The sequence below is a fragment of the Esox lucius genome, chromosome 21 (genome assembly GCF_011004845.1).
Source record: "Esox lucius isolate fEsoLuc1 chromosome 21, fEsoLuc1.pri, whole genome shotgun sequence".
In the NCBI taxonomy this organism is placed as follows: domain Eukaryota; kingdom Metazoa; phylum Chordata; class Actinopteri; order Esociformes; family Esocidae; genus Esox; species Esox lucius.
In genome coordinates, this window is record NC_047589.1 from 5,042,868 (window position 1) to 5,187,046 (window position 144,179).

At 41.5% G+C, this 144,179-nt stretch overlaps 4 protein-coding genes, 3 long non-coding RNA genes and 2 gene segments (V, D, J or C); 3 read left to right on the forward strand and 6 right to left on the reverse strand.

Annotated features, from left to right (window-relative positions):
• Positions 1-8,646: 8,646 nt before the first annotated feature.
• On the reverse strand, positions 8,647-11,856 carry LOC117593649. The gene is made up of 2 exons (XM_034289475.1): positions 10,469-11,856; positions 8,647-8,707 (listed from the first exon to the last, which is right to left on the reverse strand). The coding sequence occupies exons 1-2, from the start codon at positions 11,827-11,829 to the stop codon at positions 8,647-8,649; spliced, it is 1,422 nt and encodes a 473-aa protein (XP_034145366.1). The 5' UTR covers positions 11,830-11,856.
• Positions 11,857-11,922: 66 nt separating this feature from the next.
• On the reverse strand, positions 11,923-13,911 carry LOC117593650 (the record flags this gene model as incomplete). The annotated part of the gene is made up of 2 exons (XM_034289476.1): positions 13,718-13,911; positions 11,923-12,496 (listed from the first exon to the last, which is right to left on the reverse strand). Coding segments are annotated over exons 1-2 (768 nt in total), but the record flags the coding sequence as incomplete, so codon positions are not given.
• Positions 13,912-18,315: 4,404 nt separating this feature from the next.
• Positions 18,316-72,462, forward strand: LOC117593630. Its single transcript, XR_004575080.1, has 3 exons — positions 18,316-18,665; positions 18,791-18,804; positions 72,308-72,462. It is a non-coding gene; the product is annotated as an uncharacterized LOC117593630 (long non-coding RNA).
• Positions 20,154-38,461, forward strand: LOC117593632. The gene is made up of 4 exons (XR_004575083.1): positions 20,154-20,685; positions 20,777-21,024; positions 34,117-34,120; positions 38,451-38,461. It is a non-coding gene; the product is annotated as an uncharacterized LOC117593632 (long non-coding RNA).
• Positions 26,859-30,668, reverse strand: LOC117593613. Of its 2 annotated transcripts, XM_034289335.1 has the most exons (5): positions 30,624-30,668; positions 29,593-29,662; positions 28,174-28,380; positions 27,082-28,067; positions 26,859-27,007 (listed from the first exon to the last, which is right to left on the reverse strand). In XM_034289335.1, exons 3-5 carry the CDS (start codon positions 28,376-28,378, stop codon positions 26,873-26,875), a joined length of 1,326 nt encoding a protein of 441 aa, XP_034145226.1. In that variant the 5' UTR covers positions 28,379-28,380; positions 29,593-29,662; positions 30,624-30,668; the 3' UTR covers positions 26,859-26,872. The 2 variants fall into 2 exon arrangements, with proteins under 2 accessions (XP_034145226.1, XP_034145225.1); XM_034289334.1 differs by lacking the exon at positions 30,624-30,668 and having other exon boundaries at positions 29,593-29,788.
• A 1,882-nt stretch (positions 72,463-74,344) lies between the features above and the next one.
• LOC117593622 lies at positions 74,345-75,518 on the reverse strand. The segment is given in 2 exon segments: positions 74,345-74,913; positions 75,379-75,518. A coding segment is annotated over 1 exon segment (243 nt).
• Positions 75,519-76,085: 567 nt separating this feature from the next.
• Positions 76,086-104,246, reverse strand: LOC117593619. 2 transcript variants are annotated; one of them, XM_034289348.1, is made up of 5 exons: positions 103,954-104,246; positions 79,409-79,466; positions 79,242-79,318; positions 78,209-78,319; positions 76,086-78,119 (listed from the first exon to the last, which is right to left on the reverse strand). In XM_034289348.1, the coding sequence occupies exons 1-5, from the start codon at positions 104,101-104,103 to the stop codon at positions 78,027-78,029; spliced, it is 489 nt and encodes a 162-aa protein (XP_034145239.1). In that variant the 5' UTR covers positions 104,104-104,246; the 3' UTR covers positions 76,086-78,026. The 2 variants fall into 2 exon arrangements, with proteins under 2 accessions (XP_034145239.1, XP_034145238.1); XM_034289347.1 differs by lacking the exon at positions 103,954-104,246 and adding an exon at positions 84,297-84,382 and having other exon boundaries at positions 76,086-78,109.
• Positions 104,247-134,161: 29,915 nt separating this feature from the next.
• On the forward strand, positions 134,162-138,677 carry LOC117593628. 5 transcript variants are annotated; one of them, XR_004575072.1, is made up of 4 exons: positions 134,162-134,286; positions 134,548-134,718; positions 136,725-136,858; positions 136,981-138,677. It is a non-coding gene; the product is annotated as an uncharacterized LOC117593628 (long non-coding RNA). The 5 variants fall into 5 exon arrangements; XR_004575074.1 differs by having other exon boundaries at positions 134,162-134,282; XR_004575073.1 differs by having other exon boundaries at positions 134,168-134,286; positions 134,631-134,718.
• A 3,983-nt stretch (positions 138,678-142,660) lies between these two features.
• LOC117593651 overlaps positions 142,661-144,179 on the reverse strand; it is a 2,024-nt gene continuing 505 nt past the window's right edge. The window contains 1 exon segment of the C gene segment in view: positions 142,661-143,229. Coding sequence covers positions 142,913-143,229 — 317 coding nt within the window.

Sequence of the window (144,179 nt, forward strand, 5' to 3'; positions counted from 1 at the left end):
ACGATTCTAGGGATTACAGTTCAGGATAGAAATGTGTGTGACATTTTATTATTCGGTTTGATTATAGTATGTGTTTATTAGAGACCAACCAGACCAGTTTAGCACAAAGCCAGTGTGTCTCCATTTGAATACTTAAATAGTTGGGCGAGGTTAAGGCCTAAGAGCGTGTGAGCTACGCTGAATGGGCGTGAACAAAGATAAGCTGTCTGGCAAATGTGAATCTTTCAAGACTCTTTTCTCAGAACTAAGTAGAGCATAACAACAACTTTTGAAGCAGTATATCTTTCCCATAACTTCAAACAGACATGTATTATATACCATTAAAAAGCTCTGAATCAGGACCTTTAGTAAATAAAAATCCAAACTCAATTTTACAATAGGACCCGTTTCAGGAATTCTGTCACAAGTGTCTGCCTGGCCTCCTAAGCAAACAAATAGATAGGGACAGAGACCCAGGTATTCTGCACCGATAGAGGCCTGACATGGTGTTCCCCAAGGGGTTTACAGCCTTTGTTATCTCAGTCAATTGTTTCTGGAGCTGAACAAGAACAATTTGACTCTTTAGATTACCCTTACCCCATGTCTTCCTTTGGGGACATCTATTCACCCAATGGCCAATTTGTTTGCAAATATGGCATAGGAAATTGGAGTACCAGAAGTAATAAGTTCAGAAGTGCCAGTAATAGCAACCACATGTTTAACATTCTTGAGATTCAAGCCAGCTCAATGCTGCGCATCCTGCATAAATTGTCTGCGCTATTGCCCAATTCAGAAAATCAGACCAGGTATCATTTTGTGGCAATGTGTTCGTGTAGTTGTCCCTCATTTCGTCTTTCATATTTCACTGCACATTATGTAAAATTACATCATTATCCAAGTCCTCGGGAACCCCCATTAACTCTGTATAATCACGGTGGGAACACACAAATCTATGATTTCCATACGTGTAAAATGATTCAGTTGGACTTTGGCACAGTGTTGACAGAGTAGAGAAGTTCATATTGCCAGAACCAATGATAGCGTGTACATCTGATTTTTAATCTGTATAACACTGCAATAAATGTCAATAACCCTCAGGACGTAGTTGAGTATCAGCAATGTCTTGTACTAGGGCAACATAACCAGGAGGGCCTAGTCCCTCAACCATAGCTACACAATCTGCCATGGCCAAGTTGTGTGCGAAGGGCAGACCATATATGGTCCCAGGTATCACCGTTGGGATTGTTGGCTTTGAGGGGAGGGATACATTGGAGGATAGCAGCCATCTCTTCAATTTATCAGACATAACTTCCTCCATAAGCCATTTACATTGACGAGCCACGCCCCAAACAGATTTTATTCCATGGACTACCCAAGGGAACAGGGTTCTGGTGCACCCGGGACACAATACAGGGTCTTGGTACCTAAATGCCCCACTGCAATAAACACAGTGGAGATTTCCCATGGACCAAACTCCCGGCTAACATCTAGAAGATCTACTAGACTTTCCAGAACAGACACCTACCTTGTTAAAGTTCATAAAGTTTTGTTTCGTAATATCTTGGTAGGACCTCCAATTGAAGGAACGGAATTTCAACCCGTTTTAGAGTAATTCCAAATAGTCAATGAATAAATATAACAAACAAATGTATTCATTTACAGAGTATTACAATAACAGTACAAATATCAAAGATAAAAGGTCCATGGAGATTCAAGAGGTTTGCAAGAGCAAAGAAGCATGCAGAGTTGGAAAAATGCAAGAGAGCCTTTCCCAAAATCTAACTCTGGTTTAGATCCTAAAACAAAAGTTGTGGGTGGTGGTTAACTGACCAAAGGAAAACAAAACTAGTCCTGTAGAATAGACCCCTTATCAATCAGTAACACATTCCGATCAGTTTCCTGGGGCCATGTATATTACACAGTGGTGTCATCTCAAGGACCAAGCTAGCTAGGATATTAAAAGCAACCCTGCTGTCCCTGCATTCTCATCTCACAGAAACATCTGTTGACCATAAACATTCCAATGATTGCCTACTAAGACAGAATACAAGTACATTTCTATACTAAATTTGAAAGAATCATTTAACTGGTAACTAAACTGTGGATTTATATTTTATGGTTCCTTCAGCCTACATTTGATGGTTCCTTCGGCCTATGAACAAATACCAGAAATGAATAAAAATGTGTGAACTATAAGTGAAACAGAAAAGATCAGTTTTCCAACATTCAGTCCATGTAGCAAACTACAATAACACTACTTTACCTGCAGCTGGCAGTATTTCACCAATGGTTACTGAGAGATGGAAACTGACTGGTTGTAACGGTGGCAGAGGTGAGGAACCAAGCACAGGCCAAATGCAGGTGAAGTTGGTTTTTAAGGAGAAAACAAAAACACAGACTACAAACAACAAACGTAAGTAAGTAAAGGGGCTGACAGCAAAACGGAGGCACTCACTGGTTACTTGAGGGACGTAAAAATGACAGTAACAATATAACAGTGATCAACTTATGTGGGGAGCAGAGGGGAAACATTTAAACACATACTAATGAAACGATTGGGACCTGGTTTGAATAACTGAAGACATGTGACATGAAATAAGTCCGGGATGTGTTTGTGAGTGACGGGAACAGGGGATGCACGGCACGGTGGCGCTGAAACTCACCATACCGTGACACTGGTATTGCTCTTTATATTTATCAATATACTGTATTAACATGAATATTGAGAAATAATATACTGTATTAACATGAATATTGAGAAATAATATATTGTATTAACATGAATATTGAGAAATAATATATTGTATTTTTGTTACACAATTATATTTTATCTGTTACACATTATAGTATTGTCTTAGCTAACAACATTGATACAAATCATATGTTATAGCTTTTAAACCATAAACAATGTATTTATTCCCTTTTTCAGCAGTTAATTTTACATTGTTGATTGTTGGGTGAACATTTGGAGAGAAAGATCACCAGATTGTAATGGACTCTCAGTATTCATGATTTACATTTACTGAATAATGTTTGATAGGGAGAAGACCAGAATCTTATTTGCATAGTGATGATGCTCTGTATAGACAGCACATGATTCAGTGATCTGGGAGTGTTTATAACCCTGTGAGTTTAACACTTCATGACTGAGAGCTGTCCTTCATGACAACTGAATCCACAACAACCATGACTTTTATATCCATCTTCATTTGGACACTTTTCCTCTGCTTCAAGGGTAAGGGAAATTTGCTTTCATTTTTCTATAATGAAGTACATTAAGTGAACTAAATTACACAGTATATGTTAATATAACCTGATGATGTACACATTTTTTTCCTCTCTGTTTCAGAATCCAGAGGTCAGGTTACTGTGACTCAGACTCCTGCCAGTGAAGCTGTTCTCCCAGGAAAGACAGTGTCTCTGAAATGTAGAACCAGCAGTGATGTGTATCCAAACTGTGGTTCATCGTTGCCTTGTATGGCCTGGTACCAACAGAAACCTGGATCCATTCCCAAACTCCTTGTTTATCAAGGAAGTACTCTTAACTCTGGGATTCCATCTAGATTCAGTGGTAGTGGATCTGGGAGTGACTTCACTCTGACCATCAGTGGAGTCCAGACTGAAGATGCAGGAGATTACTACTGTCAGAGTGGACACATTCTCAACAGTGTCTGGGTGTTCACACAGTGATACAGAGCCGTACAAAAACCTCCCTCAGTCAGACTGCACAGTGACTGAACTGTTACAGCTGGGACCTACTGCAGGTGTTGAGGGGGAAGACAGTGACATGGACCACTGGACAGTAGAGGGGGTTAATTTTAATGGTTAAGATTCAAAAGCATCATTCATCACCATAATCATTATGCTGCATTTTCATGGCCTTTAAGTGTATGTACATAAAGTTCCTGAAAGTTTTGAAACATACACATTTCCAGAAATCATGTAACTAATGATGTAATATCAAAATCAGGCACTAAAACAAATATCCATGCCCATTATCTATACAAAGCATAATACCCATTCCATTTGTCATTAATTACTTAGTGTCATTGCTGGTATGTCTCCCTCCTGAATACACCATCTGGATCAGTCCAGGGGATTTCAGGCTGTACAACTATTCAATTGGTGGACTTGGAGCTGTGGGAGAGAAACTGAACTTTGCATAGATAGGGTTGGGTGGTTCTGCTAGTCCCAGAATACAGCAGCACTGTCACCAGATGTTCACCCTGTTCCCAGGAGGTTGCACATTGACAATACCATGATCTTTAAGATGTGATGCAAGTAAGAAAATTAAATTAGCTAATTATAGTTGTGCATGCATATAGATGGCCTAAAAGATGAAATAACATGTCCACACCATCGGGTAATTATCAACAATAGAGTTAGGCCTAAAAAACGATTTGAAACTAAAACTAATTGTATGGGTAACCTTAAAATATTTTCTAATATCGCAAGCGCCAATAGTCGTTGTGCCAACGTTAGTTCCTGTATCCAGGCCAGGGTTTACATTAGTAAGGACGAGCGGATGCTCACACAAAACAGGTCACACTATATTAGGTTATTTAATATGTTTTGAATGTATGTATTTATTTGGCTTATTTCCCACTGGACATTGTGGCTGTTGTTATTTTTATCTGTGGATAACTACACATGACACCGGCATTTGCCCTAACCTGAGTGTACAAACGTGCTCACACACATCCACACAATTTCTTTTTCAGTAAATTATCTGAATATAACTTTCCATAGGGCATGTCTAACATGCTTCTGCATGCATGGGCTATCATATGGAAACTGACATAATTTGTGTTGTATTTGTTGAGACATTTATAACATTGACCTAAAATCCCTTACTTAGATTGAAAACATATTATTAAATATCGTACAAGAAGATTGTTGTCTATAAATATAATTGCGATTTGGCTCAAATAATTTTAATCAGGAAGTCATGTAATTATCGTGACAGCCCTAGTTAACCTATTATGCTCACCCCACAAAGATTGTGAGAGTTCATTCTGCTGACTAATTTAAATAAAAAACAAAGCATAGAATAAACTCTTGATTACAATCAAGCCCTCTATCAAAATCTCAGATCTAATGGAAAAATGGCATGCTTCAAGTTTCCTAAAATCATTGCACTTTCATTTCAATCCAACCATCTACCCACATACAATGCAAAATGTAATGGCCGTTTGAGTGCATTTACCACAAACAAGTCTGTTGGTTAGAACTGGTTGGACTGTATATTAGGTGTTGGTGAGATCCTGTGTATTGCTGTGTGCTGGTCAGAGCACAGATGACAGACAAGGAAGTGGTGGTTGACGTCTTTAATAGAGCAATCACAGTATACAGATGTAACCTGGGCTCCAGGATCCAACTCAATGTCACACAGCTTGTAGTCCTATAGACCGAGTGTGCATGCAGGAGTTTCTATGTGCTTTTGATTGTGTGTATGTGTTTGGGTGTGTGGTCTGAAACAATCAGTAATAAAAGACATTAGTAAAATGGGCAGATATAAACATAATGCTGCACTGTATGCTAATCATTACATTCAACCCTATCTTAACAACGGTATCACCGGAGAGACTCTTTAAGAACCTGCAGCTCCACCAGACAGCATAGACATGCCTATTTCACTACATTAATACATTCGGTTTTCCACATTCTTATTAATGGCAACATAATACATATAGACACATAGAAATGAATGTAAAACGACTAAATTAGCATATGAAAGAATACGACATTCATATAGCTAACGTCATGTCACTAACATAGAATTATGTAGAAAACATATAATATGTACTCACATGTCCAGAAGAACGCACACAAACTTAACATAAAACATAGAACTAACAACTTTCTATCTGGGAGCACACGTCTGGCCTGCCTCTGCTCATCTCCTTCCCACTCAGATTCAGAGGGACCCATAATGCATTGCTTCAACTCTATGAGCAAAACTACACAACTCTCATACAAAGTTATTAATAGATCCCATAGCGGCCGTCGATGGCCTTCATTTCAATTCCAGTAGCGGTCGCAGACTGCTATGTTTCTTTAACAATAATATTTGGGTAAATATCACAAAATAAACCTGATAAAAACATGTTGCTGTATTCCCGTGGATGTTGTCATTAAAGTAACAAACAAATTTAATTAAGAGAGTATTACAATTACTGTACAAGTATCAAAGATAAAAGGTCTCCAGAGATTCAAGAGGTTTGAAAGAGCAAAGAAGCATGCAGAGCAGGGACGTTGTCATCAACCCTTTCATCGCATCTAAACTTTTGTATAGAATTGTGTTCATTTGGTAGCATGTTTGGTTGTGTTTGATGCTTTGAACCTAACTCGCACATCTGAAGCCAGCTTTCTTCTGTAAATAGTAGCTAACGTCTCCCTACTATCGCCTACCCCCATTATCGGAAGTGATCGGAGAAGTAAATACTCTCCAGTTCAAAATGTAATAGCACTGGAAAGCAGTGGTACATTTTGCTAATCAGTAAAGTCTTTCAGCTAGACCACCACCATTTTTTATAGACATCTTAAAAATGTCATGTGTGGGTTTAGATGTTGACGTTGTTTGTGAAATTCAACTTGCACGACAGACCAAACGTCATTATCAGTTATCAGTCTTTTTTTTCCGATACCGAAAGGCAAGGAAGCTAGCTACTACTTTCTAGTTGACACTTCATTGAAGACTAAGATCTGTCATTTTTAATATAAATAAAAATGATTATATAATTCAACAGTAGTGGCCAAAAATTGCGGACGGTGGCCGATAATATGGTCGTATTTTTTTGCTACGTGTGATGGCAATTTCTAAAGTCCAAACTATTTACGAAAATGGTAGGTAAGAGAGAGGAAACCTCAATTTGCACAATAATCAGTTTATTCTTGCAAGCAGAGAATACACAGGTTACAAAGTAACAATTAATAATTTCTAAAGTAAAACAGGACAAGCATCATCATTTAAAGGAGAGTAAAAAGGGGTGTGGTAATATGTATGTCAATAAAACACATTCACATGGTAATCCTTTTCAACCTTTTAGGAGGAGTCTGGACACCCAAGGATAGACCCTAAAAGTGTTATACAGATTAACTCATTTACGAGTAACTAATCCACTAGTGCCGGTCAAGGATGCTGTCCAAGGATGTCTCCCCGAGACAAACACCAGACCCCACTCTACCTACATTCCTTTACTTATCCAAACATGGGGACTCAGTCCTTTAATCAGTAAGAACACATCAGTGTAAGAAATTTCCCTGACAATCCGCCCTATATCATAAAATGTCATGTAATACTAACATGCAACGTTTAACCAATCAGACCATTTACATCTATTCATTAAGCTTCAGACTACTACAAACAATGCTCCTGAACAACATGATCTTTTATGATATCATCATCCCAGTAATTTGGGAACTGGAACATCTCTGAAACATCAGAATCCTCATTTACATGCTGCTGGACCATTACCTGTGTTGCAAACTTAGAAACACACACTTTTATTAAACAAGACAAAAATATACCACAAACAAACAACAAGGCAATGGCGGCTAAAGCAGTAGTCAATAACTTGTATATTGTCATCCCCCAGGGACCAACCATAGAGGAAAGTCCTGAGAATGGGTCCCACCCATGAACTATATGAAGCTCTTCTATTCCTTTATTAGTTTCTTGGACTAAATTAATTATCCTTTGTGATGCATCTGAAATGTATGTACAACATTCAGATCCCACCACCTTACAGACACCGCCCTGAGAAGCCAAAATCACATCTAGGGCCATTCTGTTCTGCAGGGCAACTGAACGGGTTTCACTCAGCTCCGTGCCTATTGCCGCAATTGTGTCAGTTGTCAAATTCATGTGTTTCTCCAACACTTTGGACAGAGCCATTATCTCTTCCTGTGAGGTGTATGTGCCATATCCTGGGATCAGTACACTGAATATACGTTGAGTTCTAGTAAGTGTTCGCTTATGGCGAAATTGGGACTGATATAAGGCTGCCATTTCCCTGTGATCTGCTCGCCTAATCAAAGGGACCAAGTACGCCATATAGCATACTCCACCTGCGTCTCTAGGAATGCAACTGTATGCTTTCCCTCCACAGACTATATAGATCTGCTCCGGCAAAGCCCCTAGAGTCGTGAAGTTGGTTTGAGTCGTGGCGGGACAGTCACTTTGTCCTAAACTCTGTGTGGCTCCTGAAGCATCTGTAATACAGAGTGAGACATTATGCAATTCATAAACAGGTATTGGTGACCAAATCTGGGCACAATCACGCAACCTGAGTTTCTCAGGTATAGCTGGAGTAGAACAATTATGTAAATTGATGGTCATTGAATCTAAATTCATATATCTCCCATGGGATAGAGTTAACCACCGCATCAATACGAATTGAGAAACCTGAGGGTAAGGGATTACAGGTCCTACCCGTTCTGATTCTATCCTCCTTAGTGCGACAGTCTGTCTGCACCAGGGTCATTTGTATCCTTACAATTAAGCCACCTTTCCCTATTCGCTCAGTGTAGGTTAACTTAAATAATTTGGAAATGTTTACCCCCATAGGACGACGGTGATTGTTAAATTCTGCTATCACCATATAAACAAAATCTAAGTTAGCCCCACCCGGCTGGTCAGGAATGGCTGACGGGGTATAACAGTCCTTATCTGGTGGTGTCATTTGTGCTGCCACCTCGGTCCAACCATGTGCCTGCCAGTCTGCTACTGAAAATGGGATAGGGGTTAACATAGGTGAACGTGAAGATGTAGGTATGTGTTGACAGATCCAACAATCAGTCATGTTCTTGTGCTTTGCATAGTCAACCATTATCCTAAGGGCTATGTTGTCTGGCTCTAACAGTGCTCTCCTTACTCTATTTGGTTCAGGACGTCGTGGTGCAGGAGTAGGAACTACAGTAGTACGTGCAACTGTTAAGGGACATATCATAGCGGGTCTACATTTAGGGAAGTCAGGTGATCTGCAAGAGGTGTCATCCTCATCGGTACTGAAACACCAGTAATCCTGGATTACTCCTAGAGGTTTGGAAATGTTAACAGTACAATAATCATTATCATAACATCTCCACCTATTCACATGGTTGGGAAAATAGTATGAGGGGAACATAGTGTTCCCTCCTGTATTCAGGTGAGTCCAATACCACTTATTGTCCTTCAACATTGGGCTTGTCAGTACATAGCAATCCCCATCCGGGGGGCAGTTCATCATGTCACAAGAGATTAACCTAGTCCGTTCAAAATCAGGCCCTATCTGTCGTTCTGACCTTTTCTTATGGAGTACAAATGTCTCTTTCCTTGCTTCATTAGGTGTCAAATTTACAATCTTTCCAGAATCATCACAGTGCGGTTTGGAAATCCACACTATTGGTATGACGATGATAATACTCAAAATCAGCAGGCACCCGATGGTGCATCTCATTCCTCCGGACCTCCTGAAGGGGTTCCATGGTCCTTGTCTCTCTGGCTCCATGGTTGCAGGATGTATTGGAGTTGATGGTTACTAGCACCACAACCCACGCCGCCCTTAGGTAACTTCAATTTACCTATTCTTTCGCCATATCTTCTAACGCTGGAGCCTTCTTACAGTGCGTGGCATGGACCCAGGTTCCTCGTTCAGCAACCTTGACAGCAGACTGAGTGACCAGTTGAACTTGGTATGGACCCAACCAGCGTGGCTTGCTCCAGTGCTTTCTCTTGCAGTCCTTGATGACTACCCAATCCCCAGGCTTGATGTTGTGCAGCGGGCCGTCAATGGGAGTTGGTAGAGCAGCTTTTACACTCCTGTGGATGTTGTTCAGAACCTTTGACAGATTAGTGCAGTAAGTTAACATTGTATCATTCACATGTTCTGTGGTGAGGTCTGTGTGAGTAGGGGCGCCTAAGCCTGTGTTCATTGGTCTTCCAGTGATGACCTCATGAGGGGAGAGGCCTGTTTTCACCCTGGGCCTTCCTCTCATGTATGTAAGCACAAGGGGGAGTGCTTTAACCCAGGTCAACCCTGTCTCTTCACCCAACTTTGAGAGTTTCATTTTAATTGTCCCAGTTTCTCTTTCCACTGCCCCTCCACTCTGCGGGTGGTAGGCACAGTGAGTCTTCAGATCAACTCCTAGGTACTCAGACATCTTCTGAATAGCTCCGTTCACAAAATGTGATCCATTGTCACTTGACAGTTTCTTAGGAATACCCCATCTGGGTATGATTTCAGTCAATAGTGCCTTAGCAACCGCCGTTGCATCAGCCTTCCCAGCCGGGAAAGCCTCAACCCATTTGGAAAACATATCAACAAACACAACACAGTATTTCTTTCCCTCGCAGGGGTTCAACTCAATAAAATCCATCATTACATGGTCAAAAGGACCATCAGGAGTAGGATGGCTGGACTGGGGGACTGCTTGTCCCCGCCCTATATTAAACCTCAAACACATCAGGCATTTTGAACAAAAATGTTGAGCATAATTCGTAAAGCCCTGTGTGTACCAATACTTATTTACAATATTCACCATCCCCCCTTTTGAAGCGTGATCTTTTCCATGAGAGAGCACCGCATAGAAATGAAACAGACATTTCGGCAAGCAGGGGTTACCATTAGGGCCGATCCAAACAGTATGCACATAGGATGCCCCTGCTTTCTTCCAAGCGGTTCTCTCTTTAGGCGAAGCCTGAGATTGCGCTTCAACAAGATCAGTGAGGGAAACTGTGGGGGTCAGATGGGTCATCTGCAAAGCAGAATGAGGGGGGGTCTGAGCTGCGGCTTTAGCAGCAGCATCGGCCCTGCGATTCCCAAGAGAAACAACATCTCTGCCTGTAGTATGGGCCTCACATTTACAAATGGCCACTTCCTTAGGTAACAAAACAGCTTCCAAAAGGTTACGAATAAGGTGGCCATGTTGAATCCGTGTACCAGAAGAAGTAATAAACCCCCCCATTTTCCACAATGTACCAAAGTCATGTACAACACCAAAAGCATATCTACTATCAGTGTAAATGGTAACACTTTGACCCTCAGCAAGGATGCAAGCTCGAGTGAGAGCAAACAGTTCTGCAGCTTGAGCAGAGAGATGGTGTGGCAGTCTGTGACCCTCAACCACATCATGATCAGTGACAATGGCATAACCCACATTATTGACAGCAGAAATAGGAGATTTACTAGCAGACCCATCAACATAAAAAACAAGATCACAATTCAGTAGAGGTACATCAGACAAATCATCACGAGGAGTACACTGTTGGTTAATAACAGAGAGGCAGTCATGCGGCTCACCATCCACCTCAGTGGGGAGGAAAGTGGCCGGGTTCAAAACAGGACTCCTTACAATAGTGACGTGGGGTAAAGACAGTAGAACGTTATGATAATGCAGAAACCTAGCACCTGACAAATGACTAGTCTTGTGTTCCAACAAAATAGAGGCAACAGAGTGAGGAACTTGTAGCTCAAGTGGGTGATTACACACCAGAGGCCGAGACCACAAAACAGCATCTGCTGCCGCTGCCACAGCCTTCAGACAGTAGGGAAGGCCTTGTGCTACAGCATCCAGTCTAGAAGAAAAGTATGCAATTGGCCTCAACTTATCACCATGTTTCTGCATTAAGACTGAGGACATATAACCATCCTTTTCACAAACTGCTTGAACAAACTTCTTCTTAGGATCAGGGAGCCCTAAAGTGGGAGAGGTAGCCAAGGCCTGCTTTAAGGACCTAAAAGAAGCATCTGCCTCAGGGGTCCACACTACCCTATCATGTGACGCGAGCTTCTGGCCATGGGCCATGTCCTGTAAGGGCCGTACCAAACGAGCATATTCAGGAACCCATTGTCTACAGAAACCTGTCATGCCCAGAAAAGACAGAAGTTGAGTTTTAGTGAGAGGTTTTGGGATGCCAACAATGGCTTCTATTCTGTCAGCACTGAGACTTTTACCCTCTGGTGTTAGTTTATGGCCCAGAAAAATAACTTCCTGCTGGACTAGCTGCAGTTTATTCAAACTGGCTTTATGACCTTGGGAGGCCAAGTATTGTAACAACAGTACAGTGTCCTTTTCACATGCATCTTTATCTGGGGAACAGACAAGAAGATCATCAACGTATTGAATAAGGGTGCTTCCATGTTTAAATTGGAACCCTTCCAAGTTATCTTTTAGCGCAGACGCAAACACAGCAGGAGATTCACAATAGCCTTGAGGCAATCTTGTCCATGTGTACAATTGGCCGGAAAATTCAAATGCAAACCAAAATTGCGAGTCCTTGTGCACAGGAATGCTAAAAAACGCGTTGGCTAAATCGACCACTGAGAAAAATTGACTATTACTTGGAACTTGAGTCATGATTGTATATGGATCAGGTACAATCGGTGCGCGCGCATATACAGCCTCATTAACTTTTTTAAGATCTTGTACAAATCGCCAAGCCACAGGTTGTCCAATCACTTTGGCTTTCTTTACTGGGAAAATAGGAGTGCGACAAGGGCTGTTTGGACATGGAACAATTATACCTTTTTCTATGCTTTAAACACGGGAGCTATCCCTTCAATAGCCTCCCCTTTCAGTGGGTATTGAGCCTGGCATGGTCTATGGGGTCCCCTAGGTGTAACTACAAGAGGCTGTGCATTGTTAATCAACCCAACATCATATTTATGCTGTGACCACAAGGAGGGTGGAACTTCCGCTAACCTAGGATCTGTAGCAGCCACCTGGACTGCACAGACCTGACGGACCCAGTCGTCATGCGGCACAAGATGTACTTCCCGTTTACCCAAAACGGTGCACCCAAACCTCTCTCTATAGGCCTGGGCTGCCACGGAAAATTCCACTCCCACCATGTGACAAGGGACCCAGTCCAACACTTCCTTGCACCCCTTCACCCAAGGACCCAAGCTTGCCCATGTGCCAAACACAGGTTTAGCAAGCGGGACACATCAAAAAAGCGAGACACCTCTCTCACATTCCGCACAGACCATGCACAAAACCCTTCCGAAGACCAGTATACATATTCACCTGTCAAAAAACCACATTTACCATCACCAAACCACACATCCTCAAAACCAACATCCTGACTTTCTGAAACTTTCGCTGAGCAACGCAAGCCCATATCCATAAACAGAGCTGAACCCATCTCTACTCTATTCATCGCCTTATTTACCAACTCATGTGAAACAGCTCTAGGACCGGTACTTTCTAAATCCCACGAATAACAATAATCAACAGACTGCGCACCATTTTGAACTGTTTGCAAAACAGTACGTTTAATTCGCATGCCTTTGTCTGAACATTCTAATGTGATCCCTAACAGTGTCATCAAGTCCCTAGCTAACAAATTGACTGGACAACAATTGGAAAACAAAAATGAATGTCTCGGATAACACTGGCCCTCGTCGTCTACAACCGACAGAGGGGTTGTAAATCGCTCCGTAGTCTGTCCTCCACTAGCCCCTACCGTAATTGTAGTTCTATCACTCAATTTCGAAAGCGGACAGAATATCCAGCTCCAGAATCAACCAAAAATTCAATCAGTTTACCATTAATTGTAAGAAACATTGTGGGTTTAACTTGGTACTCTGTGTTCTCTAAATGCTTGTACATTAAGTGTCTGCATAACATCAATATATGCGGGGTCATGTAATGGATTGATCTCACCGGTAGATGGGTCCTGTCCTGCCCTCTCCGAGCGTCAAAACCCCTCCTCCTGGTAGCCTTCGTTTCTCCGAGTTCCCCTTGGATTGTTCACTGTAAATCCACTGGAATTAAAATTGTCTCTATTGTTTTGTCCATCTTCCCTTGTGTCTTTTTCAGGACAATCGCGTAGCCAATGTTCAATCGAGCCACACCGATGGCAACCTTTGTCATAGTTGTTTCGGTTAGCAGACCCTCGTCCTCTGCCTCTAGTCTGTGTTCGTCCTCTCGCTCTGCCCCGTCTGTCATGTGTTAGAATGGTGTTCTGTATCTTTAAGATATGCATGTGGAAACCGGATGTGGGGGGAGTTCATGTTAGGAGACAAAAAGAGTAAAGAAGCTTTTTGAAAGTCATCAAGCGTGTGACTGATTTAATTCAGCAGTGTATGAGATACATCTGATTACACAAGAAAGCAGAGATATAACACCGTCCTCGGCCTCTTTGGTCGTAGCCGCTATAAAAACCTAGTTGGGCCATCTGTAATTGGGGATGTCGCACCAAGGTCGGCCACGAGCGAAGGATAAAACTTCCGGGCAGGAGGGGGACTGTTTTGAGACAGCTTCGGTGGCTTTTCCGCCGTTGATTCAGGTACAGCTGCAGACTTTGCACAGTGCTATAAGGAGGAGGTCGTCGGGGAGGGCAGTCCAGGTCCACATCCACTCTAGTAGGAGAAGCCAGAACACATTGATCAGTAGTCCCTACACTACTCTGCCTAAATCTTTTATCAGTCTCTTCTTTCCATATACCATAAGCTTTCCAATCAACTTTTCGTTTCCCTTTCTGTATTTTTTTAATTTTCCCCTGCTCGTATTCCTCCAACTTCTCTTTCAATCCATGCAACTGTCTTTGGCTAAAGCTGCCATTTTTCGGAAAACCCAACATTTCCCAGAGATTCAATTGTTCACAAGTCCAAACCCCATACTTATCTTTCATTATCTCTGCTGGCCCAATGTAACTACGAGGGACGTTTAATGGTTTACTGCCGGACTTACCCATGTTCAGAAAACCTGGCAAATTAACGTGGCGAAATGCAAGATCTATTTTAGTCTAAATAGTGTGCTCTAACACATATACTTGCGTCCTAATGCAAAAATGAGTCCTAACTCTTAGTATACTCGCGCCCTAACGCTGAAGTGCCCTAACACTCTTATCTCAATTAACGTGTTGCTAACACCTGTTAATAGACCCGTCGGCCCGTAAGTGAGATAATGTAACTGCAGATTTAAAATGTGCCCTAACACATATCCAATGGCCTTTTCCAGACTGTATTGTGCTCTTACCTCCAAATTCAATTTCCACGGGCAACCTGTACTGATCATGCACGAGTCTCAGCTCCAGCCAGGCACTCCTTCTCAACCCCAAAAAGGATAGCCTTTTTAGGGGGATAATGGAATTTCCAGAAAATCTCTCTCTGGCCGTGCACGGTTAACCTGTTTGGAAAAAGGACTCAAACCGAGCAGGATTAGGATCCCGCACTAGCACCCCAAATTGTGATGGCAATTTCTAAAGTCCAAACTATTTACGAAAATGGTAGGTAAGACAGAGGAAACCTCAATTTGCACAATAATCAGTTTATTCTTGCAAGCAGAGAATACACAGGTTACAAAGTAACAATGAATAATCTCTAAAGTAAAACAGGACAAGCATCATCATTTAAAGGAGAGTAAAAAGGGGTGTGGTAATATGTATGTCAATAAAACACATTCACATGGTAATCCTTTTCAACCTTTTAGGAGGAGTCTGGACACCCAAGGATAGACCCTAAAAGTGTTATACAGATTAACTCATTTACAAGTAACTAATTCACTAGTGCCGGTCAAGGATGCTGTTCAAGGATGTCTCCCCGAGACAAACACCAGACCCCACTCTACCTACATTCCTTTACTTATCTAAACATGGGGACTCAGTCCTTTAATCAATAAGAACACATCAGTGTAAGAAATTTCCCTGACATACGTCACTAACCAACTACTGAAAATATTAATTTCCCATTAATGACATGCTAGCTAACATTTGTATGTCACTAATAATCATCATAAGCATTGATGACTTGATCAAATGATTACTCGGTACAATAAGATTGTATCATTCCCGGCTAATCAGCTGCTATACTGTATGTGAAGGTCATAAAAGACTTTCAAACTGGTGTTATAAAGGGATTTAATTAACTTTCCTTTGAGATACAACTTAGGCCTTATAAACGACCGTAAGAGCTTGTGCCTTTATCAGCCGGTGCTAAACATTAGTTACACAAAACCTTAGGCTGTCTTCTAACATGAAAGCTTGCTCTAGCTAGTTTGATATGTTCTTTTTCCCTCTCATTTCTCTTGTAAATATTTTCCACCTTTTACGTCCTTTAGCTTCAAGGTGAGTTCTGTAGTAGGCTTCAAAATAAAAGACTGCGAATGCAGCCTTAAAAATAGTGGTATCTGTTTCAAACTTATTGGAAAATTACAAGCATATACTTGGATACCATATTTCCTTGTAAAACATTTAAATAGATATATTAATAAGCTATAACTGTGTATATAAATATACAATTGTTTTGACATTACACTAATTATATAACCTAATGGTTATTTACAAAGATGTTTTTTTAACATTGCTGTTGGATATGCCGATAATAGGGGGTTCGACATTAGTTATGTTCAATTCTTCGGTTTCAACAGAACAAAGTTGCAAACTGTGTGTTTCACAGATTCATGTTTGTTTGGATTTGAAGTTAACATATTGCAACATATTCTGTTCAGAGGAAGGGAGATCCAGTTATTAAATGTTTAAAAAGAAAATTATGATCAGTTTTTTAATGACTTTGTTCCGAGATGAACGACTAAGTCGGTTTTGAAATGATTCAGAGAAATCTCGTTTAGAAACATAATATTTACTGTATCATGCTCATTTACTATGAATTATAGTTGACTAAAGACGTTTATGGGCCTTTTGTTGGTGTTGGATGGATGAGGACAGGGTGGACTTCCATTTTTTATTTTGGATATAATTCATGACATTAGATCAGTGTCTAACACAAACTATGAGACAAGTATACTTTTAGACTACCTTGACCAAATATTACCTTATTTTGATCGATTTTACACCCGTTTTTACTCTAAAAATACGTGCTGAAAAGAGGTTTTGGGTAGTATGCCCAGATCCCCCCAAACGAGGCTTATCCCCCCATCCAAGAATTTCTAGTGATGTCCCTGATGCAGAGGTTAGGAAAAATGGAAGAGCCTTTCCCAAAATGTCACTGGTTTATATCCTAAAACAAAAGTTGTGGGGGTTGGTGAACTGACCTAAGGAAAACCAAACTAGAATAGAATAGACCTCTTATCAATCAGTGACACATTCTGATCTGTTTCCGGGGACACAGTGATGTCATCTCAAGGATCAAGCAAGCTAGGAAATTAAAAGCAACCCTTCTGTCCCTGCATTCACACCTTACAGAAATAGCTGTTGACCATAAACATTCCAATGATGGCCTACTAGGACAGAATACAAGTACATAGGAACACATTTCTATACAAATAAGAAAGAATAATTTAACTGGTAACTAAACTGCAGATTTATATTGTATGGTTCCTTCAGCCTACATGTTTGGACAACTATGAACAAATACCAAAAATGAATGAAAATGTGTGGAATATAAGTGAAACAGAAAAGATCAGAAAAACATGTTTCAGTAGAGTTTTCCAGCATTCAGTCCACACAGCAAACTGCAGTAACACTACTTTACCTGCAGGAGGCAGTATTTTACTAATGATTACTGGGACGTGGAAACGGACGGGTTTTGCTCTTATCAATATGCTACCACATCGTATTAACATTACTATAAATAAATAAAATACTGTATTTATGTTATACAATTATTTAATTTTTTTTACACATTATAGTATTCACTTAGCTAACAACATTGATACAAATAATATGTTATACAGTGGGGCAAAAAAGTATTTAGTCAGCCACCAATTGTGCAAGTTCTCCCACTTAAAAAGATGAGAGAGGCCTGTAACTTTCATCATAGGTACACTTCAACTATGAGAGACAAAAGGAGAAGAAAAAAACAGAAAATCACCTTGTAGGATTTTCTATGAATTTATTGGTAAATTATGGTGGAAAATAAGTATTTGGTCAATAACAAAAGTTAATCTCGATACTTTGTTATATACCCTTTGTTGGCAATGACAGAGGTCAAACGTTTTCTGTAAGTCTTCACAAGGTTTTTACACACTGTTGCTGGTATTTTGGCCCATTCCTCCATGCAGATCTCCTCTAGAGCAGTGATGTTTTGGGGCTGTCGCTGGGCAACACAGACTTTCAACTCCCTCCAAAGATTTTCTATGGGTTTGAGATCTGGCGACTGACTAGGCCACTCCAGGACCTTGAAATGCTTCTTACGAAGCCACTCCTTCGTTGCCCGGGCGGTGTGTTTGGGATCATTGTCATGCTGAAAGACCCAGTCACGTTTCATCTTCAATGCCCTTGCTGATGGAAGGTTTTCATCTGACCATATGACATTCTCCCAATCCTCTTCTGGACCATCCACATGCTCTCTAGCAAACCTCAGATGGGCCTGGACATGTACTGGCTTAAGCAGGGGGACACGTCTGGCACTGCAGGATATGAGTCCCTGGCGGCGGAGTGTGTTACTGATGGTAGCCTTTGTTACTTTGGTCCCAGCTCTCTGCAGGTCATTCACTAGGTCCCCCTGTGTGGGTGATTGTTGGGTGAACATTTGGGGAGAAAAATCACCAGTTTGTAATGGACTCTCAGTATTCATAATCTGCATAAACTGAATAATGGTTGATGGAAAGAAGACCAGCATTTTATTTGCATAGTGATGATGCTCTGTATAGACAGCACATGATTCAGTGATCTGGAAGTGTTTATAACCCTGTGAGTTTAACACTTCATGACTGAGATCTGTCCTTCATTACAACTGAACACACAACAACCATGACTATTTTAGCCATCTTCATCTGGACACTTGCTTTCTGCTTCATGGGTAAGATTAGTAATTGTAATAGTAATTAATATTGTCAAAAAAATTATTCAATCTACACAAACAAAAATATTCAGGATAATTTGTTACTGTTTTATTTCCTTAAGTGTATTTATTTTATTTTTCAGAATCCAGAGGTCAGGTCACTGTGACTCAGACTCCTGCAGTTGAAGCTGTTCTCCCAGGACAGACAGTCTCTCTGAAATGTAGAACCAGCAGTAATGTGTATGGTGCAGGAGGCTCTTATCCTCGTATGGCCTGGTACCAACAGAAACCTGGAGGAGCTCCTAAACTCTTAATTTATGATGCTAAGAAACGTGTGTCTGGGATTCCATCTAGATTCAGTGGCAGTGGAGATTATAGTGATTTCACTCTGACCATCAGTGGAGTCCAGACTGAAGATGCAGGAGATTACTACTGTCAGAGTGAACATTGCCCTAGTAGCTGTGTGTTCACACAGTGATACAGAGCCGTACAAAAACCTCCCTCAGTCAGACTGTACAGTGACTGAACTGTTACAGCTGGGACCTACTGCAGGTGTTGAGGGGGAAGAGACAGTGACATGGAACACTGGTCAGTGGAGGTCAACTTTGAATAATGTTAGAAAACATTCCTAGATTGCTTTCTCCATCATCATCAGTCATCATCCATTAATCAAATACATTATTATGCTACACAATTACCAACCCCCACTACAGCAATGTACCATTTTATCATGTTTAGCCAATCACCATGGTGTGTTCTGTTAATTACTTATTTACCTAGGTAACAGCATACTAAATGAAACCACCATAGAAATGAATATAAACTCATAACTGCCAATGTAATATAAAATGATAATAACATCAAAACAACATATAATGCTACTCAATTTCACATTTCTATCACAGAACAGTTCTGCCTTGTTTAATCTTATCATCAAATGTTGAAAATAGATTACTTTAAAGATATCCATGTCCTATGACATCATTTCCATGTAAGACTAATGTGATGGATCTACTTGGTGTATATTTACTGAATAATGGTGAATAGAGAGAAGACCAGAATCTTATTTGCATAGTGATGATGCTCTGTATAGACAGCACATGATTCAGTGATTTGGGAGTGTTTATAACCCTGGGAGTATAACACTACATGACTGATAGCTGTCCTTCATGACAACTGAACCCACAACAACCATGACCTTTATAACCATCTTCATCTGGACACTTGTCCTCTTTTTCGAAGGTAAGATTTATTGAATCTAATGTTGAGAAATTATGTAATCTATAGAAAGGAAAAATTTATGGCAATGCTATTATGTATATTTATGTGTTACTGTGTTTTATTCCATTAATATGGGTGTCCTTATTTTATTTTACAGAATCCAGAGGACAGCACATACTGACTCAGTCACCTGCAGCTCAATCTGTTATAACAGGATATTTAGTTACTATGAACTGTAAAGTCAGCAGTAATGTGTATAACAATGATTCTATAGCCTGGTACCAACAGAAACCTGGAGGAGCTCCTAAACTCCTAATTTACTGGGCTAACGCACTTCAGTCTGGGATTCCATCTAGATTCAGTGGCAGTGGATCTGGGAGTGACTTCACTCTGGACTCCATCAGTGGAGTCCAGACTGAAGATGCAGGAGATTACTACTGTCAGAGTATACACTATCCAAACAGTGTCTGAGTGTTCACACAGTGATACAGAGCCGTACAAAAACCTCCCTCAGTCAGACTGCACAGTGACTGAACTGTTACAGCTGGGACCTACTGCAAATTAGAAAAAATTAATAGATCACGTTCTCCATCATCATCAGTCATCATCCATTAATCTTCTACATTATTATGCTACACAATTCCCAACCCCCACTCCAGCAATTTACTTTATCATGTTTAGCCAATCACCATGGTGTGTGGGTGTTTGTTGGGTGCAGGCTTATAAAAACAACAAGCCAAATATTCAGGAGCAATGCTCATAATGAAGTTTCTTTGGAGTAACAAAAATGCCCCTTCTTGGGATAATATTGGTGCAGGTAAGTAACATAACAGTTCCTCACAGAATGACAAAAGTTTCCTTGCAAAGTGTCTGAACAAACTGGTCACCTTCCATCTCCCTCCTTTAAGGAGGACCCAGGATTCTTATCTGGAGCCTGGCAGATTAAACAACGACCTGCAGGTGCCAGGAGGTTGATCAAACCCAGGTGTGTTGTGGGTAGAAAGGTGTTCAAAAGGTCAGTGCTTTGTCTCTATCTGCTGGCCACATTCCATCCCTGTATTGTCCCATGGCTCCATATGTCACACGTTATACTTTAAACACTACACACAATACAAAATGCATTGCAGTTTAATGTTGCTAGGAATGACCACGTGGGGTCTATGACTTGATTATCTTTAACATTATAAAAACACCATAGCAGATGCATCATGAACATTAGAGTTTTAAATCTCTCAGTCTCAGTAGGTCTCCATCATTATAATGTATTTCAAACTGCAGAAGATTTATTACAACAGGAGGATTACTAATATCACTAATATATAGCAAGTTATGACACACTATTTTATTTTTTTCTGATAATGAAATATAATTAGCTGTCTGTTCAGTTATGCTTTGTGTTGTAAGTTCCTTATATTATTTAGTTAACACTTCTCTAAACTTAAGCTGATAGGATTCCTCTGGTGGTTTTCTGTGTCTATTACCACTGTTACATTTAAAATCAACATCTTTAATAAAGGATTATACAACATGGATGACAATCACTGTGACTGTTGTCTTTATGGAAAATATGAAAGAATTCAAACACTGGCTCTACACTAATACTCAGTGGGGTTTCTAGAACATTTTACATGGGGTGGCAGAAGGGTGGCAAGTTGAAATTCAAGGGTGGCATTAGGACTGTCACAATAATTACATAATTGCCTGATCCTTACTATTTGAGCCAGAACGCAATCATTTTTATGACAACGATCTTTTTGAACAATATATTTATTCCAAAATCATATGTTTCCAATCTGAATAAGGGATTTTTACGCCAAATGTTAGAAACATCTCAACAAATTCCATGCAGAATCTGTCCAGATATGGCAAATGTATGGAATTCCAAAGGAGACCCCCTATTCAAGACCCCATAAAGAAAGGATGTCTAGCGTGTGGATGCAGAAGAGAGTTTGACAGCTCTGTGGGAAGTTATAAGCTCAGGTCCTTAACAGAAACTGTTATAAGCTCACGTCCTTAACCATGTTCTCCACCGCCATTGTCGAAGCGGCCGCTCAGAGCTGTGGCCGTAAGGTCTCCGGTGCCTGTCGAGGCGGCAATCCCCGAACCCGGTGGTGGACACCAGAAGTAAGGGATGCCGTCAAGCTGAAGAAGGAGTCCTATCAGGCCTGGTTGGCTTGTGGGACTCCTGAGGCAGCTGACGGGTACCGACAGGCCAAGCGGACTGCAGCCCGGGTGGTTGTGGAGGCAAAAACTCGGGCCTGGGAGGAGTTCGGTGAGGCCATGGAGAAGGACTATCGGCTGGCCTCGAAGAGATTCTGGCAAACCGTCCGGCGCCTCAGGAGAGGGAAACAGTGCCCTACCAACACTGTTTACAGTAGAGGTGGGCAGCTGTTGACCTCAACTGGGGATGTCGTCGGGCGGTGGAAGGAGTACTTCGAGGATCTCCTCAATCCCGCCGTCACGTCTTCCATTGAGGAAGCAGAGGATGAGGGCTCAGAGGTGGACTCGTCCATCACCCGGGCTGAAGTCACTGAGGTGGTCAAGAAACTCCTCGGTGGCAAGGCACCGGGGGTGGATGAGATCCGCCCTGAGTACCTCAAGTCTCTGGATGTTGTGGGGCTGTCTTGGTTGACACACCTGTGCAACATCGCGTGGCGGTCGGGGACCGGTCAATCTACGTTCCTTCTCTCACCTATGGTCATGAGCTTTGGGTCATGACCGAAAGGACAAGATCCCGGATACAGGCGGTCGAAATGAGCTTTCTCCGCAGGGTGGCTGGGCGATCCCTTAGAGATATGGTGAGAAGCTCGGTCACCCGGGAGTAGCTCAGAGTAGAGCCGTTCCTCCTCCACATCGAGAGGGGTCAGCTGAGGTGGCTTGGGCATCTGTTTTGGATGCCTTCGGAGCCCCTTCCTGGGAAGGTGTTCCGGTCCCGTCCCACCGGGAGGAGACCCCGACCTAGGACACGCTGGAGGGACTATGTCTCCCGGCTGGCCTGGGAACACCTCGGTCCCCCCCCAGAAGAGCTGGAGGAAGTGTCTGGGGAGAGGGAAGTCTGGGCATCTCTGCTTAGACTGCTGCCCCCGCGACCTGGCCCCGGATGAAGCGGAAGAAGATGTAATAGGTTTTTACATTACATTTGGATACCCCCAGGGGTTCAGAATAAGTACAAGTTGAATGGTCTTATCCACATCAATTTTTTTCTCAAACATTCTGAAAATCATTGTAAATGCCCATAAGGGGTCACTGAACTTATTCTGTCATATTGTACTTCCAAAAGCCACCACTAGATGGCAGTCCCTTCTTTTTTTAACTCAGGATTTTTTTAAATTTTCTTTTATTGGTGTGTCCTGAATAGCAGGTCTCCTTTGGAATTCCCTACATTTGCCATATCTGGAAGTGGTGGAGATTAGAACAGGAATGTGTCCAGTCTTCATTTGGATAGTTATATCCACAAATGACACTCAACACAGCATAGGCGCACATTTGACCACTGGCTACCATACCGTTATATCAAGTTATCATATAGGCCTTGTGATTCCACTAAAACAATGGAAAGTAATAATAAACATTATCATAGAAATGCATTTAGGCTACACTTACCCTATTTTACAAATGGGTTGATTCCATCCTGATGCTTTCCATGGTGTGAATGTTCAGACCCATTTTCACTATCATCGCTCTCCATAATCATTTATTCCACTTATTTCGCCGTGAATATCCGTTTGGCCATTTAATTGTTTTTCAAAACGATTGCTTATAGCAACTGAATGCGTCTTCAATGCAATCCAAGTGCATAATGAATTTATTGGGAGCATGGTAAGTGCAACATGGGCCTCTCCCCCTGGCGCGCTCGTTCGCTCTTTCTCTTTTAGGGAGGGGGGTGACATGGATAGACTTCGCATTGGATTAGTGTATGTATTGTAGACTTATACAACAGAAAAACTTAAGTATAATTAGTTAGGGCTGCTGCTGAAATCCTGAAGGACTATGTGATCGATATCACGATTGCAGGGCTTGTGGTTAACGAAAGTACACAAACGAGACGTTGTTATTTGCAGCGGAATGTCCTCGTGAAGCCTCAGAACTGCCTTAATTCTACGTGGCATTGATTCAACAAGGTGCTGAAAGCATTCTTTCGAAATGTTGGCGCATATTGATAGGATAGCATCTTGCAGTTGATGGAGATTTGTGGGATGCACATCCAGGGCACAAAGCTCCCGTTCCATCACATCCCAAATATGCTTTATTGGGTTGAGATCTGGTGACTGTGGGGGCCATTTCAGTACTGTGAACTCATTGTCATGTTCAAGAAACCAATTTGAAATGATTCAAGCTTTGTGACATGGTGCATTATCCTGCTGGAAGTAGGCCGTGGCATTCAAACGATGCCCAATTGGCACTAAGGGGCCTAAAGTGTGCCAAGAAAACCTCCCCCACACCATTACACCACCAACACCAGCCTGCACAGTGGTAACAAGGCATGATGGATCCATGTTCTCATTCTGTTTACGCCAAATTCTGACTCTACCATCTACCAACCAACAGAAATCGAGACTCATCAGACCAGGCAACATTCTTCCAGTCTTCAACTGTCCAATTTTGGTGAGCTCGAGCAAATTGTAGCATCTTTTTCCTATTTGTAGTGTAGATGAGTGGTACCCGGTGGGGGCTTCTGCTGTTGTAGCCCACCCACCTCAAGGTTGTGCGTGTTGTGGCTTCACACATGCTTTGCTGCATACCTCGGTTGTAACGAGTGGTTATTTCAGTCAAAGTTGCTCTTCTATCAGCTTGAATCAGTCGGCCCATTCTCCTCTGACCTCTAGCATCAACAAGGCATTTTCGCCCACAGGACTGCCGCATACTGGATGTTTTTCCCTTTTCACACCATTCTTTGTAAACCCTAGAAATGGTTGTGCGTGAAAATCCCAGTAACTGAGCAGATTGTGAAATACTCAGACCGGCCCGTCTGGCACCAACAACCATGCCACGCTCAAAATTGCTTAAATCACCTTTCTTTCCCATTCTGACATTCAGTTTGGAGTGCAGGAGATTGTCTTGACCAGGACCACACCCCTAAATGCATTGAAGCAACTGCCATGTGATTGGTTGATTAGATAATTGCATTCATGAGACATTGAACAGGTGTTCCTAATTATCCTTTAGGTGAGTGTATATGATGTGATGTCACGGCTGACCCGCGATAACTAACGAGAACAGTGTTTCTACCAGACAGGAAGTATCAATATATTTGCTTGTCAAACGTCATCAAATATCTGAATGAGATAGTTAAGCGTTATACACAATCTTTATCATTGTGTCCGGTATAGTTCTAACTTGAAGCACGATGACATGTAACCAATGGCAAAGTTACAGTTTTTTTGGATTGCTTACACACTAAAATTAAAAGTAGTACACTATTAGCAAAACCTTACACTCAAGAAGCAAAACATCAGCCCATATTTGCACAACTATAAGCACATTGTCAACTTCACACTTGTTGCAAAACTCTACACACAGTGATTTGCAAAACACTAAACACACTTAACATACATTACACACAAACATCTATCATGAAGTCATTTCCTTGCAATACCAAAGCACTGACTGTCAAATGACCGCACCGTCCAACCAATTGGTTCAACACAGTCATCAGGTGTGCAAACACTTGTTTGCTTAATTGAAGACACACCAATCAGGTGTATAAGCACTATAAAAAGCAGCAGGTGAGTTAATCGGTCTTCAAGCACAATGGAAAGAGTCAGAGAAAGAGTAAGACGAGGAGGAGAACGAGGAGAACGAGAACGAGGAGGAGGAAGGAGAGGAAGAGGAATCAACAGAGGAGGAATCAACAAAGGAAGAGGAAGAGATGGAGGCCATGCTGGAGGTAGAGGTAGAGGAAGACAAGAAGGTACTCAAAGAGGACCGAATCTGACAAATGAGATCCGCGCAACACTGGTTGACCACGTTGTCAACCACGGCCCGACGCTGAGGGAGGCTGGACTGCGAGTACAGACAAATCCAAGCCCATACACAGTGGCAAGTGTGATAAGAACATTTTGACTGGAAAATAGGTATTGTAAAAATATCATAATATCAAAAACATCTGCACGGTTTCAGTAACTGCTTACAGTACTGTATTCTATGCACTATCAGCACTTCTGTTACATTTTCCTGTGAAATTACTGTACTATTGTATACTGTTTTTTTTTCTACATAGGATTGAAGGTCAGGAACGACAAGGGGGAAGGCCTCCTATGTTCACAGAACAGCAAGAGAGGGAGATAGTAAACATGGTTTTGGCCAACAATGCTATAACACTCAATCAGCTCCAAACTAACATTGTCAATAACCACGCCAGTTTCAACGATATCCATCAGGTCTCAACATCAACACTGGCACGCATCCTAAATAAAAAACATATTCAAATGAAGCAAATTTATCGGGAGCGCAATTCCGGAAAGGTTGAAATGACTGCAACATGATTATGCAGAGGTATGTATTCACTTTAGCATTGTGATCTTGCATACTGTCTCATAATATTTTACTGTACACTGTAAAAAAATTACTGTAAAATTTACAATAACTTTCTGGCAACTTTGGTTGCCAGTAATACTGTAAACTGTCCAAGACTACTGTAAATCATTAACTACACAGCACACTGCCTTATATACATGTATATGCTGTAAATTTATTTACCCACTGGAATTACTTTTTACTGGATTACTTTTATGATGGATGATACACTTTTTAGAGCTTTAAAATCTTACCCATTCACTGCCATTTTAAAGCTTGGAAGAGCCAGGACATTCTTTAAAACAACTGATTGTATTTGTCTAAAAGAAAAAAGTCATATACACCTGGGATGGCTTGTGGGTGAGTTAATCATGCATTTTTTTTGAATATAGGAATGAGAATATAATTCCGAAACAGAATACATGAACAGAGGTGGCAAAAATGTATTTTAAATGGCCATTAAAGTGAGAATTAAAAAACAGTACAGGTCAAAGAGGTACAAGAGCTAGAAAGCAAATAATAGTGTATATGATGGAGACAAAGTAAAGCAACAAACCTTGGATGATCAGTGCAGGTGAATCCGGTAATCCCTCTCTTTCCATGTCGGCTGCGGTTGCTGCTGCCTAAGAAAAACTAAAATTAATTTTGCATTACAATTAAATATTTAAGACATTAAAAATCTAAATGTTATACTTACATCAGCTTCAATTAGAAGTGATTCTGTCCTCTCTTTGAAATGGGCCATTAAGAGTTTCAAGATGCACAGGACCAGAGAATTTCCCTCTTGATACTTTGACAGAACAGCACACACCTCTTTGTTTGATGGCTTTTCTTGAAAAAATCTTAGAATCCTCTTTCCTTTCTCTTGAATGCTCTCCATGATTTTTTGTAGCAGTGAGATGTCAGTAAGCAATTGGAAATGTAAAAAGATTCCCTTCAGACAAAACAGGTAAGGCCATGAGTTCTTTAGTTCAGACAGTGGTGGAGTGGCATTTTTATCACGGCGCTGACTGTAATATGTGACCTCCATCAACTTGTGAAGTTCTCCTCTATTGGCTCCAGACATTCCTTCAGTAGAATGAAACAGCACCATTTGCTTGTGCTTCTCTTCTAGAGTGTCATCATTTTCTCCCGCAGGAAACTCCTCAGGCTGCCAACTGACACAACCATATTGATCAGCCAGCCTTCTTGAGCTCTGGCTTATGGTTCTACACGATGATCGTAATCGTTCTTTTCTCCGACGAGCTAAAGTGTTGTTTCTGTTTACATGTTCAACACAGGTTTTAACTTGCAAGAGCAAAGAGGCATACCCACTACCTATTTTTGTTCCATCAGACAGAACATCAGCAAAGCTGTCCGGGTACTGCTTAACAATATTCTGCACTACAATCTGACACTGTGCCTTTGATGGGTTTACTTCATGTTTTTGCATGTTATCCACTAACATTCTTACTAGCTTCCTTCGATCAGCTGGTGATGGTCTTTTTTTATTTGCAATGGCCAGTTTAATTTCGGAAGACATGACTTCCCAAGGCACCTTAAATATTTCAGCCCAGGCGCAAGATGCTGAAAAGCAAGCAGTAGAACTAGATGCTGTAGAACTTGAACTCTCTGATCCTGGGCTTGATATATCCAAAAGAACATGACGCAATGAGCGTTGGGGAGTTGTGCAGCTGGATTGTTCTGACACAAATAAAAAAAAGAAAAAAAAAGAAATTTGAAAATGAAACATTTTACAATATTTGACAAATGGAGATTAGACATTTTACATCAATCAAATAAAACATACCTTCATTTTTCCATTCATTCAGTAGTTTGCGACATTGTATAGGCCTGAGGAACTCCATGAGGTCTTCTTCTTTGACATACTGGAGGTCATCTTTTGTCTCAACACCAATAGCAGAAAGTCCATGGATAAATTTTTTAAGCGTTTCATCAGAGAGACCAGGTAACGAAGAGGAGAAGGCAAGTTTTATTTCCTCTAAGTTGGACATACCTTAAAAAGATGGAAAAGAGTGGTGTAACACAATCACAGACAAGCCAGATGTGTTATACTCCTGGAGAGGGTAATAATCTAATAGCTTCTCTTGAAGTACACAGACATGTCTTGGGTCCTCATCTGTTATGCAGTATACACCCAAATCCACCAACCGCAGAGCACACCGTTTCTCAGATACAAAGTAAACCAATTAATTCTGGTGAAGAAGAAACCTCCAAACCCGTATCATTACTGGCCAAAAGAACAACCATGCCTTTCCTGTACTTTGTTCCTTTCAAAGTGATTTCAGTAGGTACTAATGTATTGCCTGGCTGAAAATCAAAATGATCAACTGATTCCCTGATCGCTTCGTTAAAATCACAAGAATAAAATTCAGAACCTTTTTCAACTTGCACAGAAAGCTGAAAGAGGTTTCCAGCACTTAAATAGGCTTGGAGAAGCTGGTGCCTTTCTGCAAGTGTTGCACATACATTTTTGAAGTTGTGCAATTTTCTTCCACATTGTTTAAAATAGGTATGTTTGCTCTCAAACCGCATAGTCCATAAGCGAATGAGTGGCCCAAATTGTTTTATAAGCTCCGGGTAATGGCACAAGTAGTGATGTTTAGGCTTGAGAGGCTTAGAAGGGAAAGTCACATACCTAAAATGAATGTACTCCTCAATGAGCACTTTCAGATAAGCAACCTGATCTGCCAGTATTGCTGGGGCACAAATTAGATCTACAATTTGTCTCAGTAGAAGAACAAGCTGCCACACTTCTGATTCTGGATCCTTAATTCGGTGTCCAACAATAACTGGTAAAAGTCTAAGAAGACACCAGTTCTGAACAGCGTGACCACAAAGCTTCTCACTCCCCGAGTTATCCTCAGCTGGTTTATTGGCAGCATCATTTCCTGTGTACTTAAACTGTTTAATATAGCAATTAAGCTCTGTGAAAGTAAAGAATTTCTCTTGATTTACCAAGTAATCAATGTACAACTTAAGATCAGATGCCACAACATGGTCATGTCCAAGGCAGGGTGGGAAGCCAGGCTGACAAACATGAAAGGAATTCTGCTGATTAAAAGGAGAGTTAAATTTAACTCCATCAACTACATTATCCCCTAAGGTAGCAAGTTTCTGAATGTTTCTTTCGTAAGACTCCACATTTTGCTTCATAGCAGGTTCTAAAGGTGTGGCATGGAATGAGTCTCTCTCAATGGTGCAATACCTGCAGAAATGTAGGCTTCGGCTAAAATTCTCGACAAAACCACCAATCATGTGGGATCCCAGGTTGTCACCTACGATGGAACACAAAGAAGCTTTCAAAGTTTTGCCATCATTCACCACAACACCATTCTCCTCAAGATCTTTGAGATCTTCAATTAGTGATCTAAAAACATGAGCTGGTCCAAAGTGCTTAAAATCTTGCTCATTACACAAAAGAACAAGTTGCATGTGGTCTATGTTTGACCTGTTGTTAGGTAAAATATCAGACAAGGTAAGATAAATTGCCAGTAATGTGTTTTTTTCTAGCTGAGCCTAAAGGATTTACCACTTCAAACGAATCCTGGTAAATGATCAAACCCAGAGATGATGGATCAGTTTGAAAGAAAGAATTTTCAGAAAAATTCTTACCATCCTTTACATCCTGAAACAGATCATTTTCAGCTGTTTGTGAGTGCATATGTTCATATTGGTCATATTGGATGCACTGATGGTCTGTTTAACTGGGACATATTGAGCAAAGCACTCTTTCCCATTTCTTTCACTGACTCCTAATAAAATAGGGACTGGCTCAACATAGTGAAAATCTTGCTTGAAAGTAGTCCTTCTCCTCTGTGCTGTACTTAGAACTCCACTATTACAAGCTGTCAGCAAATCCTCCCTAGACAACTCATCAATCACATCATTAATCCTTTCCTCTGGTAATTCAAGCAAAGAAAGCTTTTCTCTCAGTTTGCTAAGAAAATATGACTGCCCAATGTCATGGATGTTTTGAAATTCTTCAACAATGCCTTGAATGGTAGACTCAGGCAATAGCAATTTAGCTTGCAGTTTCAGATAGAAGAGGGTTACATTTCTTAAAAAAAGAGATTCATCCACAACTTCAGACAAATTTTGCTCTGCAACTTCTGATCTCTCGCTCTCAGACACGACATCTGAAACTGGGATTTCCATGGTCATAGCAGGCTCTATCAGATGGTTTACAGAGGACATTTTATGTGTCCGTGATACATGTGATGCAAATGTAGATCTCACCTTAAATGTCCCGTTGCAAGCAAATGGGCACCGGATCTCCAGCCCGGACTGAATATGGCTCTTTAAATGAGACAAAAGCTGTGTTAGGGTCCCACATTGAACATCACAAAAGTCTACATGGCATTTAAATGTTTTATCATTATCACACATCTGTGCCTGATGCTCTTTAGCAGCAGACTGGTGATGTTCCCTGTGATTTCTGTATATGTGGGACTTCAATGAAGAAAACTGGGTGAAAATATGTGGGCAATCAGGTACAGCACATTTAAAACCTGATTTAGGCACATTTCTATGCAATTTCACATGCTGCACAAAACTCAGGATTGTACTGCTCTCATTATTACAAAAGTGACAGATAAACATGTTAAACTTAAAAAAAAAATCTTCACAAGCTAATAAATGCACAGCAAAAAAGCATGTGCACTGAAAATTTCAATGTACTTTCTATTTAACTAAATTACAAATATGAAAACTAAGCACCCTTACAAGTAATATTACCATAAAACTAAGACAAAAAAACTTCATTAACGTTACATCATCTTAAATTGAACAAAAACGTGCTATTAACGTTGGCTTGGCAGTCAAGGTTAAACACTATTTTACTGCATAAAACAATTTTAAAACCTACACAATCAAGTTAAAAGCTTAAAACAGTTTAAAAGCTTAAATCTACTACCAAAAACAATGTAAATCAATTTCATACCAAGCAGTTATAAGCAAAAAATATTTAATTAACGTTACACCATCTTAAATCGAACAAAAACGTGCCATTAGTTAACGTTAATGGCTTGGTAGTCAAGTGAAACACTATTTAACTGCATAAAACCTACACAATCAAGTTAAAAGCTTAAAACTTTTAAAAACGTACATGTCTACTACCAAACAACAATGTAAAATAATTTTATACCGAGCCGTTATCAAAAAATAAATAGTAAAATGTCAGCCCGGCCACACTTTAATGATGAAGAAAATTAATCGTTAATCTGTGACGATTTATCATAAAATTGGACAAATAACCTAGATTATCTATTTTGCAACGTGGATGTAAAAGGATTCCATATTGTAGATGTAACACACCTCGACTCGCTCTTATTAGATATCCTCTTCCGGAAACCGTAGAGCACGAGGTGAGCACGAAAATTGAGTGCTGGTGATGATGACCCAAGCTTGTGGAAAGACCGCGAAAGTCCCAAATTCTTATTTTTGGTGTTCATTGGCGGTTGGCAACCTAGCTTACTGGTGCATTACCGCCACCAACTGGAATGGAATATGGATCAAGTTGTTTGCCTTTATAATTTATACAAATATAAATAAACATAAAAATCAAGCAATGGAAAGTCCCAACTCCCAAGATGTCCACTGAAGATGACGAAAACTTTTGCAACTGTTTTTTATTCTTCTTAAAAAAATATATTAAAAAAATTATTAAAATGGTATCCAGTATTAGGCTAGTTACTGCATAATCATGATTCCAGATGTTATAGGAACATGCAATAACAGTGTAGATCAGTGTAGATCTTTTTAAAAAAGACAGTATCTTATTGGACCTCTAAAATTCACAGCAATTATGCATGCTCCCACATGGCAAAATAAAGTAATGCTGTAAATTTAAAAATACAGTAGTTTATTGTACATTTTTACTGTAAAAACTACAGCATTTTTAACAGTGTACTGTAATATGTATACTACATCTACACTGAACTACACAATTTTGCCTGACACTGTTCTTCAGAGAGTTTTACGAATGTATGGAGAGGAGATCCAGCATGAATTAATTTACGTAGATGAGGCTGGGTTCAACCTGACGAGCACACGAAGGAGGGGAAGAAACATCATCGGCCACAGTGCAATAGTCAATGTCCCAGGGCAACGTGGGGGTAATATAACACTCTGTGCAGCCATTACACAGAATGGGGTCCTCCACCGCCATGCCAATATGGGCCCTTACAACACAGCACTCATACTTACATTCTTGGACCAAATGCACAACATAACAGCAGCAAATCAAATCGATCATATGCAATACATTGTTGTCTGAGACAATGTGTCTTTCCACCGTTCTGCTCTGGTTCAGAACTGGTTTCAGCAACATCCACATTTCACCGTCCTATATCTTCCACCATACTCTCCATTCCTCAACCCTATCGAATAGTTTTTCTCGGCATGGCGGTGGAAGGTATATGATCTTCGAAGGTATATGACCCCTCATCCAAGCCATGGAGGAGGCCTGTGACCAGATGGAGGTAGCAGCAATGCAAGGATGGATTCGTCATTCAAGACGTTTCTTTCCAAGGTGTCTTGCTAATGACAACATTGCCTGCGATGTTGATGAAGATCTCTGGCCAGATCCAGCTAGGCGAAGAGACAATGTCTATATTTTTTATTTTTTTTTACAGTAAACTTACAGTACAATACGTAAAGTGACATTTTGTTACAGTATTATGAATCTCCATGTCAACATTTTGGGCGTGTTGAGAAAAGAATGAGTTTCTTCAGTCTGCAACATTGGTCTTGTGTAGTGTTTGGTGTATTTACATTATATTTGTACTTTGTTGATGGTAGCCTACTCTAATCATAGGGAAGTGGAAGTGCTAAAAGTGTTTTAGGTTTATCACAGCAGAGTGTAACTCATGCAAACAGAGTATAGTAATGTGAAACGTGTGTTTCAAATGGTAACAAAGTGTGGTTTTTAAACAGAAGTGTATAGTTTTTACAAGAGTGTTTAATTATGCAAAGGATCTGTAGTGTTTTGCTAATTGGGTGTGTGGTTGTGCTTATTGTGTGTAGTGTTTTGAAAACACGGGCCCTGTTTTGAAAATCGTGCTTAAGCAATCCAAAAAAACTGTAAGAGGGGTGACCTGACTGTGACGTAATACAATATTAAACCCTGTGGCATCCACAGAAATTAGCTGCATACTCAGGTATGCCGTTTATGTTAAAAGTACAAGTTATTGTATTTGAAGTAATTGATTTGAATTGTGTTGCAATTACGAATGCTAACAAACGACACATTTGTACTTTTTAAGAATGGGTAGATCAATTTTACGATGGAGCAATCCATGTGCTTTTATATGTTTTCATATTGTCTGTTTAAAGGTTTAGGTTGAGCGGAATTAAACCCAGTCATGTTTGGTGAACAAATTTTTGGGCCTTCAAATCTTGGTAAGTAGACTTTTGACATTATTGTTAATCAGCTTTAATTACCAATATACGCTTTTTAACCCGCTTTGTATTTATTTCAGACCAAGTGACCAACATCAGTGTTCTGTCCTCGCTGAACGTACTCACAGTGAGGCTGTGTTCAACTATACAGTCAGCTAAACTCTTAATTAAACTACTTCTCCAAGGAACAGGCAGGTGTTGTCTTTGGCAGATTTAATGTAGATCAATCAAGTGTGAAACTGCAATACAAAATATACATTGCATACATTTAATCAAAACAAGCTTAATGCACTGCAGATATGAAAATATAAATCAACTGACTAAATCAGAGGTAAGTATGACTCAAGGTAAGTATTCTGTAACAAAAACATTTACTAAATCAAAGGTAAGTATGACCAGGTAAGTATTATGTACCAAAACAGTAACATGTTTTGAATTACAAAATATTAGCAGCCCACTAATTGATTACTCACTTTAACAAATGAGGATAAATCTAGCAGTTGCTAGCAATCTTTAACTTGGTTGAGATAACTGTAAATAATTCAAATTAACAAACTACATGCACAAAAATGTTCATGCAATGGTAATAAATGTTACTACTCACAGATGATGCCGTTTAAGAGCTTTAAAACTTAGGATGGTAGAGGATTGTAAGCAGCTTTTCACATCTCCTCAAGGTGAGCTACTAATGAACAAAGACTACCTTGATTTGCTACTTCCTGTGCAACTCATAAAAAAAACCTGGAAACAAATTATATTAAACTAGTTCCAGTTCCAACACAATCAGTGTCAGTTGGACTGGGCGGTTGTGATCTTATACAACCTGAGCTTTTTGGATAAGTCTAATTATTTACAGACATTTTTATCCAGCTGAACCTTTGTACTCTCTGTAACAACCAACAGTTTGAGGAACCCCCGGTGATGATACAAAGTACAGGTTAGGTGAGGACACTGGGTCGGGGTCTGATGGGAGTGACACAGTGAGAAAGAAAAAAATAAGCAGGAAAAGGGAAATTCACATAGAGGACAGGTGATACTCACGGGGAAAGCAGTAGGGAGATGGACTGACTCAGACGAAGACACCGAATCAGACAGTAGTAGAGACTGGGGGAAGGGAGACGTAGATGTAGACCCTCTGCCGCATTCGCCCCCACCAGAACAAAAACTACAACATGACGCAATAGAATCGGCTCAAAAGACTAAAAATTAAATGTATACGCGGTCACAAGCAGGGGAAGCTAGTTGTGCTGGGTTTCAGCTGCCTCTCTTTAGAGTGGGAGGCGGCGAACCGCGATATAAACCATTGGGGCTGGGAGACGTACAGGCACTGGTAGAAAAATTACCCCCGATGGGAGAGGGAGGTGGACTATGGTTGTCACAATTTGATAAACTCACAGCTGGTCAAATGTTGGCACTGGGGGACTGGAGGGCAGTAGCCGCCCGAGCCATGTCCGCCCAGGCTATGAATGAGGCGGAACCCTTACGACACCCCTTTCAGTCACGTGGTAGGGCACATAGCCACGGCCCTGAGGGAATGATTTCCCTTGCCCGCTGGGGCCCCGATGCCCAAGTTACCTTGGGAAAAAGAGCAAAACCCTAGACAGTATCTAGAAGCATGTAAGGACAGATGGGCCAAACACACAGGGCACCACCCGGGGAAGGGGGGTCTGCAGCAGGAGTGGTTTAGAAGGGCGGTCTTAGAGGGACTTCCAGAGAAAATAAAAGAGGCAATGATGGCAAATCCTGACTTGCCGGGCAGTGAATCACACGTATGGGAAAGACATGTAGTGCATCATTTACAGTGGGCTAAAGATGAGGAAACAGAGAAAGAGAAACTGCTGCGCTTACAGCTGGGGGAGGCCAAGGTAATGGCAAACGAGTTTAAAAAGAAACAGACAAATGGTAGCCCTAGGCTCGGGGGAACCTGACACACCCGATTTATACCCTGTTCCCACATGGGCACCCCAACCTCACGTGGCCGGGGGGCATTCACCACGCCCTATCGACCAGGGACTCCGAGGGGAGGTTATGGTAGGGGGAGGGGGCGGGGTAGAGGCAGAGGGGCTCCAGGAGCCCAAATCCCATACGGAGCCTGTTTTCCTTGTGGGGACCCGAACCACTGGTCCAAAAAGTGCCCACAGAACACTGGGAGGGGCAGAGGATACCCAAACCAAGGGGCAGCTCCAGTTCCCAACCCACACGCCGTCCCACCACCTAGTGCACCTGGACAATACCCACTCTCTTATGAGGGAGGGTGGGACCAGGCATGACGGTCTACAGGGAGGGGAGGGGACAGCGGGGGAAAGGCAGACCCTATGCTGTCCCTGAATGTCGACGGGAGGGACTTCCCCTTTCTGGTCGACACAGGTGCCACTTTTTCCACCTTCACCGCCTCTCCCGCCACAGGACTGTTATCCTCCAAGACTGTGGAGGTTGTGGGGTTTGACGGGGTGGGACAGACTTTGCCAGTGACATTTCCTCTTAAAACGATACTGGGTAAACACGCCCTCAGCCATCCGTATGTGGTGTTCGGCAAAAACACCAGTGAACTTAATGGGGAGAGACTTGTTGATAAAACTGGGGGCTAATATCTTATGTTCTCCAGATGGACTAACTGTCACGTTACCAGACGGGACGCCGGCGGTGTGCGGACCTGAAACCACACGCAAAGGGCAGTACCTGGTACAGCCGGTGAAGGAAAAGATGGATCACCCTGTAGCCACGGCCAGACATAATGAGTTACCGGACTCATTTTGGTCCAAGGGCCCCACGGACGTGGGGCTCACCGATTGCCCACCAGTCACCTTTAAAATCAGCCCGGGAGAGCCCATATGCCTGCCCCAATACCCACACAAACCAGAGGCAGAGGAAGGGTTGGATGTGACATTGAATGGTTTGTGGCCCACAGGGGTGTTGGAGGAGTCAGGTTCCGTGTGGAACACGCCTATCCTCCCGGTCGAAAAGAAAGGGACAGGGAAATACCGTATGGCCCATGATCTCAGAGCCATTAACGACATTTTACTCACACCCACCATACCGGTACCTAACCCGTATGTAGCACTCACTAATTTGACCCCGGATCAAAAATGGTTCACCTGCATTGACCTGGCTAATGCTTTTTTCTGTCTCCCACTAGCAGAGGAACTTCATGACATATTTTCTTTCACACATAGGGGTCGACAATGATGATACACGAGACTACCACAGGGGTTCGCGCTTTCCCCTGGTATATTCAACCAGGTACTGAGAGAAGCGCTGCAGGGATGCTGCCTGCCGACAGGGGTAACTTTGGTCCAGTACGTAGACGACCTGCTGCTGGTGGCCCCGACGCCTGCATTCAAGCTACAATGACGGTCCTCACCAGACTGGCTGAGAAAGGGTTCAAGGTGTCGAAAGAAAAGCTACAGCTGGTAAGAACACAGGTCTAATTTCTGGGCAGAGTAATCTCGCAGAAGGGAGCGGGGCTTTCACCGGCACACCGCACAACCATTCTCCACCATCCCAAACCCACTACAGTGCAGGAAATGCTATCATTCTTGGGGCTCACGGGGTAAAGCCGCAATTACATCCCAAACTACTCAGGGCTCACAGGGCCACTTAAAGCGCTAGTTAAAGGGCAGGGAATGCGTAAACTTAAAGCCACACTCGATTGGACTTGCCCGGCCGACCAGGCCTTCATTATGCTGAAACAACAACTAGCCACCGCAGCTGATTTGGCAATTCCCGACTACACTAAACCCTTTTTTCTAGTCATGAACGGGGTCCTGTTTCAGAAAAAAGGGGGAGATAGGAACATCCTTATGTACATAAGCGTAGGATTTGACCAAACCGAAAAAAGGCACCCCACCTGCACACAGCATGCAGCGGGAGTAGCGAGACTCATTCAAAAATGTGCACACATAGTGATGGGGCATCAACTTCAGATACTTACAACACACAGTGTAGTGGCGTATGAAAATTCACAGATGTTCACTATGACTTCCCTCAGGCAACAATCAGGGCTCCAAATTTGACTTTCACACACAAGGGGATAAATATGGCAGACCGGATGGGGACGGGGCTACCACATGAGTGTGTGCAAGAGGTAGTGAGGGAGAGTAAGACCCAAACCCATCTGGAGCCAGAACCCCTCCAAGGGGCAGAGGACCTCTTCACTGATGGGTGTTGTTTCAGACACGAACAAGATGGGCTGAGGGCGGCCTTTGCGGTAGTGAAACTAACACCAGAGGGTTTAGTTACAGTGAAAGCAGAGAGGCTCCAGGGGCTGCAGTCAGCTCAGAGAGCAGAAGTGAGAGCAGTGATAGAGGCACTCAGGCAGGCCAAGGGGAAGAGAGTAAACATTTACACAGATTCGGCATACGCGGTAGGCACAGCGCACTTGGAGCTAGGACAGTGGTTAAAAGCTGGGTTTAGAACAGCAGGGGACAAACCGATTAAACACGAGGCTGAGATGAGAGAACTAGCCGAGGCCCTGGACCTGCTCGAAAAGGTAGCAATCATAAAATGCAAAGGACACGATAGCTCAAATAGTGCAGTAGCTCAGGGAAATCAAGCGGCAGACACAGCAGCAAAACAGGCAGCAGGGTACACTCCGCGAGTGATGGTGGTAAGAGCAGAAGAGGAAGTGGGGTGGGGAGAAGGCCCTGAGAGAGACGAGCTAGTGAGACATCAAAAGGGGGCATCCCCACAAGAGAAAACAATTTGGCGACAGAGAGGAGCAACAGAGACGAGAGGGCTCTGGAGAGGGCCAGACGGTAGAGTAATACTTCCACCAGCCATGCGAGGAGATACATTTGCAGAAGCCCACGGGTTGGGCCATGTAGGGCCAGCTCAAATTTTAAGAAACTTGTGGCACTGGTGCCACCCGTTTATGGTAGACATGGTACACAACTACACTATGACATGCACCATCTGCACTCACCACAATCCAAAACCAACGATTAAACCTGAGATGGGGGCGTTCCCCATGACGATGAGACCTGGACAAGAGATAGTGATAGACTACACGGACATGGGGGAAACAGTACGGGGGTGCCGCTACATGTTAGTGTGTGTGGACATGTTCACAGGGTGGCCAGAAGCCTGGCCGGCAAGAAGGGAGGACAGTCAGACAGTGATCAAGTGTTTAGTGAAGCAGTACATTCCCAGACACGGCTTCCCAGAGAAAATCAGGTCAGACAATGGGACTCACTTTAACCTTTTCACGCGTGAGTTTCAAATATGCCTTAACGGCCCCCCAGAGTGAGTTTTTTTGCGCGTGAGTTCAGCACTCACTCAGAGTTCCAGAATTTGATTGTGACGTCACAAAACATTTAATCTGCAGCTTCCCAAAAACACCACGCTGCTTACTAGTTATGCATCTAATTTTTTATTTAAATTATATTAACAAACTTCTACAGGTAGTAACTGTTAAAAATGTATATTGAATAATTATGAACCAATCTTAAAAATGCTGTCTTATTTCTAAAGATCGCGGCGAGAAAGATACTGAAACGCTTCACTTGTTGTATCAATAAAACATACGCAATCTATCAGGCAATAGGTGGTATGTAAATAGTTTTACGTAATTATTCAGAAGCTCTCAAAAAAGTATAGATTCCGATTCTTGCATTTAGTAATGGACAAATGCGATCAGTGAAAAGGTAGATTTTTGAAGATTACGAGCTTTTTTCTCAACAAAATAGTGCTACTGTTTTAGTTTGTGCCATCGGTTTGCTACTAGATCTGCCAATTGAACTATTGTGCGTGAACCCTACCAAAACAAACTGACTGGATTAACCCCACGTTAGCTACATGCATTGAGTGGCGTTCAGTCGGTTGACATGAAGTCACTTTGCCAGGTAAGAAACACTAAATACATTGCATTGCAAGCTTCTCTTTTTGACTCAAATTCAAAGAGCTGCAAAGAGCTGGTTTATGTGTAACTGTAGCTAGCTAGCAAACGTCAGCTAACCGCTAGCAAACGTCAGCTAACCGCTAGCTAACAAAGTTTGACCTGTAATGCAGTGCAGCTAAAATGAAGATCATAGTTTCCCCAGGATGGCAAATCTGTCCGAAAGACTGGCAAATGTAAATGACCATCAGGTCTTAGAGTAACTCACCTTTCTTTATCTTTGATTGATAAAAAGCATAGCAGCACCCTCAACAGGTAACGAAACTTGAAAGTTTTTACACAATGATTTTGACAGGTTGTCAGCTCTTTCAGGAAATGGTTAGATGCTCTATAGTAGTCGCTAATATAATTCGTTTTTTTGCGTATTATATTTATTGTAGAAAATCTAACTTCTAGTGTTGGCTACCTGTTGGTACGTAAGTAACACTTTTTTATGCTTGCTACCTGGTTAATAACATAGTGTGGTCTTGAAACAATTACAATCAGGAAATGAAGTTATAAACGCTGTTTGAGCTAAATGTGAGTAAATAACAGCGCGGTCTGACCAGCCATTGTTACGTCACTCGTACCTAGGCGTTCTAATGATGCGTTCTAAACGATACGTTCTAATCACACCGGTGTGATCGTACGCTTCAGGGACCACTCTAGACTGATCACACCGGTGTGATCGTACGCGTCAAAGGGTTAAGAACAGTGATTTACAGAAGTTAGAGAGCTTATTGGGCCTAAAACATGCTTTTGGCACTGTTTACCACCCACAGTCCCAGGGAAAGTTATAAAGGATGAACGAAAACTTAAAAAACAAGTTGGCTAAGATATGCGCACAGACCAAATTGAACTGGGTGGATGCACTGCCACTGGCACTCATGACGATTCGATGCTTGTTAAATCAGACCACTGGGTTCACCCCATACGAGCTGCTGACGGGGAGACAGTTTCCAGGACCAGCCGTGGGGCCTGCGGTCCCGGAAGGGGAAAAGTGGCCCATAGATCACATAGTGTATTTTGATGAATTGCGAGCTCTCGTTTCAGAATTCACCAACAGAGTCGGGGAACGGAGGAACCTGCACCCGCTGGACCAGAACCTGCCCCAGGCAGAGTGGGTGCTGCTGAAGGTCATCAGAAGAAAGTGGTCGGAGCCAAGGTGGACGGGTCCTCATCAGGTGGTGGAGAGAACGAGCCATGCGGTCCGCCTGAGGGACAAAGGAGAGACGTGGTACCATTGGAGCCAGTGTACACCAGCGCAGGATGCCAGTGAGATCACTGACGGACCTCATCCAAACTGGGAAGGAGCAGCTCGCCCCAGTGTGGACGGAAGGAGGACCAGCACCAGCTGGACCGGTGCCAGGTGCGGACCATAGGATACTGCGGGACTATGAGCAAGAGAAGGAGACAAAGGACGGCGCCAGGGGAATAGACTTTTAGGGGAAGGAACCGAAAGAATACTGTAACAAAATAGGGTTTAGGACACTGAGTGGCTCCTACCACTCGTACCAAGATGACAGGGTTACAGAGAAAGGTCTGGGGAGATGATGATAGAATTAAGTGGTACATGGACATTGGTGGAATAATGATGTGTGTTGTATGTTACTACAGGTTTCCCAGGTTGGCATCGGGTCTTCATTCCGCCGGCGAAGAGGTTCGCGACCCCACCTGAGGACACCTGCTTGAGGAAATTTGGGGGCATTGAATTGGACTATGTCAAAGGGATTAGATACAGCATTCTGGGGTAGATAATCCGCTGGAGGAATGGATGACCTCGATGTTTGGCCAGTGGAGAGGTTTGATAATGTCTGTTCTTTTATCGCTTGCTACATTTGGTGCTATAATGGTTACTTGTGGGTGTTGTTGTATCCCATGCATAAGAGGGCTTGCCATGAGAGTGATCTCTACAGCCATTGAGAAGGCTCCAGGACCGTCACCAGGGGTGCTGATGCCTCTACTGGAACAGCACGACCCGGGAGAACTGGAGCTGGGCGAATAGGGGTGATCTCTCTGGGGAGAGATCAAAAGGGGGAATTGTGGATATATTGAATGTATAAGCTGTTAAACTGTTGTGTAAGCATTGAAGCAGACTGTTGGATGTCTGCTGAAAGTTGCAAGTAGAAAAACAGGAAATCTTATTTAGGCGGTTGCTAGGAAGAGGAAGTAGATTTAGCTTGTGTGTCTCAGACACACAGGGAACAGGACACAGATTGACAACGCACACATACTCAGGAACTTCAAGCAGAAGACATAAAGCCCAAATATGACGCTTGTGCTGCATGTACACATATAAGGTATAGAACATGAATTGGACCAATGGCACACTGCTTGGCTACCTTAACACCCCCACTTTTTAGGTGTGTTTGAAGTATAAGTAATGCTGTTATGACAGTTCATGTTCAGACATTGTGCGGCGACACTTGTCTCCAAAAGCTTTTGTAATAAAACGGAATATGCGGTACGGTAATTGACCTGACTCCTGGTGTTTTATTCTCCTTTCCAAGAAACCAACTAGGGGAAGTGTTAGACTTCAACACCACTGTGGTGAAGTTAGAGCTGTAGGCAATGCATTTCGTATTGCATATAGAGAACTCATACACCCAACTCATTTCTCAAGCAAACATCACACAGAGATGGGATATAGCTTATTGTTAAGGGGATGGTCCCCTGAGTAACACAGGGGTTGAATGGCATCTGTGACATTGTTCTACCCAGCATGCCATGCAAAAATAAGTTGCCACTTTCTATTGGGAGCTCATAATGCACTAATATGGCAGTTTTCCCTCCCTAAAGACCCTCATTGAATGCATGTCCTATTATCAAATGAAGCTGTACTCAACTACATTTCTTTTTATGGGACACACAGACATTCAAAAATAACAGGTAATTACTTTGAAAATTGACTAATTTACACCGGGCTAAAAACAACATTTTGGACTGGTTGCAGGGACCCACCAGGAAAAAACCTTGTGGACAGGATGAGTAAAGATGTTTTATCATGAATTAACACAGGTAATCTAAACAGATGCCTGATGGCATGTGATGGATAACATACTGTGTGCACAATTATTGGCAAGTTGTATTTAACAACTACAGTGCTCTCTGTCAATCCAAAATGTTAATAAACCTCAAACCTGAATTTCAAAGAAAGTAAAAGTGAGGTTTTGGCTTTCTTAAAAGAATTCCTATGTGTGCACTATTATTGTATAGAATTATTGTGCAACTAAAAACTTTCCCATTTCACTTGTTTATTTTCATCTGTTTAAGTGAGAATAATAAACAAACAACAAAAATTGTACTAATAAATATGTGACATAAAAATAAATCAGTGACCAATATAACCACCCTTCTTTTCAATAACAGTCATAAGCCTTCTATTCATGGAGTCTGTCCGTTTCTGGATCTGTTTACGATCAACTTTTTGTGCAGCAGCAACCACATCCTCCCAGACACTGTTCAGAGAGGTGTACTGTTTTCCTTCACCGTAAAAGAAGGGCACACAAGTTCTCAATAGAGTTCAGGTCAGGTGAGGAATCTTTAAGGCCTTGACTAGATAGCCACGCAGTGGATTACTTAGATGCAATGCAATGGAGCATAGTCTTGCATTAAAATCCTGGTCTTCTTGAAAGATGCAGACTTTATCACTGTACCACTGCTTGAAGAATGTGTCTTCTAAAAACTGGCAGTAGGTTTGGGAGTTGAGTTGGAGTCCATCTCCAACCTGAAAAGGTCAAACTACCTCATCTTTGATAATACCAGCCCATACCAGTACCCCACCTCCACCTTGCTGGCATCTGAGTCGAAGTGGAGCTCTGTGCCCGTTACTGATCCAGCCACGGGCCCATCCATCTGGACTGTCAAGAGTCACTCTCATCTCATCAGTCCATAAAACCATAAAAATATGTCTTCAAATATGTCTTGGCCCAGTCTTGACGTTTCAACCTATGTGTCTTGTTCAGTGGTGGTCGGGTTTCAGCCTTCCTTACCTTGGCCATGTCTCTGAGCACTGAACACCTTGTACTTCTGGCCACTCCAGGTAGGTTGCAGTTCTGGAATATTATCACTGGAGGATAATGGGTTCCTGGTAGCTTCACATTGGATTCTTCTCAAATCTTTGCCAGTTAATTTGCATATTTTTTCACGTTTATTGCGACCCAGTTGACTATTTGCAACAAAATGGGACACATGAAGCCGAGGCTCTGAGGCTTGCTTCGAAATTTCAACCCAGTGTGTTCGAAGCTAAAGGGTCGAGGCTTGCTTTGGAGAAAACAAAATACCATGTGATTGCGGACGTCACAGAATTTCGGAACTTGGTTGTTTTGAAAAACAAGGCGCTTTCCAACTAGTAGGATATAAGGCGTTCCAAGCCTTTTCGTCAAGAATGGTCGTTGTAGGTAAAAAGAACCAAACAAACCCACTTCCCGAAAAGGGAGAAAGAACATTTGCCTCGCGTCATGCAATATTGGGGAGATTGTGGGAATTGCATGCAATAGTATAATTAACCTTAAAATCACAAGGATTGTAATGTATCAAAAACAAGGTAATTCATTTACAATATTGAAAGTTGAGTAAGCTATATAATGTATTGAAAGAAACAAAATTACAAAAATCACACAGCCTTAAAAATGTAATATAAACTTTGCAAACACTGTACAAAGCATCTAGCAACTATATAGCCAAATAAAATTATTCTGCAGCATCTCACACATACAATAATATTGCATCTAAATATTGCATTAGAAAATGGGAGAACCAATGCAATAACCAATCAAAAATGTTCAAAACTGTTTCTTTGGTCTTTAATTTCTCACATGTCAAGATCAAGACAAAGTTGTTAGCGAACGCATACTATAGAATAGTGTCTGCGTCTTTTCATTGAGACATCTCTTTTGGCTGTGTTCACTTAAAAGACAGCTAATATAATTAAACTTTAATAGTCAGCCAGGTGATTAATGACGTCCAAAGCTTTGTTTGATCTCTACAGACAGGCGCCGGGGCTTTCCTCCATGTCCAGTTATTTACAAGTGCTATCCATATATTGGATAGCTAAGTAGCCTATATGAAATTGGTGATTGGATAATAATCTGACATCACTGTCAAAGTGTTGAATCCAGTTTTAGTTTAGGTTTTATGTGCCAGCACACTTAATGAAATTATTATATTTATTTTCATATGAGATGTTAATATTTTCTCTTCCGCAGCCTCAATAATACCAAGGATGCAAAGTTTTTTTAATAATTGTTGATCAGGAGATTGAACCAACATCTCAGATCGAGGCATGCTTTGAAATTGCAACCCATTCAAAATCCAGTCAAAATGGCATTTTCCAAAACCTCTTTGTTAAATGCAGGCTTCTGTGGTTGTTCGGGCAATTCGGTGCCTGAAACAGCAACCTCTACTGGTCACCTTATTTAGTCATTTATTTGAAAAATGCGTTAACTTTACCAGTCCAGCACAATTGGTAGTGTCACTTGTTCATGCTTTTTAAGTTGTTATGGTGCAAGAACGAATCCAGATGATGTTTGACTTTTTGAGTGTACATGATGCTGTTTATTGTTCTTTGAATAATTTGTTTGATTTGGTGTATCTTATGACACTCTTGCCTTAATAATACAAAACAGAACGGAACGGATTCATAGCTGGAAAATGCTAGCTGGAAAGGCCAGAATAACATTGGATTCAAACCAAGAATTAAAATGTATCTTCAGAAAGCACACACCTAACCACTGGGCCACAAGGTCACTTAGGATACTTCGGAAAATACATCTAAATCAACATTAAACATGTGATGTGCTTTTTCCAAAGCCTGTTTGGAAAATGCATGTTTCTGTGGTGGTTCGGTGCATTCAAAGAAAACAACCTCTACTGGTCACCTTTTTTATTAATTTATTTTAAAAAGTTGTTAATGTTACAAATTCAGCAGTGGTGCAGTTGGTAGGGTCGCGGGTTCCTGCTATTTGTCCTTGTTACGGTGCGAGATCGAATCCAGATAGGGTGTACATTTTTGAGTGCAAACGATGCTGTATATTGTTCTTTGAATAAATAATTTCATTTTGTCGATCTCATGACAATCTGGCCTTATTAATACAAAACATTAGAATGGATTCATAGCTGAAATAGCTAACTGGAAAGGCAAGAAGAACATCGGATATTAACAGAGCATTTTAATTTCCCTTCAGAAAGCACACACCTAACCACTGTGTCACAAAGTCATGTAGCATATTACGGAAAAGACATCTATGTCAACATTAAACGTGATATTTATTCCTGATCAGCAGACACCACTGTGCAGTGAGTTTAAAAGCCTAGAGAGAATTAACCGTTTTTTGACAAATGGCTTGGATATTTCAGAAAGCCTTGATTTCCCATGACTACCTATTAATACCAAGGATGCAAATGTTTTTAAATTATTTTTGATCAGGAGATTCTCAGATCAAGGCTTGCTTTAAAATATCAACCCATTCTAATCCATATGAAAGGGTCGAGACTTGTATCGATGTAACACCACGGGATTGACGTCTGATCACATGCTTTATTCCAAAGCCTCTTTGTAAAATGCAGGCTTCTATGGTTGTTTGGTACGGTTCAATGCCTGAGACTTTTGAACAGCAACCTCTACTGGTCACCTTATTCATTTTTTTCAAAAATGTTGTTAGCTTTTCAAGTCCACCACTGGCGAAGCTGTTAGGGTAGTTGACTTCCAATTTCTTAGCTGGTATGGTGTTGTGGAAATTTTGATACATGTATGAATGAGTTACTAGTTAAAGATGCCGAGAGGGGTCTGGTGTTTGAATAGGAGACATCCTTGACCGGCACAGGTGGATTAGAGGGGTACTCGTAAATCTGTATATCCCTTTAGTGTCTCTGTTGATTAACCAGACATTGTGTCTCCTCAGGAGTTGAGAAGGATAAGGTAGGGGGACAATCAATCAATCAAATGTATTTATAGAGCCCTTTTTACAACAGAAGTTGTCACAAAGTGCTTTACACAGACACCCGGCCTTAAACCCCAAGGAGCAAACAACAGTAGTGTTGAATTTCAGTGGCTAGGAAAAACTCCCTAAGAAGGTCGAATTTTAGGAAGAAACCTAGAGAGGACCTAGGCTCAGAGGGGTGACCAGTCCTCTTCTGGCTGTGCCGGGTGAGATATTAAGAGTCCAATTGGAATAATAAATACATTTCTCCTGGCTAAATCCAGAGTCCATTTGATTTTAGACTAGGTCAGAAGTATGACCAGGTGGACAAAGACAGGGACAGCAACGGGCCCCCCAAACCAGGTAATCCGCAGGTGTGGACCAGGACCTCATCTCCTCCTAAAATTTAAAACTGGAGGAGACTGAGAAAAGTTAGTAGTGCATTCCTCATATCCCCCAGCACAATAATATAGCAGTGTAAAACCTTGGAACTGAGACGGGGGGGGGGTCCGGTGACACTAAGGCCCTACCCGGGGGAGGCCTCGGACAGGGCCCAACAGGCAGGAAATCAATCCAACCACATTGCCAGGCATCAACCAAAGGGACACCCACCAACCGCAACCCCCCTGAATGAGGGCCGAGTATTGCTAGCAGCGTACAGCCCAATTGCACAAGGGCGCAACAGAGAGACAACAACAAGCCAGTGACTCTTCCCCCGAAAGGCATTGGAGGGAGGGCATCCCAGTAGCGACGAGAGCCCACCTGGCAAGACTGCAAGGGAGGACAGTATCAAGCCTACTGGTCACCTTCACGCCCCCGGGCCAGGCTACACCTAATTATAAACCGTGCTGTTGAGATGAGTATTTAGTAGACAGTTGAAAGTTTGCACTGAGTTTGCATTTCTAACCTTAATTGGCAGATCATTCCACAGTAGTGGAGCTCTATGAGAAAAGGCCCTGCCGCCAGCTGTTTGTTTAGAAATTCTAGGTACAATTAAAAGGCCTGCATCTTGCGATCTAAGGTTACGTGTAGGTATGTATGGCTGGATCATTACAGCAAGGTAAGTAGGAGCAAGTCCATGTATTGATTTATAGGTTAAGAGTAAAACCTTAAAATCAGCCCTAACCCTAACAGGCAGCCAGTGTAAGGACGCCAGGACAGGAGTAATGTGTTCAAATTTTTTTTTTCTAGTTAGGATTCTACCAGCCGTGTGCAGCACTAATTGAAGTTTATTTATTAATTTGTCTGGATAACCACAGAGAAGAGCATTGCAGTAATCTAGTCTAGAAGTAACGAAAGCATGGATTAATTTTTCTGCATCCGTTTTTGATAGAAAGTTTCTAATTTTTGCAATGTTTCGAAGATGAAAATAAGCAACTCTTGAGACATATTGTATATGTTCTTCAAAGGAGAGGTCAGGGTCAAGGGTAGCGCCAAGGTTTTTTACAGTTTTTTGGGATACGACCATGCAGCCGTCGAGGTTCACAGTGAGATCTGCTAACGCTCTTGATCTGCTAACGCTCTTTGTTTTTTGGGTCGTAAAAACGAGCATTTCTGTTTTATTTGAGTTTAAGAGCAAGAAATTCTCTGTCATCCACTTCCTAATATCTGAAATGCATGCTTCCAAAATAGCTAATCTCCATGCTTCATTGAAATATATAACTGTGTGTCATCTACATAACAGTGAAAGTTAATATTGTGATTTCGGATTACATCGCCCAGAGGGAGCATATATAGTGAGAACAATAATGGGCCCAGAACTGAGACTTGAGGAACACCAGAGCATACCTTTGACCATCCACACTAACGAACTGATATCTTTCAGATAAATAAGATTTAAACCAGGCTAGAACATGTCCACGTAGCCCAATATGGGTTTCCAGTCTCTCTAAGAGAAGGGAGTGATCAATAGTGTCAAAAGCAGCACTAAGATCAAGAAGCAACAGGACGGATGCGGAACCTTTGTCTGAGTCAGCCTGCCCTTTGGGTAAATGTTACACAAGACAGATGGGCAACAACTTACCACACCCCTTTTTGTATGTGATATATACTGTTGAATGAGCTATATTTTCGTTCGGTGATGGATGCGCAGCCTGCCGGGCTGATTGGAGGTACATGGACGTGGTAACGCATGGAAGTTGCAGGAGGTGTGATGTGGAGTTGTTTGGAAGGCGTAGGCTACGGTTTGTAGACAGTGTTGACTGATGGAAGCTTTGGGAAAGTTGTGTGGGGTGTATTGATCTGTGTTGTAGCCCTTTTCGTTCAGGTTGTCCCTTCTGACCGCCCCCACCCCCCCTGCTAGGACTTCTTGGAAGTTTGTGTGGTCCCAACATTTCCCTGCAATCGACGTAGCCAACCCCCACCGGAGGCCGAACTGGCCACCGTTTGGTTTCGCTCTATGGACCTTTTCGTTGTCCGTGGTGGTGTTCGCTCCGCTTTGGAAGTGTTGAGCTTGTCTACATGGGTCAAGAACATTTCCAGAAGTGGGGAGTCTCCGGTGTTTGCGACAACTGAGACCAAAGAATTTTACCCGGGGTTGAGAGACGGGTACACGGGAACATCCAGTAATGTTGAACAGCCTGAGGGAGGGGTGCGGACGGTCAGACAGGAGAAGGACCAGAGGGAGCATCGACCGGTGAGATCATTCCTGAATACAGTTTTCATATGCTATAGTAAACTGTCTGGTTGGTTTTTGTATGTCAGATTTGAAGTATGGTAACTATAGGTTATTTTTGAGGGTGGTTTGGTTATAGCGCCTGTAGTTAGAAACATGTCGTGTCCTGACACCCATTCCCGTGCAGCTAACCTATTGCGTTGCGATTAGTGCTGGATATTAAGCAGTTGGACTGCTGGAAAATCTGCAATTTAGGTTGGACCTTTAAATATGCAGTTAAAGTTAGCAGTTGGACTGTGGCAGTTGGACTGCTGGAAAATCTGCGATTTACGCAGTTGAGGTTGGATCTCCTACTTTCAGTGCCTGTAGAAGGGAGTAGGGATTGCTCCTGTAAATTGCCGCAGTTTATGCTTTGAATCAGTAGTTATGCTACAGAAGTTGTATATGTGCGTGTCACTTGTGTTCTGTATGTGGTTATGGCCCGAGTCACAGGCATTTGTCATTATCTGTTTGTGGTCATCATCCAGTAAATGCATTTGTCCATTTTGGTAATCCCTGTGCACGGGAGTTCAGATTGGCTGCATTATGTGTTCCTTGGTGGGATATGTGTATTTGTTCAAGGTTGTTGTTACCTTGGATGTTTTGAAATTGCAAGGTTTTGCGCTGTTTGGTGTCCACTGGGGTGTATAAGAAAATAATGTCCTAAATGTAATTAGAGGGATAGATTGGAAATTGTTATAATGATGCTTCTCTGATTTGGTTAAATATGGTCTTGTGGTTTCGTAATGAGGGGTTGAAATGGTGTTTTCTCTCTCCTTGTGTGGAGTAGAATACAGACCGTGGCGATCGACTTTAATATTAAGTTAACACGCTGTTTTCCATAAAGACTGGATTCACAGCCAATATAGTCATAGCCTGCAAAAGAGGGTAAAATGACTACGGCCCGTTTATTCCCCGAATAAATAACCCATAGGATTAGATGTCCTATTTTAAATGTTCAATTGGATTTGGTTAATTACTATAGTTTCACTTCGTTTGTATTTACAATGATACCTGGGATAATTCTTGTGTTCTCGGACCTACGCCTGATGCTCATTACTGGCGTTTTAAATTCTAGCCTGGTAAACTGACTTAGGGGGTTGATTGATGTGTCTGCTTTTAGAGTTCTAGCCTGGGGTATCATGGGGTTCACTCACTGATTGTTCCTTAAATTTTAGTGACTTCATGCATCTGTTTTCTGTTGATTTGCCTTTATTTTGAGAGTTTTTCCCCCTACTGTTGCTGTTGATAAGATAGGCGATTTAAAAAAAAATTCGCGAACAGCAACGATATTAGCTGGGTAGAGCTATGACTCTGAACTTTTAGTTAACGTGGGAGATCGGCTAGGTTGTAGGCATAACGTCTTATACTCCAGGCAGTCTGGAGACCATGTCACGCTTTTGTAGTGTTCAGCCTGTCCTCACCCGTGGTAATTTCCCCTACATTAGTATGAATAATTTTGGGACGAAACATAAAGTGAAAGCTGAATACATTTTCCTCTCAATGGTTTTAATGTTTAACTTTATGATTTTGAAACCTACTTGTAGTAAGGGTGGAGACTTTAAGTCATCCAACATTGTTAAATGCTAGAACAAATTTTATATCTCTGCATGACATATCCATGAAAGTAGGGATTTTGGCTGTCCACCACTATTTTGAATAACATTGACATACATCTAAAGTTGAGTAAATTCCCTAGACTTTAGGAGGTAAATTGAGTCATGATGTTTGTTTGGTCTCAACTTAGTTTGGCCATTGCCTGTGGAAATGCAAATTTTTATATGCTGATTTGGGAGTTCCTTCACACGAGTGACCGTGTAGTACAGTGTTTTTTTTATTTCCTTTGTGGATGTTTTTATCATTTTCATTTGTTTTGGTTGCATATTCAGTTTGCAACGTTTTCTTGAATGCATGTTAGAATCTTTTTTGTATTGGTTCTGCTTTCAAGCTTGGAGTCATTTTCCGTTGACTCTGCCGTGAAAGCGGGGGGGGGATTGTATGAAATTATTATCTATGATGAAAAAGAGTTGAACTTAGAGTTCAAAGCAAATTAAAAATTAGGTACTTAAAGAAGTTGCGTGAATAATCTAGTTTTCTGTTTCCATAGTGTTTGAGATGGGTTGTTTCTCAAGATAACAACAATGTGTCTCTTATTGATAAGGTGACCATTCCTCAAGAACAGGGTCTGTTATCCTTAGGTTATTAGACCATCCCCCACTCCAGGTTGAGCTCTTGGGATAGGGCGTAAAAAGGGGGGGGGGTCATGATTTATGACAGGATTACAGAAGTGTCTTTTATGTGCTAGGATTATAGGAGACTTGGGTTTCATCTTGTAGAGAAATTAGGCTAAATAACAGTTATGTTAGCTGACCTTCAAGATGGTGTGACATGTTTCGATTTGAAATAAGGTATTTGATCATTTATGTGAAACAAGGGTGAATTTGTAGTTCCGATACAATACAATCAGATGTAAATTATATAGCAACTGTGATCTGGTTAGAAGAAAAACTGAGACTTGTTCATGAACTACACTTAGAGAATGGTACTTCAATGTAAGCAAACTATCTTAACTGATGAGTTATTGAAACAGTAATGGGAATTGAGAAATTGTGTTCTTCTGTTCTTTGTGTTGTTGTTAATCCAACTATAGAAAAGAGTGGAATTGTTATTTTGCCACACTAACAGAACAGAAGCACCAGAAATGTTAATGTTTTAATGATACTGTTACTGATTACAACTGTTCTAATCTATTTGGACAAAGGAAGTAGAAAGATATTGGAAATATAGGGTTTGAGTGTTTGATAGTGTGTGATTCTAATGTATCAGCGAGATGCAACAAGCTAATGTAATGGACATATTTGTGATGATATACTGTGCGTTTGCAACTAATCTTCTCAAGATTCACGGACAGGTACAGGACACTTGAAAGCGATTCGGCAATAGAGTACTTGTTGGAGCCCAGAAGGAGAGACTGAGCTTGGCTTCAAAGGACAACTGTGAGGTGGCTGAGATGAGATGGATCTCACAGACACACAGACAGACTGTCCTACAGCTACGAGTGGAGTCTACTCTGGGGCGCCACACATCTAGGCGCCACACGTCTACAGGATGCTGGTTTTCTGTGAGCTGGACTGATTCGAGTCGATTCTGCAATGTGATGGAGAAGGCAACCTCCAACCGAGAGGATGGAGGCGAAGGAAAGATCTACTGCACAACATCATGCTACGCTGATTGTGTCCATACCAGGTAACATCTCAACTGCTGTCCAGGTAGCTGAGAGAGGAACCTGGGGTCGACGACACACACTACAGGAGGGCTTCGGTGTTTAAAGGTTAGGCACAGTGAATTGAAGTCACTGAGGGAAAAGTGAATTTTCGGGTGCTAGTAACCAGTCACTTTTTACCTGGCCTTTAGCTATAGAGCCTTTAGCTAAAACGGGTCATCTTGGTGTTCGCAAGGGAGAACACACAGATTCTCCTGGCCTGGCTGATAAAGCAGCTAGAAAGAAGGACAACACCTTGGAATATGCACCTAACTTTTAAGTTCTGTTGCATCGACCTGTAAAGAAATGGTTTATAACTGACTGTCTGACGTTTGAAAGAGCAGAACATTTGTGATGACTTTGGAAGTATATCTAATTGGCATGAGAGGACTTTGTACCAGTGATGCATTGAAGGATGTATTCAATGGTAGGTGTTTACACACCCATGTGTCGTTGCCACATACCCCATACTGTCAATATATGTGTCACCTGAATTCATTTCCTTTGACCAATGATTTTAACATAAAAGGTTTTGTTGTACTATGTTATAATTATGTATAATGAAAATGTGTGATCTTGGAGTTACAACGAAGGTAATGATCTAGAAGAATGTAAAGGAGGATCCAGACATTTCAGATTTGTTCCGTTCTCTAATCAGTAAGGGTAATGGTATTGACTGGGTCATGTTGTTTAAGAGTACTGGTTTGTTGCATTCTACATCTTAATGAGTGAACTGTTTAAGGATTGATACAAAGGTTTGACATGGTATCAAGAGGATGGATTGCTGTGGAAATTTTGAACTGATGTATTCTTGGTCCTATACATGTATGAATGAGTTACTAGTTAAAGATGCAGAGAGGGGTCTGGTGTTTGAATAGGAGACATCCTTGACCGGCACAGGTGGATTAGAGGGGTACTTGTAAATCTGTATAACCCTTTAGTGTCTCTGTTAATTAACCAGACATTGTGTCTCCTTTGGAGTTGAGAAGGATAAGGTGGGGGGACAGCCCGCCCTTTGGGTAAATGTTACACAAGACAGATGGCTAACAACTTACCACACCCCTTTTTGTATGTGATATATACTGTTGAATGAGCTATATTGAGTTAGAGACTCCTCAGACGATTATGTTGGTAAGCGGTTGACGCGTCTCTCATATTTGCATAATAGTTAATAAAACTGTTAGATTGTGCCAAGAGAACTTTGTCTCTGTTTCTTACTCCTTTAAGAGTGTCGATACATGGAATTACCATCACAATGGTGCGAGATCTAATCCAGATCATGCTTAAATGTTTGAGTGCAAATTATACTGTTTGTTGTATTGTATAATAATTTGTTTTAGTTTGTGTATCTTATGACACTCTTGCCTTATTAATACAAAACATTACATCGGATGCAGAGTTAAAAAATTCTTGTTGGGAAGGCAAGAAAAACACGGGATACGAACCGGGCATTACAATTCCCCTTTGGAAAGTGCATGCCTAACCACAGCACTACGAAGACGTTGGAAAAAGTGGAAAAGACGTCTAAATGATTATTCAGCATTGGATATTTATTCTTAACCAACAGGTGACACAGCTATATAGTGAGTTTCAAAGCCTTGAGAAATCAAACTAATTTTCGAACCATTTTAATGAAATCCTCAAACATTTCAGAAAGCCTCATTAGTCCATCTCTAGCTGTATCCCTCTGAAAGACTTTTTAAAAAATTTGACTTTTCAGTTAATTACATTGTTTGGCCCATTTTGCCTGAGGAAAAGAAGCTGTCTAATAATTATGCACACCTTGATATAGGGTGTTGATCTCCTTAGACCACACCCTCGCTCATTGCACAAATACACATCACTTGATATGCTTTAATCCAATAAGCATTCAACTTTATAAAGCTTGGAGTTGGAAAATATGCATAAAATTGATATGGTCAAAATACTCACTTGCCTAATAATTGTGCACACAGTGTATTGCTGTTCCAATTATAAACTGCATTGCCATTGTGGTGAAATCAGAGCTTTAGGCAATGCATTTCCTATGGCAGATAGAGACAATTAATTCTAGTCATTTTTTAAAGCAAAATCACACAGACATGAAACTGATGGTCCCCTGAGTAACAGAGGTGATATTGCATGTCATTTTTGCACCTTGCATATCATAACAAAAAAGTGTTCCGTTTAATGTACCACAAAAAGACTTACCTTTAAATTGATAATATAATCAAATGTGAGATTATCGTGATAACTGAAAAGAACTAAATTACAGAGAAGCCCACTCTCTTCATGTCATTGACATTTTATTGCACCATACTATTACACTAACACATAATTTTAGGAAAGGCAGGGTAATTTGTCTTGAAAGGTGAATCCTAACACTAAGCCTCCCAGGCAACCCAATGTGGATTGGTTTAGGGTTAGAGTTAATATGTTAAATGTGGAATGGAGGTTAGGGTAAGGTTAAGGGTTAATCATAACCCAAACCTGAACACTTCATAAAAAAACAGTATGGTATTTTCCTTTATCTTGATATAACCATTAAATATGGTGAGCCTATCATTATAACAGAAAGAAACAGTATTCCTTACAGGCCACTCTCTTCATGTTGAAAACCTCAGAGATTAGGTAGATGTTTTTAATTGTCATCTGAACAGGTTTCAAAGTTTATCCGACTCAGCAATGATAACAATAACACTAAAATGGATGACATTTCTAAATATACAAAATCTTCATCGAGCTGCAGTTGAAATAGACCTTGTAGCAATTGTAGCAATTTACAACAGCCAGTGAAGATCCAACACTTCATCAGAAAAGGATGTCTGGTTCACCCCGTAGTCAAAAAGCAGCTCCTATTCAACATTTAGATCCTTTGTTGCCTAAACTTTTGGAAAAAAGCAGCGACACAACCATCTTCAGCTGAACACCATATCAAAAGCTTGTTATCAAAGCTTATTGCGCACACAATATGTACAGTGTTTGGCAATTGTCTCAATCATAAAATATGTAGCACTCACCTGGGTCCTCGGGCTTGGAGGGTTTTATAAAACACTGATGATTAATTTCAACAGTCAGATCCATGTTACAATTGGAACACATGTTAGCTGTGCACCTGTGTGCTTTATAGTTGGTAATACCAACATTGTAATGACGGCCGCAATCGACACAGTATTTCTTCTGGTCACACCTGCTAACCCAACGATCCACACTTTTCTGGTGCTTCAAGCGTTTATGCTGGCTATAACAAAAATCAGAATAATATAACCATTTACAGTCAGGGCACTGCTTTGTGTTACGGGGTTGGGTATGACAATCTTCATGAAGACAGACACTACAGCTATGCTTACAACCATGATCACCACGTGTGTTGAAACCGGTATAGCACCAGTCACAGACATAAGACACACCCAGAAAACCCTTCAGATTCATGATGCCATAGAAATGGTTATCATGTAAGTACATAAAGACGGTTCTAGGGTGGGTGTCCACACTGTTTTGAAACTTGGTAAAGTGACCATTCCGTGTTCGGTGAAAGACAACAATTTTACACCCTGTCATTTCTTCAAACCGAACAATATCTGTGAATGCCACACAATCATCTAAAGCTAAAACCAGCGTATGTAGCTCACGACTACTAACCAGGGCCTCAGGATATGTGTACTGTGGGTTCAACATACCCATCAAACAAACAGAAAACATGTAGAATCATTAATCACAGCCTGATATAAATGCCTTCTTTTTTAATTGATAATCACTGCCTGTTAAACATTTCTACCAATTTGAAGAAAACCCCTTTATAAATATTTTGATTACATGAAATAAAATATCTTTACCTGTCAGCGATTCACCATTGTTCATGCAAATGTATACACTACCTTCCGGGTGACTTTGTAACATTTTGCCATATAATGCAACTTAAAAGTGAATGCTGACTTAAAACAACAATTTTATTACAAAATTCCCCATTGCTCATACATACACACGTACCAAAATCTATGTTTTTATTTTTAACAATAATTTTTACCCCAACCGCTACACAATCAACCTAGACATATTGTGTGTTTGGCCCATGCCCTGACTGTGCCTTCAAAATAATGGCATTGCTCACACGATGTTTGTTTACAATAGTGCTGTGTTGGACTACAAACCGTGAGACACAGGATGACTTTTAACCTGGATATACTACAGTTTGTAATAGTGGTTATTAAGGGACCATTGCTACGGGGCAGATCTGATCTTAAGGCCCATCTCTTGTTAAAATGAAAAATGGGCTGAAACTCTCCAAATCGTAAGTCCTGACCCCTTCTTTATATCTTACACAAAAGATTGTTTCCCACACATAATTCTGTGCCTGTGTAAAAACACCATGCTACAGCCTCAATCTAAAACCCGCCAGTTGTATGACATCTGTTGCAACATTGGTCAAAACATAAACTGCCAGGGGGTTGTGATGGAAATTCCAATGTATCGACACTCGGAGTAAGGGACACAGAGACAAAATTATCTTTGTACATTATAACCGTTTATTAACTATTATGCACAGAGACTATTATGAGAGACACGTCAACCGCTTACACACACATAATCGTCTGAGGAGTCTCTAACTCCATACATGAACAATCCGTATTTATTACATAGAAAAAGGGGTGTGGTAAGTTGTTGCCCATCGGTCTCAAGTCAATCAAACACATGCCCTTTGTTCTATCACATGTCCTGGGCTTGACACAACCCTTAAGGGAAACTTAAAGCATCTAGACAACCTCCAGGTCGGCAGATGATTAACCCCACAACCCATTGTGACCAATCAAGAATGACCCCTAAGACATATACCAGATCCCTCTCTCCTACGTTCCTAAAGAACAGAAAGGACTGACACCCTTCTTTGTCTAGGCAGGAGGACATGGCCCAAATACCTAATAATCCTCTGATATTATACAGACATGTGTGTCACAATCAAAGTAAGGATTTACATACCAGCCAATAGAAAGACAGACATTTCTCAAATGTACCTTAGTTAAAAATTTCCATAACAGGGTTTATAGAATTGCTGGACCCTGTCACCCGTTTGTTGGTCACCAATCATCTCCCCGCTGACACAACACTTATAGCATGGGAATTTTACATTCTGGAACCCTAAGGCCCATTTGTTAAACATCAAACACAACGCACCTTTTATAACACTAGTCAGGGTTGCTCATCAGTCGTTGTGAAACATCAAGTCACCGGACATGCATACGTCATTCCAGAAGTCCCGCACTGCAAACCGGATGTCCCGCCCACCTGTCACATCAATCTGGAAGACCTGCCCTAAATCACCATTCTGACACATTATACCCCACATTTACTACTCACATCACTAGTGTGTATTCCAGATGCAATAACAGAGATTTAGCTTGGAAAAAGTTATATTTGTTTCTCAAAGTCTGATATGGTTTACCACAAACCACAAACAGGAATCCACAGATTTTGATGGGGTATTACTCAGCGAATTTGCTGTCATTTTCACTTCTCAAGCAACGCATTTGATTAATGTGTTTTGAGCAGTTAGCCCAGGTTATGAATTACTACTATCAAAGTTTACACTTTCCCAACAGTGTCTGGGTGTTTACACAGTGATACAGAGCCGTACAAAAACCTCCCTCAGTCAGACTGCACAGTGACTGAACTGTTACAGCTGGGACCTACTGCAGGTGTTGAGGGGGAAGAGACCGTGACATGGAACACTGGTCAACTTAGACTTACACAAAAAGGTCAAATTTAAATAAAATTTGAAAACATTATTCAGATTATATTTTCTCCATCATCATTATCATCATTGTAGTCATTACTACATAAAAATCTTGTCATTTTGCTGATGCCCTTATTCAGTTTTCACCATTGTACTCTCCCATGACAAAGAGAGTGGCCAAGCAGGCCTATGTCTTCTTCAGTGCACTTGGGTTTTGGGATTTGATCTTGAGACCAGAGATAAGAATGCCCTTTACTGGCCCTCCAAATCTACTTTCAGCAGCATCTCATCTTCCATCCAGGCAGGACACAAGCACTGAGAGAACGGGGACATTTAATGAAATAACTTGAACTATAACCAAAGGAAACATGAATGACAAAAGACTGAAAAATAAAGTATACACCAAACAAAGACAGACCAGACACACTGGGAATGGAGGAACTTACATAGGAACAGTGGTTATGGAAACAGGTGAGGGTGATTAACAACAGAACAGGTGTCTGTGATCCAAACCAGGGAGAGAGGGCATTGGATCTCACTGGCACGACAAGCCTGCTATGCAAGGATGTGACATCATGCTGGTCTGAAACACAAGACACATGTACAGTATATACACTGTCTAATATGAAGGATAATACACATGTATTGTAATTAATTACTTAGTGGCGTATCTGGTATGTCTCCATCCCTAAATCCACCACAGAGGTTAAAAGCAGTCCCTCACATCTGGACCTGTTGAGAGGATTTCAGAAGCTGAACATTCTCAACTGTTGGACTGGTGGCTGTGGGAGGGAAACTAAGATTTACATAGACATGGTTGGGTGGTTCTACATGTCCCAGAATAGAACAGTTCTGTCACCAGATGTTCACCCTGTTCCCAGGAGGTTGGAGGTAGAGAAAACTGAATAACTTCACTGTGATATGAGTAATAAAATACTTTTAGCTAAACACAGGTGTGATTATCACATTTTTGAGAGACCAAGATATTGACACATGTTTCTTATTGTTCAACTTTGAGTCTATTCAGTCATATCTTTTAGTGAAGAATATCAGAAACATTCAGAAATAGATTAATGCAAAGTGTACATGTCAACATGTGGCCAGATCTGCTGTAAAACTTAGATATTATATTATTTATTTGTCATTCAATATTTGGAGATAAAGTAAATTTGAATTAAATGAAAGACACAGCAACATATTTTCTACTAAGGGAAATCTTTATTTTTATCTATTCATCAATGCATGAATTGCGAACATTTTACTATCTTGTGTTTGTATGAACTATTCATTGATTGATAATGAGGTTGCAAGTAAGAACAAAAATAATAAGCTAAAACATTTAACACTTCTAATTAACCTCATCTGGCATTATTATTATTTAATTGTCATTCAATATTTGCAAATAAAACATACTTTAATTCAATGAAAGACAACAACTTATATTTCCTACAAAGCATACTCTTTATTTTCATCAATGCATAAAAGCAAATGTGTGTAATAATAGTACAAGCAGACCATATCATATCTATCAAATGTCCATCTACAGAGAGGATGGACACATGAACTCACGCAAAGCTCACTGTTAGTCTACATGAAAGTGATCAATAAGACCAAGAATAACCTCAAACTAGAATCAAAGCAAAGAACCAGCAGCCTCTCTTCACAGGGTTATGTGACAGACAGGTCCTAACCAGAACATTCATCCCTCCTCTGGGTCTTGATGACTGGAGTCTGGGAGCTCTTCTGGGCTTCACTCCTGGGCAGTGAGAGACAGGGTGCTGCTCCAGCTGTACAGACCATCCTTCTCCAGGACTCCGGAACTGGACTTCTGATTCTTGTTGTTCCCATCCACTTTCCAACTCAAGGTCCAGTCTGAGGGGAAGCTCTTGTTGGCCAGACACATCAGTGTGGCTGTTGTTGTACTGGACAGTTCCTCAGTAGAGGGGGGCAGGATGGTCAGGGTGGGAGCAGTGTTACCTGGAACAAACAGAACACATCAACTGCATCAAGTAAAGGTTAAAATATGTATTATACACATTAATTCAAGATAATAATTGGTGAAAGGTAAGAGCATATGTCATAAAATGGTTACTATACAAAGCAGATTTATTAAACATGCAAGTATACAATTATTTATTTTACTCCCTAACTATTGAGTAACATACAAAACCTGCTCATTGGACAAGCTGAATTTCTTTAGACTGAGGTTAAAATAATGATATCAACTATAGTATTAACTCTTGTCAAAAACCTCATCATTTTCTAAATTTGCAATTCATTCTTTATATTTTGCCTTCCCTAACACTGACCATAAAACAATCTTCTGTACAGTGTGTTTATTCATACAAGTAATTAACATTTAAGCAGATAGCCTATTATCTTTAAAATAATGCAGGTACATTTTAATCAAATTAAGTAGATTGAATAACATTCATATTTAAATGTGTCTCATTTTAATAAAGAATTGTAAATCATCTAGATAAATGACACATTTTTAAATCCTCAATATCATGGCCAAATTTACACAGAGGACTGACAACACTACCAGAAGAATCATACCAACATACATTTAGAGAAGTAGCTGATTCATTTGAGGAACCTATAATAGAGGCCAGTCTAGGGTGACCAGTTATATTTGATCAACAGAATACAAATCTAATTGTAAGTCATACAATTTAACATATTTTACTGACCTTAATAGAATATGACCTGTTTGAAGTTATAAAATGTAAAGACATTCTAATAATGGGATCCTACTCACACTGAAATTGATTAGAAATTCATTTGCATAATGCATCTACCAAGAGGCTCTTATAGTGTTTATAACCCTGTGAGTTTAACACTTTATGACTGAGAGCTGTCCTTTATGACAACTGAACCCACAACAACCAAGATGGCTTCATAGCCATCTTCATCTGGACACTTGCTTTCTGCTTTCAAGTTTTCAAAGTAGTTACTTCTACACAAAGTAATTTATATAGTAGCATTCATGTTTTTATTCATGATTTTAAATGTCTTTCATGTGACTGTGTTCATTCTATTTTCAGAATCTAAATGTCAGTATATTCAGACTCCTGCAGACACAGAGACAGAATTCTGGGCCTTGGATGACATATACAGTCACATCTCAAATAATTAGAATATTGTGGAAAAGTTCATTGTTTTCCTTGATTCAAATCAAAAAGTGACACCTTCATATATTCTAGATTCATTACACATCAAGTGAAACATTTGAATCCTTTTTGTTTTAATCTCGATTATTAAAACGTACAGCTAATGGAAATCAAAATTCCAGTATCTCAAAATATTTGAATAAACAACTTACAATGCAGAAATGCCAACCAGAGAAGAGCTCTTGGATTTAACTACCCCAGATCTGGGGTACTTAGAACCCTAGAACGGTTCCCCGTCATACATGCTGCGGTAGTTGCTGATCTCCCGTTTCCGGCAGAGTACAACATCTCTGGTCTAGGTCTTACTACCTTTTATGGGCATGCAGAGTTTTATGTATGAGGGGCCGTCAGGGACATTATTCAAAATTACCTCTCACAAACACATGAAACACTCTCACATAAACAACTGGAAGATTATTCGATCGCACACACTACTGAAACGCTCTCACACATACAAGTTAAACACTCTTATATACACTACTGAAATGCTCTCATACATACAAGTGAAACGCTCTTATATACACTACTGAAAAGCTCTCATACATACAAGTGAAACGCTCTTATATACACTGCGGAAAAGCTCTCATACACACAAGTGAAACGCTCTTATATACACTACGGAAAAGCTCTCATACATACAAGTAAAACGCTCTTATATACACTACTGAAAAGCTCTCATACATACAAGTGAAACACTCTTAAGACCAATACAAATTTTTTTTTTAGAAATGTTGGCCAACTGAAAAGTATGAACATGAAAAGTATGAGCATGTACAGCACTCAATACTTAGTTGGGGCTCCTTTTGCCTGCATTACTGCTGCAATGCGGCATGGCATGGAGTCGATCAGTCTGTGGCACTGCTCAGGTGTTATGAGAGCCCAGGTTGCTCTGATAGTGGCCTTCAGTTCTTCTGCATTGTTGAGTCTGGCGTATCACATCTTCCTCTTCACAATACCCCATAGATTTTCTATAGGGTTAAGGTCAGGCGAGTTTGCTGGCCTATTAAGAACAGGGATACCATGGTCCTTAAACCAAGTACTGGTAGCTTTGGCACTGTGTGTAGGTGCCAAGTCCTGTTGGAAAATGAAATCTGCATCTCCATAAAGTTGGTCAGCAGCAGGAAGCATGAAGTGCTCTAAAACTTCCTGGTAGATGGCTGTGTTGACCTTGGACCTCAGAAAACACAGTGGACCAACACCAGCAGATGACATGGCACCCCAAACCATCACTGACTGTGGAAACTTTACACTGGACTTCAAGCAACGTGGATTCTGTGCCTCTCCTCTCTTCCTCCAGACTCTGGGACCTTGATTTCCAAAGGAAATGCAAAATGTACTTTCATCAGAGAACATAACTCAGCAGCAGTTCAGTCCTTTTTGTCTTTAGCCCAGGCGAGATGCTTCTGACGCTGTGTCTTGTTCAAGAGTGGCTTGACACAAGGAATGCGACAGCTGAAACTACTACAGTCTTGCATACGTCTGTGCGTGGTGGTTCTTGAAGCACTGACTCCAGCTCCAGTGGACTGCCACTCTATGTGAATCTCCCCCACATTTTTGAATGGGTTTTGTTTCACAATCCTCTCCAGGGTGCAATTATCCCTATTGCTTGTACAATTTTTTCTACCACATCTTTTCCTTCCCTTCGCCTCTCTATTAATGTGCTTGGACACAGAGCTCTGTGAACAGCCAGCCTCTTTAGCAATGACCTTTTGTGTCTTGCCCTCAAGGTGTCAATGGTCGTCTTTTGGACAGCTGTCAAGTCAGCAGTCTTCCCATGATTGTGTTGCCTACAGAACTAGACTGAGAGACCATTTAAAGGCCTTTGCAGGTGTTTTGAGTTAATTAGCTGATTAGAGTGTGGCACCAGGTGTCTTCAATATTGAACCTTTTCACAATATTCAAATTTTCTGAGATACTGAATTTGGGGATTTCATTAGTTGTCAGCTATAATCATCAAAATGTAAAGAAATAAACACTTGAAATATATCAGTCTGTGTGGAATGAATGTATACATTATATATACGTTTATAAACTTTTTGAATGGAATTACTGAAATAAATCAACTGTTTGATAATATTCTAATTATATGACCAGCACCTGTATAATATATTAACTATAATGTGTGAAGGGATTTCACTATAGTGATTTCACAGCGCGATCCACGTTGTTCGCAACACTAATGACTGCCCAACAGCCTGCAAGCAGCCTAACTGAGGTAGCAGCGTTGCTTCACATTGTGCTGGCGTCAGTGGAGACCATCAGAACCTTGTCAAATGCCACAACAGTCGGGCAGCAACTGACCATTGCAACTTCAAGCCGCGACACACTGGACAGTCACATAGCGTCGCTTTTCAGTAGTGTATATAAGAGCGTTTCACTTGTGTGTATGAGAGCTTTTCAGTAGTGTATATAAGAGTGTTTTCCTTGTATGTATGTATCTATAAAACAGGACAATCTAATTGGCTACTAGACTTGTCAATCCAACCCAAATCTAACTGAGCATGAGCTTCAATGCTAACGGAACGCTTGACAAAAATACCACATCCATCCCGTAAATACGCATCCAGACTCTGGACAATCGATATGTTTTATCAGTCATACATGATTGGATATCACTGCCAATAGGCTGGTTAAGGTTCTAAGAACCTAACAATTCATCTGGAAGCTTTATCTCAAGCACAGACCAAACCAGAGCTTACCTTGTAAGAGGAAAGTGTTCCATTTTCCAATAAAGATGTCGCGTTTGACCACTTTGTATTGGTGGAACTGGATTTTAGGCTGTTTTATAGATACTTCTGCAGAGTCCAAACATTTATGTAACAGATAGAATTTATAGGTTTAAGTATACAATTGCAATAGAATTATCAAAGATAGCAGTTCTACAGGAATTTGAGCTGAGACGCATACAGAGAAGCTGAGCAAAAAGCATGAAAGAACATTTACAACAGCTTACTTTGGTTTAAAGTTGTGTGGGTTGGATAGCTAACCTAATGAAAGACCAAATGACTGGTCCTGACAAATAGTCCCCCAATCCACTAGGGACACATTCCCATCTGTTTTTCCTGGATCCATAGGGTAGGGTAATTATGGCATGACCTATTGGTCCTGTATTTCAGAGCCTAGATAAACCTCTATAACACATTAACATTCCACACAAAGGGTGAATGCTAAAACAGAAATTGAGTACCTATAAGTTCATTGCTATACTATACTTAAAGAAGGAGTAAACATAGAATTAATATGTGTTAGATATTTACTATTAATATTAGTGGTCTCCATGGATAGATCCAATGTGTGACCCTTTATCGATGTCATGGTGCGGTGAGCAGCAGCGCCACCGTGCCATATTTTCACAAGTTCCCATATTCTCACGAACACATCCCGGACTGTCACATGTTTTCATTCCTTCACACCAGGTCCCAATTTGAATCGTTTGTATGTGTATATATGTTTCCCCTCTGCTCCCCACATTGTGGCTCATTGTGCTTGTCATGTTTGGATGTTGTGTGTGTTGCCGTTTAGTGTAAGTACTTGTATCATTTCTTATAGTCGTTTTTGCTGCTTTAGTCAGCCCTTTGCTTTTGTGTGTTTTGTGTTCCGTGTTTGTTTATTTCTTATAAATTAAAGACTACACCGACTACACCTGCCTGCACCTGGTTCCTTACTCTTGCAACACTGCACTACACCACCTGTTGTGACAGAATGAGCCACCTAAACTGGAACCAGCAGGCTATGATGGAGGAGGACCACCTGTGGAATCGCCGCCTCCTCTCATGCATGCTCGGCACGTTCCTCTACCGAGACATGGAGCGGGAAGCTCCCTGTACCGTGGGGCGTGTCGAGCGTGTACTCGTGGAGGCGTGCAGACAACGGGCCATCACCAGCACGAAGGAGCTGCTGGCCCGGTACCCATTCCGTCTGCGGAGGGACATCTTCCCTTCGTCTGGGAAAGCACAGAAGAGGGCGAGGTGCCCAACGCTCGGCCCGAGGTTCCCCCAGGAAAATTTTAGGGGGGGGCTGAGTGGGTGCCCGAGGGAAGTCCCAACGGCGCCCCCTCTATGTCCGGTGCCTCCTCGACCCCGTGCAGGCTGGCCAGGCTGTAGGCTGGCAATTAGGCGTACACCGCATCCTGCTCCGCGGCCTTCCGCTGCCCCTGTCCCTGCGCCACGGCGCCGATTGCCCCCTGCTGCATTGGAGCAGCAGCCAGCGCCTCCTTCCTGCCAGCGGCAGCAGCCTGCACCGCCTGAGCTTGCCGAGGAGGAGTGGCCTGCACCGCCTGAGCTTGCCGAGGAGGAGTGGCCTGCACCGCCTGAGCTTGCCGAGGAGGAGTGGCCTGCACCGCCTGAGCTTGCCGAGGAGGAGTGGCCTGCACCGCCTGAGCTTGCCGAGGAGGAGTGGCCTGCACCGCCTGAGCTTGCCGAGGAGGAGTGGCCTGCACCGCCTGAGCTTGCCGAGGAGGAGTGGCCTGCACCGCCTGAGCTTGCCGAGGAGGAGTGGCCTGCACCGCCTGAGCTTGCCGAGGAGGAGTGGCCTGCACCGCCTGAGCTTGCCGAGGAGGAGTGGCCTGCACCGCCTGAGCTTGCCGAGGAGGAGTGGCCTGCACCGCCTGAGCTTGCCGAGGAGGAGTGGCCTGCACCGCCTGAGCTTGCCGAGGAGGAGTGGCCTGCACCGCCTGAGCTTGCCGAGGTTTGGCCACCACCGCCCTCTCCTGTCCCGGCCGCCCCGGCCCCTCCTTCGGCTCTCCCGGCTACCGACCCACCGTCGGCTCTCCCGGCTTCCGACCCACCGTCGGCTCTCCCGGCTACCGACCCACCGTCGGCTCTCCCGGCTACCGACCCTCCTTCGGCTCTCCCGGCTACCGACCCTCCTTCGGCTCTCCCGGCTACCGACCCTCCTTCGGCTCTCCCGGCTACCGACCCTCCTTCGGCTCTCCCGGCTACCGACCCTCCTTCGGCTCTCCCGGCTACCGACCCTCCGTCGGCTCTCCCGGCCTCTGACCCTCCGCCGGCTACCGACCCTCCGTCGGCTCTCCCGGCCTCTGACCCTCCGCCGGCTACCGACCCTCCGTCGGCTCTCCCGGCCTCTGACCCTCCGCCGGCTTCCGACCCTCCGTCGGCTCTCCCGGCCTCTGAACCTCCGCCGGCTACCGACCCTCCGTCGGCTCTCCCGGCCTCTGACGCTCTCCCGGCTCCTGACCCTCCGCCGGCTCCTGATCTTCGGCCGGTTCTGCCTCCCTGGCCTGTCCCGACGGCTCCGCCACCCTGGTTAGTCTCGGCTGTTCCGCCCCCTCGGCGGGTTTGAGCCGATGGGGGTACTGTGCTGCCCCGCCCCCCCTCCCTTGGGCTGGGGTTCATCTTTGGGGGGGGGGTACTGTCATGGTGCGGTGAGCAGCAGCGCCACCGTGCCATATTTTCACAAGTTCCCATATTCTCACGAACACATCCCGGACTGTCACATGTTTTCAATCCTTCACACCAGGTCCCAATTTGAATCGTTTGTATGTGTATATATGTTTCCCCTCTGCTCCCCACATTGTGGATCATTGTGCTTGTCATGTTTGGATGTTGTGTGTGTTGCCGTGTAGTGTAAGTACTTGTATCATTTCTTATAGTCGTTTTTGCTGCTTTAGTCAGCCCTTTGCTTTTGTGTTTTGTGTTCGGTGTTTGTTTATTTCTTATAAATTAAAGACTACACCGACTACACCTGCCTGCACCTGGTTCCTTGCTCTTGCAACACTGCACTACACCACCTGTTGTGACAATCCATCTGGGATGGTTTTAGCAATTTAGTTTTCTGTAATATCCTAGGATCAAACATGGTGGCCACGGATCTCTGATCAGTGTAATAAAATATGAAATACTGACTGTACCTGAAATAATAATATAAGAAACTATCCTGATAACAATAATAATATATGTGTCATTCACATTTGCTTTGATTTGCAATAATCAGAAAAGTTAACATAGCCTACTGAACTTGCAATTTTGTTTCAACTGGCTATATTCCATGGTCACAGGCAGACTATTTTAATGGAGAAATGTGATCAGATATATTAATGTTACAAGACTAGATGGTTAGGACCGGAATTGGAAAGATATTTCTCACTATTGCAGTGGATAGTATTTACCAGGGCTCAATGTTAATAAACATAGCAGTGGATAGTATTTACCAGAGCTCAATGTTTATAAACATAGCAGTGGATAGTATTGACCAGGGATTAATGTAAATAAACATAGCAGTGGATAGTATTTACCAGGGATTAATGTTAATAAACATAGCAGTGGATAGTATTTACCAGGGCTTAATGTAAATAAACATAGCAGTGGATAGTATTTACCAGGGCTTAATGTTAATAAACATAGCAGTGGATAGTATTTACCAGGGTTAAATGTTAATAAACCTAGCAGTGGATAGTATTTACCAGGGCTTAATGTTAATGAACAATGGGTTCCTATGTACAAGATGAAGAATATCCCTTGACTCTGATAGACACTGTATGTAAGTGTCCTTTTGTGTTTGGCTCAGGATTTCTTACCATCTCATGTTCTGTCACCTCTATGAAGTAGAGTCTGGGATCACATCCTCTATATGGATTATGTGACCAAATCAGGTTTGACTACAAACTCCTCTCAGAGGTTTATAAAAGCAAGTCTACCTCACTATCTCTTCCTGTTAATGGTGTCGGTGAAAGTACCCCTTCTCTCACTCTGTGTCTGTCTTTCTTTCTCTTTACCTTCTATTTGGTTCAAGGTCATCAGGCCATGCATCTTGTGTCATGCTTAGATTAATGCTTAGTTTGTCAAGTACTGTATTGGAATGTGAGCAGTATTGCCTTGTTTAATGTTATAATCAAATGTTGAAAATAGATTACTTTACAGATGTCCATGTCCTATGACATCATTTCCGTGTAAGACTAATGTGATTGATCTGCTTGGTGTATATTTACTGAATAATGGTGAATGGACAAAAAAAACGGAATCTTATTTGCATAGTGATGATGCTCTGTATAGACAGCACATGATTCAGTGATCTGGGAGTGTTTATAACCCTGTGAGTTTAACACTTCATGACTGAGAGCTGTCCTTCATGTCAACTGAACCCACAACAACCATGACTTTTATATCCATCTTCATCTGGACACTTGTCCTCTTTTTCAAAGGTAAGATTTATTAAATGTAATTTTGAAAAATAATTTAATCTACAGAAAGGAATGATATATGGCAATGCTATTATGTATATTACTTACAATGTGTTACTGTGTTTTATTCCATTAATATGGGTGTCCTTATTTTACAGAATCCAGAGGTCAGTACATTGTGACTCAGTCACCTGCAGTTCAATCTGTTACAACAGGAAATTCAGTTACTATAAACTGTAAAGTCAGCAGTAATGTGCATGGCAACAATTATCTACACTGGTACCAACAGAAACCTGGAGGAGCTCCTAAACTCCTAATTTACTTGGCTAACACACTTCAGTCTGGGATTCCATCTAGATTCAGTGGCAGTGGATCTGGGAGTGATTTCACTCTGACCATCAGTGCAGTCCAGGGTGAAGATGCAGGAGATTACTACTGTCAGAGTGTACATTGCCCTAGTAACTGTGTGTTCACACAGTGATACAGAGCCGTACAAAAACCTCCCTCAGTCAGACTGCACAGTGACTGAACTGTTACAGCTGGGACCTACTGCAGGTGTTGAGGGGGCAGAGACAGTGACATGGAACACTGGTCAGTAGAGGTCAACTTTGAATAAGATTAGAAAGCATTATTCATATCACGTTCTCCATCATTATAATCACACATGATGATTGTGACTTGTTACATGGTGTAGAATTGCACCCATGAAGTTATTTCATGTTTTGAAACACACTAGAGTTGGAAAATAATGCCACTTGCAACACCAGTGTTGGAGGGGTTCATTCCCACAAGTAGATACACTCAGGCTGACAGTCGTAATAAGTGTTGCAGTTTGTGGATAAGATTGTCTGCTACATAACTTAGAATGCTGAGGTGATGATACATCCTCTGAAACTATCTGACCTGTCACCTGTCCAGAATCTCCAAAACAATGACCTTCAGCACCATATTCATCTAGATATTTTACCTCATAATTATCTTCATTTTAACAATCATCACTATCATGGTTTGTTAAATTACACATGATCGGAAAGTGAAAATGTGTTGTTCTATAAATTAATGGTCTTGAGTCTGAAGTTCTATAGAGGTCTTTAATTATTTTTGTGCATGGGAAAAAGAAATGATAACAGCCAAACAGGATGGGTGAAACTCAAGTTGTTCAAAGTATCTAGATATAACAAGCTGGTTTTATGGGCCCATAGTAGTTGGCTACTCCCCCTTAAGTATACAGTCATCCCTATAAATGGAAAAACCATCCATAATCTGCTCAGTCTTTTCTCCCTACTTCCACATATCCATATATTGTTTCTGATTATCCAACATTTGATTAACTCACTTCATAAACAGGTTACTGAACATGAATCAAACCTGATGCTGGGCTGAAACATGAGAAACATGCTTTGTACATACACTATCTACAAGAAATATAATACCCATTTTAGTGGCATAACTGGTATGTTTCCCTCCTTAAAACCACCATGGATGTTAAAACGAGGCACTCACATCTAGACCAGTCCAGGTTATATCAAACAGTGTTCAGCATCTAGTCTGGCAGCCGTGGGAGTAAAACTGAGATTTCCATAGACAGGGCTGGTTGGTATGGTAACTAAATGTTCACCTTGTTCCAAGGACGTTGAGAAGACTGTGATTGTCTTGAAGTTGTGGTACTAGAAATATTATGTGTGAACATTTAAGAAAAGGGCTAAAATCAGGTATGATCACACTTGTGAGTCTGTGATGAAATGTTTAATTGTCATGCCATGTCAGTGGATCCAATGTCTTCCTGATCTCATTAATTCACATTAAATGGTTGTTATTTTAATTGTTGTGTGTCCAACTCAGTCCAGTATGTGTGTTCATACAACTAATACAAAGTTTTAGACATTAGAAGATCTTATTATCATTAAAATAAAAGTACATTCCTGTCAAAATAAACACACTGAATAACATTCATATTCAAATGTGTCATGTTATTAAGGAGCCCATGTCTATTTTTTAAATGAACAGAACATAATCCGAGGCCATGGTCCTCAGTCGGAAAAGGGTGGCTTGCCCACAGGTTGGTGGAGAGTTCTTGCCTCAAGTGGAGGAGTTTAAGTATCTAGGGGTCTTGTTCACGAGTGAGGGAAGGATGGAACGGGAGATTGACAGACGGATCCGTGCAGCTTCTGCAGTAATGCGGTCGATGTATCGGTCTGTCGTGGTGAAGAAAGAGCTGAGCCGCAAGGCAAAGCTCTCGATTTAACGATCAGTCTACGTTCCTACTCTCAACTATGGTCATTAGCTTTGGGTCATGACCGAAAGGACAAGATCCTGGATACAGGCGGCCGAAATTAGCTTTCTCCGCATGGTGGCTGGGCGATCCCTTAGAGATAGGGTGAGAAGCTCGGTCACCCAGGAGGAGCTCAGAGTAGAGCCGCTGCTCCAGAGTAGAGCCGCTGCTCCGGATGCCTCCGGAACGCCTTCCTGGGAAGGTTTTCCGGTTCCGTCCCACCGGGAGGAGACCCCGGGGAAGACCTAGGACACGCTGGAGGGACTATGTCTCCCGGCTGGCCTGGGAATGCCTCGGTGTCCCCCCCGAAGAGCTGGAGGAAGTGTCTAGGGAGAGGGATGTCTGGGCATTGTTATGGAAATTTTGAACTAAGGTGCATTTGAGAAACGTCTGTCTTTCTATTGGCTGATATGTAAATCTGTATTTTGATTGTGACACACGTCTGTATAATATCAGAGGATTATTACGTATTTGGGCCATGTCCTCCTGCCTAGAAGAAGGATGTATTCTTTGTCGTCCTATACATGTATGAATGAATTACTAGTTAAAGATGCAGAGAGGGTTCTGGTGTTTGAATAGGAGACATCCTTGACCGGCACGGATGGTTTAAAGGGGTGCTCGTAAATCTGAATAACCCTTTAGTGTCTCTGTTGACTATCCAGACATTGTGTCTCCTCAGGAATTGAGAAGGATAAGGTGGGGGGACAGCCCGCCCTTTGGGTAAACTCTTAAGTGACAAGACAGATGGCAGCATCTTACCACACCCCTTTTTCTATGTAATAAATACGGATTGTGCATTTTTGAGTCAGAGACTCCTCGAATGATTATGTTTGTAAGCGTTGGACGCGTCTTTCTTATTTGCAAATAATAAATAAACTGTTAATTTGTGCCAAGAGTATTTCGTCTCTGTACTTCCTTCTTAAAGAGTTCTGATCGATAAAATTGCCATCACAGCATCCCTGCTTAGACTGCTGCCCCCGCGACCCGGCCCCGGATAAGCGGAAGAAGATGGATGGATATAATGTCATTCGTACTCATATTCACACCCAGTGTTTGATTCTGTCCATTTTTGATCCATAAACAAAATAAATGCAACCGGTTGTAAGAGGGGAACTATCTTTATTCAGCATGCGTCCAAGATGTTGATCTTCCATTGTTCTTATATGTTCTTCAGTAATTGTGAAGTTAACACAGTCTTTTATGCCTGGACACATATGAGGCGGTCAGTGATCATAGCCAACCATTACACAGTCCATTATCCTCCAATAAGAAAGGTTTATCCTACAAAATAGCTTTGTACGGAATGTTAACACTTCATGACAGAGAGCTGTCCTTCATGACAACTAAACACATAACAATCATTGACTATTATAACCATCTTCATCTGGACACTTGCTCTCTAATTCATGGGTAATTTTTTTTGAATGTATTGTTGAAAAGTAATTTAATCTACACAAAGGAATAATGTTAAGAGTTATTATGTATATATGGGATATATTGTTACTGTAGTTCATTTTTTCAGGTCACTGTGACTCAGACTCCTGCAGTTGAATCTGTTCTCCCAGGACAGACAGTCTCTCTGAAATGTAGAACCAGCAGTAATGTGGATGGTAATTGTACCAATGGACAGTCATGGGGCCATCAGTGTCTATCCTGGTACCAACAGAAACTAGGACAAAACCCCAAACTCATGATCCATTCAGCAAACACACTCCATTCTGGGACCCCATCTAGATTCAGTGGGAGTGGGCCTGGGAGATCACATTTTCTCCATCATCATTATCATCATTTAGTCATTATTATTAATATTATATTAAAAATATTGTAATTCTTAGTTATTTTAATCAATTAAATATATAACAGTAAGTTGCTAGCTGGGGATGATGTGGTCATAAGAGGGCCAGATTGGACATATAGCCATGGCACCAGGATTTACACCCCTACTCTTAGGATAAATGCTGCAAAATCTTTAGAGCCAAGACACCATTTTACTCTCCCATGAAAAAGTAAGCGCCCATACAAGCCAATATCTTCTTCAGTGCTTTTGTGTTTTGATCTTCATAGCAGATAGAAGACTACCCTTTTACTAGCCCTCCAACTCTCCATTCAGCAGCATCTAATCTTCCATCCAGGGACCAACCAGGACCGACTCTGTTTAGCTTCAAATACAAACTCAGTGGGATGCAGGTTCCTATGTTGTTGTCATCATCATCATGGTTGTGACGTGATACATTTGTCATGTTCTGAAAGTGCATCTACAAAGTTAATGAAAGTATTGAAACACACATTATCAGACTACATGAGTGAAGGTCATCATCTAGCATTTAATGAACTGTCATGAACAGGTTTCTTGTCACAGTTGATGAGGCAGGACACAAGCGCAGAGACAACAGGGACATTTAATATAATAATTTGAACTATAATCAAAGGAAACAAGAATAAAAGACTGAAAAAGAAAGTGTACACCAAACAAAGACAGACCAGACACACTGGGAATGGAGGAACTTACATAGGAACAGTGATTATGGAAACAGGTGAGGGTGATTAACAACAGAACAGGTGTCTGTGATCCAAACCAGGGAGAGAGGGCATTGGATCTCACTGGCACGACAAGCCTGCTATGCCAGGATGTGACATTATGCTGGTCTGAACCACAGGACACATGTACTGTATATACACTGTCCACTATGAAGGATAATACACATGTTATCTGTAATTAATTACTTAGTGGCATATCTGGTATGTCTCCATCCCTAAATCCACCACAGAGTTTAAAAGCAGTCCCTCACATCTGGACCCATTGAGGGGATTTCAGAATTTGAACATTCTCAACTGTTGGACTGGTGGCTGTGGGAGTGAAACTAAGATTTACATAGACAGGGTTGGGTGGTTCTACATGTCCCAGAATAGAGCAGCACTGTCACCAGATGTTCACCCTGTTCCCAGGAGGTTGGAGGTAGAGAAAACTGTCACTATCTTTAAGTTGTGATATGAGTTATAAAATACATATAGCTAAATGCAGGTGTGATTATCACACTTTTGAGAGACCAAGGTATTGATTAATTGTTCTTATTCTACTTTAAGTCTATTCAGTCATGTCCTTTATTCAAGAATATCAAAAACATTCAGAAATAGATTAATGCAAAGAGTACATGTCAACATGTGGCCAGACATTTGCTGTTAATATGTGAAAATGTTTGTATCTTCCAGGTAAGGACATAAACAATAAGCTAAGACATATGAACTTGGATTTATTATTATTTATTTGTCATTCAATATTTGGAGATAAAGTAAATTTGAATTCAATGAAACAACATACATTTTCTACTAAGGGAAATCTTTATTTTTATCTATTCATCAATGCATAAATTGTGACCATTTAATATATATTGTGTTAGTATGAACAATTTATTGATGACAATGAGGTTCCAAGTAAGAACATGAATAATAAGCTAAGACATTTAACTTTTCAAATAAACCACATCTGGCTTTATTATTATTTAATTATCATACAATATTTGCAAATAAAATATACTTGAATTTAATGAAAGACAACAACTTATCTTTCCTACAAAGGGAAATCTTTATTTTCAGCAACGCATAAAAGCAAATGTATGTTATAACAGTACAAGCAGACCATATCATATCTATCAAATGTCCATCTACAGAGAGGATGGACACATGAACTCATGCAAAGCTCACTGTTAGTCTACATGAAAGTGATCAATAAGACAAAACATCTGATGTCAAAACAGAGTAAAAGCCAAAGAACCAGCAGCCTCTCTTCACAGGGTTATGTGACAGACAGGTCCTAACCAGAACAATCATCCCTCCTCAGGGTCTTGATGACTGGAGTCTGGGAGCTCTTCTGGGCTTCACAGGTCACCTCTCCCATCTTGTTCCACTCCTGGGCAGTGAGAGTCAGGGTGCTGCTCCAGCTGTACAGACCATCCTTCTCCAGGACCTTGGAACTGGACTTCTGATTCTTGTTGTTCCCGTCCACTTTCCAACTCAAGGTCCAGTCTGAGGGGAAGCCCTTGTTGGCCAGACACATCAGTGTGGCTGTTGTTGTACTGGACAGCTCCTCACTAGAGGGGGGCAGGATGGTCAGGGTGGGAGCAGTGTTACCTGGGGGGAAAAAACACATAAACTTCACTAACTAACGGCTAAAACACATCTCCTTTCATCAATTATAATCTTGAATTAATGTGTATTGCTTTATTATAATTGATGAAAGGTAAGAGCATATGTAATGAAATGATTACTATACAAAGCAGATTTATGAAAAATGCAAGTATACAATTATTTATTTTACTCCTTAACTATTGAGTCCCGTTCACAAAACAACTATAAACTTCAATAACCGACACATTATGTTTTTAAGGCTTCAATAATACTAATCAGACCCAAAGAAACTAACAATTTATCGTTTTCAAACATTGTATTTAGTATTATTTAATAGAAATGCTAAATGGAAAGCAAAATAGAAAAAAGTTCTCCAATTCTAAAATGTGAACATATTTTCTCACACAAAGTGAGAAACCTAAAACCTTCCAATGATAAACAAATATAAAGAAGACCTTGTTTACTTACTTCCAACATCAAGTCTGGTGCCGCCACCAAAAGTGTACCACAGTGATACAATCCCTATTACTGCTCATACAAAAACCTCCTGCTCATCAGACAAGCTGAATGTCTTTAGACTGAGGTTCAAATAATGAAATTGACTATATTATTAACAAAATAACCTCATCATCTTCCAAATTTGCAATGAATTATTTATATTTTGCCTTCCCTAACACTGAACAAAAACCAATCTTTTAAAACATATCCATATCTATACAGTATATTTATTCATACAATTAATAGAAAATGTAAGCTGATTCCGTACTTTTAAAACAATGCACATACATTTAGATCAAATTAAGTAGATCGAATAACATTCATATTTAAATGTGCCTCATTATAATAAGAAATTGTAAATATTCTAGATCAATGAAACATTTTTAAATCCTCAATATCAAGGCCAAATTAAAAAAATAAGACCAAAACATGGAACAAATATCAAAAGGTAAATAAAGAAGTTAATTGTCTTGTTTACTTACTTCCAACATCAAGTCTGGTGCCGCTACCAAAAGTCCTCCACAGTGATACAATCCCTATTACTGCTCATACACAAACCTCTCTGTGATGATACAGCTCTAACAGTGAATATCACTCATGTAGAATCACATTTAATACAAATATATTTTAATACCTTCCCAGATAGAAAATACATTTCGTATGGACTGTTTCTATAAAAGGAAATATATATTTTAATCCAGATATTTATATTTGTTCCTTCTACTGTTTATCTGGTATTCCTCTATCCTGTAGGTACAGTCCATTATTAGATTCCGTGTTTGTATTCCTCCATATGGTCCATAAAGAGAACAGCCATGATAATTGTGATCCATGTTGTATATTCCTTTATTAAAGATGTGGGTCTCTGATATAACAGTTTAGGTAAATTCACAGAGGACTGACAACACTATCAGAAGAATCATACCAACATACATTTAGAGAAGTATGTATGAGTATGAGTATGAACCTGATTCATTTGAGGAACTTATAACAGAGGCCAGTCTTGGGTGACCAGTTATATTTGATCAACAGAATACAAATCTTATTGTGAGTCATACAATTAAAAATATATTACTGACCTTAAAATAATATGACCTGTTTGAAGTTATAAAATGTCAAAGACATTCTAATAATGGGATCCTGCACTGAAATTGATTAGACACAATAATATGCATAACGCATCTACCAAGAGGCTCTTATAGTGTTTATAACCCTGTGAGTTGAACACTTCATGACTGAGATCTGTCCTTCATGACAACTGAACCCACAACAACCATGACTATTACAACCATTGTAATCTGGCTTTCTGCTTTCAAGTAGTTACTTCTACAGAAAGTCATTTATATAGTAACATTATTGTTTTTACACATAACTAGTGAACACATGATTTTAAATGTCTTTCATGTGACTGTGTTCATTCTATTTTCAGAATGTAAATGTCAGTATATTCAGACTCCTGCAGACACAGAGACAGAATTCTGGGCCTTGGATGACATATACAGTCACATCCCAAATAATTAGAATATTGTGGAATATTGTTTTCCTTGATTCAAATCAAAAAGTGACACCTTCATATATTCTAGATTCGTTACACATCAAGTGAAACATTTCAAGCCTTTTTTGTTCCAATCTCGATGATTACAGCTCCCCAGACGTGGAGAGGGTGTTCCTCCATCTTAAGGACTGGGTCACAACGGCACCCCTCCTGAAACATCCAGACCCCCTTACGCCCTTCACTGTGGAGGTGGATGTGTCGGAGGTCGGGGTGGGGGCGGTCCTCTCCCAGCACCACAGAAACCCCCCCCCGGCTACACCCCTGTACCTCCTATTCCAACAAACTGTCTGCTGTGGAGAGGAACTACGACCTGGGTGACCGAGAGCTACTGGTGGTCAAGTTATCACTGGAGGAGTGGAGACTGGCTAGAGGGGCCCGGGAGACGTTGTATTTCCTCTCCACTGTCCTAACAGACCAAAGGAACCTTGAGTACATCAGAGCAGCGTGGCGCCTCAACCCCCGCCAGGCCCACTGGGGTGGTGAAGGGCTCCAGTGGGGAAGCTCCACCCCCTCCCAGTACCTCAGTGGCCTTGGTCACACCTGTCAGTGGACTTCATCACAGACCTTCCACCTGCAGAGGGGAAAACCACCATCACTGTGGTGGTGGACAGGTTCTCTAAGATGGTCAGATTCATCCCACTACCCGGCCTCCCCTCTGCCCTGCAGGCCACTGACATATTATTTCAGCAGGTTTTCTGGCTGTTTGGGCTTCCGGAGGACATTGTGACGGACCCCAGTTTACATCCCGTGTCTGGAAAGCCTTCATGTCCAGGCTGGGGGTCGTGGTCAGCCTCACATCCGGGTATCACCCACAGACTAACGGGCAGGCGGAGCGTACTAATAAAGAGCTGGGAAGGTTCCTCTGGTCCTAATACATGGAACGTCCAGGTGAGTGAACACACTTTCTTCCCTGGGTGGATGATACTCAAAACTCCCTGCACCATTCCTCCACACGAGGAACAGGTCGGGTCCAGTACCTAGTGGACTGAGCAGGGTATGGCCCTGAGGATCGCAACTAGGTCCAAGCAGCAGACATCTGTGACCCATCCTTGACAGCTGATTTCTACGATCGTCGTCCAGACCAGCCTGCTCCTCGACTTTGGGGTTGCCTGGGGCGCCGGCTGCTGGCGTTGTCCAGAGCCGTGCCTAGGAGGTACTGCATTGATTTTGACCCAATTTAATTAAATTACTGCTAAGGAGCAAGGAATCAAACATGTTCTGAAAACCATTTTTGAAGTAGCAAACCTTGAGCACCATGTGCCTGGACTTCTCAGTGGCAGAGCCAACATCATCCGGATGCTCCTCTATGGCTTTGTAGAACAGCAGCTCATATGTGTACGTTGCGTTCTCCACCAGCTGAACGTGAGAAACACCAGTTAACTGGGAAAAGCTCATCGATCCACGACAAGGCCGACACACCGCGCGTAGCTAATATTATTATTCAGCGTAATCAACTGAGGTCATTATTTTAAAGCATGCTCACTGGGGCAAATGGAACAATATGGACAGGAAGGAAACAGAATACTTGATAAAATAACATTGGACAGAAACAAAATGAAACACAGAACCAAAACAACAACGTGACGTTTGGGTAGACATGGACAATAACATTTCCCATCTGTAATGGGGCAAGAGTCAAAGGATGCGTTGGAGCAGAGGAAAGCAGTTTGTAAGGAATTGAACCGTTTTCCAGAAGGTTTGTGTAACAGTGAGGTTTCAGGTTGTAAGACCTTGTGCTACCTTTCAAATGGCAGTCATTTTTTTGGGATATATGAAAGTCATACACTATGCTACAAAATAAATCAACATGTTATTTTTAATTTGGATTGGGCTATCATTTTCATTTTACAGAGAATACAATTTATTTGTTGTGTTTATATGAATTTTCTAAATATGTTGGTAGTATGAATAAAAAACAATATATGTTCCTAATGGTGGACAGGGTGGAAGGCGCAGTCATATTTCCCTCAGATCAGGCAAATCACAAAGAATTTGAAAACATTGTCGGTGGGGTCCGGGGGTTTCAACCACGGTCTCTGGTTCATGTGGACCACCGGGGTGTGCATGATCCTGGCTGTGCTGACTGTTCATGTTGGGGTACTGTTGGTAGGTCTGGTACGCAGCCTGGTGGGGGTGGAGGCTTCCGCTGGGCCAGGCGTCTGGACGGGGGACCTCCATGCGGCAGCTGTGTTCCAGGAATCCTGCTGCTCAACACATTCCCATACAGCTGAAGAGATCAGGGCATGATTGATAGGAGAGCCAGATATTCCATACTGACCTGTAAGCCTGCTGTGGACACGTGCACACGGACGTGTGTCCTTACACATACTGCCACACACAGACTCTGCCCGCTGCCTGTAACTGGATCAGCCAGTCACTTCCTCGTGTTAGGCATAGCTAGATTAAGAATTCGGAATCAAAGAGGAGTCCATGATAAGCCCCTACCTCCACTGTAACGTAATGGCACCGCAGCTCCTCTTCCTGTTCTTGTGGGGATCACAGCCTGTGTGAGGAAAAAGTAGAGTTGCATCAAAACTGGCAACTGCTGACTGAGCCATAGTGTACATGTCTATAAATATCCAGACCAGTAATCACTAGACTCACATGGTTGATTTTAGCTAATATCCAGACACTCTAACAAAGCGATTGGTACATAGTTCTTGTTCCTATGGGGATCACAGCCTGCTTGATGCAAAAGTAGAGTTGTACCAAAACCTGCCAACGCTGACTGAGCCATAGTGTACATGTCTATAAATATCCAGAACTGAACTGTAATAACTAGAATCAATCTTATCTAATATCCAGACATTCCAACAAAGCGATCCGTATGTAGTTTGTGTTCCTATGAGACTCACAGCCAAAAGTAGACCACCAAAACTGGTCACCAACCGGAGCGCGTAGTGTAGGCTACATTTCTATAAATATCCAGAACTGAATAACTAGAATTGTCCATTTTCTTTTAGATAAAGATCTAGACATTCTAACAAAGCGATCCATTCCTAGTTTTTGTTCCTATGGCGATCACAGCCTGCATGAGGAAATAGTAGAGTTTCATCAAGTAGCCACCTCTGACTAACGCATAGTGTACATTTCCATAAATATCCAGAAAAGTATTTACTAGAATCATATGACTGACTTTAGGTAATATCTAGGCATTCTGACAAAGAACAGGGCACTGAGGGAGGTCTGTCTCTGTGTGTGTTTGGTTCTATGTCTCAGGGCGACTGTAGCCCTTCTGTGACATCACCCGTTTGTTCGTTTGTCCGTTTGACTTCCGGGGAGAGTATCTGCTGGCGTTGTTTCTGAATTGCCGCTTTTCCTTAGAAACTGTCCTTGTAACGTATTGTTTGTCTTTTGTTTTTATGAGTTTGCTTTATGTTATTGTCTTTACCCTCTGGCTATTCTGGATGTGAAGTTGGACATCAGTCGACTGCCTCGTTTTTGCCTCGTTTTGAAAAATCACTAACATCATAAAGCTAGTAGCTAATCTTGGCGTGGTTTGTGAGCTGGGTAGCCGAAACGCTAATGTTACAACCGCGTTGAACTGTGTTGAAGGACTTCCGATTTTATTCCACTTCAATGGACACCTCTGCATTTTGATAACATCAACATCACACCGGATTTCACCTGAAACACGTTTTAAACTTGATTGGCTCATACTTTCCTCCAGACTACCACATTGCTGGCTGGTTAGCTCTACAGTTCATATATCCCTCTTTGGCCTGCGTTGTGTCATCCTGGTCTTCACCTGTTTGTTGTGACCTGGGCTCCAGCAGACGACTTACTCTGAGTAAGTCACCACTGTCTTTTTGTCTGTTGTCTACTGGTGAGGGCTGTGTGTGCTGTGGGGTCTTTTAGCAGCCAGGGTCTGGTACTGGCTAGGTTGGTTTTATAGTCTGTCTTGTGTTTCCGTGTGATTGTTCTGACAACTCAACTGGATCCATAATCTTTGCCATGTATCAGCAACCATACCTCCACCTGCTTCTGCTGTTGACATTGTACCCTGGATTATTAAGGCTCACACCCAACATTCGTCCTCCTATAATATTCTACTCCCGTTTGGATCTACTAGCTTTGAATAACAACTACCCACCTCCTCCTGTTGTAACCCAGCGTGCCCGTGCGTCTGGCATTTTCTGTAGACGTCTCTATCAACATCGAGGCTCCCGACGTAACTGGTCTACCAACTCTAACACCTATAGCAACATAATCTCCATATGGTCTCAGTCCCGTCCTCCTAGATACCCTCCATATCGATCTATAAATCATTCTTTTCTTCGCCCCCTCCAACCTATGACCATCTGCACCCCCACTGCACCCTGTCGAACTACCAATCTTGCTCTCCTCAACACCCGTTCTATTAACAATAAAGCTCCACTGCTACATGAATTAATACTGGATAACAAACTGGACTTTTTTCTCACGGAAACCTGGCAACTGACAGATGATTTTTTATCACTCAATTTAGCTACTCCCCCTGGTTACAATTATCTGTGCCACCCCCGTCTCACTGGTCGTGGTGGTGGCCTAGCTGTATTATACAATTCCACTAACAAATTAACTGAACTGTCATTTACCTCATTCTCCTCATTTGAATACATTGCTTTCAAAGCATCATGCTCGCTGACCACCATTCTTATATATCGTCCCCCAAAACACAACGAATCATTTGTATCTGATCTAGCAGACCTACTCACAATCATTACTCCTTCCTCACCCCACCTACTCCTGCTCGGTGATATGAATATTCATGTTGACACACCAAACTCCAAACTTGCCTCTGATTTTATTGCTGTATTGGACTGTTTTAATATCACCCAGCACGTCCATTTCCCCACTCACATTAAGGGCCACACACTCGACCTTGTCTGCTCTGTTGGCCTTAACCTCTCAGATATTTCCCCTTCTGTTTTCCCCCTGTCTGATCACAAGATTTTACATTTTTCTTTCTCCTCCAAAATACCCCACAACACTGATAAGCGTCTAATCTCCTTCCGTAATATCAAAGCTGTCGACCCTCTCCATCTCTCCACTGCCATTTGCTCTGCACTACCCCTGGAACATGCTCCCAACAACCCTGATGATCTGGCAAATCAGTTCAACAGCGCTCTCTCTTCCTCCCTTAACACTCTGGCACCACTTAGAGCTAAGCATGTTTCATTCACCACTTCATCTCCCTGGTTTACTCCTGAGCTCCGTTCTCTGAAGCAGGTTGGCAGACGCCTGGAACGCCTGGCTAGATCAACGGGGCTCACTATTCACACCGAAGCATACAAACATCACTTCTCTACATACAGAGATGCCCTCAGTACTGCTCGGTCCTCCTACTTCTGCAACATTATCAGTAGCTCTAATATGAACTCACATACCTTATTCTCAACAGTCAACAAGCTACTTCAGCCTCGCCATAACAACCATACCTCACATACTCTCCCTGCCAGCACTTTCCTTTCATTCTTCAAAGACAAAATCAAAAAAATCAATGCATCACTGTTAGGTCAGTTTCCCTGTTCCCTTTCTCCAACCGCTGATTACTCACTCTGTCCACCGCCTGTCCTTCGCACTCACCTTCATACATTTTCCCCCATTGACTCTGACTATATCACCAAAATTATACTCTCGTCCAAAACAACTTCCTGTTCCCTTGATCCCATTCCAGCCTCTCTCATTAAAGCCTGCCTGCCTGCACTCTGTCCCTACATCACACGCATCATTAACCTATCCCTCACCCATGGCATTGTCCCGTCCATCTATAAAACTGCTGCTGTCACTCCCATCTTAAAGAAGCCTGGACTAGATACCACCATCCTGAACAATTTCCGCCCGATATCCAACCTCCCCTTCCTTGCCAAAACCCTGGAAAGGACGGTTGCCTCTCAACTCCAACAACACCTGCTTCACAATGACCTGTTTGAACCCCTCCAGTCTGGTTTCCGCCCACTCCACAGCACAGAGACTGCACTACTCAAAGTTGTCAATGACCTCCTCATCTCTGCTGATGCTGGTTCCCTCAACATCCTGATTCTCCTGGATCTGAGTGCCGCAATTGACACCGTGAGCCACCAGATCCTCCTCACCAGGCTCAGGGGTCTGGGTGTTGAGGGAACCGCACTCTCCTGGCTGCAAACCTACCTCACAAATCGAACCCATTACATCTCCCTCAGTCACCAAAAATCTGAAATATCTACAGTCACGCAGGGGGTCCCCCAGGGCTCTGTTCTGGGTCCCTTACTCTTCATTATTTACATCCTCCCCCTTGGTCAGATCCTCCGCCACTTCAACCTTAATTTCCACTGCTACGCTGATGACACACAGATTTATCTCAGCACCAAATCTCTCACCAACCCACCTCTGGCCCATATTGAATCATGTCTCTCTGAAATAAAAAAATGGATGCATCACAACTTCCTCAAACTCAACAGTGAAAAAACAGAACTTCTTCTCATTGGCACCAAATCCACCCTTAGTAAAACTGGCACATTCTCTCTCACCATTGACAACACTGTAGTTTCTCCTTCCCCCTGTGCTCGCAACCTTGGGGTCATCCTTGACTCCACCCTCTGTTTCGAGCAACACATTAAACATACTGTCAAATCATCTTTCTTTCATCTTCGTAACATTGCAAAACTCAAATCCTCCCTCCCCCCACCTGCAGCTGAAACTCTGATTCATGCATTCATCTCCTCCCGTCTTGACTATTGTAACTCCCTCTTGTCCGGCATCAACTCCTCAAACCTCCATAAGCTCCAAATGGTTCAAAACTCTGCTGCGAGGCTTCTTACTCATTCAAAGTCCTGGCAGCACATCACCCCCATCCTCTGTGAGCTTCACTGGCTCCCTGTCAAACAGCGCATTGAATACAAAATACTCCTCCTGACTTACAAAGCCCTCCACAAACTTGCTCCCCCCTACCTCTCGGACCTTCTTCAACACTATCAACCTTCACGCTCACTCCGCTCTTGTACAGCAGGCCACCTCATCATCCCCAGATCCAAGCTACGGAGCTTTGGTGATAGGGCATTTTCCAGGGTTGCTCCCCGGCTCTGGAACTCACTGCCACAATCCATCCTTGACTCTGACTCTCTTAACACCTTCCGACTCCGCCTTAAGCCATTTCTGTTTAAACAAGCCTTCCCATAGCCCCTTTGTTGTTGTATATTTTATTTCTCAGTGTTCTTTGTTTTGCTTGTTTTTGTAAAGCGTCTTTGGGTCATTGAAAAGCGCTATATAAATCCCATGTATTATTATTATTATTATTAAAGAGATTGGTACACTGTGTTCTTATGGTGATCACAGCTTGCATGAGGACAAAGTGGATTTGCACCAAAGTGACCACCATTACGTGCGTCTTTAAATGGAGAATTCAACTCTTCCTTTGTTTGTAAGTCCTCGTTGCCCAATTAGAAATGACGCTTCTAGTATGCCATAACGCCTGGAAACATGACCTCTATGATGTAGGAATAATGGGTTAGGGTTATGTCAATAATAGCGATTACCAATGTAGTTTTTGTTCCATTTATGCAAAATAGCTCTTTGTTTTCAACCCAAAACATTTCAGAACTTATATTTGACCATCATCAACGGGCTGAGGAAAGGGAATTTGTCCAGGAAATGACAGTGACCACTCAGCTCTGACAGGCGACTGTGTCAAGACACATCCGGATTACAAGTATGTCGCTATTTATGATTTATAGCACCATATTACATCGTTTCTTTTGTAAATATGATATAAAAAAAATGTTCTGTCAACATACATTGGGGATGTTCTTTGGCATTTGGAAAAAATGTGGGTATCTTACGGATTTTAAAACGACAAGTAAATACAAACTGCGCTACCGGTCCTATGCTGCCAGCTGGTGGCCGTTTCGTGTCATTACATCAAAACAGAATGAAGTGTCTCTGTCAAAATAATGAAATACAGTTTGATATCAAAGGCGGTAAATCCAAATGTTTGAGGGGAACACATAGTTCTTGTATTATTAAAATGTTTCATTAGTTATAGGCTAAAACAATGGAATATGACAGTAATGGCATAGTGGTAACAGGAAATGCCATTGAAACTAAACTTCATTATTGATTCAAAAAAAGATTATCATACCATATCGCAGAAATGTTCTCTGTAGAACATTGTTTTTGCCTGTCCAACACATATATTTTCTAAATGGTGTCCCAGAAATTGGTTTTTATGTGTTTTTATTGTAGCTGAGGGGGTAATGATTACACAGTTATATTATACTTCATGAAACCTATTACAGAATGAATGTAGGACCCAAAATGTCCAAGTAGTAAAATCTGTCAGAAAATCCCTTAGTACTTAAGGGGGCCAGGAGGGTTAATGTGACTTAATGACAAACTAGTATGCAAAGTGTAAATGCGGAAGGGGATCGATACTGGGAAGGCAGAGCAGAAAACGGGGAAAAGGTAACATGGGAAAACAAATGCTGAAAACACATGAAAAGACTAAACGATCTGGCAGCAGGCGAACAGAAAACACAGACATAAACAGACAAGGGGTAACGGGAACATAGACGCCACCTGGTGGGGGGTGGAGACAATAATGAGACAGGTGAAACAAATCAGGGGTGACAATGGTGGATATATCTGTCTGCCTGTCTGCCTGTCTTTGAAAAAACAATTAATCCCTGAGTGCCTGATGTGGAACAACCTCTTAAATTTGCTGTGGCTGTAGTTAAAGAACATGGCTATTCATCTCAAACACTTCTGGTTTTCATCCTTTTGCTTAGGATTAGGAATAAGTGACACCACTCCAACCTGAGGACAGGAGTATCCCATCCCTGAAAGAGACTGGGTTTGACCACTTTGTATTGGTGGAACTGGATTTTGGGCTGTTTTATAGATACTTCTAAAGAGTCAAAAAAATCTTGTAACAGATAAAATATACAGGTTGAGTATACAATTGCATTAGAAATATGAAAGATAACAGTTCTCCAGGAATTTTAGATTTTGCCAGAGCTGAGATGCATACAGAGAAGCTGAGCAAAAAGCATGAAAGAACGTTTACAATCACTTACTTTGGTTTATAACTAAAGTTGTGGGGGTTGGATAGCTAACCTAATGAAAGACCAAATGAATGGTCCTGAAAAATAGTCCCCCAATCCACCAGGGACACATTCCCAACTGTTCTTCCTGGCACCATAGGGTAGGGTAATTATGGTATGTTGTCCTGTATTTCAGACCCTAGATAAACTTATATTACACATTAACATTCCAATGATATCTTACGACAAGACACAAAGTGCTAAAACAGAAATTGAATACATATAAATTCATTGCTATAATTTTACCATTGTAATGGAGAAATTAGATCAGATAAATGAACGTTACGAGACTAGATGGTTAGGACTGGAATTGGAAAGATATTACTCACTATTGCAGTGTATAGTATTTACCTGGGCTTAATGTTAATAAACATAGCAGTGTATAGTATTTACCTGGGCTTAATGTTAATAAACATAGCAGTTGATAGTATTTACCAGGGCTTAATGTAAATAAACATAGCAGTGGATATTATTTACCAGGGCTTAATGTTAATAAACAAATGGTTCCTATGTAGAAGATGAAGAATATCCCCTGACTCTGATAGACACTGTATGTAAGGGTCCTTTTGTGTTTTGCTCAGGATCTCTTACCATCTCCTGTTCTGTCACCTCTATGAAGTAGAATCTGGGATCACATCCTGTATATGGAATATGTGACCAAATCAGGTTTGACTACAAATTCTTCTCAGAGGTTTATAAAAGCAAGTCTACCTCACTCTCTCTTCCTGTGAATGTTGTTGGTTAAAGTACCCCTTCTGTCATTCTGGGTCTTTCTTTCTCTCTACCTTCTATTTGGTTCAAGGTCATCAGGCCATGCATCTTGTGTCATGCTTAGATGAATGCTTTGTTTATGTCAACTACTGTATTGGAATGTGACCTGTATTGCCTTGTTTTTATGTTATCATCAAATGTTGAAAATAATTTACTTTACAGATTTCCATGTACTATGAAATCATTTCCATGTAAGACTAAACTGATGGATCTGCTTGGGGTATATTTACTGAATAATGGTGAATGGAGAAAAGACCAGAATCTTATTTGCATAGTGATGATGTCTGTATAGACAGCACATGATTCAGTGATCTGGGAATGTTTATAACCCTGTGAGTTTAACACTTCATGACTGAGAGCTGTCCTTCATGACAACTGAATCCACAACAACCATGACTTTTATAACCATCTTCATCTGGACACTTGTCCTCTTTTTCAAAGGTAAGATTTGTTAAATGTATCGTCGAAAAATTATTTAATCTACAGAAAGGAATGATGTATTGCAATGCTATTATATATATTATGTACAATGTGTTACTGTGTTTTATTCCATTAATATGGGTGTCCTTATTTTACAGAATCCAGAGGACAGTACATACTGACTCAGTCACCTGCAGTTCAATCTGTTTTAACAGGAAATTCAGTTACTATGAACTGTAAAGTCAGCAGTAATGTGTATGGCAACGATCGTCTAGCCTGGTACCAACAGAAACCTGGAGGAGCTCCTAAACTCCTAATTTACTGGGCTAACACACTTCAGTCTGGGATTCCATCTAGATTCAGTGGCAGTGGATCTGGGAGTGATTTCACTCTGACCATCAGTGGAGTCCAGACTGAAGATGCAGGAGATTACTACTGTCAGAGTTACCACTATCCCAACAGTAAAGATGTGTTCACACAGTGATACAGAGCCGTACAAAAACCTCCCTCAGTCAGACTGCACAGTGACTGAACTGTTACAGCTGGGACCTACTGCAGGTGTTGAGGGGGAAGAGACAGTGACATGGAACACTGGTCAGTAGAGGAAGTCAACTTAGAACAAGATAAGAAAATATAATTAGATCACATGTTCTCCATCATCATCGTAGTCAGGGCACAGACCTATATAATGGGGCTTAAATAACCAATAAGGGCTCCCCAAATATGCCGGCAGCCATTCACCCGTCAGCTTCTACACACACATAAGTTTCAATGTGCATCACATAGATGGATAACACATGTCTGTCTGAGTGAATGACACCTGCAGGTAGAATGGGGGCACCGATGTACAAGAAGGGCCAGGGGCTCAAGCACCCCTTGGGGTCTATCTGTGCTCGTGTCTGGGGGGCAGAGAAAATTACATGGAACACTGGTCAGTAAAGGTCAACTTAAATCAAGATTCGAAATCATCATAGACATCACATTCTCCATCATAATCATTATTATCCTTATTGTCTTTTAATATTTACAATATATTGTAATTTAGCTATAGCTCCTATTTAGAGCGTCTTACATACATGGAAGAGGGAGTTCAAAACAGGCGATTTATATTTTCTGTAACAAGAGGAAGTTGGTAGCTGGGGATGATGTGGTGAAAACAGGGCCAGATTGGACATTTAGTCATGTGTGATGTCACGAGAGGCTGTGTCCTGGTAGGGTGCTACATTCCCCTGAGATGGCTGCAACCATGAGCAGCTATGGCTCTATCTGCTGGTGGAGTCTGGAACTCCACCCCTCTAAACATGACATTCCCACACACCTGAGACTGATCAGGGTCTGATGACCTGAAGGGTTTTAAGGACTAGAGACTGTTAGTGGGGTGGGTTTTTTTTTTTGGGAGGCAAGCTGTGGGTTGTGCGTTCTGGGAAGGACCAGAACGCTCCAGTATCGTTTCCAGCGAGGAATACGGAAGGCTGGAAACACCACTAGACATTAGAAGGACTTACAACTGGAATAGCCTCGGGCTACGACACCCAGTAAAGTAAGATTGAAAAGATTGAAAAGATTGAAAAGGAAATCAGGATTACCACCAAGAAGAAGCATCATTTAAGTTTTCTGTTGAAGGTAGACCTGACCCTGAGTTACCTTTTTGAATTTGGCACGCTGTTTCTGTTAATTCCTTAGAACTGTAATACAATCCTTGTTTATACTTGAGCTTTGTGTCCTCGCACTAATTGAACAGTCCTGCTAAGAGCTATGTAGCCTCTCATGACATCACACATGACACCAGGGTTAACACTCCTACTCTTAGGTGCTGCAATGTCTTCTTTAGTGCTTTTTTGTTTTGTGTTTTGATCTTCAGACCAGATAGAAGAGTGCCCCTTACTGGTACTTTAACTCTACTTTCAGCAGCATCTCATCTTCCATCGAAGGAACAACCAGGACCGACTCTGTTTAGCTTCATATACAAACCATCAGTGGGATGCAGGTTTCTATGTTGTTGTCATCATCATCATGGTTGTGACGTGAAACATTTGTCATGTTATAAAAGTGTATCTACAAAGTTAATGAAAGTATATAAACCCACATTATGAGTCTATATGAGTGAAGTTGAGGTTACAGAAGCATCAGGCCCTCAAAGGAAATCCCCATATTCAAGTATTGATGTGATCATCTAGCATTAAATTAACTGTCTTCCTGAACAGATTACAGACCATGAATAAAACCTGATCCTGGACTGAAACATAAGACATGTGCAGTACATACACTAATATGAAGGATGTTGATGTGTATGAATGTATGCTTATTTATGTTTAGATAACAAAAGAACATCTGTTTATTTGTACACAGGAAGTCATGCTCATTCAAAGTGCAACAATAATCAGCCAATGGGATTACAGTAATTCTGTCCTCTATGTCTATAAAGCTGAGGTAAGACCGGAAGTTCTTTGAGATGAGATTGAGTTCATTAGACATTGTGTGTGGAGACCAAGTCTGTAACATCATGAACAACAGACCATCAAATGCTGCAATAAATAATTGAATTACTCTCCCTTGATGACCGGGTACACAATCATTAATGGCTGATTTCTAACAAGGATAATACACTATCTGTAATGAATTATTTAGTGGCATAATTACATAGCGGTGGATGTCTCCATTTCTGGATTCACCATGGACATTAAAATGGATGTGTAAATAGACATAGAATTGACATGTTTCACTTCCTTCACTGGTAATGTTCTGTTACATTTGGCCCTACTGTGTCCTCTGTTTCTCTTCCTGTGTCTCCCTAAACCTGCCACCACTCACCCAGTGCTCTTTCCCTCTCTATTTGTGTGATTGTGTGAGTGGAGACAGTTGTCTCCCTAAACCTGCCACCACTCCCCCAGTGCTCTTTCCCTCTCTAGTGGAGACAGGTGTGTCTCAGAAACCTGGATTCCCAAACTCCTTGTTTATCAAGGAAGTACTCTTAACTATGGGATTCCATCTAGACTCAGTGGCAGTGATCTAGGGAGTGTGTTGTGTTCAGGTGATCTAGGGAGTGTGCTGTGTTCAGGTGGTGTAGGGAGTGTGTTGTGTTCAGGTGGTCTAGGGAGTGTGCTGTGTTCAGGTGGTCTAGGGAGTGTGCTGTGTTCAGGTGGTCTAGGGAGTGTGTTGTGTTCAGGTGATTTAGGGAGTGTGTTGTGTTCAGGTGATCTAGTGAGTGTGTTGTGTTCAGGTGATCTATGACACGGCAGAGGGTGTGACCTGACAGAAGACCTCACATACTCTCCCCATTCTGCAGGACTGTTGTAGCGGAGACACAAGGTCTTATAGTGGGATTGGGAGAAAAAAAAAAAAAAAAAGGAAACAAAATTGGAAACTGGATTAATTCATCATTATGACTTATGCAGAACAATCGCACAATATGTTTTATGATTGTTTGTTTTTGTAATCAATCTGCTATATACGGTCAGTCAGTACCTCAACGTTTGATTCACTGTTGTCTGTGATTCAAATGAACAAGCTAATTTGTGGGAAAAAACATTTAGAATCTTAATTTAAATGTGTATTTATTATTACAAATATATTCATGGTCCATTCACGCGTGTGGGCTTTGATAACATCGCCTGGCATTAAGTTAACCACAAAGCGGGGTATGCCTTTGAAAATGATAAGCCAAATGGCTTTTCATTAATATTTTAATATTGACAGTGAATGTACATACTAGTACATGAAAATTCAAAAGCAAATCACATGATTGCATTGTAATTTTCCTATTGACCAAAATAATGCAGGCAAAAGTGGAAAATAAAAAATGCAATATGGGATTGCATTAACATTTGAATTAAGTTAACTATACGCTTCCATAATGTACATCCAGTTCAAATCTAAGGTTTTTATGTTGTCCTCTGAGCACTGACTGACCAAAGATGTCCATTATTGGGCCTGATTGGTCAGCCTTTAATCAATCCTAAAAAATACATTGTCGTATTGTATATGAAGCCTCCTCTGTCTGAGTGACTGGACTCCTGCAATGGTGGTTGGACCTGTTAAGGTTTCATTTCTCTCCGCCATGTCCATGTGCAATATGTTGTTGTCATCCATTCACCAAAGATCACTCCAAATATAACTATTAATACTGTTTCATTTTCAGTTTACATCTCAATGCACTGGCATAACATCACTGCACGAGGGAACAGCAGCAGGGACTGAGTATACGGCTACACATTTTTACTTGAGACAGGTCAAAATAAAAGTCCCGTCTCTTCACACATGCGCACAATTAACTCTTGCACAATTTTGGGTATACAACAGTCAGTATCATAATTAAACAACATAATATAACATAAATGATGAGAACATAAACCTCAACACCCCCACTTGTTCTCATCATCTTAAGCCATGTATAATGATATCACAGATATTTAGTTTCCAAACAGAAAACATTTGAACTTTAGAATTTTAATTTTTGATACAGATTTTGTCAAAACGTCTGCCAACATGTCTTCTGTTGGGCAGTACACAATATTTATTCTTCCCTCACTGACAGCATCACGGATAAAGTGATATTTCACATCAATGTGCTTAGATCTAGATCTATTCACTGGATTTCTACTCAGTGCAATGGCCCCCTGATTATCACCATACATTGTGGTGCCAGTGTAAACAGTACTGTCCATGCCATTTAGCAGTTGAGTTAGGTACATGCTTTCCTGAGTAGTGTTTGCTAGACCAATGTATTCAGCCTCGCAGGTCGACAGTGCCACTGTCGGCTGTTTCTTAGACTTCCATGAAATAACAGGGCCTTTTTCTGTCAGGCTGAAACAGTAACCTGAAGTGCTACGCCTATCTTCTTCAGAAGATGCCCAGTCAGAATCACTAAATGCTATTAGACTTAAAGTCTTGTCTGTTTTCTTGAAACAAAGCTCGTAGTCAGCTGTACCTTTTAGGTATCTCAGGACATGTTTAGCAGCTACTAAGTCATGCGTTTTAGGCTTTGCAAGGGTTTGTGACAGTTTACTGACTATCCAGCTAATGTCTGGTCTGATACAGGTCATTGCATAAATCAAGCTTCCAACAAGTTCACGGTATTCTTTGGGGTTCTCAATCTCGTTGTTTTCTCCCTCATTTTTATCACACTCCACTTTTAATTCACATGGGGTAGCTTTTGGTTTAAAGTTTGACATTCCAAACCTTTCAAGCATTTTGAGAATGTACCTTTTCTGATTCATTTTAATTTCTCCCTCTTTTTGCTCAAATTGAATCCCCAAAAAATAAGATATTTTTCCCAGATCCTTCATGTTAAATTTGGACTTCATTTTTTCTTTAAAACTGTTGAGCTGGTCTTCACTGCTTGCTGCAATTATCAAGTAATCTGCCCCGATGATCACTAGGATTGTCTCAGTTTCAATCTGCTTTCTGTACACACAGTGATCAGACTGATGTCTTTCTGTACATACAGTGATCAGACTGATGTCTTTCTGTACATACAGTGATCAGACTGATGTCTTTCTATACACACAGTGATCAGACTGATGTCTTTCTATACACACAGTGATCAGACTGATGTCTTTCTATACACACAGTGATCAGACTGATGTCTTTCTATACACACAGTGATCAGACTGATGTCTTTCTATACACACAGTGATCAGACTGATGTCTTTCTATACACACAGTGATCAGACTGATGTCTTTCTATACACACAGTGATCAGACTGATGTCTTTCTATACACACAGTGATCAGACTGATGTCTTTCTATACACACAGTGATCAGACTGATGTCTTTCTATACATACAGTGATCAGACTGATGTCTTTCTATACACACAGTGATCAGACTGATGTCTTTCTATACACACAGTGATCAGACTGATGTCTTTCTATACACACAGTGATCAGACTGATGTCTTTCTATACACACAGTGATCAGACTGATGTCTTTCTATACACACAGTGATCAGACTGATATCTTTCTATACACACAGTGATCAGACTGATGTCTTTCTATACACACAGTGATCAGACTGATGTCTTTCTATACACACAGTGATCAGACTGATGTCTTTCTATACACACAGTGATCAGACTGATGTCTTTCTATACATACAGTGATCAGACTGATGTCTTTCTATACACACAGTGATCAGACTGATGTCTTTCTATACACACAGTGATCAGACTGATGTCTATCTATACACACAGTGATCAGACTGATGTCTTTCTATACACACACAGTGATCAGACTGATGTCTTTCTATACACACAGTGATCAGACTGATGTCTTTCTATACACACAGTGATCAGACTGATGTCTTTCTATACACACAGTGATCAGACTGATGTCTTTCTATACACACAGTGATCAGACTGATGTCTTTCTATACACACAGTGATCAGACTGATGTCTTACTATACACACAGTGATCAGACTGATGTCTTTCTATACACACAGTGATCAGACTGATGTCTTACTATACACACAGTGATCAGACTGATGTCTTTCTATACACACAGTGATCAGACTGATGTCTTTCTATACACACAGTGATCAGACTGATGTCTTTCTATACACACAGTGATCAGACTGATGTCTCTCAAAGTTGTTTTGTTCAAGATGATCATTTAAAAGTTTGTACCAGTTCCTTCCAGACTGTTTTAGACCATACAGAGATTTTTTTAACCTGCATACTAACTTGTCTCCTATGTCAGATGTCTCTTGAAAACCCTCTGGTTGTTCTAAGTATGTCTTCCTCTATTGGAGCATGTAGATATGCTGTTTTGACGTCCATCTGATGAACAAAGAAGTCGTTCTGAGCAGCTATCTGCATTAATGCCCGTACAGAGGTGAGATTTGCTGTAGGAGCAAAAGTCTCATGGTAGTCTATGCCTTCAGTTTGGTTGTACCCTTTGGCAACATACCTAGCCTTGAAAATTTTTCCTCTTTCTGCATTTTCTTTAAGGGCATACACCCATCTTCCCCCGACTGTCTTTCTGCCCTTTGGTTGAGTTGTCAATTCAAATGTGTCATTTTCTTTAAGTGAGTCCATCTCATCCTTCATAGCATGTTCCCATCCGGGAGCATCAGGTGACATCAGAGCCTCTCTATATGTTTGGGGGACTCCACACACTGCCCTGTAACAATAATCAACACTCACATTGGTTACATTGTCTTTGAAGTCTGTCAGCTAATCTTGTAAATACTTTGGGGCTCTCTTTTCTCTTTTTGAGTGGAAATGTTTTTGATTAGCCGTGTCTGTTGGACCTGTACTGTTTTTGTTGTTTTCTTTTTCTACTCTTTTTATAGTTCCATCATGTTCCGATACCTCTGTATTGTCTTTATCTACAGCCTCCACTTTTTCATCTAGGACTCTGTTCTCTGTGCTTTCCTCACTTTGTGGGGCATCACCACTGTTCTCACTATCCTGTCTTGTCTCTGTAGCTTTGTATTTCTAAGTAATCTTTGTCGGTTTGTGTCTGTTGTTCAACACTGCTCTTCCTAATGAATTTCACCAGTCTATGTTTTGACACATTTCCTGTATGTGGATTGTATACCAAATAAGCTGGGCTATTTTTACTATACCCCACAAAAATTCCCTTCTCACATCTAGGGTCCAATTTCTTTTGATTGTGTTTGTACGCATAGCATTCTGATCCAAAAACCCACATTTTAGAAAGGTCTGGCTTTCTTCCTGTTAACATGAAATGTGGAGTATTCTTAATTCTGTCATTATAACATCTGTTTCGGATATGAGTAGCAGTTTGGACAGCATAAGGCCACAGAACCTTTGGTAATCCCTTCTCTATTAGTAGACACCTTCCCATTTCAAAAATGGTTCGCCATTGTCTCTCAGCTGTACCATTTTGATGAGGAGAGTACGGGGATGATGTGTCATGTCTAATACCCCTTTTCTGTAAAAGTGATTGAAATGCATTGCCTGTGTATTCTGTACCATTGTCTGATCTAATGCATTTTACTCTACCGTATGGTGCACAGTCTGCAAGGAACTTCTATGTCGCTAGAGTAGCGTCACTCTTGTTCTTAAGGAAGTAAACAGATACTGCCCCTGAAAAATCATCCGTGAATGAAATTGCATATTTATAGCCCTCTTGAGAAGTTGGTTCAATGGGACCTGCTAAGTCAGTGTGTACTAACTCTAGGGCCTCGCCAGCTTTAGTGTCACTTTTCCTATTTCTGCTGTTGATAAACTTTCCCTCAGCGCAAACGTTACAGTCTAGTTTGGTATTACCTGTGATTTTCATACCCTCTACCACTTCAGGTAATTTCAACACATCACTAACATTACAATGTCCCATGATCTCATGCCATGTCTTAACATCACAAGTTAGACTTACTTTGTCCATGGACATCATATCAGTAACTGATGTATCAACACAGTGTTTGTTGTTATTTACCGTTTTCAGATAGTACAGTCTCTCATGCTCTTCTATGCGGAACACAGCTCCACCCTTGCTTATCAGTTCACTCTGTCCTTCCTGGAAGATCACTTTGGCACCATCTGTTGTAGCAGCTTGAACGGAGATGATGCTCTGTGGATATGATGGTATGAACAAGGCCTTCTTTAAAGTGATCCTGACGCATTTTCCTTTTACATCCAGCAGTGACACCTCTGCGTCGCCCCGCTTTAATGCCACGTTGTTCATCCTGGCTCCATCCGCCAGCTCCATGTAGTGTGACTTTGGGTCGAAGCTCTCATCAAATTTCGTGAAATTGTTCTCGTCTGTTAAGATGTGGGATGTTGCTCCACAGTCTACCATTAGTCCATTTTTCGTAATATTGTCTGGAAGAAATGTTTGACTGACTTTGAACACAAATGTTTGATCTTTCTCATGCTTCTCTTGTTTTTCTGCAGCCTGTTTTGCGTCGTCTTTGTGCCCGTCTTTTCTCCGGCGACATGTCTCATCACGGTGTGTTGAACTTCTATGGTAGCTGCACCACTTAGGTACGCCTTTTTGGCGGCAATCACGCGCAACATGACCGCGGTTTCCACAAACATAGCAGGTCACGGACGCTAGGTTTACTTTCATCACATTGTCAGTTTTGGGTTTATCATCAAAATTTTCTGTCTCTTCATAGCTTCTTAATTTGCTTTTGAACTGGGTGAAAGTCAATTCTTCACTACTCTGTGTAGTATGGATAGTGAAAGGTTTGTAGGAATCTGGCAGGCCCTTTAGAATCATAGCTATTATCAATCCGTCACTTATTACTTCTTTTGCGTTCCTTAGAGAAGTCACCGCTTTCTCAGCTCGGATAATGTAATCTGTTATCGTCTCGTCAGATTTCTTCTTTAACGAAGTTAGTTCAGTGTATAGGGCGATAATTCTCGGCTTACCCTGACTGGCGTAGTGACTTCGGAGTATTTCGAGAGCTTTCCTGCCGTAATCAGTCGCCTCTCACATCACCAGTGACAAGCTTTTATCGTTGAGAAACTGGATTAGTTCAGCGTAGCACTCCTCATTCTTTTCTCCGTCTATATCTCCGGTAGAGAGTATTGTTTCTTTTAAACCCATTATTCTCAGATGACCAAGAAATGTTACTTCCCATAGTTCGTAGTTATTTTCGTCTCCGTCAAAAACTAGCCTCTGCCATTTTCCTGTGACGTTAGCAATTGCGCGCCTGGGCCCATATCCTGTTAAGGTTTCATTTCTCTCCGCCATGTCCATGTGCAATATGTTGTTGTCATCCATCCACCAAAGATCACTCCAAATATAACTATTAATACTGTTTTATTTTCAGTTTACATCTCAATGCACTGGCATAACATCAGTGCACGAGGGAACAGCAGCAGGGACTGAGTATACGGCTACACATTTTTACTTGAGACAGGTCAAAATAAAAGTCCCGTCTCTTCACACATGCGCACAATTAACTCTTGCACAATTTTGGGTATACAACAGTCAGTATCATAATTAAACAACATAATATAACATAAATGATGAGAACATAAACCTCAACACCCCCACTTGTTCTCATCATCTTAAGCCATGTATAATGATATCACAGATATTTAGTTTCCAAACAGAAAACATTGGAACTTTAGAATTTTAATTTTTGATACAGATTTTGTCAAAACGTCTGCCAACATGTCTTCTGTTGGGCAGTACACAATATGTATTCTTCCCTCACTGACAGCATCACGGATAAAGTGATATTTCACATCAATGCGCTTAGATCTAGATCTATTCACTGGATTTCTACTCAGTGCAATGGCCCCCTGATTATCACCATACATTGTGGTGCAAGTGTAAACAGTACTGTCCATGCCATTTAGCAGTTGAGTTAGGTACATGCTTTCCTGAGTAGTGTTTGCTAGACCAATGTATTCAGCTTCGCAGGTCGACAGTGCCACTGTCGGCTGTTTCTTAGACTTCCATGAAATAACAGGGCATTGAGATGTAACAAGTCCCGTCTCTTCACACATGCGCACAATTAACTCTTGCACAATTTTGGGTATACAACAGTCAGTATCATAATTAAACAACATAATATAACATAAATGATGAGAACATATTACTCAACAGGACCTCACTTTAGAAAGTTACATTTGTATGATTGATTGAAAAGACAGTTATTTGTATCTGATAATCATCACAATAATACTATGATATTCAGTTGCACAAACTGAAACATCCCAGTGGGCAATCGCTTGCGGCTATAATGTCGTACAGCCAGCGGGCCACCAGCTTTTGCCGCTTTTTTCTTGATCTCAATTTGCATAAGCTAATTTGCATCTCAGGCGGCTTTCCAACAGCGGCCCGACTGCGTTACGCTGGCGGCTAGCCGCCGAAAAAACGGCGTGTGCTTTTGTCTGCTGTATCTGCTTGTGTTGCCATTTTCTTCCAGCAGAGATGCTATTGTACCCCTTTTATTCTTGTACTGATTATTTGATTTATTTTAATATTGTTAAATCTTAGTGTACAGAATTTTGGTAAACATTGGTAGTTTTTAAATTAAATAGACTTTGACTATTGCACTATTGCTTGTGTAAAGGATCTTTGTGTAGACATTTACGGTAAACACATCTCGCCATTGCTTACCATAATATTTTCACAAACTAATGGCCATTTTTCACTACATGGTACCAGCTCAACTTGATCTATAGCCTCGACTTTTGCTTCATGGGGGACAGTTCTTTACTGTGTTTAAACACTCCATGTCCGTAGATGGCGCTATAGTAACGAATTGCGCATGTGTAAGGCAAGACCATACGGGCAAGAGACGCCATTTCGATTCCACGCTGTACCGTGCAAACTAGAACATTCATTTTAGAGACTTGGTTTATTCGTCAACTCTTGTTCAAAGTGTATAAGATATATGCTCTGAATTGGACAATACAACATGTGGATTATCACATTGTTTTACTACAATTTGATGAACTCCCGAAACAAACGAAGATCAAGGATTTTTCGACATCAGACCAAAAATTGTTGAACGCCGAGTCACATACATCTATGGTGAGTTCTGTTCTATTATAAATAACTAACATTGAGTGTTGTTAGGTTACTGAGTAAGGAACGTAATGACTGCTTTGTATTAAACAATGCCTGTTTGCAATATTCTATTAACATTCAAATTCTTTAGTCAAGTTACTGACAGCTATCAGTAACTTGATTAAAGAATTTGAATGTTAATAGAATATTGCAAACAGGCGTTGTTTAATATTGCAAACAGGCATTGTCCACATCATGTGGTTAACGTTACTCTTGGTAGTGAATTTAGATTAGCTAAACCTGGACCTGTTGTCTGTGTATCCACATTGTTCTTAGCTAGCCTGTGTGTGTCTTATGCTGACGGTTTTTTAAACATATTTTCTAAACATTGCTTTCAGGTGATGACGTTTCCTGGAGTTTTGTTCCTAGAGGAGGAAGACTGTGGCAGCAGTTCCACGCCAGGTATGTGAATTACATGTTGATCTCGTAATTGCTGCAATGTTTACTTGTTTTCACCATATTTACCTGTTCACCAACTTTTATGTTTATTTTTAGGATGGAGCAAGCAGTGGACACTGTGATTTGAGTTCTGATTGTAAAATAACCAGATATTTAGGACTGAATAATTAACTGTCTGTCTTTACTTTCAGAACATTTGGAGAAGATCAAGTGGCTGACTGAAGAGAAGGTCGATCTGAGGGCACAGCTGGCTCTAGAATCAGGTAAAAACAGGACTATAGTTACGCTAGCATCTTGTCTTAATGATACATTTCATTTGTCTTGAATGTCATGCAATTCTCAATCATGTCAGACCATTTAAGTACTATATCTGATTACTGTATTACTGTAGCTATAAAGAAGAATCTTTCCAACCGGGATGCCACTGATGAGGCTGTCCAGAACCAGGTCACCAGGTACCAGAAAGGGGCAGCTGACCGTGCAGGTGGGAGATGTCGCGGCGGTACAAGGGACCTGCTGTGAATATGAATGACATCTCCAGCACAACCAATATTGCTGCAGTACTGTAGCCTATTTCAATTTTTTCTTTTACTGCTGCTATGTACAGTGTTATATACACTCACCTAAAGGATTATTAGGAACACCATACTAATACGGTGTTTGACCCCCTTTCGACTTCAGAACTGCCTTAATTCTACGTGGCATTGATTCAACAATGCTGAAAGCATTCTTTATAAATGTCAGCCCATATTGATAGGATAGCATCTTGCAGTTGATGGAGATTTGTGGGATGCACATCCAGGGCATGAAGCTTCCGTTCCACCACATCCCAAAGATGCTCTATTGGGTTGAGATCTGGTGACTGTGGGGGCCATTTCAGTACAGTGAACTCATTGTCATGTTCAAGAAACCAATTTGAAATGATTCGAGCTTTGTGACATGGTGCATTATCCTGCTGGAAATAGCCATCAGAGGATGGGTACATGGTGGTCATAAAGGGATGGACATGGTCAGACACAATGCTCAGGTAGGCTGTGGCATTTAAACGATGCCCAATTGTCACTAAGGGGCCTAAAGTGTGCCAAGAAAACCTCCCCACACCATTACACCACCACCACCAGCCTGCACAGTGGTAACAAGGCATGATGGATCCATGTTCTCATTCTGTTTATGCCAAATTCTGACTCTACCATCTGAATATCTCAACAGAAATCGAGACTCATCAGACCAGGAAACATTCTTCCAGTCTTCAACTGTCCAATTTTGGTGAGCTTGTGCAAATTGTAGCCTCTTTTTCCTATTTGTAGTGGAGATGAGTGGTACCCGGTCAGGTCTTCTGCTGTTGTAGCCCATCCACCTCAAGGTTGTGCATGTTGTGGCTTCACAAATGCTTTGCTGCATACCTCGGTTGTAACGTGGTTATTTCAGTCAAAGTTGCTCTTCTATCAGCTTGAATCAGTTGGCCCATTCTCCTCTGACCTCTATCATCAACAAGACATTTTCGCCCACAGGACTGCCGCATACTGGATGTTTTTCCCTTTTCACACCATTCTTTGTAAACTCTAGAAATGGTTGTGCTTGAAAATCCTAGTAACTGAGCAGATTGTGAAATACTCAGACCGGCCCGTCTGGCACCAACAACCATGCCATGCTCATGTTCCTAATAATCCTTTAGGTGAGTGTATATATGATTGCATTATCCTCTTAATATATTTATAGCTCTGTGGCAATGTTCTTAATTCTAACTAGTTGTAGTGTTATGCCACCATTCATAAGCTTATATCACTGATGTATCTGATATTCAATAACTATTGATTGCTGCAGGGTCATACTTATGTATATTACTGCCATTCTAGCCCTTGTTTATTTTGTATTGTATTATGTTTATTTTGTACTTTCAAATTCAAATACTGTACTTTTACTATCTGTTGCTGGACACATTTTCTTACACTATTTGATTTGGTAAAATGTTTATGTTACTGGCGGCCCGACTGCGACGAGCGCTATAAAAAAAAGCCGCTGCCACCGGCAGCCGCTTTGCAGAAACGCTCGACGGCCTCAGCGACAAAACGCTAGTGGGCTGCCGGTGGGCCACTGGCATGTGATAAGGTGTTAGAAATTTGGCTTCCAAAGCATCAGGGGATCTCATTGTTGAAAGCAATCAGTCAGGAGAAGGGTACAAAATAATTTCCAAAGTATTAGATATACCATGGAACACAGTGAAGACAGTCATCATCAAGTGGAGAAAATATGTCACAACAGAGACATTACCAATAACTGGACATCCCTCCAAAATTGATGAAAAGACGAGAAGAAAACTGGTCAGTACAGCAACATTAAAGGAACTGCAGGAATTTCTGGCAAGTTCTGGCTGTGTGCTACATGAGACAACCATCTCCCATATTCTTCATATGAATGGGCTGTTGGGTAGGGTGGCACAATGGAAGCCTTTTCTTACAAAGAAAAACATCCAAGCCCGGTCTCCCAAACGTATGTGGGAAAATGTGTTATGGTCTGATGAAACCAAGGTTTAACTTTTTGGCCATAATTCCAAAAGGTATGTTTGGTGCAAAAACAACACTGCACATCACCCAAAGAACACCATACCCACAGTGAAGCATGGTGGTGGCAGCATCATGCTTTGATGCTGTTTTTCTTCTACTGGAACCGGGGCCTTAGTCAGGGTGGAGGGAATTATGAACAGTTCCAAATACCAGGCAATTTTGGGACAAAACCTTCAGGCGTCCATTAGAAAGCTGAAGATCACATTTCAGCACGACAACGAACCAAAGCACACATCCAAATCCACAAAAGCATGGCTTCACCAGAAGAAGATTAACGTTTTGGAATAGTCCAGCCAGAGCCCAGACCTGAATCCAAATGATCGGTGGGGTGATCTGAAGAGGGCTGTGCACAGGAGATGTCCTCACAATCTGACAGATTTGGAGCACTTTTGCAAAGAAGAGTGGGCAAATATTGCTACGTCAAGATATGTCATGCTAAATGACTCCTACCCAAAAAGACTGAGGTGCTTCAACAACCCAGTGGGCAATTGCTGGTGCGCCGCCGGCGTTTTGCTGCTGGCGGGCCACCGGCGGCTATAATGTCGTGCCACCAGCTTTTGCCGCTTTTCTCCTGATCAATTTGCATAAGCTAATTTGCATCTGAGGCGGCTTTCCACCAGTGGCCCGACTGCGTTACGCTGGCGGTTAGCCGCCTAAAAGAGGGCGTGTGCTTTAGTCTGCTGTATCGGCTTGTGTTGCTATTTTCTTCCTGCAGAGATGCTATTGTACCCCTTTTATTCTTGTACTGATTATTTGATTTATTTTAATATTGTTAAATCTTAGTGTACAGAATTTTGGACAACATTTGTAGTTTTTAAATAAAATAGACTTTGAAACTATTGCTTGTGTAGAGGGCTTTGTGTAGACATGTACAGTAAACACATCTCGCCATTGCTTACCATAATATTTTCACAAACTAATGGCCATTTTCTCCCTACCAGCTCAACTTGATCTATAGCCTCGACTTTTGCTTCATGGGGGAGTTCTTTAATGTGTTTAAACACGCCGTATCCGTAGATGGCGCTATAGTAACGAATTGCGCATGTTTAAGGCAAGACCATATGAGCATCTTGACACCATTTGGATTCCACGCTGTTGTACCGTACAAACTAGAACATTCATTTTAGTGACTTGGTTCTTTCGTCAACTCTTGTTCAAAGTGTATAAGCTATATGCTCTGAATTGGACAATACAACATGTGGATTATCACATTGTTTTACTACAATTTGATGAACTCCCGAAACAAACGAAGATCAAGGATTTTTCTGACATCAGACCAAAAATTGTTCTCTCATGAAAAAGGAAATCTGTAGCTCCTCTTTGGATATTTTCAACACATTCAAATATATTGTTAAAAAAATTCTAATTTTCATTTAATGAGGAACTTGGTGGCATGTCGAGGCTTGTCAAGATTTTCCCGTCCAAGTGATGAGGCAAAAGACTGAACTGCAGAAGTATTGTTTGATGGCGAGGCATTTGTCGGACTTGTCTAACTGTCTGAAGATGCACAAGAGTGTCTAGCTTGCGTTAGAGATGAGGACCACCGTTGGTGAGTTGAACTCAAATTGTTAACATCGCTGCTATCATCCCTGAAAGGATCATCATCCAGGACCTGGAAAAATCAAGATTTGTCTTTCTGAGAGTTACTTCTACCATCCATCTATTAGAGTGAAATCTCCCAATGTACCAGTATCCCCTCCTAATTATAAACTATGTTACTCCAACAAAGAAGAAGCCAATTTAGTCAATTTCTGGTCTTAGATTGAACATTGTAAACACAAAAAAATATTTGTATATTTCCACTATTTATAGTTACTAAACTGAAATTAAATCTTAAGAAAAACATATCCAATATCTAATATCCAACCTAAAATTAACTTCCATGGCTGTTGTTCCTTCTCTAATCTTTAGCGACAGCTTCTTAGTAGTTTCAGCGACAGAAGCAGCAGGAGTCCGCCGGAGGACGTAGCCGATTGTATGTTGAATATCCAACCTAAAACTAACATCAACCTGGTCCGTGTAATGGCTGTTGTTCCTTCTCTTCATTACAGTAACGTAGTTGATATATTTACATCTGAGGAAGCCAGGACATAAACTTAACATGACAAAGAGCATGATTGAAGCCTTACAATATGTCAGTGCAGTGAAGACATGAGATCGGACACAATTGCGGGAGGTTAAGGCTAGACAGGTGGGGAAAAAAGCCCGGTCACTTAACAATATACAGTCAAATCAGTTACACAAATCAGCACCACAAAAATACAGCTTATTTATTCTTACCTTTTCCTCGGACGAGAGACCCAATTGCCAAAGTGTTGCTGCGTTTGATATCGCAAAGACTGCCGTGATCCTCCGGTTTGGTCTTGTGTAGCGTGAGCTGCCTGTAGCACTGACTTGTGAGTTGCCCCCTGGTCTGAAAAGTTGTCTCATTTCACTTTTCCGCTGTGCTGTGAACAACGTTAGGTGCAGATGAGCATGTCATTTTCTGCTCAATGGAAGAAATAGTATCAGAGGATGTTAAAATAGTTCTTAAAACTCCAATGGCTTGCTGCAAAGCTTTCATCTCATCTCCGTCCAAGTTGATCGCGACCTGAACATGACCCAGCTCGAGTTTCTCAGCCAATCACAGGGTGAGGTTGACAGCCAATCACTGTGCGAGAAATGTTCTGCCATCCCTTTCTACTATACTCCTTCCGTTTCCACTAAACTTTCTCTCACACACACACATTCTTCTCTCACATACATATATTTTCTTTACACATGCATACATTTTTTGCTTATATTCATATATTATTTAAAATTGCGACTGCATGTGCATGAGATCAAAAATGTATGAATATGTATGTTAAATATAGAAATATGAGTGAAACATATATTTGTGTGTGAGTTAAAATACAGAAATATAAGAGTAAAATAAATGAATGTGTGAGTTAAAAATAAATTCTTATTAGAAAAAAAACTATATGTATGTTAGAGTGAAAATATATGTATGTGAAAGGAGAATGTATATATGTGAGGGTGAAAATGTATGTGCTTGTGAGAGTGAAAATATATGCATGTGAAAGGAGAATGTATGTATGTGAGAGTGTAAATATATGTAAGTGATAGGAGAATGTATGTATGTGAGAGTGCAAATATATGTAAGTGATAGGAGAATGTATGTATGTGAGAGTGAAAATATATGTAAGTGATAGGAGAATGTATGTATGTGAGAGTGTAAATATATGTAAGTGAAAGGAGAATATATGTAAGTGATAGGAGAATGTATGTATGTGAGAGTACCAGAATGAATAATGTCTTATACGGCCCCTCATACCATATTACGTTGTTTATATTGTAAATATGATATAAAACATTTCTTCTGTCAACATACTATGGGGATGTTCTTTGGCATTTGGAAAAATGTGGGTGTCTTACTGATTTTAAAACGAGAAGTAAATACAAACTGCGCTACCGGTCCTATGCTGCCAGCTGGTGGCCGTTTGGTGTCATTACATCAAAACAGAATGAAGTGTCTCTGTCATAACCATAGACTGTATATATAATGGACGACGCCCTTTCGCTCTTTTCCATTGGTGAAAAATGAAGCCACCAGTGTCCTGATACGACGCTGACATCTTGGACTTGCGTCTGCGCAGATAGCGATCTTGGGACCAGTTCTGCGCAGTAGTTATGCGCAGTAGCTAGAAGGAAGTAAAGCCCTAAAGCCGCGAAATCAACGGCCCCACCCCTGTGCCCCGCCCTCACTCTCCCTCGCAGAATGCGCATACCGTAATCAATCGCAAGTCCAAGTACAGTACAACCTTTGCTTGTTAAACCTAGACGATATGTTATAGCCTAACTTACATCATGTTTAACCTTAATTTAGAATAGGCCTAATACAAAAATAATTGGTAACTTCTAGCTAACGATCACCTGCTAGCTATTAACATGGCTATTAACGAGGCTTGTTGTCTTTTAGCTAACGTTAGCTAGCCCATTACATGTATTTACTAATTAAATAGCTTATAAATTTAACTTACCGAAAAAAATTCAAAGATCGATTGGAAATGCCAGATCGGTTAGCACAATGTACTGCAGAACAACCCATTATGTCCGTGTGAAATTATAGAAATTTAGAGATTAAATGTAAAGTTCCAATCTCCTCAGTCCTCCGAAGATTCAGTGGCTCCTCGGCTCAGATAGCTGTCAATCACAGCTGTGAATCACGACGTCACACCACCGTTTTTAGAGCATTAAAAACTAACTAAAAACAAACTTATTTTAAAAACAAACTCTTGAATTTACATTAGCGTGATACAAACTACAGTAAATGACAGAAACCAGCTTCGGAAAAAATATATTTGAAGGGTAATTTAATTGTTTAGTTGGTCTCGCGTCCCATTGAATAACATGGGGAGGGCGGGGTTTATGACCTACACTGGGACCACTCACCAGGGGGCGATCGAGACGTTTTGGCTTCACTTTTCAGGGCTTGTGCGGCACGCTTGGTTATAACAGGTGAGGAAGGACCCAAAAGCGAAATGTAATAATGCAATGTCTTTAATAATGAAAGAGTAACAGTCCAGGTGAACAGAAATCCTCTTCTATAAAAAACAAACAGAAATTGCCGTAGATACGGGCGTTATTCCAGATACAGAGGTATTCCAGAGACAGAAGCAGGGTACAGCAAAAGGTCCAGGTGTAGCGGCGTATAATCTCGTGTCTCACAGGATACATCAGAACCAAACAGGACTAAGGCAGGAAGGGAAACAAACAGGTGAAAGGGAGCGCCTCTTGCATAGAAAACTCACGGAATAATCTGGCAAAGAGGCAGGGAAAAGGAGAGCTAGAAGTAGCAAACACAATCAGGGGGGGAGAGAAAACAGGTGTGGGAGAATTAGAGCGATCGCTGGTTGCAAACAAGAAACAGCTGAGGGTGAATGGAGGTGCATGTGGTGTGTGTGCGTAATGGGGAGTGTGCGTGTGTGGGCGTGTGTAAGAGCGAGTGTGGGCAGAAGAGGGAGAAAAGGATACCAGAACCATGACAGTCTCTGTCAAAATAATGAAATACGGTTTGATATCAAAGGCGGTAAATCCAAATGTTTGAGGGGAACACATATTTCTTGTATTATTAATATTCTTCATTAGTTTCAGCCTAAAACAATGAAATGTGACAGTAATGGCATAGTGGTAACAGGAAATGCCATTGAAACTTAACTTCATTATTGATTCAAAAAAAGATTATGATACCATATCGCAGAAATGTTCTCAGTAGAACATTGTTTTTGCCTTTCCAACACATTCATTTTCTAAATGGTAATGATTACACAGTTATATTATACTTCATGATACCTGTCACAGAATTAATGTAGGACCCAAAATGTCCAAGTAGTAAAGTCCCTTAGTACTTAAGGGGGCCAGGAGGGTTAATGTGACTTAATGACAAACTAGTATGCAAAGTGTAAATGCAAATACAATTTTAAACGCTAACCCTCGTTTAACCAAGAAAATGTAGGACTTTTCCTGCTGGACATGATTGGCTGAGATAAGGAAGGGGCTGGATATGCTGAGATTGGTCTGCCAAATCACTGGTTTCTGTCATAACACCCATAGTTTTTCTGTAGATTTGTAAGGGATTTTACAAAAGCGGACTGTTATGGAATTTCATGAACTACTGTACATTTTAGAAATGTCTGCTTTTCTATTCCCTGTTATGTAACTCTGGTCTTTGTTTGTGACAGACATTGTTGTGTTTCCACACAGAGGCAGAGAGGAGGTGTCATGCAAAGATGTTTATTATGGGATAGGCAGTCTGGTAGTCAGCAGGCAGGCAGAGTTCAGACAATGGGTCAGATTATTGGGGTACAGAGGAATAGGCTGGTTCGAGGTCGGGGTCATAATGGGTGATCCAAAAGGCAGAAGTACCGGAGGGCAGGCAGGCCCGGAGTCAGGGACAGAAGGGAACCGGTACTGGGAAGGCAGAGCAGAAAACGGGTAACAGGTAACATGGAAAAACAAACGCTGGAAACACATGAAGAGACAAAACGATCTGGCAGCAGGCGAACAGAAAACACAGACATAAACAGACGAGGGTAACAGGAACATAGACGCCACCTGGTGGGGGGTGGAGACAATAATGAGACAGGTGAAACAAATCAGGGTGTGACAATGGTGGAAAGATCTGTCTGCCTGTCTGCCTGTCTTTGAAAAAACAATTAATCCCTGAGTGCCTGATGTGGAACAACCTCTTAAATTTGCTGGGGCTGTAGTTAAAGAACATGGCTATTCATCTCAAACGTCCTTCTGGTTTTCATCCTTTTTCTTAGGACTGGGAATAAGTGACACCACTCCAACCTGAGGACAGGAGTATCCCATCTCTGAAAGTGACTGGGTTTGACCACTTTGTATTGATGGAACTGGATTTTAGGCTGTTTTATAGATACTTCTGAAGAGTCCAAATATTATTGTAACAGATAAAATGTATAGGTTGAGTATACAATTGCATTAGAATTATCAAAGATAGCAGTTCTCCAGGAATTTTAGATTTTGCCAGAGCTAAGATGCATACAGACAAGCTGAGCAAAAAGCATGAATGAACATTTACAACAACTTACTTTGGTTTATAACTAAAGTTTTGGGGGTTGGATAGCTAACCTAATGAAGGACCAAATGACTGGTCCTGAAAAATAGTCCCCCAATCCACCAGGGACACATTCCCATCTGTCCTTTCTGGCACCATAGGGTAGGGTAATTATGGCATGACCTTTTGGTCCTGTATTTCTGACCCTAGATAAACCTCTATAACACATTAACATTCCACACAAAGGGTGAATGCTAAAACAGAAATTGAGTACATATAAGTTAATTGCTATACTTTTTAATGAAGGAGTAAACATAGAATTAAAATGTGTCAGTTCTGTCACTATTAATATTAGTGGTTTTAGCAATTTAGTTGTCCATAAGATCCTGAGTAGGATCAAACATGGTGGCCGCGGATCTCGGATCAGTGTGATAAAATATAAAATACTGACTGTACCTGAAATAATATTATAAGAAGAAACTGTCCTGATAACAATAATAATAATATATGTGTCATTCACATTTGCATTGATTTGCAATAATCAGACAAGTTATTTGAACCCATCTGGTTTGAGCTCAACATAGCCTACGGAACTTGCAATTTTGTTTCAACTGGCTGTATTCCATGGTCATAAGCTTACTATTTTAATGGAGGAATGTAATCAGATACATCAATGTTACAAGACTATATGGTTAGGACTGGAATTGGAAAGACATTTCTCACTATTGCAGTGGATAGTATTTACCAGGGCTTAATGTTAATAAACATAGCAGTGGATAGTTTTTACCAGGGCTTAATGTTAATAAACATAGCAGTGGATAGTTTTTACCAGGGCTTAATGTTAATAAACATAGCAGTGGATAGTTTTTACCAGGGCTTATTAAAAAAACATAGCAGTGGATAGTATTTACCAGGGCTTAATGTTGCTAAACATAGCAGTGGATAGTATTTACCAGAGCTTAATGTACCTATGTAAAAGGTGAAGAATATCCCCTGGCTCTGATAGACACTGTATGTAAGGGTCCTTTTGTGTTTGTGTTTGGCTCAGGGTCTCTCACCATCTCCTGTTCTGTCACCTCTATGAAGTAGAATCTGGGATCACATCCTCTATATGGAATATGTGACCAACTCAGGTTTGACTACAAACTCCTCTCAGAGGTTTATAAAAGCAAGTCTACCTCACTCTTCCTGTTAATGGTGTCGGTGAAAGTACCCCTTCTCTCTCTCTGGGTCTGTCTTTCTTTCTCTCTACCTTCAAGGTCATCAGGCCATGAATCTTGTGTCATGCTTAGATTAATGCTTTGTTCATGTCATGTACTGTATTGGAATGTGAGCAGTATTGCCTTCTTTAATGTTATCATCAAATGTTGAAAATAGATATCCATGTCCTATGACATCATTTCCATGTAAGACTAAACTGATGGATCTGCTTGGTGTATATTTACTGAATAATGGTGAATAGAGAGAAGACCAGAATCTTATTTGCATAATGATGATGCTCTGTATAGACAGCACATGATTCAGTGATCTGGGAGTGTTTATAACCCTGTGAGTTTAACACTTCATGACTGAGATCTGTCCTTCATGACAACTGAACCCACAACAACCATGACTTTTATAACCATCTTTATCTGGACACTTGTCCTCTTTTTCAAAGGTAAGATTTATTAGATGTAATGTTTAAAAATAATTGTATCTACAGAAAGGAATGATATATGGCAATGCTATTATGTATATTATGTACAATGTGTTACTGTGTTTTATTCCTTTAATATGGGTGTCCTTATTTTATTTTACAGAATCCAGAGGACAGTACATACTGACTCAGTCACCTGCAGTTCAATCTGTTATAACAGGAAATTCAGTTACTATGAACTGTAAAGTCAGCAGTAATGTGTATGGCAACGATCGTCTAGCCTGGTACCAACAGAAACCTGGAGGAGCTCCTAAACTTCTAATTTACTATGCTAACAGACTTCAGTCTGGGATTCCATCTAGATTCAGTGGTAGTGGATCTGGGAGTGACTTCACTCTGACCATCAGTGGAATCCAGGCTGAAGATGCAGGAGATTACTACTGTCAGAGTGAACACATTCCCAACAATGTATATGTGTTCACACAGTGATACAGAGCCGTACAAAAACCTCCCTCAGTCAGACTGCACAGTGACTGAACTGTTACAGCTGGGACCTACTGCAGGTGTTGAGGGGGAAGAGACAGTGACATGGAACACTGGTCAACTTAGACTTACACAAAAAGGTCAACTTTAAAAAAAATTAGAAAATATTATTCAGATCGTATTTTCTCCATCAACATTATCATCATTGTAGTCATTAATATATAAAAATCATGTCATTTTGCTGACGCCCTTATTCACCATTGTACTCTCCCATGACAAAGTGAGTGCCCAAGCAGGCCAATGTCTTCTTCAGTGCACTTGGGTTTTGGGATTTGATCTTGAGACCAGAGATAAGAATGCCCTTTACTGGCCCTCCAACTATACTTTCAGCAGCATCTCATCTTCCATCCAGGCAGGACACAAGCACTGAGAGAACGGGGACATTTAATGAAATAACTGGAACTATAACCAAAGGAAATATGACTGGCAAAAGACAGAAAAAGAAAGTGTACACCAAACAAAGACAGACCAGACACACTCGGAATGGAGGAACTTACATAGGAACAGTGGTTATGGAAACAGGTGAGGGTGATTAACAACAGAACAGGTGTCTGATCCAAACCAGGGAGAGAGGGCTTTGGATCTCACTGGCATTACAAGCCTGCTATGCCAGGATGTGACATTATGCTGGTCTGAACACAAGACACATGTACAGTATATACACTGTCTAATATGAAGGATAATACACATGTTATCTGTAATTAATTACTTAGTGGCGTATCTGGTATGTCTCCATCCCTAAATCCACCACAGAGGTTAAAAGCAGTCCCTCACATCTGGACCCATTGAGGGGATTTCAGAAGCTGAACATTCTCAACTGTTGGACTGGTGGCTGTGGGAGGGAAACAAAGATTTACATAGACAGGGTTGGGTGGTTCTACATGTCCCAGAATAGAACAGTTCTGTCACCAGATGTTTACCCTGTTCCCAGGAGGTTGGAGGTAGAGAGAACTGAATAACTTCACTGTGACATGAGTAATAAAATACTTTTAGCTAAACACAGGTGTGATTATCACATTTTTGAGAGATCAAGATATTGACACGTTTCTTATCGTTCTTCTTTGAGTCTATTCAGTCATATCTTTTAGTGAAGAATATCAGAAACATTCAGAAATAGATGAATGCAAAGCGTACATGTCAACATGTGGCCAGATCTGCTGTAAAACTTGGATATTATATTATTTATTTGTCATTCAGTATTTGGAGATAAAGTAAATTTGAATTAAATGAAAGACACAGTAACATATTTTCTACTAAGGGAAATCTTTATTTTTATCTATTCATCAATGCATGAATTGCGAACATTTTACTATATTGTGTTTGTATGAACTATTCATTGATTGATAATGAGGTTGCAAGTAAGAACATATATAATAAGTTAAAACATTTAACATTTCTTATAAACCACATCTGGCTTTATTATTATTTATTTGTCATTCAATATTTGCAAATAAAATATACTTTAATTCAATGAAAGACAACAACTTATATTTCCTACAAAGGGAACTCTTTATTTTCATCAATGCATAAAAGCAAATGTGTGTTATAATAGTACGAGCAGACCATATCATTTCTATCAAATGTCCATCTACAGAGAGGATGGACACATGAACTCATGCAAAGCTCACTGTTAGTCTACATGAAAGTGATCAATAAGACCAAGAACATTCAACCTCAAACTAGAATCAAAGCAAAGAACCAGCAGCCTCTCTTCACAGGGTTGTGTGACAGATTTTGTTTCACAATCCTCTCCAGGGTGCGATTATCCCTATTGCTTGTACACTTTTTTCTACCACATTTTTTCCTTCCCTTCGCCTCTCTATTAATGTGCTTGGACACAGAGCTCTGTGAACAGCCAGCCTCTTTAGCAATGACCTTTTGTGTCTTGCCCTCAAGGTGTCAATGGTCGTCTTTTGGACAGCTGTCAAGTCAGCAGTCTTCCCATGATTGTGTTGCCTACAGAACTAGACTGAAAGACCATTTAAAGGCCTTTGCAGGTGTTTTGAGTTAATTAGCTGCTTAGAGTGTGGCACCAGGTATCTTCAATATTGAACCTTTTCACAATATTCAAAATTTCTGAGATACTGAATTTGGGGATTTCATTAGTTGTCAGCTATAATCATCAACATTTTAAGAAATAAACACTTGAAATATATCTGTCACGTCCTGGCTGTGCCCCTAGCCATCTCTGCGCTGGGCTCGGGGCATAGCCAGGACAGGACAGGAGGTGGCATCTAGCCACCTCTAATCCTTTTTGGTTTCCCCAATTGGAGGCAGGTGTTGGTTATTGCCTCCAATTGGGGACCCTATTTAAGTTCAGTGTGTTGGACATGTGGGTGTTGTTCATTTTGGTTTTGTCCTGCTGAAGATAACCCACGTCACTGGTTGCTGCTTTTTGTTTTGTTTGAGTTTTGCTTTTCATTAAAAGATGGATTATCTACATTATCTATACTCTGCGCCTGTGTCCTTCTCCTACCACGACCGTGACAATATCAGTCTCTGTGGAATAAATGTATACATTATATATACGTTTATAAAGTTAATACGTTTAACTTTTTGAATGGAATTACTGAAATAAATCAACTTTTTGATAATATTCTAATTTTATGACCAGCACCTGCATAATATATTAACTATAATGTGTGAAAGGATTTCACTATTGTGATTTCACAGCCCGATTCACGTGTTGATTGTCGGCCATGTTGTTCGCAACACTAATGTCTGCCCAACAGCCTGCAAGAGTGTTTCAGTAGTGTATGTAAGAGCATTTCACATGTGTTTGTGAGAGGTAATTCTGAATAATGTCCCTGACGGCCCCTCATATTTATGACCCCTGCCCTCCCTCGATCCAGACATCCGAGAGGCGACATCTTTATTGGAAAGTGGAACACTTTCCTCTTACAAGGTAAGCTCTGGTTTGGTCTGTGCTTGAGATAAAGCTTCCAGATGAATAGTTGGGTTCTTAGAACCTTAACCAGCCTATGGGCTGGTTAAGGTTCAATCATGGATGACTGATAAAACATATCGATTGTCCAGAGTCTGGATGCGTATTTACGGGATGGATGTGGTATTTTTGTCAAGCGTTCCGTTAGCATTGAAGCTCATGCTCAGTTAACTTTGGGTTGGATTGACAAGTCTAGTAGCCAATTAGATTGTCCTTTCAGTGGTTTTCTATACCAAACAAATAGCATTGAAAACATTACAGATGTACATCAAACAGTGGAATGATGTAATTTAGATTTGAAGTAAAGGGACACTTGGAAAGGGCTCTTGACACCACTTACTAAAATAGTTGCCCAGATCTAGCACTTATGTCTATCAATCCCCAATTTCTTTCTGATAATGTTGACATGTTTGGGTAACATTAGTATGTGTGAGTAGCTGAGAATATCCATTTTTGAGTTTTTGCCTGTCCATGAAAGAATAGAATAAAGTTTTTAGCTTATGCCTGAAAACCTTTTTCCTTTCAATCGATATTCTGATTAATTCCTCATAATCTCCCAGGGGTATTTTATACAGAATACCCCTGTGCAATGTGCATGTCCTGACAACATTCAGTGAACAAAATTATAAACACTTTTTGCCCCCATTTATCATGAGCTGAACTCAAAGATGTACTTTCTATGTACACAAAAGGCCTATTGCTCTCAAATATTGTTCACAGATCTGTCTAAATCTGTGTTAGTGAGCACTTCTCCTTTGCCAAGATAATCCATCCACCTCACAGGTGTGGCATATCAAGATGCTGATTAGACAGCATGATTATTGCACAGGTGTGCCTTAGGCTGGCCACAATAAAAAGCCACTCTAAAATGTGCCCCTGGAGGCCCTCAGGGTGAAGTATTGGTGTCCTGGAATGTGGAGGACTGTGTGGCACTACGTTTTTGTGGTGGACAGGTTTTTTTAAGATGGTCAGATTCATCCCACTACCCGGCTTCCCCTCTGCCCTCCAGGCCGCTGAGATGCTATTTCAGCAGGTTTTCTGGCTGTATGGGCTTCGGGAGGACATCGTGACGGACCGCGGCCCCCAGTTTACATCCCGTGTCTGGAAAGCCTTCATGTCAAGGCTGGGGGTCATGGTCAGCATCACATCTAGGTATCAACCACAGACTAACGGGCAGGCGGAGCGTACCAATCAAGAGCTGAGAAGGTTCCTCTGGTCCTAATACATAGACTGTCCAGGTGAGTGGACACACTTTCTCCCCTGGTGGAAGATGCTCAGAACTCCCTGCACCATTCCTCCAGAGGTCTTACCTTGTTCCTGGTGGTGCTCTGGTTCCAGCCAACATATATTTGACCATCACCAAGGGGCTGAGGAAGGGGATTTTGCCCAGAAAAGGTTTTTACCAGGCAACAACAATGACCATTAGTTACAATTCTCAGTACAACATTGTTTTTGCCTTTCCAACACATTTATTTTCTAAATGGTGTCCCAGAAGTCGGTTTTTATGTTTTTTTGTGGAACGCCCTCTCAAATTGTGGTTGTAGTTAAAGAGCAGGGCTATTCATCTCAAACACTTCTGGTTTTCATCCTTTTGCTTAGGATTGGGAATAAGTGACAGCACTCCTACCTGAGGACAGGAGTATCCCATCCCTGAAAGTGACTGGGTTTGACCACTTTGTATTGGTGGAACTGGATTTTAGGCTGTTTTATAGATACTTCTGCAGAGTCCAAACATTTATTTAACAGATAAAATGTATAAGTTTAAGTATACAATTGCAATAGAATTATCGAAGATAGCAGTTCTCCAGGAATTTTAGATTTTGCCAGAGCTGAGATGTATACAGAGAAGCTGAGCAAAAAGCATGAAAGAACATTTACAACAGCTTACTTTGGTTTATAACTAAAGTTGTGGGGGTTGGATAGCTAACCTGTGACAACTGCGACCTCTGCTGGTTCACCTCCCCCTGCAGCGGGCGGGCTCCAGCGGTCGACGTCACAGGCCTTCTGACACCACCGTCTCATCATACATTTCACCTGTGTCCCGTTTAGTGCACCTGTTCCTCATCATCGCTGTTTCCCCCGGTATATATGTTCCCTCTGCTCCCCCTGTCTTTGTGTGTGATTGTCTCCACTGACAAAAGAGCTGTACGACGCTTCGTCAACTATATATATTGTATATTTCGTAAGGATACCATTAAAAGATCCTTCCACCACGCCTTCTCCTGCTCCTCCTTGTTCATCCAAACCCCGAAGCTGTGACAGAATCACACACCTCTACGACTGCAAGGATATGGAGCCTGAAGGAGCCACAGACGAGGTCGGTGTTGCGGAGGCAGTCCAAGTACACTCAACAATGCTGGCCAGCCTAGGCGCTGCTATGGACAACGTATTGAAAGCGGTGCAGCGCCTAGAGCTGAGCCAGCAGAACCCCGCAGCACCGGCCGTCTCTCCGCCTGCCCCAGCCTCGCCGTCAAACACGGGGCCGCTGCATCTTCCCTTGCCCAGGGATTTCGACGGGGCGGCGGACCGCTGCCAGGGATTCCTGTTGCAACTGGACATCGCGCTCCAGGCGATGCACCCTGCGCCGACCGAGGCTCAGAAGATCACCTCGCTCGTCTCCTGCCTGTCCGGAAAAGCCCTGGAGTGGGCCACCGCCGTCTGGAACACCGAGCAGCCCACCCAGGGCAGCTACGCCGATTTCACCCGCCGCTTCCGAGCCGTGTTTGACCATCTGCACGAAGGAAGAGAGGCGGGTGAACGGCTGTTCCACCTACGGCAGGGGACGAGATCGGCGCAGGAGTTCGCACTGGAGTTCCGGACCCTGGCAGCGGGATCGGGGTGGAACGAGCGGGCTCTGATCGACCACTACCGTTGTAGCCTTCGCGAGGACGTCTGGAGGGAGCTAGCTTGTCGAGACGTGTCCCTCTCCCTCGACCAGCTGGTTGACATGTCCATCCGTCTCGACAACCTGCTGGCTGCCCGAGGACGTCCCGGAAGAGGCCCGTATGTTCCACCCTACCAACCCGACTCCGCCGTCCCCATGGAATTGGGGGCAGCTGCACTGCCGGGCAGACGTCGGGGAGGACAAGTGCGGAGTGCCTCCAAGGGGCAACGAGGCCGTACTACTGCACCACACCGCACCTCCCTCCCCGAGTCGAGAGGCGACAGGCATGGCACTTCCGCGTCACCCCAGGTAGCACATGCACATTCGCCACTTACCTCTTCCCTCTCTATGTGCACTGTCCCTGTTAGGTTCCCCGGCTTTCCGCTGCTTTCCCGGTGTAAGGCGCTGGTAGACTCAGGCGCAGCTGGGAATTTCATGGATAGGTCCTTTGCCCTGCGGTCACGCATACCCCTCCAGGTCCTCGCCACCCCCCTGCCCGTGAGAGCTTTAGACAGCCGGCCACTAGGGTCAGGTCTGGTCACAAGTTGCACGGTTCCCCTTCTCATGATTACCGACAACCGACACAGCGAAACCATTTAATTTCACGTAATCGACTCACCCACGTTCCCTGTCGTTTTGGGTTTCCCCTGGTTGTCCCTACATGACCCCGTCATCTCCTGGTCTAGTCGACGTCTGTCGGGGTGGTCGCGGAAGTGCCAGGGTAGGTGTTTGGGTGTTTCCGTTGGCTCGACCTCGGTGGAAAGTCCAGACAGTGCTCCCGCCGTGCCCATTCCCCCCGAATACAGGGACTTGTATTCTGCGGTCTTTTCCAAGGCTAAGGCCGATGTGTTGCCACCATACCGGCTGGGGGATTGTGCGATAGACCTCGTTGACGGAGCCGCACTCCCGAAGGGTCACGTGTATCCACTGTCCCGCACCGAAACGGAGACCATGGGTGCGTACGTTACGGAAGCGTTGGAACAGGGCTACATTAGGCCCTCCAAGTCACAGGTCTCCTCGAGTTTCTTTTTTGTGAAAAAGAAGGACGGTGGTTTGCGCCCGTGCATCGATTACCGGGCGCTGAACAAGATCACCATTCCATTCCGCTACCCTCTCCCTTCGATCTCTGCGGAGGTGGAGAGGATGCACGGGGCCCGCTTTTTCACTAAATTAGACCTCAGGAGTGCCTATAACCTGGTGCGTATCCGGGAAGGAGACAAGTGGAAAACAGCCTTTAGTACCACGTCCGGCCATTACGAGTATTTAGTGATGCCGTACGGGTTGATGAATGCTCCTTCATTCTTTCAGTCCTTCGTCAACGACGTATTCCGAGACTTGTTGTGCGAAGGCGTGGTAGTGTATATTGATGACATCTTGATATTCACTGCCACCCGCGCCAAACATGTCTCGTTAGTGCGCAGAGTGCTGGCTCGACTGCTGGAGCATGACCTGTACGTTAAAGCCGAGTAGTGTCTGTTTTTCCAGTCATCCGTGTCCTTCCTGGGTTATCGCTTTTCCAGCACAGGTGTGGCGATGGAGGAGCCTCACATTGACGCCATGCGTAATTGGCCGACCCCAACCACGGTTAAGGATGTGCAACGTTTCTTAGGCTTCTCTAACTACTACAGGAGGTTTATCCGGGGCTTTAGCCAGGTCGCGGCTCCGATCACCTCCCTTCTGAAGGGGGGGGCGATCCGGTTGCGGTGGACCGTGGAGGCGGAGCGGGCGTTTGTGGAACTGAAACACTGTTTCACCACCGCTCCGGTCCTGGCCCATCCCGACCCGTCGCTCCAGTTCATCGTGGAGGTGGACGCGTCCGATTGTGGGCTCGGTGCCATCCTCTCCCAACGGACGGGGTGTCATAACACGCTCCGTCCCTGTGCCTTCTTCTCCCAGAAGCTCAGTGCGGCGGAGCGGAACTACGACATAGGTGATCGTGAGCTGCTGGCCGTGGTTCGAGCTCTGTCGGCGTGGAGGCACTGGTTAGAGGGGGCTAAACACCCTTTCCTCGTCTGGACTGACCACCGGAACCTGGAGTACATGCGGGCAGCGAGGAGGCTGACCCCTCGCCAGGCAAGGTGGGCTATGTTCTTCACCCGGTTTGTGTTTACTCTTACCTACAGGCCGGGGAGTAAGAACGTCGGGGCTGACGCGCTGTCCCGCCAGCATGACACGGAGGAGAGGCCGGTGGATGATGCTCCCGTGCTCCCGGAGTCATGCATCGTGGCACCGGTGGTATGGGAACTGGACGCGGACATCGCTAGAGCGCAGCGCGACGAGCCCTCTCCGCCCATATGCCCTGAGGGCTGTACGTATGTGCCGGCGTCTGTCCGCGACCGCCTCATCTACTGGGCGCATACATCTCCCTCCTCCGGTCATCCTGGCATCGGGCCAACGGTGCGCGCCCTGGCCGGTAAGTACTGGTGGCCCACTTTAGCCAAGGACGTGAGGGTATACGTCTCTTCCTGCTCGGTGTGCGCCCCGAGTAAGGCACCCCGGCACCTACCTGTGGGCAAGTTGCACCCCTTGCCCATTCCACAACAACCATGGTCCCACCTATCTGTTGATTTTTTGACTGATCTCCCCCCTTCCCAGGGCCATACCACCATCCTGGTCGTTGTGGATCGGTTCTCAAAGTCCTGCCGCCTCTTGCCTCTGCCCGGCCTTCCTACTGCCCTGCAGACCGCGGAGGCCCTGTTTACACACGTCTTCCAGCACTATGGGGTGCCCGAGGACATCGTGTCTGACCGGGGTCCCCAGTTCACGTCCAGGGTGTGGAAAGCCTTCATGCAGCACCTGGGGATCTCGGTCAGCCTCACCTCGGGCTACCATCCCCAGTCTAACGGGCAGGTGGAGCGGGTGAAAAGTGGGTAGGTTCCTCCGGTCCTACTGCCAGGACTGGCCGGGGGACTGGGCAGAGTTTCTGCCGTGGGCGGAATATGCACTGAATTCTCTGCACCACTCCTCCACGGGCGTGTCGCCTTTCCAGTGCGTACTGGGTTACCAGCCGGTCCTGGCGCCCTGGACGCCGAGCCAGACCGGTACCCCTGCGGTGGACGACTGGTTCCGGCGGGCAGCGGGCACATGGGAGGCAGTACAAGCCCACCTCCGGCTCGCTGTCCGCCGTCAAAAAGTCTCTGCGGACCGCCACCGCGGGGAGGCCCCGGTGTATCGGCCGGGCGACCTGGTCTGGCTCTCGTCCAGGGACCTGCCCCTCCGCCTGCCCTGCCGGAAGCTGGCCCCGCGGTTTGTGGGGCCCTTTAAAGTCCTGAGGAGAGTCAACGAGGTAACATATCGGTTACGCCTTCCCCCCGACTACCGTATTAACCCCTCGTTCCATGTGTCTCTCCTCAGGCCGGTGGTGGCTGGTCCCCTTCAGGGGTGTGAGGTGCGGGAGGTTCCCCCTCCCCCTCTGGACATCGAGGGGGCCCCGGCGTACTCCGTCCGCTCCATCATCGACTCGAGGCGCCGGGCGGGGGGCCTCCAGTACCTCGTGGAGTGGGAGGGGTACGGCCCGGAGGAGCGGAGCTGGGTTCCGGTGAAGGACGTCCTGGCTCCCGTCCTTGTCCGCGACTTCCATCAGCGTCGGCCGGATCACCCTGCTCCGCGTCCCCCGGGTCGGCCCCGAGGCCGGTGTCGTCGCGCGGCTAGGGCCGCACGTCAGAGGGGGGGTACTGTGACAACTGCGACCTCTGCTGGTTCACCTCCCCCTGCAGCGGGCGGGCTCCAGCGATCGACGTCACAGGCCTTCTGACACCACCGTCTCATCATACATTTCACCTGTGTCCCGTTTAGTGCACCTGTTCCTCATCATCGCTGTTTCCCCCGGTATATATGTTCCCTCTGCTCCCCCTGTCTTTGTGTGTGATTGTCTCCACTGACAAAAGAGCTGTACGACGCTTCGTCAACTATATATATTGTATATTTTGTAAGGATACCATTAAAAGATCCTTCCACCACGCCTTCTCCTGCTCCTCCTTGTTCATCCAAACCCCGAAGCTGTGACATAACCTAATGAAAGATAGTCCCCCAATCCACCAGGGACACATTCCCATCTGTTTTTCCTGGAACCATAGGGTAGGGTAATTATGGAATGACCTTTTGGTCCTGTATTTCAGACCCTAGATAAACCTCTATAACACATTAACATTCCACACAAAGGGTGAATGCTAAAACAGAAATTGATTACATATAAGTTCATTGCTATACTATACTTAAAGAAGGAGTAAACATAGAATTAAAAATGCGTCAGATATTTACTATTAATACTAGTGGTCTCCATGGATAGATCCAATGTGTGACCCTTTATTCATCTGGGATGGATTTAGCAATTTAGTTTTCTGTAATATCCTAGGATCAAACATGGTGGCCACGGATCTCGGATCAGTGTAATAAAATATGAAATACTGACTGTACCTGAAATAATAATATAAGAAGAAACTATCCTGATAACAATAATAATAATATATGTGTCATTCACATTTGCTTTGATTTGCAATAATCAGAAAAGTTATTTGAACTTGTCTGGTTTGAGCTCAACATAGCCTACTGAACTTGCAATTTTGTTTCAACTGGCTGTATTCCATGGTCACAAGCAGACTATTTTAATGGAGAAATGTGATCAGATACATTAATGTTACAAGACTAGATGGTTAGGACTGGAATTGGAAAGATATTTCTCACTATTGCAGTGGATAGTATTTACCAGGGCTTAATGTTAATAAACATAGCAGTGGATAGTATTTACCAGTGCTTAATGTTAATAAACATAGCAGTGGATAGTATTTACCAGGGCTTAATGTTAATAAACATAGCAGTTGATAGTATTTACCAGGGCTTAATGTAAATGAACAATGGGTTCCTATGTAGCAGATGAAGAATATCTCCTGACTCTGATAGAAACTGTATGTAAGTGTCCTTTTGTGTTTGGCTCAGGGTCTCTTACCATCTCCTGTTGTGTCACCTCTATGAAGTAGAGTCTGGGATCACATCCTCTATATGGATTATGTGACCAACTCAGGTTTGTCTACAAACTCTTCTCAGAGGTTTATAAAAGCAAGTCTACCTCACTCTCTCTTCCTGTGAATGGTGTCGGTGAAAGTACCCCTTCTCTCACTCTGGGTCTGTCATTCTTTCTCTCTACCTTCTATTTGGTTAATTGTCATCAGGCCATGCATCTTGTGTCATGCTTAGATGAATGCTTTGTTTATGTCAAGTACTGTATTGGAATGTGAGCAGTATTGCCTTGTTTAATGTTATCATCAAATGTTGAAAATAGATTACTTTACAAATATCCATGTCCTATGACATAATTTCCATGTAAGACTAATGTGATGGATCTGCTTGGTGTATATTTACTAAATAATGGTGAATGGAGAAAAAAAAACTGAATCATATTTGCATAGTGATGATGTCTGTGTAGACAACACATGATTCAGTGATCTGGGAGTGTTTATAACCCTGTGAGTTTAACACTTCATGACTGAGAGCTGTCCTTCATGTCAACTGAACCCACAACAACCATGACTTCTATAACCATCTTCATCTGGACACTTGCCCTCTTTTTCAAAGGTAAGATTTATTAAGTGTAATGTTGAAAAATAATTTAATCTACAGAAAGGAATGATATATGGCAATGCTATTATGTATATTACGTACAATGTGTTACTGTGTTTTATTCCATTAATATGGGTGTCCTTATTTTACAGAATCCAGAGGACAGTACATTCTGACTCAGTCACCTGCAGTTCAATCTGTTACAACAGGAAATTCAGTTACTATGAACTGTAAAGTCAGCAGTAATGTGTATAACAATGATTTTCTAGCCTGGTACCAACAGAAACCTGGAGGAGCTCCTAAACTCCTAATTTACCGTGCTAACACACTTCAGTCTGGGATTCCATCTAGATTCAGTGGCAGTGGATCTGGGAGTGACTTCACTCTGACCATCAGTGGAGTCCAGACTGAAGATGCAGGAGATTACTACTGTCAGAGTGAACACTATCCCAACAGTGTCTGGGTGTTCACACAGTGATACAGAGCCATACAAAAACCTCCCTCAGTCAGACTGCACAGTGACTGAACTGTTACAGCTGGGACCTACTGCAGGTGTTGAGGTGGAAGAGACAGTGACACGGAACACTGGTCAGTAGAGGTCATATTTGAATAGTTAGAAAACATTCCTAGATCACGTTCTCCATCATCATCAGTCATCATCCATTATCTGTTATATTATTATGTTACACAGTTTCAACCCCCACTACAGCACTGTACCACTATAGCATGTGGAGCCAATCACCATGGTGTGTGGGTGTTTGTTGGGTGCAGGCCTTAAAAAAAAAAAAGCCAAATATCCTGGAGAAATGCTAATAATTAAGTTTTATTGGAGGAACAAAAATGATCCTTCTTGGGATAATATTGGTGCAGGTAAGTAAAAAAACAGTTCTTCACAGGATGACAAAAGTTTCCTTGCAAAGTGTCTAAACAAACTGGTCACATTGAGTTCCTCCTGAATCTCCCCCCTTTAGGGAGGACCCAGAAGACTTATCTGGAGCCTGGCAGATTAAACAACGACCTGCAGGAGCCAGGAGGTTGATCAAACCCAGGTGTGTTGACCTGTGGGGAGAACGGTGCTTTGTCTCCACCTGCTGGCCACATTCCATCCCTGTATTGTCCCATGGCTCCATATGTCACACGTTATACTTTAAACACTATACACAATACAAAATGCATTGCAGTTTAATGTTGCTAGGAATGACCACGTGGGGTAAACATCAAAAGGTGCATTGCAACTTCATCACCTCACTAGAAAAACTTAGTTACCTCCACCATGGAGGTTAAAACCAGTCCACTCCCTCACATCTGGACCAGTCCAGTGAAACTGTTCAACTGTTGGACTTGGAGCTGTGGGAGTGAAACTGCATAGACAAGGTTGGGTGGTTCTACATGTCCCAGAATAGAGCAGCACTGTCACCAGATTGGGTGGTTCACCCTGTTCCCAGGTGGTTGGTGGTAGAGAAGAGTATGATTTGATGATCTTTATGTTTATTAACAAATAAGAAAAGAAAATAAGCTAAATGCAGGTATGATTACCACACTTGAGATCAGCATATTGAATAAATGCTGTTATGCCATTTATTTTGGTCTATTCATTCATGTATTTTAGTCAAGGCAAAAAAATATTAATATAAAGAGTAGATTTCAACACATGGTCTGACCTCTGCTGTTAATCTGTGAACATTTTAGTGTCTTGTGTTAGTATAAATAACTTGTTGATGACAATGTGGCTTCTAGTAAGAACAGGAATAATTAGTAAGTGAAGACATTTACATTTTCAAATGAATCACATGAATCAATCTGGTTACATGTTTATTTCAGTGTAATTTAATGTTTGTGACAAAGGTCTATTTGAATGTAGTTCAAGAAACAACAACAAAATTGTTTTACAAAGGAGTGAGAACCAGCAGCCTCTCTCTACAAGGGTATGTGAATGATGGGTCCTACAGAGAACAGTCTGCCCTCCTCACTAACCTAGGTACAGTCCACTATTAGATCCAGTGTTGGAATTCCTCCATATTTTCCATAAAGAGAACAGTCATGGTGATTGTAATCCATGTTGTATAATAATTTATTAAAGATGTTGATTTTAAATGTAACAGTGGTGGTAAAGACAAGGAAATAACAAAAATACTAGAGGAATCCTATCAGCTTAAGTTTAGAGTAGTGTTAACTTAATTATTTGAGGAACTCACAACACAGAGCATAAATGAACAGACAGCTAATTATATTTATTATCAGAATAAAATACAATAGTAGGACATAACGAGCTATATATTAGTGATGAAAAACATTCCTGTTTGTTGTAATAAATCTACTGCAGTTTGAAATTCATTCTAATGATGGAAACCTACTGAGACTGAGATTTAAAACTATAATTTTCATGGTGAATCTGCTATGGTGCTTTTATAGTGTTTATAACCCTGTGAGTTCAAAACTTCATGAGTGAGTCCTTCATGACAACTGAAGCCACTACAAGCATGACGTTTGTAGCCATCTTCATGTGGACACTACTTTCTGTTTCAAGGGTAACATTTATTACATGTATTGTTAAACATAATTAAATCTACACACAGAAATAATGTACAGTAGTATTAATATGTATATTCAGGACAATGTGTTAATATATTTCATTTCTTTGATATTAGTGTACTTTTATTTTTCAGTTGAAGCTGTTCTCCCAGGACAGGCAGTGTCTGTTAATGTACTGGGTGAGATGTCAACCGGACACGTTTTTACTATCTGAATAGTATGTTATTATTAGAATAGTTTTTGGTTATTCGAAATATATGTATTTATAAACTAACAATACAACCTCAGCGCTACTACATTTCGTGCAAATAAGTGGTTTTCTCCTGTAACATTGGCTCAAATGAACAAGCGTGCATATGGATTAAGTCGTGTGGTAGACACACAAAACTCAGCTACAGAACTAGAAGACAAAATGTATCAACACATAACACTGGGTTTATTGGATGGAGAGTCTAGAGAAGCAAGTTAGCTAAGCTAGCAAACTATATGCTATTTGCTTAGCTCACCGTTTTCTGCACTCTCAACCGCCTTTAGATTCCACAACCGAACTTTACCAAGCGTTTTGTGGCCAAATACTTTTCCAATGGGTAATATTAATTCAGTAAGTATATTCAATATTCCCTTGAATTAGTTAACTTTCATCCACTAGCTAACAGTAGGCTATGTAGAATACAGCTCTGGAAAAAATTAAGAGACCACTAAGAGGCACACCTCACTTTACTTAATGAGGTACTGATTAGGTGATTACCTGAACCAAATCTAATTTAACGAGGAAAAGTATAAAAACCACTGCTGTGGTCATCACTACCCTCTTGCAATAGGACCAACTGGATGGCAGAAACAGTGCAAGTAGTACCTCAAAGGTAATTGGAATATAAAAAATAACTAGTTAGCATGACAACGGTTGAGTGAGGGTTCAAATCTGGCTTTACTGGCAGAGGGAGACAGTGAGCATCAGGTTGCTTCCATCCTGAAAATTTCAAAGACAGCGGTTCATAAGAACAAGGCCAAGCAACAGACAACAAAGCTACAGACTGGCAGAGGGTGAAAACGACTGTCCACTGACTGAGATGACCGTCAACTCATTCGAATGTCACTCAACAACCGTAGGATGACATCAAGTGACCTACAAAAAGAATGGCAAACAGCATCTGGGGTGAAGTGCACAGCGAGGACGGTTCAAAACAGGCTCCTAAGGGCATAGTTGAAGTCATGCAAAGCTAGAAAAAAGACATTCATCAATGAGAAGCAAAGAAGAGCCAGGCTGAAGTTTGCAAAAGACCATAAGGATTGGACTGTAGAGGAATGGAGTAATGTCATCTTCTGAACCCCATTGAAAACCTCTGCAATTTCATCAAGAGGAAGATGGATGGTCACAAGCCATCAAACAAAGCAGAGCTACTTGAATGTTTGTGCCAGGAGTGGCATAAATACACCCAACATCAATGTGACATACTGGTGCAGAGCATGCCAAGATGCATGAAAGCTGTGACAAAAAATCAGGGTTATTCCACGAAATATTGATTTCTGAACTCTTTGAGAAATCAATATTCAACGAGAAGGGCCTGGCTGCAGAAGGGCACTGTGGGCTGATGGGCAGGACTTGGGCTCTGTGGAGATTTTGAATGGTACTTCAACTGTTGTTGAATCACAGGTCGTTTGTTACTGATTTAATTAACTCTTTCACTGTTTTCAAGTTATTACTTTTATAAACAATAACCATATTTTGTTTAGCAAACAGTTTATATAAAGGTTATTACAGAATTTTGGTCTCTGACAAAATAACATACACAATTGTGTTTATAAAGCACAATCAAGAATTGTTTAGTATCCCTAAATTTTTCCATCCGCTTTTTAGTGTTCTGTGGATTAATTTAGTCCTACGCTGTGAATTTAGCTGCAAGTCTTTATCCAATAGAATAGCTTAGTTTATATATCAATGTATACAGATTGTTCCTCTTTTGGAGATTGCAATCCTGTACTGACAATGACACTTTGAGGCCTGGCTGGGCACTATGAAGCCTGGTTGGGCACAACAAAGGCTGGTTCGGCCCTGTGAAGCCGGTTGGGCAATGTGAAGCCTGGCTGGGCACTACGAAGCCTGGTTGGGCACAACAAAGGCTGGTTCGGCCCTGTGAAGCCGGTTGGGCACTGTGAAGCTTGGCTGGGCACTACGAAGCCTGGTTGGGGCCTGTGAAGCCGGTTGGGAACTACGAAGCCTGGATGAGCTCTATGAAGCTTGATTGGGCACTACGAGGCCTGGTTTTAAACCCAAACAAAATATTATGGCCCAAAGTGGCAATTCCATCCCCTAAATTCACCATCCTGCTGTACATAAACATAATAGACAATTCACTTTACAGCATGATCATCATCACAGTATCAGAAACTGTCTTACGATGTATAAATTTACTTTTAATTGACCAGTTACCAATTTTATACTTTCACTCAATGTTTACTCAGTACTTCCGTACAGTATGCCTGAATATCTGTATTACTTTATCCTCACTGTGTGGGTCTGTGACAAGAGTTTCATTGTATATGTCCAACAACATCTGCGTTTCTTTCAACTGCAACTTGATTTATTTAATATCCTTCAAGGCAGTATACATAAATACATCCAGATTTACTGAGTGCAAATAGGATATGTTTTGGAACAGAAAATAAATGCAACATCGTGGATTTATTCAATATTCAAACAGAACATTAAAAACATACACATTTTATTTAACAAAGTCAGAGATGTTTGACTACAGTAAGCAATCTCATGGAGCAAAATAAATGTAAATAAACCATTAATTTTTTATTAATTATACTGCACACCATATGTCCAGAAATGTACATGTACATTCCTACCATTAAGCAACACAACGTTTTTCCTGAAGGTTATTTTTTTCACCACAGAGAAAACCACATAATGCTTCTTAAGACTGCCATGCCATGTGCCCTGGTGAAAAGGAGAAACTAGTCAAACATCGGGTTTTCTATTAAAACTCAGTCTTGGATATTATTAGTCTGTTTTGTACAAGGTCAATGTAGGTGTGGGTGTATATCAGGAGGTCTGTGTGGATACTACAGATGGTGTTTCATTCGTGCAGGATGTTACGCAGCTCTCTGTTGGTGGAATTGGTTTCTATGCAACTGTCTGTGTGAAATGCGAGAAGGTTGTCTCATTTGTTTTTCAACTGTAGGGGAATTGTGCCCCTATGTCTCCCTGTGCAACCTGTATTATAGGTAGGGGAGAATTGGTCCTATGGGCTAGCGGTGAGCAGGCCTCGGGTTTGGTTTCCAACCACGTAGGTAGGGCACTGATGGCTTAGGGGCTTATATCTGTTGCGCATCTATGCCTACTGCTGTGCTCAAAGGACCTGGCAGATTTTGTCTAAGCTCTATGTCCACCAATCGCAAGGTTTTGCGTTGTTTGTTGTCCACTGGGGTGTATAAGAAAATAATGTCCTAAATTTAATTAGAGGGATAGATTGGAATTTGGCATAACGATGTTTTTCGAATTTGGTAAAATATGGTCTTGTGGTTTCGTAATGAGGGGTTAAAATTGTGTTTTCTCTCTCCTTGTGTGGAGTAGAATGGCCAAAGTCTTTAATATTAAGATAACACATCCAGTTTTCCTATAAAGACTGGATTCGCAGCCAATATAGTCAAAGCCTGCAAAAGAGGGTAAAATCGCTACAGCCAGTTTGTTCCCCGGATAAATAAACCCGTAATGTTAGATATCCTATTTAAAATGTAGTTTGTATTTACAATGATACCTGGGTTAATACTTGTGTTCTCGGTCCTACGCCTGATGCTTGTTACCGGTGTTTTAAATTCTAGCCTGGTAAACTGACAAATGGGGTTGATTGATGTGACTGTAATTAGAGATCTAGGTTGGAGTATCCTGGGGATCACTCCCTGATTGTTCTTTGATTTTAGTTACTTCATGCATCTGTTTTCTGTTAACTTGGCCTCTCTTGTGAGTTTTTCCTCTCCCTACTGTTGCTGTGTTAATAAGATAAGTGATTTTTTTTTGGGAACAGCAATGATATTAGATGGGTAGAACAATAACTCTGAACATTTAGTTACCGTAGGATATCGGCTAAATTGTAGGCTTGATGTCTTTTACTCCAGGCAGTCTGAAGACCATGTCACATTTTTGTGTGGGGACTTTCATTGGCTCCAGGAAGGGGGGCAGACCTCCTGGGTTGGCCTTTGCTCTAGGTTTTCAGTTTTCTGCCTGTCCTCACCTGTGGTAATTTCCCCTACATTAGTATGTTTAGTTTTGGGTTTATCAGACGTTAAGTGCAAGCTAGCTTTCTTTTCCTTTCAATAGCTTTAATGTTGAAATGTATGATTTTGTAGTAAGGGTGGAGATCTTAAGTCGTCCACCGTTGTTAATTGCTAGAACAATCTTAGTGTCGTTGCATGACAGTAGCGATTTTTGGCTGATCACCACTATTTTGAATAACATGGACATGCATCTAAGTTGAGAAAATTCCCTGGACTTAAGGAGGTAAATTGAGTAATCATGTTACATGTGATGTTTCACCTTAGTTTGGCCGTTGCCAGTGGAAATGTATATTTTCATATGCTACTTTAGGAGTTGTTTCAATATACTTCCTTCACATGAGTGACCGTGTGGTAAATTTTTATTTTTTTTTCGTTTGTGGATGTTTTTATCATTTTCACGTTTGTTTTTGTTCAGTTTTCCGACTTTTGCGACACACGCTACAGGAGGGCTTCAGTGTTTAAAGGTTAGGCACAGTGAATTGAAGTCACTGAGGGAAAAGTGAATTTTCGGGTGCTAGTAACCATCACTTCGACCCGGCCTGCAGCTATAGAGCCTTTAGATAAAACTGGTCATCTTGGCATTCACAAGGGAGAACACACAGATTCTCCTGGCCTGGCTGATAAAGCAGCTAGAATGAAGATAACTACAGCTGTGTCTGTATTTGAGCTATGAAGGACAACACTTTGAAATATACATCTGACTTTCTGTTCTGTTACACCGGCCCGCCAAGAAATGGTTCATAACTGACTGTCTGACGTTTGGAGGAGCTGAACATTTGTGATGACTTTGGAAGTACATCTAACCATGAGAGGACTTTTCAGTGAATCAAGTAATTGGCATGAGAGGACTTTGTACCAGTGATGCATTGAAGGAGGTATTCAGTGACCCACGTGTCGTTGCCACATACCCCATACTGTCAATATATGTGTCACCTGAATTTCATTTACTTTGACCAATGATTTTAACATAAAAGGTTTTGGTGTACTAGGTTATAATTCTGTATAATGAAAATGTGTGATCTTGGAGTTACAACGAAGGTAATGGTCTAAAAGCATGTAAAGGAGGATCCAGACATTTCAGATTTGTTCCGTTCTCTAATCCTTGGGGTAATGATATTGACTGGGTAATGTTGTTAAAAAGTACTGTTTTGTTGCAGTCTACATCTTAATGAGTGAACTGTTTAAGGTTTGATACCAAGGTTTGACACGGTATCAAGAGGATGGATTGTTGTGGAAATTCTTGCACTGATGTATACTTGGTCGTCCTATACATGTATAAATGGGTTACTAGTTAAAGATGTCAAGACAAAGTCATCACAAATGTTCAGTTCCTCCAAACTTCAGACAGTCAGTTGTGAACCATTTCTTGGCTGGCCGGTGTAACAGAACAGAAAGTCAGATGTATATGTCTGTCTTTCTATTGGCTGGTATGTAACACACGTCTGTATAATATCAGAGGATTATTAGGTACCTTGACCATGTTCTCCTGCCTAGACCAAGAAGGGTGCCAGACCTTTGCTTCTTAGGAATGTAGGAGAGGGGGATCTGGTGTTTAGGGTCATTATTGACTGGTATCAGCAGATTATAGGGTTACTCGTAAATCGGTCAATCTGTATAACCCATCAGTGTCTATCTGTTGTTTGTCCAGATGCTGTAAATCTTCTCCTGGAGTTGAAGAGGTTACCCATGTGGGGGAGGATAGCTTGCCCCTTGTGTGAAGCCTAGGTAGTAATAGAATGTGTTCTGTTTGAGTTAGGACAGCAACTTACCACACCCCTTTTTTCTCTATAAATACAAACTGTTCATATATTAAGTTAGAGACTGATTATGTTTAACGCGTCTCTCTTATTTGCAAATAATAATATAACTGTTACATTGTGCCAAGAGAATTTTGTCTCTGTTTTTCCTCATTTAAGAGTGTAGATCAATGGAATTGCCATCACACTTTGGGAGCTCGTCCTTGGTTACTTACCCTGGTGTCTCGTAATCATATTTTAGCGGGTTAACCGTGCACGGCTGGAGACTAGGTCTCTGGAGCCTGAAATCCTCCCCCGCTCGTGGACTGGCTGCGAAAGGGGTGAGAGTCTGGGCGCCCGGCTTATATGAGTTTTGGGATTCATCAGTACAAGTACCCAGACTTATATTTAGTACTAAGGAGGTAAGAGCACAATACAGTTGCGGTTGGACCGTGAGGATTAAAATCTGCAGTTAAGGTTGGACCTTCTAAATAAAATCTGTCTCTGTTCTTCCTCATTTAAGAGTGTAGATCGATGGAATTGCCATCACACTTGCCACATTTTCAAGTCTTTATTTTATAAAATAGACCAGGTTAATGGCTCTTGCGGTATATGGCTCTGTGTACCTCAGCCAATATTACAGGATCAAAGGTGCCTTGTGGTGGGAAACGGTTGACGCTGTATTTTGTCATTTTCCACCATTCAGTAAAGTGTGCATCTGCCTTCTTACTATGGAGTTTCAGCATGTATTCAACAGGGGTCTCTGTAATGTGTGTAACTGCCTCCTTACTATGGAGTTTAGCAAGTATTCAACAGGGGTCTCTGTAATGTGTGTAACTGCCTCCTTACCATGGAGTTTCAGAATGTATTCAACAGGGGTCTCTGTAATGTGTGTAACTGCCTCCTTACCATGGAGTTTAGCCTGTATTCAACAGGGGTCTCTGTAATGTGTGTAACTGCCTCCTTACCATAGAGTTTATTATGTATTCAACAGGGGTCTCTGTAATGTATGTAACTGCCTCCTTACCATGGAGTTTCAGCATGTATTCAACAGGGGTCTCAGCTCTCCTCATCTGGGTTTAATTTTGGCTTTACCTTGGGTATCCATTTTGTGATGCTTCTTGTATCTTGCAAAATTAAAATAAATAATCCATGTCTATTTGTATTATGTTCAAATGATCAAACTGTACCCTTTGTATTTCATAGTTATATGAAGACTGAATTTCCTTGTCTGGGCCTTGCACTGCTTTTAATCCAGTCGGGACACAATTTAGTGCCATTTTTAAAGTAGAATGGGACCAGAATGCTCGTGACAAAGACTGTATCTTTCAAGTGTTTAATCGGCTATTACCGCACATTGAATAATATAAACATGGAATTAAAAAGTAATAATAAGAATTGCCAAATTGCCAGAAATATCCAACAGCTATAATATATTTCCAAACGTTACCAAAAGAATGATCCGTCTTTTTAACCAAAAACACAACAAAAACAACAGCCCGAATTTCTTCCTAATAGGAAAAAAACAATAAAAGAAATTCTGTGTTCTGGGTGAAAATCACCAGCATAAATGGCGTATGTGTTGCCACAGCCGCACCAGTGCTCATTTGGGGGTTATGGGGAATGTCACTGATCGATAAAGAATTAGTGAATTACAACAGTTCTAGTCAGTGATGTTGTTGTTTCAATTCTAAAACACTGGTTATGCTGGACGTCCCTCAAACAAACACTAGAAAGCGCCAAAGAAGAATAGGGAGCCGTGACGGAACCTTTTGAGTTAAAATGTCTGGCTATTTCCTTATGTCATAACAAGAAAATACGTTGAACAAAGTCAATGGATCATAGTCAATTGTATATAGTCTAACTAGAGGACTTATGGCATATAGATGTTGCTATTGTCTTTCATCAGATCACAGATCAAAGAAACACAAGTATGGTCGGGATTTTAGGTAAAATTCACAATTGTAATAAGATACACAACCCAATCATTAATTTTATTGAGCACACATTCACATTCACACACACATCCAACTGTTCCTGAGTGCACACAGAATTATCCATGCTTCTGTGCTTCTGTCTCTCTCTCATTCATTCAAACACATATTCAATGGCGGCCATTCAAACCTCTGTTAACAGCGTAGAGATTTTCTTATAGCCCCTCACCAAAATGCTATAGTGGTTCAAGTTGATTATTTCAGTTTAATTATGTGGATCCATGGGAACAATCACTTTTACAAAACAGAGCATAAGTACAGAGACCAACAGGGTAGTGTCATAACAATTGTTCTATTTATACATTATTGCTTTTACCTCTTTATATCCCTCCTTGTCAGCTCCCAAAAGTATTATCTCTTATGCTATAAGATACATACAAAAACAAGTTGTCATACTAATGGGAAAACAAGATAGGACCCTACACTGTCATGGCAACCATAGTTCTAGGTCAGAGTTAACAGACCTGATCTGAGCTACCCCTGGACTCTGTCCTGCCCAAATAGAAGAAACAGAGGAGACACAGGCAACTTCTGCTTGGAGCCATCTGTAGTTGGATCATAGATAAGATAGGTTTGAGTCCTGGCGCCTTGGTTGTGGCCATAATCACTTCTAAGAACAGGGCATGCTGACCTAGGTCGTCTTCTATCTGTGGCAACCATGAACAGTCTAAAGCAAATTCAGGCCTAATCTAAAACAGTCCATATATGTAGTGTGTGTGTCGTCGACCCCAGGTTCCTCTCTCAACTACCTGGACAGCAGATAAGATGTACCAGCGTGGCATGATGTCGTGCAGTTGGTCTTCCGTGCCCCAGAAAACGTTGTCCAGAATCGCGGCTTTCCACAGCTCCCCCCATCGGTTGGGTGTTGCCTCATCTCATAGCAGAATCATCAGCACTAGAATTAGTCCAGCTGTCAGGAACCAGGCATCACTGTAGACGTGCGGCACCCCAGGGAGTAGAATCCACTTGCAGCTGGGGGACAGTCTGTGTGTGTGATCCATCATATCTCAGCCCACCTCACAATTGTCCTTTAAGCCAAAATCAGTCTCTGGGCTCCAACCAGTCTTATTGCTGAATCGATTTCAAGTGTCCTGTACCTTTCAGCGAATTCTCCTTGAGAAGATTAGTTGCAACTGCACGGTACACAATCAAAAATATGTCCATAACATTAGTTTGTTGCTTCTTGATTATTTATGCAAATGTACACAAAGTGCTCCATCCACGGATCCGTGGATTGAGACCCAGAAAATACTGTCTATTGCCCCCTCTAGCATCAATGACAGAGTGCATTCTTTTGTAATAGTTGTCTATGAGGCCCTGAATTCTTGCAGGTGTTATAGCTACCCATTCGTCTTGGCGAAATGCCTCCAGGTCATGCAAAGCCTTGGGTCGTCTTGCTTGAACGGCACTTTTGAGAACTCCCCAGAGTGGCTCGATGATATTACAGTTTTTCAAAATTGCTAAAACACAATTTCTGAAACTTTGCTCCATTTTCTGAAAATTTAACCCACCCCAAAATCTGTTGGTTGTGTTTAAAACTTTAAAGCAGGGATGATGTGATTGAGTGATCAATATTTGTCATCATAATAGGATATTTTGTACATTCATCCAAGCTAATTTGTACTGAAGTTAAAATATTCCTTGAGATATAGCCTACATATGAGTAAAATAAAACACAAAGTATGAGTTTCCTATTTTAATTTATTAATCAGACACATAGCTCAGGTTATGACACTTTGTTTTAATGGAGTCATTTCAATTTTCAACACTTTTCAGCAGTGGCAAACACTTTGCGGCAATGCTCACTTAGGTGACAGATGCGCAGCGCGGGTGTTGTTCTTTTCGAAACCTGTTGCAGAGGGAGAAAACGGCGAACATTTAGCTGTGAAATATTTTTTATTTTATTTATGCTGGTGTCTGAAAACATTTTCTGTTGACGTAGGTAAGCTCATATAATGTGTTTATTCCTAACTGTTATCCTGTACAAGTTTAAAAATTACGATGTTACCATACAGTTGAAATGAGGGAAACACAGTCATAATGATCGCTTTACTAGTTCTGGAGGAAGCGTGGGTCTTGTTTTCAATGTCAATGTATTTGCTTAACTGTTTATAATGTTTGGGCATATTATTAGTTAAGACGTATGTGGCCAATGTTAAATTACTTATGTAGCTTTTTTCTTTCTTTTCCAAACCTGTTGCAGAGGGAGAAAACGGCGAACATTTAGCTGTGAAAGAAATATATTGTTTTGATGCTGGTGTCTGAAAACCTTTTCTGTTGACATAGCTGTGAAAAGAAAAGAGCGTAGAAGGACAGCGGACTGGATTCTGACCTGCAGGCCTGAGTTTGGATTTCCATTTCTACTACCTCGCCAGTAAGGTCTCTCCCTCCTGTGGATTTTGTTTTAGGATCGTGTGGGATACATATTATTTTTAGACTGAGTTCAAACAGGTACTGGGTTGTGCACAACTAAATTAAAGGGACTATTGCTGCAGCAAAACCTAAAAGGTAGTACTGGCCAGAACATATTTTTTTTTTTAATTGGAGTGTAATATGCACTGTTAAACATTTTCAATAATACTATTTTCTTGAAAAGAGCAACTGTTTGTTTGTGTTTTACATTTACAGCTAAAGACAAATTATCTAATGTCAGTGCATTTGATATTTATCTTATCTTAAACCAAGAACCAGGACATTACTAAAAAATTATTAAAGTGGTGTTCCCAGACCTTGAGGTATTAGTTTTTTGCAAGTAATTTTGAAGGCTAATTAGAACCTGGTTACAAAAACATTAATTTTGAGTGGTTGAGTTCAATCAATGACATGTTCTCTATTTGTTTTTGATTGTTGCCACTTGTGTTTACCAGTATGGATGACATGTGCATTAGAGTGCAGAATGTGTTTGGAGAATGAGAATGTGAGTTTTGTGAGATCTGCAAATTGTGTTTTACCATGTGAAATGGTTTAAGGTATTGATAACAGACTGCACAATTACCTAAATGAGTTCAGGCAACTGAGAACTTTGTTCAGCCAATGGGTTTTAGTGTTTGCAATTGACAAAAACTGTAAGGTCAGGAGATTGTGAAGGCCACTCCAGAACCTTCACCTTTTTCTGCTGTAACCACTGGAGGGTCAACTTGGCCTTGTGCTTAGGGTCATTGTCATGCTGGAAAGTCCCAGAGCGTCTCATGTGCAGCTTTCGTGCAGAAGAATGCAAATTGTCTGCCAGTATTTTCTGATAACATGCTGCATTCATCTTGCCATACATTTTCACAAGATTTCCCATGCCTTTAGAGCTCACACACTCCCAAACATCAGTGAGCCACCACCATGCTTCACAGTGGGGATAGTATTCTGTTCACTATAGGCCTTGTTGACCCCTCTCCAAACGTAGCGCGTATGGTTGTGAGCATAAAGCTCTATTTTGTTCTCATCACTCCAAATTACAGTGTGCCAGAAGCTGTGAGGCGTATCACAGTGTTGTCAGGCATATTGTTACAGGGATTTTTTGTGGCACTAGCGCAGTAAAGGCTTCTTTTTGGCAACTCGATCTTGCAGCTTTTTTTCAAGTATCGTCATATTGTTCTCCTTGAAACAACCACACCGTCTTTTTCCAGAGCAGCTTGTATTTCTCCTGAGGTTACCTGTGGGTTTTTCTTTGTATCCCGAACAATTCTTCTGGCAATTTTGGCTGAAATCTACAGTATCTTGGTCTACTTGACCTTGGCTTGGTTTCAAGAGATCCCTGAATTTTCCACTTCTTAATAAGGATATCTTTTTATATCCCTTTCCATCTTTATAAAGTTTAATTACCTTGTTATGCAGGTCTTTTGACAGTACTTTTCTGCTCCCCATGGCTCAGTGTCTAGCCTGTTCAGTGCATCCACGTTAGCGCTAACACAGTCATTGACTTTTAATACACAGACACTAATTGCAATTTAAAAAGCCACAGGTGTGGGAAATTCACCTATAATTGACATTTTCACCTGTGTGTGTCACCTTGTGTGTCTGTAACAAGGCCAAACATTCAAGGGTATGTAAACTTTTGATCAGGGCCATTTGGGTGATTTCTGTTATCATTATGATTTAAAAAGGAGCAAAACAACTATGTGATAATAAATGGCCTCATATGATCACTGTCCTTGAATAATTTTTCTTTTTTTTTTGCATGTTCAGTCATATTTTCAAAATCAATGCCATGATTTCACAATTTCTGCCAGGGTAAGCAAACTTATGAGCATAACTGTATGTTTTATGATTTTAGTGAAGAAGGTGCTGTTTGTATACAAGCTAACACATGTAAAGTAAAATATATTCAAATAATTGAAGCCTACCCCACAATAGATTCAAAACAATAATTTGCATAATCCATCTGCCCAGTTGCTCATATAGTGTTTATAGCCCAGTGGGTTGAAAACTTCATGACTGAGAGCTGTTCTTCATTACTACTGAACACACAACAACCATGACTTGTATAGTCATCTTCATCTGGACACTTGTCCTCTGCTTCAAAGGTAAAGAACATTTGGTTTAATCTTTATGTAATGAAAAGTAAAATAGATGAGTAACCTGAAAGACTGTTTAGAAAATGTTACTAATATCTAATGATGTACAATTATTATTTTTTCTATTTCAGAATCCAGAGGTCAGTACATTGTGACTCAGACTCCTGCAGTTGAAGCTGTTCTCCCAGGACAGACAGTCTCTCTGAAATGTAGAACCAACAGTAATGTGCAAGGTACTTGTTGGAATGGTCAGTCATCGAATGACCGTCAGTGTCTAGCCTGGTTCCAACAGAAACCTGGAGGAGCTCCCTAAACTCCTAATTTACTCTGCTAATATACTTCAGTCTGGGGTTCCATCTAGATATAGTGGCAGTGGATCTGGGAGTGACTTCACCCTGACCATCAGTGGAGTCCAGACTGAAGATGCAGGAGATTACTACTGTCAGAGTTTACATTGCCCTAGTAGCTGTGTGTTCACACTGTGATACAGAGCCGTACAAAAACCTCCCTAAGTCAGACTGTACAGTGACTGAACTGTTACAGCTGGGACCTACTGCAGGTGTTGAGGGGGAAGAGACAGTGACATGGACCACTGGTCAGTAGAGGTCAACTTTGAATGAGATTAGAAAGGATTATTCATATCACATGTTCTCCATCATTATAATCACACATGATGATTGTGACTTGTTACATGGTGTAGAATTGCACCCATGAAGTTATTTCATGTTTTGAAACACACTAGAGTTGGTAAATAATGCCACTTGCAACACCAGTGTTGGAGGGGTTCATTCCCACAAGTAGATACACTCATGCTGACAGTCGTGATAAGTGTTGCAGTTTGTGGATAAGATTGTCTGCTACATAACTTAGAATGCTGAGGTGATGATACATCCTCTGAAACTATCTGACCTGTCACCTGTCCAGAATCTCCAAAACAATGACCTTCAGCACCATCTTCATCTAGATATTTTACCTCATAATTATCTTCATTTTAACAATCATCACTATCATGGTTTGTTAAATTACACATGATCGGAAAGTGAAAATGTGTTGTTCTAGAAACTAATGGTCTTGAGTCTGAAGTTCTATAGAAGTCTTTAATTATTTTCGTGCATGGGAAAAAGAAAAGATAACAGCCAAACAGGATGGGTGAAACTCAAGTGTTTCAAAGTATCTAGATATAACAAGCTGGTTTTATGGGCCCATAGTAGTTGGCTACTCCCCCTTAAGTATACAGTCATCCCTATAAATGGAAAAACCATCCATAATCTGCTCAGTCTTTTCTCCCTACTTCCACATATCCATATATCGTTTCTGATTATCCAACATTAGATTAGCTCACTTCATAAACAGGTTACTGAACATGAATCAAACCTGATGCTGGGCTGAAACATGAGAAACATGGTTTGTACATACACTATCTACAAGAAATATAATACCCATTTTAGTGGCATATCTGGTATGTTTCCCTCATTAAAACCACCATGTATGTTAAAACCAGGCACTCACATCTAGACCAGTCCAGGTTATATCAAACAGTGTTCAACAGCTAGTCTGGTAGCCGTGGGAGTAAAACTGAGATTTCCATAGACAGGGCTGGTTGGTATGGTAACTAAATGTTCACCTTGTTCCAAGGACGTTGAGAAGACTGTGATTGTCTTGAAGTTGTGGTACTAGTAATATTATGTGTGAACATTTAAGAAAAGGGCTAAAATCAGGTATGATCACACTTGTGAGTCTGTGATGAAATGTTTAATTGTCATGCCATGTCAGTGAGATCCAATGCCTTCCTAATCTCATTAATTCACAATAAATTGTTGTTATTTTACTTGTTGTGTGTCCAACTCAGTCCAGTATGTGTGTTCATACAACTAATCAAAGTTTTAGACATTAGAAGGTCTTATTATCATTAAAATAAAAGTACATTCCGGTCAAAATAAACACACTGAATAACATTCATATTCAAATGTGTCATGTTATTATGGAGCCCATGTCTATTTTTTAAATGAACAGAACATAATCCGAGGCCATGGTCCTCAGTCGGAAAAGGGTGGCTTGCCCACATCAGGTTGGTGGAGAGTTCTTGCCTCAAGTGGAGGAGTTTAAGTATCTAGGGGTCTTGTTCACGAGTGAGGGAAGGATGGAACGGGAGATTGGCAGACGGATCGGTGCTGCTTCTGCAGTAATGCGGTCGATGTATCGGTCTGTCGTGGTGAAGAAAGAGCTGAGCCGTAAAGGCGAAGCTCTTGATTTACCGGTCAATCTACGTTCCTACTCTCACCTATGGTCATGAGCTTTGGGTCATGACCGAAAGGACAAGATCCTGGATACAGGCGGCCGAAATGAGCTTTCTCCGCAGGGTGGCCGGGCGATCCCTTAGAGATAGGGTGAGAAGCTCGGTCACCCGGGAGGAGCTTGGAGTAGAGCCGCTGCTCCTCCACATCGAGAGGGGTCAGCTGAGCTGGCTTGGGCATCTGTTCCGGATGCCTCCTGAACGCCTTCCCGGGAAGGTGTTCCGGGCCCGTCCCACCGGGAGGAGACCCTGGGGAAGACCTAGGACACGCTGGAGGGACTATGTCTCCCGGCTGGCCTGGGAACGCCTCGGTGTCCCCCCAGAAGAGCTGGAGGAAGTGTCTAGGGAGATGTCTGGGCATTGTTATGGAAATTTTGAACTAAGGTGCATTTGAGAAACATCTGTCTTTCTATTGGCTGGTATGTAAATCTGTACTTTGATTGTGACACACGTCTGTATAATATCAGAGGATTATGAAGTATTTGGGCCATGTCCTCCTGCCTAGAAGAAGGATGTATTCTTTGTCGTCCTATACATGTATGAATGAGTTACTAGTTAAAGATACCGAGAGGGGTCTGGTGTTTGAATAGGAGACATCCTTGACCGGCACGGTTGGTTTAGAGGGGTACTCGTAAATCTGATCCCTTTAGTGTCTCTGTTGATTATCCAGACATTGTGTCTCCTCAGGAGTTGAGAAGGATAAGGTGGGGGGACAGCCCGCCCTTTGGGTAAACAGATGGCAGCATCTTAACACACCCCTTTTCTATGTAATAAATACGGATTGTGCATTTTTGAGTCAGAGACTCCTCGGCTGATTATGTATGTAAGCGTTGGACACATCTCTCTTATTTGCAAATAATAAATAAACTGTTAATTTGTGCCAAGAGTATTTTGTCTCTGTACTTCCTTCTTAAAGAGTTCTGATCGATAAAATTGCCATCACAGCATCTCTGCTTAGACTGCTGCCCCCGCGACCCGGCCCCGGATAAGCGGAAGAAGATGGATGGATGGATATAATGTCATTCATCCTCATATTCACACCCAGTGTTAGATTCTGTCCATTTTTGATCCATAAACAAAATAAATGCAACCGGTAGTAAGAGGGGAACTGTCTTTATTCAGCATGCGTCCAAGATGTTGATCTTCCATTGTTCTTCCATGTTCTTCAGTAATTATGAAGTTAACACAGTCTTTTATGCCTGGACACATATGAGGCGGTCAGTGATCATAGCCAACCATTACACAGTCCGTTTTCCTCCAATAAGAACAGTTTATCCAACAAAATACCTTTGTACGGAATGTTAACACTTCATGACAGAGAGCTGTCCTTCATGACAACTGAACACACAACAACCATGACTATTATAACCATCTTCATCTGGACACTTGCTCTCTAATTCATGGGTACATTTTTTTGAATGTATTGTTGAAAAGTAATTTAATCTACACAAAGGAATAATGTTAAGAGTTATTATGTATATATGGGATATATTGTTACTGTAGTTAATTTTTTTAATGTGTGTGTATTTATTTTATTTTTCAGAATCCAGAGGTCACTGTGACTCTGAAATGTAGAACCAGCAGTAATGTGGATGGTGATTGTACCAATGGACAGTCATGGGGCCATCAGTGTCTATCCTGGTACCAACAGAAACCAGGACAAAACCCCAAACTCATGATCCTCCCAGGAAACACACTCCATTCTGGGACCCCATCTAGATTCAGTGGGAGTGGGCCTGGGAGATCATATTTTATCCATCATCATTATCATCATTGTAGTCATTATTATATACAAATATTGTAATTGTTAGTTATTTTAATCAATTATATATAACAGTAAGTTGCTAGCTGGGGATGATGTGGTCATAAGAGGGCCAGATTGGACATATAGCCATGACACCAGGGTTAACACCCCTACTCTTAGGATAAATGCTGCAAAATCTTTAGAGCCAAGACACCATTTTACTCTCCCATGAAAAAATAAGCGCCCATACAAGCCAATATCTTCTTCAGTGCTTTTGTGTTTTGATCTTCAGAACAGATCGAAGACTGCCCTTTTACTAGCCCTCCAACTCTCCATTCAGCAGCATCTCATCTTCCAACCAGAGACCAACCAGGACCGACTCTGTTTATCTTCATATACAAACCATCAGTGCGATGCAGGGTCCTATGTTGTTGTCATCATCATCATGGTTGTGACGTGATACATTTGTCATGTTCTGAAAGTGCATCTACAAAGTTAATGAAAGTATTGAAACACACATTATCAGACTACATGAGTGAAGGTCATCATCTAGCATTTAATGAACTGTCCTGAACAGGTTACTTGTCACAGTTGATGAGGCAGGACACAAGCGCAGAGACAACAGGGACATTTAATAAAATTATTTGAACTATAACCAAAGGAAACAAGACTAAAAGACTGAAAAAGAAAGTGTATACCAAACAAAGACAGACCAGACACACTGGGAATGGAGGAACTTACATAGGAACAGTGATTATGGAAACAGGTGAGGGTGATTAACAACAGAACAGGTGTCTGTGATCCAAACCAGGGAGAGAGGGCATTGAATCTCACTGGCACGACAAGCCTACTATGCCAGGATGTGACATTATGCTGGTCTGAAACACAAGACACATGTACAGTATATACACTCTCTAATATGAAGAATAATACACATGTTATCTGTAATGAATTACTTAGTGGCGTATCTGGTATGTCTCCATCCCTAAATCCACCACAGAGGTTAAAAGCAGTCCCTCACATCTGGACCCATTGAGGGGATTTCAGAAGTTGAACATTCTCAACTGTTGGACTGGTGGCTGTGGGAGTGAAACTAGGATTTACATAGACAGGGTTGGGTGGTTCTACATGTCCCAGAATAGAACAGTTCTGTCACCAGATGTTCACCCTGTTCCCAGGAGGTTGGAGGTAGAGAAAACTGTCACTATCTTTAAGTTGTGATATGAGTTATAAAATACATATAGCTAAATGCAGGTGTGATTATCACACTTTTGAGAGACCAAGGTATTGATTAAATGCTCTTATTGTACTTTAAGTCTATTCAGTCATGTCCTTTATTCAAGACTATCAAAAACATTCAGAAATAGATGAATACAAAGAGTACATGTCAACATGTGGCCAGACATCTGCTGTTAATCTGTGAAAATTTTTGTATCTTCCAGGTAAGGACATAAACAATAAGCTAAGTCATATGAACTTGGATTTATTATTATTTATTTGTCATTCAATATTTGGAAATAAAGTAAATTTGATTTCAATGAAATAACATACATCTTTATTTTCATCTATTCATCAATGCATGAATTGTGAACATTTTATATATATTGTTTTAGTATGAACCATTTATTGATGACAATGAGGTTCCAAGTAAGAACATGAATAATAAGCTAAGACATTTAACTTTTCAAACAAACCACATCTGGCTTTATTATTATTTAATTCTCATACAATATTTGCAAATAAAATATACTTGAATTTAATGAAAGACAACAACTTATATTTCCTACAAAGGGAAATCTTTATTTTCATCAACGCATAAAAGCAAATGTGTGTTATAATAGTACAAGCAGACCATATCATATCTATCAAATGTCCATCTACAGAGAGGATGGACACATGAACTCATGCAAAGCTCACTGTTAGTCTACATGAAAGTGATCAATAAGACAAAACATCTGATGTCAAAACAGAGTAAAAGCCAAAGAACCAGCAGCCTCTCTTCACAGGGTAATGTGACAGACAGGTCCTAACCAGAACAGTCATCCCTCCTCAGGGTCTTGGTGACTGGTGTCTGGGAGGTCTTCTGGGCTTCACAGGTCACCTCTACCACCTTGGTCCACTCCTGGGCAGTGAGAGTCAGGGTGCTGCTCCAGCTGTATAGACCATCCTTCTCCAGGACTCCGGAACTGGACTTCTGATTCTTGTTGTTCCCGTCCACTTTCCAACTCAAGGTCCAGTCTGAGGGGAAGCCCTTGTTGGCCAGACACATCAGTGTGGCTGTTGTTGTACTGGACAGCTCCTCACTAGAGGGGGGCAGGATGGTCAGGGTGGGAGCAGTGTTACCTAGGGGGAAAAAACACATAAACTTCACTAACTAACGGCTAAAACACATCTCATTTCACGTATTATAATCTTGAATTAATTTTGTATTGCATCGTTTTCTTTCTTTGCCCAAAAAGTCGAAAAGGAAGGTTTTGAGTGAGGAAAGGTTAAAATTAAGAGGCCACTGCAAATTGAACGCTTCTGTTCCTCATTCAAAACCTTCCTTTTCAACTTTTTTGGAAAGGAAAGAAAAAGGTGCAGTGGTCTCTTAATTTTTTTCGGAGCTGTATTTATTAAGGCAATACACATTAATTCAAGATTATAATTGATGAAAGGTAAGTGCATATGTCATGAAATGATTACTATACAAAGCAGATTTATGAAACATGCAAGTGTACAATTATTTATTTTACTCCTTAACTATTGAGTCCCGTTCACAAAACAACTATAAACTTCAATAACCAACACATTATGTTTTTAAGGCTTCAATAATACTAATCAGACCCAAAGAAACTAACAATTTATCGTTTTCAAACATTGTATTTAGTATTATTTAATAGAAATGCTAAATTCAAAGCAAAATAGAAAAAAAAAGTTCTCCAATTCTAAAATGTGAACCTATTTTCTCACACAAAGTGAGAAACCTAAAACCTTCCAATTATAAACAAATATAAAGAAGACCTTGTTACTTACTTCCAACATCAAGTCTGGTGCCGCCACCAAAAGTGGACCACAGTGATACAATCCCTATTACTGCTCATACAAAAACCTCCTGCTCATTAGACAAGCTGAATGTCTTTAGACTGAGTTTCAAAAAATGAAATTGACTATATTACTAACAAAATAACCTCATCATCTTCCAAATTTGCAATGAATTATTTATATTTTGCCTTCCCTAACACTGAACAAAAACCAATCTTTTAGAAAATATCCATATGTGTACAGTATATTTATTCATACAATTAATAAAA

Bases quoted from the DNA above. Each gene is read 5' to 3' on its own strand.
- LOC117593619 (XM_034289347.1), bottom strand. The intron at 79,319-79,408 runs GTAGGGGCTTAT...ATCCAGTTACAG, and splicing joins GCCATTACGTTACAGTGGAG to GCAGCGGGCAGAGTCTGTGT. The intron at 78,110-78,208 runs GTTTGCTACTTC...AGTACCTCCTAG, and splicing joins CCAGGCACATGGTGCTCAAG to GCACGGCTCTGGACAACGCC.
- LOC117593649 (XM_034289475.1), bottom strand. From the start codon at position 11,829: ATGACAGGTTTCTGTAGACAATGGGTTCCTGAATATGCTCGTTTGGTA. The intron at 8,708-10,468 runs GGGCTTTACGAA...TCCCATTTTCAG, and splicing joins AATAAGTATTGGTACACACA to TAGCAGACTGGCAGGCACAT.
- LOC117593613 (XM_034289335.1), bottom strand. From the start codon at position 28,378: ATGTCCAACTTAGAGGAAATAAAACTTGCCTTCTCCTCTTCGTTACCT. The intron at 28,068-28,173 runs GTATGTTTTATT...TATTTGTGTCAG, and splicing joins GAATGAATGGAAAAATGAAG to AACAATCCAGCTGCACAACT. The intron at 27,008-27,081 runs GTAAGTATAACA...AGTTTTTCTTAG, and splicing joins CACTTCTAATTGAAGCTGAT to GCAGCAGCAACCGCAGCCGA.